Source organism: Lygodium microphyllum, chromosome 19 (genome assembly GCF_053477565.2).
Source record: "Lygodium microphyllum isolate KBCC chromosome 19, Lygodium_microphyllum_v1.1.10, whole genome shotgun sequence".
NCBI lineage: Eukaryota > Viridiplantae > Streptophyta > Polypodiopsida > Schizaeales > Lygodiaceae > Lygodium > Lygodium microphyllum.
Genome location: NC_141153.1, coordinates 98,157,237 through 98,301,415, shown reverse-complemented (window position 1 = coordinate 98,301,415; position 144,179 = coordinate 98,157,237). Strand labels below are relative to the sequence as shown.

The following is a 144,179-nucleotide window of genomic DNA, read 5'->3' as shown; positions in this document are numbered from 1 at the left end:
TACATTGACTGCTAGGAATGAAACTTCCTCATCATCATCCAAGCCATACACCATATTGATTGTCTCAACCACTACTAGTCAGCGAGCTACCACTGGAGGCAAAATCCTATTTAAGAATATTTTGATTTTATTGTTGTGACCTTGATGAATTCTTCACCAATCACAATCACAATTACAATTGACATGTGCTTGCTGCAAACAGGGGTGCTTGAGCAAGAGGCAGTAATCTTCGTCTGCATGCTCCATGTTTAGCACTACCAAAGAGATTGAGAATGGCACACTGGCTACTTCCATTAGGACTGAGTGGATAATTCCAAGTGGCTACACTCTCTAGTGGTATGCCATTCAAACCAAGAAGAGAACTTGTTCGTAGCTCATCAACCCAAAATCATGACAAGTGGCCACAATGATAATATTGACTCTAGACCCACAGTCTAACAAAACATTATTAATCGCTTGATTTTGGATCCAAAGAGAGATTAGCAGAATTGTAGGATTTAACAATTGTCATGATGGAACTAGTTCCTGCTACACCTTGCTAACTTCCTCCTGCAATGTGGATGCAATCAAAGCCGCCACTTCTGGTTCTAGGAGTACAAGTTAATCCAATGAATCATTTGCAATAAGTGGTCCTTGAATGTTGGGACCAAATTTACTAGATCTCCCAAGGGAATAGTAATGACGAATGTATCCCACGTGTTCTGTGTCTCCAAACTTGTTGGAACTGCTTGTAAAGGGGACTACACTTCAAACTTCTAATGCTGGCTAGTTCCCTTCTACCCTCACGGGTATTGCCATCTGACCAAGGCTCAGCTATTGTGGATTCTAATTCATTTCCAGTATTCCTATAGTCCCTTCTACTCTCATACGTATTGTCTTCATACCATGATGTAGACAAATTCTTTCTTATTGTCGATATTTCTCCGATCCCTTCCATTCTTTCACATCTTGACTCCAGTACAAAAATTGGTTGCATATCCCTTATCGCTATCAGCTCCTCTATTGTCCACTTAACCAGCTAGTGGCAAAAATTCTCATGCTCAGCCCATGAAATTCATGTAGACTTCTGTGCTATTCCTTTTAGCTTTTTACTTAACCGAGTAACTAAATTGACTTTCAACTCATGGAGCTCTTTGATCTCCACTGTATTGATAGATGATAAGGGATTCTGGTCTTGGTCTTGCATTCTCTACCTCCTTGATTCCTTCTATGTTCTCTATGGCCCACTCTAGGAGACAAGTAATCATGTTGCATGTAAGCAACTACCAATACCACTATGTCAATGGACCAAGGGTATTCCAGTGGGCAAGTTGCGCTCCTCTTGTGGTTTGCTAGTTGGCACGCTACGCTTTTGCTATGCCTTGCCATGCCCCAAGGCGTCCCATCTAACTCCTAACATTGTACTAGTAGACCTCCATATTATGGGTAGCCATATAGCATATGTTGCACCATAGTTGATTAAGACCACAGTCGCACCAAATGACTCGAATTATTGCACTTGGTACACTAGAGAATTTTGATTGTAGGTTTTCGAACACCCTCTAAGGGTTTCTGGCCCTTCTCATTCCTCTTGGACTTTATGGTCTTTCGACATTCCTCATCCTAAGAGTCCTCTTCCTCACTACTACTCTCCTCCTCTAGGTCGAAATCCATATTTAAGTCATTGGATTCCATGCAACAAGGTTTATCAGCACATTTAGCTATCAAATAAATCTTTTGAAGCCAATGCTTTAAAAATATCCCAATTAAATCCTTGCGCATATAGGGAGTGCAAAATTTCACTAGTAGGTTGGGCCTTTCGAAACATCCATCATCTCAAAACTTTAAACTGTGCTATATAGCTATGGACTATAGCATCACCTTGTTTAAGACTATGAAGCCTCTCCAACTTTTGGGCATTGATAATGTTCGGCTAGAATCATGAGCAGAATGCTACCCTAATTGTTTGCCATTGTGAGCCAAGCCACCACCTTTTTCCACATTGACTCATATACGGCCATCTTATGGGCGGGATCCACATGGGCTAGGAAATTTGACTATATATGCCACCTCGACTTGCCTAACAAAGGCATTCAGGTCCTCAACTGATGAGATAGAAAACTTCAAAAATGGAACCCATGCCTAGATAGCCATCTAGGTATGGATTGAAATACCACAAGGTAGAATGGGTAAACTCACAACTGGTTTAACTGACACAAACAGCTACCTTGCTAGCTTCATAGGCTTCACATGAGCGATTGGTAGACCAAGAAGTGCATCTCAAGCTCTGGTAAAACAAAGTGCAAGCATTTTTTGTGGGCTATGGAGCGGACTTCTCTGCTAAAAAGTCATCATTGCTTAGGAATAAAGTACCCTTGATAGACAATACACCTGACACCACTATTCACACCCAAACTGCCATGAAAACACAGGTTGGACATTCTCTAATGGACCTTGAGAGAGCATGTGTATGCACATCTATGCGTGTGGGAAAGATCAATGAGGTTACCATGTGTAATCAAGTCCAAGTTTCAGTTGTGGTCACCGTGTGCAAGCAGACTACTCCACCAACTTTGTGGAATGACAAAGTCTTAAGATACTCAAACCCAACATAGTGATATGCTAGCATCGCAAGTTTAACAATCACAACATATTAAAAGAAAGACTACCAAAGTGAAAAACCATAGATAATACTTAACAAACATATGAATGCTTATATATTCAAATAGCACAGTCAGTATAAGGTATACAAAGCATCTTGTCTCGCAATGAGATGTTTCCAAGCACAGACAGACTCAAGTAATGAAATAGATTCCATAGGGTAATCATTTAGAGAAATACAAGGCATGGACTATATGACCATGGCTACCATCACGACAGTATAATGAGAACAAATGAGCGATATGGAGTAGTGTATAAGGGGATTGAGTTGGCTCTATACTCTTGCCAACAACAACCAAGCATGAGTGTGTGTGGAACTATAGATGTGGAATAGTCATAGTCACAAGATGCATCACTTTATCTCTGCTCTTTTTATAGCCTTTGCTACCCACGATGTCTTGAAGTCCCTCTACCATTATCTTCAATTAGACCACCACCTTTCATTATTATGCCACTGTCGTTAGCATTGATTGCTACTTTTAGCTATCAATCTACCTTGTCCAACTTGCACCTAACAATCATGCAACCAGTTTGCTAAGAAGAGACCCCATGAACTATGAATTTGCATCTTTAAGATATATCATCAAGTCCCACAAACTAGATGCACCAAAAGAGTTACTATATCATCTACTGCGAGACAAGACCCTGACAAACGAGCTCTACATCACTAGTCTTTAATGGACCTTTGTTCATCAATAACATTACATCTTACTTATGTGTCCTTATATATAGCTAAGCTTGATTGTAGTTTGGATTTCTACAATTGGTGGGTCCTTAAAACATCTCTTGTACATGAATAAAACTACTCTTGTTGTAAAAATCGATAAAACTATCATTTTTTATTAACCTAAAAACTCAAAGTTCATACACAATTCTAACAGAGTCCTCCAGACTGGAAAGCTTGCATTATTTTCTATAGGGGGAGGAGAGCTTAAATCTTAAAGCTATTCTCCAAATCTTCCATCTACCAACTCCTCCTTTCAAGGGAAAGCAAATATTAACAAGACCCTAACCCGCCACCCATAGTAAGTTTTTGTGGTAAAATGTTAAACAAGTAAATAAGTGGCAAGTAAATCATATTTTATTCTTTCTTGATGGATAATTATAATGAATGTTTATCCTTTTTGTAGATGAAAACTTAGCAAGTCCCTCTAATGTTACCAGTACCTCACCTAACATTGATTAGAGACCCTCTCAACAATGAAGATATTCATTACGCAATAGAGGCCACATTTTGACTTGCAAGTAAGCATGTGGAGAGTTGAACCTTTATGGTTCTAGCTCCTAACCAACTTGGAAGGCTTGCTAAATACATATCAGACCACTAAAGAGCATATAGTCAATTATGACTTAGCTAACTACATTCGAGCCACACCACTCAATATTCATTTCAAGGACTTGCTCATCTCTCATTAAGAACTACCACTTAGATACTATATCCATTAGATTTTCCTATGCCCTAAAATATAGCAAACAATTTGTAGAGACGATAGAAACATTAAGCCCAACTTGAAACTAGTAAGAGAAACATTGGGGATAAGGGCTAGAATAAGGAAATACAATAGAACACAAAAAACACTCCGTGTCGCATAGAGATGGGATGGTTCAATTATTAACAATGAAGGAGTCCTATTGAAGGCTATCACTAATGAGGAACTCAGGGTCACAGTGCAAGTATTCCATCACCTCTTCATCTACAACAAAGCCACTACCATCCCAACTAAAGTCCTGAAATGGTTGCTAGATGACATTATAACAAGAAATATAATCAATCAAGACTAAATGCCCTCTAGCTAGAGTTTGTGATTCAATTCAAGTCAAAAAAGGAACATAGAGTTCTCCTAAAGAACCCAACACAAAAGTTAAGCTACACGGAGGCACAAAAAAGTATCACTAACTATCATTGTGCATTGACCCATGTAGTAACTATAAGTTTGGAATTCCCTCCACAATCAATTATACCAACCAAGTAGATGTCCCCAACTCAGTCGGTAAAGGATCACACTAGAAAACATATCACTTAGGAGAAGGAAAAGAGGCAAAGAGAAGAGATTGAGTATCCCAATGTCACCGATGAGCTAGAAAAGAGGAAGAAGAAATAAAGGGAGAAAATAGAGATGAGATTATCCTCAAGGGAATCTAATGAGGAAGAGATAGAAGAGTATCCCATGATTATCAAGTATAATAAAAAGAGGTCAAAGAAGGAATGGAATAAGATGGAAGCTAGAATGAAGCAAAGTCAAAAAGAGCAAAGCAATAAAGGCCTTCATTAAAGAAATACTATGCAAAAAGGCTAAATCCATCTCACAACAGATAGCTCAAATTCTAGTAGAAAAAGGGATATTTTCTAAGGGGAAGGAAAAATCAATGGAGAAGGCACAATCCTTTGATTCAGCATTGTGCTCGGCAATCGAGAAGCATGAAGGCATGGATCCATTGAGCTCACAAGGGCAAAAAAGACTGTGATAGTGAACCATGAAAATAGGCTACACCTTGAGGAACCATCCAAGCTATGCAGCTGCTCAAGATGAATCAATTGACACAAGTCTCCCTCTAGTTGGCCCAAGAGAAAGCCAAAACAAACTTCCACAAAAGACAAACAAGTGATCATCTACAAGCACAAGGCCAATGGAAGGTCACGTACGTAGAATTGTAGAAAATAATTATTGCTGGCCTAAAAGAGGCTATTAGCCTGGTGGAAGGTAAAACACAAACATCGTATGAAATGGCCCTAATGAAGCTATCCAATTATCTAGGCGTAGTACTTACTGTGAAAGTCAATATAAGGTGCAATTGTAAGCTTGCAATTTTGTCAAGGCTAAGTAGCTAGACCTATTCAAGGAAGTAGCACTATGGCCCACAACCCACAAAGAGAAGACATCAATGAGCTCAAGGCTTAGCTAGGATTGATCTTTGGTATCTTGCAAGGCATGGAACAAATCAAAGAGATCAACATAATGAATGTAGAGGAAACCAAAGAAGACTTGATTTGCCACTTAAGGGAAAAAGGTTATTAAGATCGTGAACTAAAACAGTGTGTCTTTTGCAACCAAAAAGACCGCAACACATCCCCCATTGCCATAGAGCCACTCACAATCATGACACCTCCCATTGATCTATTAGAGCTACTAGAGTTTGATATAGATGAATTAGGAGAGAAATAAACAGAAAAAGATAACCAGAGCAAAAGGAGTCATACACCGCCATGATAAAAAACCCTAAGATCATAGTCACAAAAGCTGATTGAGTATCCTATTCCCCCTAAGATCTTATACTTTAATAGATGATTTTTCACGGAAAGTTTGGGCTTATCCCATTAAGCTGAAATCCGATTTCTTGGCTGTGTTTCAGAGATGGCTTGCATTGGTTGAGAACTAGTCTAGGTATAGGCTAAACTGCCTAAGGACAGATACTGGAGGTGAGTATGTCTCACGTGCTTTTGAATAGTTATGTGATGAGAGGGGTATTAAGCGTCAGTTGATCGCCCCCCCCCCCCCGCCAGAATGCTTTGGCTAAGCGGATGAATAGAACCATCCAGGAGCGTGTACACAGTATGCTCAGCCATGTAGGCCTACCACAGAGCTTTTGGGCTGAGGCAGTTAGTACAGCTGTCCATATCATAAATAGATTACCTTCTAGTGGTTTGGATTTCCAGGTTGCAGAGAAGGTATGGACTGGAAAACCTCCCTCTTATGTGCATCTTCGTGTCTTTGGATGTGAGGTATTTTGCCATGTGCCCAGGGACAACAGAAGTAAGCTGGATCATAAGAGTGTCAAATGCATTTTCCTTGGCTATGGGGATGTAGGCGAGATGGGTTACCATCTCTGGGATCCGCAGGTGCACGGAAAGTCATCCACAATCATGATGTAGTCTTCCATGAGGACAAGATGCATAGGCAGCCTGAGAAAGTTGTTGAGATCCGCAGTGTCATATTTCAAGAGAAGCTGAGAACTCCCGCATAGCCAGTTGGACAGCCTACAGCCAGCAGCAGATGCTCATGGTCAGGGTGTTGGACAGGCAGATGGGCAGGCAGCAGAGCCTGCCGTGAGACGGTCTACTAGAGATAGACGTCCACCTAATAGATTTCAGCCCTCGATGCATTATGTCTTGGTTACATATGCAGGAGAGCCTTTCACTTATGATGAGGCTATGCATAGGGGTGACAGTCACTCCTAGGAGAGGGCTATGCAGTCTGAGATAGACTCCTTGCATAAGAATGACACTTGGGATTCGGTTTCCTTGCCTACGGGCAAGAAGACTTTGCCATGCAAGTGGGTGTACAAGCTGAAAAGTATCCCCAGACACCCCAAGCTGGCATACAAGGCTAGATTAGTAGCAAAGGGTTTTAAGCAGGAGCATGGTGTGGACTTTGATGAGGTTTTTTCTCCTGTGGTTAAGATGACCACCCTGTGCTTAGTCTTGGCTTTGGTTGCTCAGCTTGACTTGGATTTATAAGACGGCTTTCTTACATGGGGACTTGCATGATGAGATTTATATGGAGCAACCTAAGGGCTTTGCAGAACCTGGCAGGGAGCACCTACTGTGCAAATTGAAGAAAAGTCTTTATGGCTTGAAGTAGGCACCTAGAGAGTGGTATCATAAATTTGATGCCTTTATGCACAGGGCTACTGCAGGAGTGCTATGGATCCGTGCCTTTACATGAAGAAAGCCCATGATGGTTCTTTATTGATTTTAGTACTCTATGTGGATGATATGCTAGTAGCAGCAAAAGCTCATAATGAGCTAGATGCTCTTAAGGCTCAGCTCAAGAAGAGCTTTGAGATGAAAGATCTGGGACAGGCTGCTCACATACTTGGTATGCGCATTAGACGCGACAGGCATCAGGGACTCCTCTACTTGTCACAGAGGGAGTACATTCATAAAGTCCTTGAGCACTTCTGCATGTAGGACGTAAAGCCTATTGGCTGTCCATTGCCTTCTTATGTGAAGGTATCACTGGCTGATTGTCCACAGAAAGATGAGCAGAGGGCCGAGATGGCCAAGATTCCCTATGCATCCACAGTGGGCAGTCTTATGTACGCCATGATAGCCACTCGTCTAGATATTGCCTTTGCAGTTGGTGTTGTGGCACGCTATATGGCTACACCTGGCAAAAAGCATTGGGATGCCATGAAGGGTATCATGAGGTACCTAAAGGGCACTGCAAATATGTGCATCTGCTATGGCAACCAGGATACCAGACTCGTGGGGTACACTGACTCTGATTATGCAGGACATGTAGATAGTAGGAAATCCACTTCCAGCTATGTATTCACCTATGCTAGAGGTGTTGTTTCTTGGATGTTCAAGGTGCAAAAATGCACGACCCTTTCTACTACAGAGGCCGAGTATGTTGCAACCACTAAGGCTTGCAAGGAGGCCATTTGGTTGGGTCGTTTGGTTGCTAACCTTGGTATTGATACTATCCCTACACTGCATTCGGATTCCATGAGTGCTATTTAGTTAGCCAAGAATCCGGTCTTCCATGCGAAGACGAAACACATTGAGATAAGGTATCACTTCATACATGGGGTCGTTGCCGCCCGTGTATTACTACACTGACAATCACCGCCACTGCACTGTGCAGGTGGCAGGCGCCCCCGTCACCGTCACTTTATTCTTTATTCTTTTAGTGACAGTTTGAATAAAGGAAGGCCCAGTCACACATTGTGACTGTTGGAGTTCCCATTTCTTGTCTCTCTCTTTCTTGCTCTTGCTCTCTTGCCATAGCTCTCGAGTGCAAGCTTCGATCCTTCTCACCTTTCAATCTCTACTTGGAACTTTTACAGTCCACATCAATGTGAGGGAAACATGACAATGCATCAGTAATAGGTGAGTCTCCAACCTTCTCCTTACCTTTTCTTGACACATGATGTACTTGGTGGAGTGACTTGTAACTATAATCTACCACTCCTAGGTTAATCAAACAGACCCATGACTAGGAGACTTCTATGGCCCACTCAATTTCAGTGACTATTGATTTATTTTTTGATAACCACTGTTTACCGTGTTTACCGCAGCATAGAGGAGCGGGAAAATGGAGCAGAGGAGCAGGAAAATGGAAAAAAGGAAATAGCAAAAAAGGCGCAAGATAAAAGAAGGAAAAGGTGCCTTGACCGGTAACCAGACCCTGAAAATTTTAAATGTTCGAGCACGACCCCCAGAAAGTCTCAGTGTCGCCCTGAGAAAGCAAAAGAGTAAAAAGCACACCATTAAATGTGGAAGCGCTCCCGAATCCTTGTAAAAGAGTGTCAGGCTTGCTCTTGTGCAAATTGTATGCATTAGTTGGGAATACGATAAATAAAAATGGTGGGAAATGAGAAATGGGCTTAGGCCAATGGCCGGCCATGTAAAAAAGGGGATGACTGCCCAAAAGGGATTTAGGGTTTTGTATATAAAGTTGAAAAGTGAATGAGAAGCTCATTCTTGTGTGTGGCAAAAAGTAGCTCTCCTCCTCTTCTTCTTCTTCTTCTTGTTCTTGCTTGCTTGAGCTTGTGCTTAAGAGAGGGAGTGTGAGAGTGAGTGTGTGAGGGTGAGGGACCGTGGGGTGGAGAAGCTCTCCATCTTCTCCTCTCTTCTTCTCTTCTCTTCTCTTCTCTTCTCTTCTCTTCTCTTGCTCGCGGCGATGGAGCTTGGAGCGTGGAGCGGGAGGATCAAGCTTGCTTGAAGCTTGCACTTGGATCATGGAGCTACCGGAGTGCGCAGGAGAGGAGGTAACTCGAACGGCATGGAGGTAAGCTCACTACACCCGTAGATATGGATGGCGCGTCGGCTATGTGAGAGGTAGCCATTAGTGCTCGGCTTGGAACGCTTGAAACAATAAGCGGTCCATGGGTCTTGGTGGTTGAGCAAAAGCTCCCACATTTTGGTTCTGTTGCCGGGACTGACGGAATCGAGCCTTGAGCGTCGCGCGCATCGAATCGAGCATAGGAGTAGGGCCTTTTCGCGAAACGGTGCTTGAGATAGATAGGAGATTTAGGAGGTTTAATCGTTGGAACAAGTAAGTATTTTGAGTTTTTTGATGAGTGCTTGAGTAGATAAATACAACCCATGCTTGGTTTTGCGATTTTTTGTTAGCATTAGGTAGGATAGGATTAAGATTCGAAACTGAAATGGTAGGGTTTTTGTTGCTGTAAAATTGGTTGCAATAAGAAAAAGAAGGCAAAAATCGTGTTTTTTAAGGGGGAAATCGTAACGGGGAAAGGCTCTAAGGGTAGAGAGGGGTTGGGCAATGCTATGTAAGGCCGGGGTAAGGGGAGAAGAGCTCATTTGCATTCTGACTTAGTTGAGAGAGAGCAAGAGAGAGTGAGAGAGCTACAGGCACAGGATAGGAACAGACGCCCTTCCATCACACTTCCGGGGTGCTACAAGTATAGAAATCTCTTCCCCGGCATGCCCTTGTGTGTATGTAACAGCCTAAAATAGCTAATCATCAACATAACACTAGATTCGTCACCATTTTCATTGTCAAAAGTGCGCCGACCCCGACGTGTTCGGACGTGCGAAACCCAGAATCGGGAAGTTGGCTGCCTCGAACCTAGGGTTCGGCGTTCGGCTAGGTGCCGTTCAGGCTTCGGGCTTCGACCGCTCGAACAAAGGCCATTCAGACCTTCTCATTCGGGCTTCGGTGGTTCGGCCCCTCCGAATTCGGGATTCGGCCATTCGGTGTTTGAACGGTCGAATCGGCTCGCCCAAACCCGGCCATTTGGCTCGGCCCTCGAACTCGGTCATTTAGGTTTCGGCCCTCGGACTCGGCCATTCGGCCTTCGGCCCGGCCGAACGAGACATTCGCACTTTGGCGGTTTGGATGCCGATTCAGGGATTCGGACCCTGCCATTCGGGCCAATTTTGGCCAAATGCATTTTTGACATCATTTTAATCATTTAAGCCCAGACCCGCATTGCCGACACTAGTGCAACCCTGTAAGTGCGAGAAAATCATAGAAAACTTGGCCGTGTGGCTAGGAAACCTAGCAGAGTGTGTTGTCGCAGCCTAGTCGTAACAGTAGACTAGACATCAGACCCCCACATACTTGAGAGATGCAGCAGAGGCCCAGATTTTAACCAGGCAGCCATGTGCTGACCTCATACCCAGTGGCCAAGATCTGAAGGTAGCATTGACATCGCACTTGAGTGCCGTAATCCTGCACACACAGTAGGCCACATTGGTTGTGCACTGAAAGAGCAGAAAGTCTGATTTCACACCGAATGCACAGACACCACACTAAGTGTATATAATTTGAGGATTGGTTGTAATAACAAGGAATACACTCGAACATAATCATTCAAGGAACCCACCAATAGGAGTGAACCCCAAGACTTAGCAGACAAACAGGGTTAGGACCCAGGAGGATGTTAAGTGGACGCGAGGATCCAGAAGACGACAACATAGAGGATCGGGCGCTGCCCGAACTACTCGAACTGATCGACGGCCTTGTGGAATTGGAGGCAGAAACAATGTCAGGATCGAGAGGCGGCCAAGGAGAGGACCGGCTAGACCTAGGAGAATTCCCAGTCTCAGTACAGGAACTAGTCCATAACTACGATTTACTTACTAGGACCGTGATCCAGGGCAGACTTGTAGAAGAAGTGGTAGCAAGCCTCGAAGAAGAGAGAAGAGCAATCAGGAGAGCGCTAGAAGGCATAATTGCCTACAACCACAAGCAAAGGGCTAGAAAGCTACAGCAAGATGTAGATATGTACGAGGCTAGAAGGGTGCTAGACCTAGCTAGGGCAGCCAAATCTGGACCGAATGAAGAGAGGGAACGGGCAGCAGAGGCTGACAAGAATATCCTAGATCTAGGCCATGCTCAAATTGTGGTAGATTTGGGCATGATGCATTGCATTGCAGGATGCCGAGGAGATTCCCATACGCACAGCAGTACAATCCTCCGTACTTAGGTAATAGACCACCCAATTTCTTTGGGAGGGGAGCCCAATTGGCACTCCCTGCACCAAATGACTCAAGACCTGCCGTACCTAGGCTAGAGATGGACCCAACAGGTATACCAAGACCACCAGGGCCTTTTGTAACCCACCCACCGAGCGATGCTCCAGTTCACACTGTGGAAGAGCCTAGTGAAGAGGAGACATATGTCAACCCGTACATATCCTATGACGAGGAGGGCAACCCAGTCCTAATGGACTATTGACCGGTGCCGGTGATGGCATTAGGTAGAGGAAGAGGCAGAGGCTTTGGAGGGCCAAGCCAAGATCCGATCACATGTTGGACCTGCGGCCATCCAAGCCACATTTCATCATGTTGCCCGGCGAAGGAACAGGCTAACAAGGACAAAGCGGATCTCCAATGCACAGAATGTGGGATCACTCACCTGTTTCCTAATTGTCCTAGGCGGAAACCATCAGCTAGCTCTGCCAATGTACCGTCAGTACCTCTAGGGCTGTTTGGAGTGGAAACCTTTGATAGTGAGGACACACCTATCCCACTACAGGTTATGACGCGAGCTCAAACAAGGCAGGCAGGTATCTCCTTGCCTGGACCAAGTAACCTTGACGCAGCCTCAATAGGAAATAAAAGCCGAAGGAGAAGGAAAAAGAGAACAGACGCGAAGATAACCCTTAAAACCGAGGAAGCCACGACATTAGTGACAGGAAAGAAAGTCACGGATGTAGAGGCAGAGACCTCAGCCCCGAAGACAACTGAGCTAGGGAGTGCCAAGGTAGGGGAATATCCCCATCCCAAACGGCAACTCGAAGCTATAGCCAAAGTCAAGGAGTGGGTCAAAGATGCCCAGGAGCACCTCAAGGATGCTGAGCCCATACTAGAATATTCAATGGACGATTTTTCCAGCGTGAGCACACCAATCTCACCCACAAAACCACAAACTAAAAGTGTATCCTTGCCACAAGGGGCAACTCAGCAGCAAGGCCAAAGGGGGACTTACCAGGGCAGACAGAATGCATGGCCCAGGAGTGCTATCCTTAGGGGAAGACAAGATCCCAGCAGTCTCCTTGCAACCTTGCTATCCACCCCAGTAACTCTAAGCGTAGAAGACCTGCTTAGGCAGAATCCTTCTTTATGGCAGAAGTTAAAAGATTTGGTGGAGGGACACATAGGACTTACGCGGGCTGATCAGCAAGATCATGATGCAGTTATGCAAATCCCAAGTCTAACTCTACACTCAACTCCTAAGTCATTGCACATCAATGCTTTCTGGGAAGGCACTGAAATGCATGCAGTCCTACCTGTTATAGCCTTTAGGAGATATGATGCGGAAAGGAATTGTAATCACAGGCGCCGATGTTAGCGTACTGAGCCATGAAGTCTTAGAGGCATGGGGAAACCCTCCTGTAGAGACTGCCAGGTTCAATGTCACGTTAGCAAATGGAATGAAGGTAAGGCCATTCGGACTCTTGAAGAACTGGCCAAGTCAACTTGGCTGGGGAGTACAAAAAGCCAATACCTGTATTCATTACAGACGATTTGACCGAGGATGAGGAGGCCAAACTTGTTGCAGTCTTGCAAGAGTATATTGATGTATTTGCCTGGACATTGGAAGAACTTAAAGGGGTCGACCCTAGGGTTGTGACTCATAATATCCCAATGGTCCCTGATGCAGTGCCAACAAAGCAACGACCTTACCCCATGAATCCCAAACACGCCCATGCAATAAAAGAGGAGATTGATAAGCTCATGAAGGCGGGATTCATATATGAGATTGAGCACAGGGACTGGGTATCACCGATTGTGATCGTGATGAAGAAGAACGGAAAAATCCGAGTGTGCGTTAATTACAAGAAAGTTAATGCCACTACGAAGAGGGATGACTACCCTTTACCATACACCGAGTACATGCTTGAGAGGGTAGCAGTTAAAGAGGCCTACAGTTTTCTGGACGGCTTCTCGGGCTACAATCAAGTGCAAGTGCACCCCGATGACAGGCACAAGACTCCCTTCACCACGGAATGGGGTGTATTTGCCTACATTGTCATGCCCTTTGGGTTGATGAATGTGCCTGCGACTTTCCAACGCTTAATGTGCACTATCTTCAAAGATATGCTTAGGCGCGAACTAGAGGTGTTTGTGGACGACTTATGCGTACACTCTAGTTGGGCCGAACACTTAGAGAAATTGAGAGCTATCTTTGAACGGTGTTGGTTATACAACCTCTTGTTGAACCCCTTGAAGTGCCAGTTCTGGGTGAAACATGAATGTATCCTAGGGCACATGGTGTCAAAGAACGGCATTGCCATGGACTTTTCAAAAGTCAGAGTCATTATCGACCTTCCGCCACCCAATAACTACAAGGGAGTTCAGTGTTTCTTAGGACATACTGGATACTATCGCCGCTTTGTACTAAATTATGCACTGATTGCTAGACCATTGTACAAGCTGTTGATCGTGTTCGAGTGGACTGAGGAATGCCAGCATGCATATGAAGAGTTGAAGAAGGCTCTTACCACTGCACCAATCTTATGAGCCCCAGACTGGAACATAACGTTTCATGTGCACATAGACGCCTCTAAGTTTGCTATTAGGGCCGTGCTATGCCAACCTGGTGAACATAACTTAGACTATCCGATGAGTTTTGCCAGCAGGCAGCTCACAGAGACCGAGATGAATTATTCCACCACAAAAAGGGAGGGGTTGGCCATGGTATTTGCTGTAAAGAAATTTAGACATTATCTATTGGCCACTCCCTTTGTCTTCTTTGTTGACCATCAAGCCTTGCTCTATCTTGTGAACAAGCCTTGCGCTACAGGATGCATAGCTAGATGGTTACTTCTCCTATTGGAATTTGACTTCTCTGTGGTTGTACGCAAAGGAAAGCAGCATTACATGGCTGACCATATGTTCCGTATACCCACAGGAGAAGCCGCTGGACAAGGCATACCTGACGATTTATCGGATGCTCATCTCTTTAACCTGTCTAGTGAGAGAGAATTATTTAAAGCTGATCTGACGCCATATTGGGCCGACTATGTAGTTCAGGTGTGCTGGAGAATGGATTACCTGAGAGACCAATTGAGAAGGCCAGGCTGAGGATACTTATTTTTAAAATCCAACCATACCAATTGATAGCCGGCCAACTCTATAGGTTAGGACAAGATGGTTTGTTGCGCAGATGCGTGTGTGAGCACGAGATGCACGATGCATTGAAAGAAGCATATGGCGAAATCGCTGGAGGACACTTTAGCGGAGATACAACAGCCCGAAAGGTGCTGCAATCCCAACTATGGTGGCCCACCCTATTCCATGATGCTGCTACATTTGTGAAGCATTGCGACGAATGCCAAAGAACCAAGGTGCCCTACACAAAGATAAAATGGATTTGACCCCTGTCATAGCCCGACAACCCTTTGAAAAATGGGGCATCGACTTCATTGGACCTATCAGTCCCGCGGCACAGTACTCTCAGGCTCGCTACATCATAGTGGCAACTGATTACCTAATGAAGTGGGCAGAGGCAAGAGCTACAAGGAAGAATGATGCTAGAACCACTACAAAGTTCTTGTGGGAGTAGGTCATTTCACGGTTTGGGTGTCCAATAAAATTAGTCAGTGATCAGGGCACACACTTCATTAATGAGGTGATATCGCATCTGCTCTCTGCTTTCTAATCATTCACAGAAAATCCTCGCCCTATTACCCTCAGGCTAACGGACAAGTAGAATCCACCAATAAAATCCTAGTCAATGTACTCACAAAAGTGGTATCTACATCTCGGAGTGACTGGGACAACAAGTTAATGGCGGCCTTGTGGGCCTATCGTACGGCTTATAAAACAGCTATAGGCCAGACGCCCTTTAGGCTAACTTATGGAATGGAGGCCATTCTGCCCTTAGAGTTTTTTGTCCCTAGCTTAAGGATAGCAATGCAGGAGCGCTGGGAGGGAAGAGACGCTTGGACAAATCGCTTGGTAGAGCTAGAACGTCTCACGGAAACCCGGCTCTTGGCCACCCATGCGCTGATTTGTGAGAAAGCACAGAGGAAAATGTGGTTTGACAAGCATGTCAAACAACGCGACTTTGATCAAGGGGATCTCATTCTGCTATACTCTGTGAAGGGTCACAAACAGAAAATGAAATTCCATGGATTGGGACCTTTCCAAGTACATGCAATTAGTCGAACGGGCAATGTTGAATTAGAGACGCTCGAAGGCGAAGGAATCGACTTTTTCAATGGCAGCCGCATAAAAAAATACTATCCTCCTTCCCACCTATTGCATGAGCCACCTATGTTGAAAGCCCCTGTCAATGTCTGCGTGGCTACTATTACAAAAATAACAGATCAAGATGAAGAAGCAGTGGCACCTGCCTACTTAAGAATCACCCTCACTGTGGAAAAGACCTATTCTTTTGATGCTTTGATTGACGAAGGTGCTGATTACAATATCTTGATGCATGACCATTGGACACGCATTGGTCAACCTAAACTGCAGCCCACCAACACCAAACTCACCCCATTTGGGGGCAATGCTTACACGCTCTTAGGGAAGTGCAAAGTGGTCATTTCTATCGATTCTGACCATATACCAGCTTTCTTTCATGTGTTGCCTAACACAAAATGGGCCGGTAATATGTCACTATTAGGTCGTACTTTTAAGAAGCAGACAAATTGTAATGTGGATTATAATCTACATCGCATCCATCTTGCTATAGGCAATGTGCGCATAGTGACGACTTTCAGCAAGGGCTATTCTGACCCTTTCAACATTGTGAAGCCACCAGTAGAAATCACTACGACCGCACTTACGCTCAAGTCTACACAGAAGGACACTAAGGTCTCACGCCAAGCTCTAGACCCTAGACCCAAACCCACCAAGCGTGCTCACAAGGCCAAGGAGTCTAAGCTTATATGGGTGCCAACGCAGCAAAGACCACCTCCGGGTAGACCACCCAAACGTGCTTCTAAATGCCAAAACAATCAGTCTCATCACGGCCTAAGAGGCAATTTGGACGCTATCAACGTAGGCACACAACCACGCCGCGATGGATCCCCAAAGATCTCTTGCGAGCGCAAGGCTACTATGAAGGCAACCCCTGGATTTGGGTGCCTAAGAATGGCAAGTCTAAAGGCTCATCTCCAAGCAACCTCACTCCAGTGAGAGAGGCTTGCAAACATAGCGCTCGCGCCGTAGTTAGCAAACCATTGCCGGCTGTGACTAATAAGTCCCAACTAATTTATCGACCAAAGCAATTGCTAAAAGCCTCAATCTTACCTCACTCAAAAGAGTTGAATACTTCTGTGAATGTGCACTCAGAACCCAGCACAACCTACAGCACTTCAAAGTGCTTCGAAGTGCAAAGCCGCACCTGTGACACCTGCAATGGAGTCACTGCTGTCCAGCTCAATTGCACCATCACCACCAGCAGGACTTAGGCCTTCCTATATGGAACGATCTTTCCTTTCCTTGGCAAAAGACCTTGCTGAAACTTCGACAGATGACCTGGTGACCTGCATTAAGGTGTTAGACCACACTTTCACCACATTTGCTAGGAGTTATGAGCGGTTGGACCTAGGTCTTCTTGATGAACCACTTGCTTCCAATGTTCGTGCATTACCATGCACTTGGGAGGAATACGAGTTTATGACCATCAAATTCCCCAAGATTGCTGCTGAACTAATAGCAAAAGAAGAAATCTCAAAGGAGCAAGCTATTCTCAGGCGACTAATCACCTCATACCGTAAGCCTCATCGTTCTGCTCTCGAACAAGAATTACATGAGCTCACGCAACTTGCAAGCTCAACTTCCTCGTTCTTACAGTAGTGGTTCACTTTGCGGACCCAATGAGAAAAGAAAGGCTGTCGTATCATGACAAATACTGAACAAAGGAGGGCAATCAAGACCATTGAGTACGATCCTACTTATGTGGCACCTCTTTCATTTAGAGTTTTGGCCATCACCCGGAACCAACACTTAGATGACCAGGTCCTAGCCCATCCTTACATTGACCAATTCCTTACGGAAGAAGAACTGCACATTGCAAGCCACCTTAATACCGGAGATATTTTTCACGATGTCTTGACCTATATCTCCCAAGTTTCTGTACAACCCCGTGAACTCGATCGTCATGCTCAACTTGAGTACAACCCTGCATTTTATGAGTGGCTATTGGCCGGAACACCCCATCACAATCACCTTTGATATCCTCACCACTTCGTTCAATCCTAGGAAGGATTTTCATCTTTCTGAGGGGGAGGAATAAGACTAAGGAGGCATAAATAATTGTTGAAAGGTTGAACTCAGTGATGATAAAAAAAATAAAAAATAAATAAACATTAGTTAGCAAAATTTTTCAAGTTCTTTGCATTCCTGTTTTGCATATTTTTCATGCTTAGCTTCATTTAGCCATGTTTTCCTTTTCCACTTGTGATTAATGAAAAGTATTTTTGCTGGGTAGGAACCCAAGATGGCTCATCAAGATCGCGCTCATAATCTTCCCTTCACGGAAGAAGAAAAGCAAAAATATATGCTGAATTTGGAAATTCAAGCTTACGGACGGCTGAATTTTCGAACTGTCCACAACCTATCCAGGGTCGTGGAAATGGAGGAAGCAGCTAAGCATGTCATAGAAAAGTGCAATATGACCAAGTATGTGGAGAAGGCGGAGCAAAATGTGGATCATGCAAGGTGTGTTGAGTTCTTACGAACTTTCGACTCTGCCTCCAAGAGTGCCACGGTGACTGTGGGAAGGGGGGATGCTGCCAGGCAAGTCAGGGTACCCTTAAGCAAGGAACTAGTAGAAAAGGCACTGGGCCTGGAATCAAGGGCCATAAAGAGACCAAAAAGGGATGTCTTCGCCATGCTAAAAATGGACAGGGGCCAGGTGCGGTCCAACGACGGAGTCAATATCCAGGACATCCCTGATGAAGAAATCCGCATGCGTGCTAAAGTCATGCACACCCTCTTCTCGAGCCATCGATACACTACCTATATGGGCAGAATAAATGTGCTTGTGCTCGAAAACCTCGCGGCCAATGCACCAAGAATGATTATGTAAGACACACAATCAAGAAGGCTGCTCTAGCGCTTGATCTGGGAAGCCAACCTGCTGGAGGTGAATCCGCAGCAACAAAAGACAGTAGGAAGAAGGCCACCTCCAAAGCATCATTCATTGGATATGGAGGTGTACTAACCGCCCTAATTGAAGAAGCAGTAAAGGAGGCAGGAGCAGCAGAGACCGCCACCCTCACCACACAACGAAGAATCCTCTAGCTCTGACGAGAAAACAGAAACTGATGAGAGTAGTGATGAAGAAGAAAAGCAAGAAAAACAACGCTAGCAGCAGCAAAGAGAGCAGCGCACTAAGCACTTCCAACACCAAAGGGAAGAAGAGAGGAGGAAGAAAGAGAAAGAAGAACTGCAAAAAGCGCAAAGAGTGTCAAGAGCCCAGGAAACAGAGAGGAAAAGGAAAGAAAAAGAGGATGCACAGAGAGTGGAAGAGGAGTCTAGAAAGGCAAAAGAGGAGAGGAAAAGAAGGGCTGAGGAGGAGGAAGAAGGAACAAGAGGATATAGAACTTGCAATTTGCCTATCTATGGAACAACATCAACGATAAAGAAAGCAAACCCCGCCCCAGGAGGATGAGAACCCGGACACGAGCTTGAATGTGCCAGATCCCATCCCGCTGCCGGTCTCGCAGAGGGCAAGGGCAAGGAGGCCATCATGCCTGTCCCTACCAATTTTGTGCCAACTAGCCCTGCTGCTTCGGTAATAACCATCCTCACTCCAGGAACTTTGCCAAAGGTTGATGAGAGCAATATGGTCACATGGCTGTAGTTCATGGTGGAAAGGGAGTTAGCAAGAGAAGCTGGCGTAGACATCCCAGTGTTAGGAGTGAAGAGGGCAGCCACGACTGATGTGGAGCCAAGCCCAGAGCTTAAAAGACAGAAAACAGAAGCTACTACCACCGCCGCCACCATGTCCCATCCCCCACCTCCACCAGGCCAGTACGATGAGTACATTAAAGAGCTGCTCTCGCAGCTAGAAAAGACCAAGGAAGGAAAGAGAACTGCCATGGAAGAGTTGGCAACAAAACGAGAATCAAAAGCCACTCTCCAGCTGGAGAAGACTAAACAGATAGCAGAGTACCAAAAGGAGATTGATGTGCTAAAGGAGGAAGCCAGCAATAGAGATGCAGAGGAAGCAAAAACCCTAAAGGAACATGATGCTGCCTGGGAGGAAAGAAGAAAAATCCTAATGGATCACCTCAACAAAGAAAGGGAGACCACTGCTCACTTGCGGTGCAAGAACGATCAGCTCACTGCAGTCAACCAGGAGGCACAAAACCAGCTTGAGAAGATCAAACAGGAGACTGCAGAGCTAGAAAAGCTAAGAGAAGAGCAGGTGCGAAGAATACAGGTGCAGCTAGATCAGCTCAGTGCGCAGATCGCCAATGAAGACCAGAAGCAGTCCCGCCTACACCGCGAGCTCGAAGACCAAGAGCAACGACTCATGGCTATGACCCTCCATCAAGGGGAGAGCCTGGAAGATATGGAGAAGAGAGCGAAGGAATGGGCTGACCACAACAAAAGGAGGGTACGAGACTTGGCACGCCGATTGGCCAAAGCAGAAGGAGATAGAGTGTTGGCTAAAAATCAGGCAGAGGCTGCCCAGCTCTCTATGATGGCCCAGCAGCACACTTTCCTCGACACGCTACTTCATTCCACCAAAACAAAAGAAAACGAGGCCAATGATCAGCTGTGCAGAAGAAGCTAGCCATTGCATGCAGAGCCCTAATAGCAAGCCTGCATGTACCACTGCAACTAGGAGGCCCGCTGCAGAGCCTGGAGGAGCAAAGAAAATACCTTACACAGGTAGGCCTGACGGTGCAAGAAATTGACGAACTTGGTTTCACAGAAGAGAAGGTGCAAGAAGAAGTGAAAGCAGAAGAGGGTGGACCAGAGTTTGATCTAGGACCTTAGGAGGAGGACTATGTCCCACCACCCTCTCCTCCACGACAAGATGAAGTGCAGCCCACTGACATATCCGCTGAGAGGACATCAGCCCTAGCTAAGCGCAGAAGAGAAATGGTGGAGAAGGCAAGGAAGAAGCTGAACGTTAGACCTGTCCCAAGGCAACCTGCTCCTCTCCCACCGTGCCCTAAGGACCTCCCCGCTGGATTCCATGCAGAGCTAATCATTTGGGAACAGCAATAATGTGCCCGCAACCCCTTCGACTTGAGCTTCGAGCTTCCCACTAAACTAAATAGAGTAATGCCCATTGAAGTTGTAAACGATGTAATCGCTATGGGTGCAAGGCTCAAGGACAAGTGGCTAGCGGAGCGAAAGGACAACCCAACTGCTTGGGGAACCGAGGACCGCGAATTTTGGTATGACAAAGTCTTCTAGGTGCCTAGATCGGTGGAGGACTACAATTGCCAACCCACCTGGAGAAGACGCATTTTTTATGTCAACCTTGACACTTGGATGGCGTTTTGTAACACCCTTCCTTCTGAGAGAAACGACCCCACCTTCATGCCGTATCCTCGAAGGGTAGGCGTGGATTTTAATCCGTCCATCCACGGCAGGTTTGACTTCCCTATCATCTATAATGCCAATAGCACCTCCTATAAAGATGCCCTTGTATTTACCCTCCCTAATTTGTACAGTTCCATAGATAGATTCCTTAGTGAGTTCACATCCTGTCCTGAACCCGCCTTCATAACAACCTGTAATTATCTTAGACTGATTAGGGTCCTAATCTACCAAGAGCCTGCACCTCAAGAACGCCACCTTCCACCCCTTTACTTCGACCCCAATGCCATAGATAGCAGTACCATGGCTTGCCTCATGATACGCACTACTCTTTTGCCATCCTTCTGTATTGCACTGCTTGAGGATATGAGCGATAGTAAATTCACACAATGCAACCACCCTTTCCTTTCCACCACCACTCTCAAGACCCGCCTCAATCTCAAGGGCTACATGCTGAGCCGCAGATTCCTTAACAAAGCCCCTCGCCCTCCACCATCCCCTACCCGCCATTCGGATGACAAGGATTAAACTCCCATCATGCCCTTGTATCACATGCATCTATGTATAACCTCTTCAAAAAAAAAAGCCACAAGGCAACAAAAGAAAAGGTGAATTGGAAAGAGAGACAACAGTAAAGAATAGCAAAGCCAAGGGATGAATCTACTACTAAGCAAAGATAAGAGAGAGAAGACTTCACATGATGAGCTTGCAACTTCCCTTCGCCTTGTTGTGCACCACAGTCACTGCATCTAGGGTTCTCCCTAGCCCCTTCCCCACTTTACACTTAGGACACATCAAGGGCAGGACTTTCAAACCTGTCACCCTAAGATTTGCACCGCACCTTCAACGACACACGAACTGGGTCCTCAAGTGTAGGACATTACCAAGGGCTTGCCCAAGGTTAGACCCATCTCCCAGTTCCACTGCGGGCACCATGCACTACACGGTGAGGCAGACACACCCCTTAGGGAGTGCACAACTCTTCTTGCAGGTTATGCTCGTGTTTCAAGAACTGGCTACTCAGCTAAAGAAGATCATCCATGGCATCCTTTAATGACCAAAACTTTTTCCATGTGTTGGACATGACACCATTGCTGCTGTTTCAGAAGCTTTTCTGCATTGGATTGGATGGACCAACATGCTTCATGTCGCCAACCATCTGCCTATTAATGGCTACCATGACTGAACCAAATCAAGCAAAAGGAGTACTCAGTAATAGATCTGCCATTGGCATAGATCTTGGAACCTCATCTTCCAAAGATGCATGCCTAACGCCTCAAGATCTATGAATCGCTTATTGATTCCACAAGCCTAAAGATTTTCAATGCAAGGTTAAAGATCTTCAACGCAGCACTGAAGATCTTGAAATCACAGACAAAGATCTTCAAATCAAACACAGATCTTCAATGCGAAGACAAAGCATATCTTTGTCAAGGCAGAGTTCGGGGGGGCTTCTCTAGGATAAATCCCTCCAACACCATCCTCCTAAGGGATTGCTTATTGATCAAGCGTTTCTGATGCTCAAGGGATGACCGGCTACATATTTTTCACCAGCCAACTGGAACCCCTATCAGCCGCGCCGTCGCAGAATGGACGCCACAACTGTGTGAGAAATGCCGAGCATCTTCATGAAGCCTAAAGCACGCCGAAATCTCTCCTGGTCATCGTCATTAAACTCCATCACCTCTCATTCACACCCTCACCTTTGAATCAATGTCATCTACCCACCAGTTCCGCTTAGCAGCAGACCCAACTATCCCACTACTTCCCACCGCAGTGCCATGGGACTGGCACTTGGCTAGGAGGGGGGTAATGTTTACCATGTTTACCACAGCACAGAGGAGTGGGAAAATGGAAAAAAGAAAATAGCAAAAAAGGAGCATGATAAAAGAAGGAAAAGGCGCCTTGACCGGTAACCAGACCCTGAAAATTTTAAATGTTCGAGCACGACCCCCAGAAAGTCTCAGTGTCGCCCTAAGAAAGCAAAAGAGCGCTCCCGAATCCTTGTAAAAGAATGCCAAGCTCACTCCTATGCAAATTGTATGCATTAGTTGGGAATAGGATAAATTAGAATGGTGGAAAATGAGAAATGGGCTTAGGCCAATGGCCGGCCATGTAAAAAAGGGGATGACCGCCCAAAAGGGATTTAGGGTTTTGTATATAAAGTTGAAAAGTGAATGAGAAGCTCATTCTTGTGTGTGGCAAAAAGTAGCTCTCCTCTTCTTCTTCTTCTTCTTCTTCTTCTTCTTCTTCTTCTTCTTCTTCTTCTTCTTCTTCTTCTTCTTGCTTGCTTGAGCTTGTGCTTGAGAGAGGGAGTGTGAGAGTGTGAGGAGTAAGTGTGTGAGGGTGAGGGACCATGGGGTGGAGAAGCTCTCCATCTTCTCCTCTCTTCTTCTCTTCTCTTTTCTTCTCTTCTCTTGCTCGCGGCGATGGAGCTTGGAGCGTGGAGCGGGAGGATCGAGCTTGCTTGAAGCTTGCACTTGGATCATGGAGCTATCGGAGTGTGCGGGAGAGGAGGTAACTCGAACGGCATGGAGGTAAGCTCACTACACTTGTAGATATGGATGGCGCGTCGGCTATGTGAGAGGTAGCCATTAGTGCTCGGCTTGGAACGCTTGAAACAATAAGCGGTCCGTGGGTCTTGGCGGTTGAGCGAAAGCTCCCACAACCACACTTTCATGCACACCAATCCCAATTGTATCTTACACATTGCTACTATACCACCTACTCATTTCATCAAAGTGAACATCCTTGCTAGCTCTCAATTCATGTGTAACAAGGTTATAGCATCTATATCCCTTTTAAGAGAATATCTTACAAATTTACATTTTTTAACTTTGGGATCCAATTTCCTACTCAACTAATTATGAATATGCACATAAGTAATACAACCAAGTACTTTCAAATGGGATAGATTTGGCTTTTTACTTACAACAATCATAGCTATCATATTCATAATGTATATAATAGCACAAACTACTTCAACCCAATAGTAAGGAGGTGAGTCTCTTTTAGATATCAATGCTTAATCCACCTTTGCAATACACTTGTTTTTTGCTCAACAACTCCATTTTGCTATAGAGTGTGCCTACATGTGAATTGCCTCATAATAGTAGTTCTCTGTTAAAAATGAAAGAACTAATTGGAGAAGTACTCTCCCTCTCCATCAACCTTACATATTTAATATCCTTCTAGAACAAAGCTTTAAAGATTTTAAAGTGAGTGAACACCTTACTTTTCTCACACATAAACTAAACCTATACTTTTTAAGTATGATAATCAATGAAAGAGATATGATGCAACCACTCATAGTCGCAGTCTTTATAGGAACCCACACATCAAAATGTGTCAACTCAAGTGGCTTCTTGCATACATGCTTTTTATGTGGAAATGCATGCTTGACTACTTTTCAAATCAACTTGTTACACATACCTTATGCTTCCCATCAACTTTAAACTTTGGTAAGCCATCCATAATCCATTTTGATTGCATATTTTTCAATGCTGCACATTTATATGACCAATCCACTTATGCCAAATTTCAATGTTAGCCACAACCTTTGAACCTTCTGTAAACATAACAACATCTATTACCAAGTAGACCTACGTCGACAATAAACAATCACCTAGTATGCTTACCTTTTGTAATCAATCTACAACTATTTCTGGGGTTCTCCATATAACAACCATCAAAGGTAAACCAAACCTACAACCCATGTTCACCACTTGACTAATAGAAACCAAGTTCTTAGTTATGTTTGATACATGTAGCACATTAGCCCAGTACTTTGCTTTACCATCATCCTACATATTCAGGAGGATATTTTCAATGTGAATAATGGGATGGGTTGTATCATCCCATGTCTCTACATAGCCTAGAGACATCTTACATATTCAAGAGGATATTTTCAATGTGAATAATGGGATGGGTTGTATCATCCCATGTCTCTACATAGCCTAGAGACCTTGGATTGCACATCTCTCTAAACTGCTCTCCACATATTCTAGAGACTCTAGACCGCACATCTCTCTAAACCGCTCTCCATGAGAAGTCACATGGTTGGAGGCACATGAGTCTACATATCATACATCATTTTTTGACGAACCATCGGTACCATGATTTGTACCTCTGCTAATAGAGTAAAGCACATGTTTAGACTTGCTCTTACTTTGGGAAGAAGAGTAATCTAAGCAAATGTTATTCTTTTCATTTATCAGCATGAAAATCAAATATGCAAAGTCAAGGGTATCAACCCTCATATTCATAGATAACTTGAAACTCCTATACTGATCTCCAAGTTCATCTAAACATGCTCGCACAATATCATCATCATCAACTACTACACTAATAGATCCAAGATCTTTCACAATACTCTTGATATTTAATGCATAGTCACTAATGGATAGATTTCCTTTTTTTGTTGCAACTTTCTAACATTTGTGTTTATCTCAAATAACATTGCCAAATTTTTTTTAGCAATAGCGAGGGTTTCCTATTTATGTAAATAGCCTAGCATACTATGTGTGACACTCATATATAGCTAATAAATCACTTTACTCAATGTCTACTCCCAATCATTTTTAGCATTTATCTATTCTATAATAGCATTTTGCTAAGAGACTCTAGGTGCCATTGCCACCTCTTCTTCAATGTAGTTTTCCTAATGCATTTGCTGTTCAATAAATTTGTCATCTTAAAACTCCATGCATGATAATTATTCTTATTAAGCTTCTTGCTATCAATTTGGTTAAAATTGTCAAATGTTTTGATGAGATAAGCAACTTTGTAAAACCTGCAATTTGCAATAACCAAGCCAATACCAAGTATACTACAACTAAAACATAATGTCTTTTTCATTGATTGCACAACAAGAATGGCAATGTGCAATCTATGTGCAAGATGCCCTCTGTGTCTACAGTCTAACAAATACCTAAAACTTTACGAACCTAAAATATATAGTAACTGCACTTGTAAATGGCAAACACAACCAAACATCCATTATACCCAAAAACTACTTTCAACCAACTTGCAATATATACTACTCTTTGAGCTCAATAAGTTTCATTCCAATCGAAGGCTACAACCTTACTAGCCTCAAGAGCCTCTTACAACTATATTTTAAGACAAATCACATAAGATGAAAGAGCTTCCTACATGTTGCGTACTTGCTTGCTTTCACACTTTGTCGCCTTCATGTTAGCCTTCAATTGAGCTCCTTTGATACTATGTAAACAAACAAAAGGGCAGAGAGAGAGAGAGAGAGAGAGAGAGAGAGAGAGAGAGAGAGAGAGAGAGAGAGACAGCTAAGAGCACGTACACACAATGGAGACTAGAGCACACAGAGAAGTAGGGCTAAAATATTATTTCTCTTCTTTATTCTTCTTCCACACAAAAGAACTTATCTACAACATGATATAAGAAAATATGAAAGTACTAGAACATTTGTACATCCGGTTCACGAAGTGTGAACCTACAAGGAGAGATGAACTGGCATAATGAATGTGCCATAACCAAGAGTGGATTATGTAGGTGTAGTCTAGCTATAGAATCACTAGCATATCCTCCATGTTGGTCATCTAACATGCCAGTGAATAAAGTCCTACCACATCACTAAGGTACATAGTGGATGCTCGCTCATGTGGAGCTTGATATATCAACAAGCAAGGGGTCAACTTGGATCTAGTAGGAGGTTTGCTTAAGCTCGGGCTTTGCTTGTTTTGATGTAGGGGATCTTCTTATGTTTGTAATAGAGAAACATAAAGAGAGAGAGTGATGATTTGCTAAGATAGTGATGTCTATGGGTTGTGTTGCTGATTTGGATGCTTTAAGATGTTGTTTATATTAAAAATGACATGTATGGATATATTTTTGTTAGTTGGACTACTTTCCACATTTTTTCATTATCTAGAAGGTATAGACATCTCTTTTATCACATAATCCTTTTTGTAAGGTTTAAACATTAGTTGTCAATGAGAGTAGTTCACATTGGGAGACTCTTGGATTACTCCTAACTTTGGATTGTAAACATATTTTGATGTATTTGTCATCTTAGAGGATTCTCCATATTAGTTTATGCCCACTTTATAGAGATTATGCATGTTGTTATTGATGTGTAAAGGCAATTTGCATGTACTTGGTCTCTAGTAATTGTTTTATACTCATCAAAAGATGGCCAAAATACTTGGGTCAGCTTCTGAAAATTTCATATGCCTTTGAGATTGCTATAATAACATTTTTACATCAAATTTATGCTAGTTTGATATTTGGATAGCCATTACTTTGCTTTATGGGATACTCGATTTATAGTTTGTCTATTTTGAGCTTGCAATTTGATATACCTTGTTATCTTTTGTGTGCAAACATACTTTTGTCATTATGGCTTCTTTGTCAAGTTTGGAGAATGCATTATTCATGTTGAAAAGCTAGACAATACAAAGTTTTTATATTGGAAAGAGCAAATATGTAGAGGGAGCTCATGTTCAACCGCCAAGACCCACGGACTGCTTATTCCTTCAAGCGTTTCAAGTGAGATCTCTCACCTAGCCGACGCGCCTTCGATTCTACCGGGGTGCAATGAGCTTACCTTGATGCCCAAATGAGTTGTCTCCTCTCTCAAGAACTCCGGTAGCTTCACGATTCATGATGCAAGCTCAAGCATCCATGTCTTGGAGTTGATTGCTACTATAGCTTACTTGGGCTTGACATTTGATTGCCCGGAGCTTACTTTGGCTATTTCTTGGCTTGCCAAAGTTACACTTTGGATGTACTTGATGTCTATGTATGCTATGCATGGATGCTACATGGCCTACATGCTCAGGATGTCTCATTGATGCTTGATCTCGGACACATGTCACTGGTGCACTCTTACATGCTTTGTTCGAGCTTTCTTGCTTGATATTTATGGCTTTTGTGCTAGTGGGAGCGTCTTGATATGCTTGACAGACATAGAGCAGGTGGGTCTATACTACTTGAGCATTCGGATACTTGAGACTGGGATCTTCACTTTGATGTTGCATGGTTGATATGTCGTGGTCCTCACATATGTAGTTGGGCTGATTTGGGCTTTGCACTCCCTGAGCATACACCTATTTGTGTCAGGTTTTGCTAGTGTTGTGTACACTTTGCCTAAAGTTTGCTCTCATTGTATCTAGCTGTAATTTATTACAGCAAGCAATTATGCATAGACTGTGATGTATTTTTCATGTTGAACATCCTAATCTTATGTACTTTTGATGGTACTTGGTGGGCAACATCATAATCTATCAGTTCGTGGTCATTTTGCCTTGGTTTTGGTGGTATTTTGGTTGTTTACAACAGAAAATAACAAGCAAATTTGAACTTTCTACACCATTTTGGAATGCAGTATGGCATCTTCTTCCACTGACAGTGTTATCTTCAACATCACTATGCTTGATGGTACGAATTATGCCTATTGAAAGAGCCAAGTTTGGCAGGTATTGGTGCAAAAATCGCAGATAAAACCACTAAGGTTTCATGGAGAGCAGCCTAAAACTATGATTGATGTGACAAATGGATGAAGCTTGATGAGTTATGCAAGTCCACCCTTATTTAGTCTCTCACTGAATAGGTGCATTACAATGTGGCTAAAGTGCTTGGCAACTTTAGGATAAGATCAAGAACCTCTATGACAAGAAAATTCTAGCAAGTCAGATGTATTGGTTGAAGCAACTTATGGATCTACGCACGAAGGAAAAAATGATGATGTCTACTCATTTGAGCCATTTCCATGCTATCCTCAAGAAATTGACTTCGCTGAGCATTACCTTCAATGATGAGATTACTCCATTGTTTTTGCTTGGGACTCTGAGTGAGTCATGGGTTGTATTCTGCACTACCTTATGTGCTCTTGCTACTATTTTGAACTTGCTTGAAATAGAGAGTGCTCTTCTGCAGGAAGAGATCAACCGTAAGAACTTGGATGCCTCTCGCGTGTCGCATGCTTTGATTGTTAGAGGCAGAGATGGTAATGCAAAGAATGATCGTGGGAATGACTATCACAGAGACTTGTAGAAGTCTAGGTCTAAGCTGCATGATGAGTCATGCAACAAGTCTCGTGGGAGAAATGCTAATGTGATATGTCATCATTGCAGCAAGAAGGGTTATATATGCCCACAGTGTAATGAGTTGCGCAATGCGAAGCGCATAGAGAAGGGGAAATATAAAGTACAAGAAAAGTCTTTTGATTACAGCATGGTATCTGCAAGATCCAGTGTGAAATTTGAGAAAATAAATGTCATGTAGATTGAGGATTCCAATGGGGAGTACATACTTGTAGCTAGTTCTTATGATGCTACACCTTTGACCGAGGTTCACTCTATGTATGTGCAGTGATGGCTTTTAGATTCTTGTGCTCCATTTCATGTTACACCATGTGGTGAGTGGTTCCACTCCTATCGCATTCTCTGGTTCAGTTTGCTTGGGGAATGATAGGTCACTTGCTATAGTTGGCATTGGGGATGTACAGCTGCAGTTCTCTATTAGCAATACTTTTTTGTTATAGGATGTGCAGAAAGGAAAAACAGGCATATTGGAGAGGTATCTTGCGCCATGCCCAATGAAAAAGACTTGCCAGATTTTTACTGGCATGAAGCAGTTGCTACGCAGTCTACATAATGAACAGGACTCCCACTGCAGCAATACATGGGATGACTCCAGAGGAGAGGTATACTAGTAGGAAACCAGATATTTCTCATTTGAAGATTTTTGGTTGCATTGCCTTTGTTCATGTGCCAGATGAGTTGAGATCCAAGTTGGATCCAAAAGCTGAGAAGTGCATCCTTATTGGTTACTCTCTGCAGCAAAAAGGGTATAGATGCTATAACCCTTCTACTCGTAAGTTTACAGTGAGTAGAGATGTTGTTTTTGATGAGATGAATAGCTGGTATAAACCAGTAAATGTGATTGATAATGTAGATGCACAAAATGGTAATGTTGCATAGAATTCACAGCAGCAGGATGGCATTGATGTAGTTATTGATGGAGACTCCAGTGGCTCAGAGAGTTTGGATGATGAGCTTGGCATTCCTTCTGTCAGGACACCAGGTGTACAGAGAGCTCATAGTAATGTAAAGGCTCCATTGAGTGATCCAGTGGTACGCAGATCTAGTAGGGTCAGATACCCTGTTAAAAGATTTGGTTTTGAAGGTTGTGCAGCTCACCATTATGCTTATATAGTGAAACTAGTTGAGGATGTTGAGCCCACTTGTTTTGAGGATGCTGTTGGTCATACTCATTGGGATGCAGCAATGGATGAGGAGATGGCTGCATTAGAGGCCAATAAGACTTGGAATCTAGTATCATTGTCGAAGGGCAAGAAAGCTATTAGATGTAAGTGGGTTTATAAGATTAAGCACAATACAGATGGTTCTATTAGTAGGTACAAAGCTAGGCTGGTTGCAAAAGGCTATGCCCATACATATGGCATAGATTATGATGAAATCTTCAGTCCAGTTGCTAGGATGGCAACTGTCAGATGTGTGATTGCTTTGGCAGCAGCCAAAGGTTGGAGGTTGCAGCAAATGGATGTGAAGAATGCCTTCTTGCATGGTGATTTGTAGAAAGAAGTGTATATGGATTAGCCAGCAGGTTATGAAGATTTAGAGCATCCCACATATGTGTGCAAGTTGAAGAAGGCGCTCTATGGGCTCAAGCAAGCACCTAGAGCATGGTCTGATAAGATCAAAGAGTATCTTGTCAATATTGCCTTTTATGTTTCTGACGTTGATCACTCACTTTATGTGAGAAAGGGAGATGCAGGTTTGGTCATCATAGTCATCTATGTGGATGACTTGATTATTACAGGTGATAGTGATAGTGGGATTGCTGAAGTCAAGGACTTTTTGAAGAAGAAGTTTGAGATGAAGGATTTAGGTGAGCTAAGGTACTTCCTTGGCATTGAGGTGATCAAATGTGATGATGGTATATGGCTGTCCCAAAGACAGTATGGCTTGGATATGTTGTCCAAGTATGGTATGACAACATGCAAACCACTTTCAGTCCCATTGGAGCAGAATGTAAAGTTGAGTGCTGATGTTGGGGATGAGATAGAAGACCCTACTATCTTCAGGAGGATAGTGGGGAGTTTGATCTACATGACCATTACAAGGCCAGACTTGAGCTACGTTGTTGGTCTTATGAGTCAGTTTATGCAAGTACCTAGAAAGTCACATTTGGATGCAGTCAGACGCATATTGAGATATGTGAAGTCCACATTACATTATGGACTTTTCTATGAAGTACCTAGAAAGCCACATTTGGATGCAGTCAGACGCATGTTGAGATATGTGAAGTCCACATTACATTTGGATGTAGTCAGACGCATATTGAGATATGTGAAGTCCACATTACAGTATGGACTTTTCTATGAGGCAGGTACAGATGTACAGGTGTTTGGATACACAGATGTAGATTGGGCTGGTAGTATGTCTGATAGAAGATCTACCAATGGATACATGTTCTCTCTTGGTAGTGCAGCAGTTACTTGGAGCAGCAAAAAGCAATCTACAGTTGCTTTGTCGAGTACAGAGGCTGAGTATAGAGGTGCTGTTGTTGTAGCATGTGAGGTAGTATGGCTGTAAAAGTTATTGGCTGATTTAGATGTGCAGGTGGAAGGTCCAGTTATCATTTATTTGACAACATGAGCAGTATACAATTGGCTAGGAACCCTGTGTTCCATGCCAGGACAAACCATATTGAGGTACACTACCACTTTGTGAGAGAGAAGGTACTAGCAGGTGAGATTGACTTGGTGTATGTCAGCACACAGGATCAAATAGCTGACATCTTCATGAAGGCATTGGGTATAGAGAAGCTTCAAAAGTTTCAAAGCTTACTTGGAGTTGTAGAGATGCAATTGAGCTTGAGGGGGAGTGTTGAGATGACAAGCTCAACACATGCGAACATTAATGATGGACCGCCTGGTTAGATGGGTCCACACATCTACACTTAGCACGTCGATGGTCATTATGACTCTCATATGGCCACTAACTCATTACTTATTATATTTAGGTTGTTACACCTATTTACAGCTGGCATAGTTATAGCGCTAGTCGACTAGTATAGTCGGTTATGCATTGTTTGACTTAGTAGGCCAGTTTCCTTTATGTTGTATCTTATCTATACTTTGTGTACATTGTAAAGAGTGTGGAAGAAGAAGAAGAAACCAGCAAGAAAACATTTTGGCATCCATCTCTCTTCTTGTCTCTTGAGTGAGCTTCTCCTTGTGCATTCTGTGTGTATTCGGCACAACATCTTGAGCAAGTCCCCCCCACCACGCAATTCTTGACAAGGTAGATATATGTCACGTGCCTTTGAGTAGCTATGTGATGAGAGAGGTATTAAGCGTCAGTTGACCGCCCCCTATACCCCACCCCAGAATGGTTTAGCTGAACGGATGAATAGAACTATTCAGGAGTGTGTATACAGTATGCTTAGCCATGTATGCTTACCACATAGCTTTTGGCTAAGGCAATTAGTATGGCTGTGCATATCATAAATAGATCACCTTCCAATGGTTTGGATTTCCAGGTTGCAGAGGAGGTATGGACTGGGAAACCTCCATCTTATGCGCATCTATGTGTCTTTGGATGTGAGGCTTACTGCCATGTGCCCAAGGATAAGTGTATTAAGCTGGATCCTAAGAGTGTCAAATGCATTTTCCTTGGCTATGGAGATACAAGCAAGATGGGTTACCGCCTCTGCGATCCGCAGGCACAGAAAGTCATCCGCAGCCTTGATGTAGTCTTCCATGACGAGAATATGCATAGGCAGGTTGAGAAGGTGGTAGCGATACACAGGGTTATATTCCAGGAGGAACCACGTGGCCAGTGTGGTGGACAGGATGTTGGATGTACAACAGAGCCTGCAGTGAGACGGTCTACTAGAGATAGACGTCCACCTGATAGATTTGAGCCCTTGATGCATTGTGTCTTGGTTACAAATGCAAGAGAGCTTCTCACCTATGATGAAGCTATGTGCAGGGGTGATGGTTACTCCTAAGAGAGGGCTATGCAGTTTGAGATAGGCTCCCTGCATAAGAATATGACTTGGGATTCGGTTGCACTGCCTAAGGGCAAGAAGGCTTTGCCATGCAAGCTAAAAAGTACTCTTGGAAACCCCAAGTCGGCTTATAAGGCAACACTTATTTCTAAGGGTTTTAAATAGGAGCATGGAGTTGACTTTGATGAAGACTTTTCTCCTGTGGTGAAGATGACCACCCTACGCTTGGTTTTGGCCTTAGTCACGCAGCTTGACTTGGACATGTATCATGACATCTTGCATTCTTGCATGGGAATTTGCATGATGAGATTTACATGGAGCAGCCTAAGGGCTTTGCAGAACGTGGCAGGGAGCACGTAGTGTACAAGCTGAAGAAAAGTCTTTATGGCTTGAAGCAGGCACCTAAGGAGTGATATCATAATTTTGATGCCTTTATGCAGTCACAGGGCTACAATAGGAGTGCTATGGATTTGTGTCTTTACATGAAGAAAGCCCATGATGGCTCATTGCTTATTTTGGTACTTTATGTGGATGATATGCTGATAGCGGGGAAAGCTCATGATGAGCTAGATGCTCTTAAATCTCAACTGAAGAAGAGCTCTGAGATGAAGGATTTAGGACAAGCCTCTCACATTCTTGGTATGTGCATTAAGCGCGACATGCTTTAAGGACTTCTCTACTTCTCACACAGGGAGTACATTCATAAAGTCCTTGAACGTTTTCGCATGTAGGACGTGAAGCCTATTGGATGTCCATCACCTTCTTATGTGAAGGCCTCATAGGCCGATTGTCCACAAACAAATGAGTAGAGGGCCGAGATGGCCAAGATCCCTTATGCATCAGCCGTGGGCAATTTGATGTATGCCATGATAGCCACTCGACTAGATATTGCCTTTGTAGTTGGTGTTGTAACACGTTATATAGCTATACATGGTGGGAAACATTGGGATGCCATGAATGGTATCATGAGGTACCTGAAGGGCACATCGGATTTGTGTATTTGCTATGGCAGCCATGATACATGAGTTGTGGGGTACACTGACTTCGATTATGCAGGACATGCAGATAGTAGGAAGTTCACTTATGGCTATGCATTCACCTATGCTGGAGGTGTTGTCTCTTGGATGTCTAGGGTTCAGAAGTGTACGGCTCTCTCTACCACTGAGGCTTAGTATGTTGCAACCACTGAGGCTTGCAAGGAGGCCATATGGTTGGGCCATTTGGTTCATGACCTTAGGATTGATGCTATACTTATGCTACATTCAGATTCTATGAGTGCTATTCAGCTAGCCAAGAATCCAGTCTTCCATGTGAAGACAGAACACATTGAGGTGAGGTATCATTTCATACATGGGGTCGTGGAGGACAAGTCTGTTGACCTTGTCAAGATCTCCACTGACAAAAATCCTGTAGATCTGCTCACGAAACCGAGTGCTTTGCCTTCCTTAGGAGATTGATGGGCGTTGGATGAGATGACGTTTTTCCTCATCCTATTGTACATGTGTACATTGTACTGTCTTTTCTTTTTCTTTTCACTCCTCACTCGGGAAGATTTGCCTTTAACTGGGAGGTTGTTGGGGGTAAATGTGCCACCGTCTAGCCGCCCGTGTATTACTACACTGACAGTACCCGCCATTGCATATTGCAGGTGGCGGGCACCCCTCATCGTCACTTTATTCTTTATTCTTTTAGTGACAGTTTGAATAAAGGAAGGCCCGGTCACACATTATGACTGTTAGAGTTCCCATTTTGTATCTCTCTCTTTCTTGCTCTTGCTCTCCCACCATAGCTCTTCCAAGGAATACAACTAGTCATAATCAAGAATGATGGTCCATATGTGAGAAAGACATGCAATACCTCTTTAGGTCATGTTTTTCAACTGCCTACAAACTGCGCTTCATGAGGCATACAACTTGATGAGGCATTTTAAGACTATTTTACACAAAAAATAATAAATACTAAGGCTCTAAACCATGCTAAGGGCAAACATAGTGCATCAGGCCAATGGCTGACACCACATGGCACAACCCAATGGATGGTTGGTACAGCCATGACCCGAACCCTTACATGTCATATCATAGAATCAAATGCCTCATCTAAAATTAACATACCAAATGAGAAAAAGTATACCTTACTCACAGCCTTGCACCATGAAGTAAGCTACAAAAGAGAAACAATAAGTAGAGACTCTCTAGTAGGATACTTATAGCCCTCTACTATAGTTGCATAATCCACTCAAGAGATAGTCAAGACAAAATAAATGCATAAATGTCATAGTATGATGGAGATACAAAATCTGAATGGACTACTAAAACATCTCATGAGCTACATTGCTCATGAGTATGTGAGACTCACGAGTAGACATGATATGAGATTGTTGCTATGCATTATGATCATGTGATGTGAAAGTTATAACTTCCATTCGCTGAATTTTTTCTGGAGTAAGTTCTCTTATCTTAACTTGTCGACTCATATCCTACAAAACTTCACTAATATCAGATCTTGTGACATCAACTTCAGACAACTGATTTTTAACTTTGGTTTGAGACTTCAAACCCTAAGACATTCTCCCTATAATGACAATCCACTAATCATATATAACCTTAACCAAAGCATTCTTCATCATGGTAGTATCAATCTGCATTAACATTGATCTATCAAGATCTACATTCAAATCTCTTTATCAATATATTGACTTTGTTACATGGTATTAATGGTTACTTGCTCCAAACAACTACTTTCCTACATTAGGTCACCACATTCTTGTATCAAGTTAACTGTCACCTGTAGTGATAAACTTGTTGCCTACAAAGGTAAACCTGTTGCTTACAGTGGTAACCCTATTCTCTGCCACAATAACCTTGTTTCTTGCTACAGTAATCCTATGTCCTATAGTGGTGTTATAGTCTCTTGCAGTAAGGTTGCAATTGTCTTCATCAAGATTATAGTTTCCAGTAATATGAATGACATCTATTTTGCCCATTCAAGACAAATAAATACTATTGTCAGTGCTAGAATATCATTAACATAAGTGCAATGGGATATTGTCAAAGTTTGAGAACTATTTATTCCACAAAACTAGCAAATGACCATAATATCCATAGAACTCTGCACTACTACTACTTCATGCAAGCATTGCAGTAGTGACTTGCATAAAATTGATTCCAACTACTTACTGAACTTGTGAATCCTTTTGTGGCTTATCACATAATCAACTTGAATTAGTATTTAGAGCCCGAATCCATTAATTACAAGTTTAACAATGTCTCCTTGCATTATAACAAGAATGTAAATATCTGCAATTGCTGACAGGTAATGAGCCATAGCTCTATAGTACAATCATTTCAATGAAATATGCCAGGGTTGAGAACTCATCATATACAATGACATCCACAATATATCATAGAGAATGAAGATATAGAACCATAACAAAATAAGTAGATTACTACTTCAACTACAAAGAATGATTGCATTGACTCAAAAAGATGTCAATAATGCTCTAGCATTTTCATCATAATAAATGTATGGCAATATACCATCCAATTTGGATCTTGAATAAGACATTGCATCCTAAAAAATATATATAAGATAATACACAACAACTTGTATCTGGTGATTTTCAAGTACTTGGAGCTAGTAATCATCATGTAGTTGTCGTATTTACTGTTTTTGAGGTTGTTGTAGCACTTTTGACTATTTTTCAACTTGCTATAGTACATTTTGTTGCTATAGGAAGTGCAAGAATTTAGCTTGCTGCTGCTGTAGGTACAAGGAAAATGCAAATTGTTGATCTAGGAATTTGGGTTGTTGTTTTGTAGGAACTTGAGATATTGTTGCATGAATTTAAAGTTTGATAGTAGGAATTGCTGAAATTTAGGTTCTTATAGATCATTCTAAAGCTTTCTTGATACAGAGAACTATAACATACTCTTGTTACAAGCATCCATCTCATACAACATCAGCAATTTCATGCTTAAAAACCAATCAACATGAATAACATCAACCATTCCTGCTATAATGTGAACTGCATAAATATCCACTATAGGTACTTGCATACTTCTAAATGCTCCAATTTCAATGTGATAGATTGGTTAGAGTCCTCAAAGACTTCATAAATATTCGTTTGAATTGAAATATCAATAACTTGATCATTCAATTCATAGAGATCCTCAAGAATAACACTTGAATCATGAAAAAATACTAATTGTGTATGCAAATCAACAATTTCATTATCCTTTTGCAGAACAACTTCCTCAAGAGCATTAATGACTTCAAAACAATGAGAAACTTGAAAATCCATTGCATTCCTTAGTTGAGAAACCTCATGCTATAGTAATGCTTTCTCTTCTTGAAGCTTATTGATAACAGACAAAACTTCAATTGCTGCAACATTGGCCGAATTTCTCTCCTTTTCAAATTCAACAGAAAACCAATAAATCATCTCAGTTAGAGATTGAATCATAGAGTGTATCTCATGCGAAACTTCAAAAAAAACATACAAATTGACATCATTCTGTAATTCTTCATATTCAACCATCTCTTGCAAAGGAAATGTAGTGCTAATCTTGTAATCTTGCTCTTTGCTGCAAGGGAATTATAGTGCTAATCTTACAATTCCACAATTCCTGAAGCGGAACATCAACTTGTTCTTCAAATCGAGAAACACAATGACTTGAAATATTATATTGCATGTTGGAAACATCGATATCCTAAACAAATACATCCAAAGATGGTGCATTTTGCACTACAACTAGTGGCACTTCTTTAAGTTCTTGTAAAGTTCCTTCATTGAAATCCAACTTAGTAGCTGCATTATCTTCCTTAACATGAATAAGAGAACTAAGAAAAACATACACAATGACATCCTCATTGCAAAAACCATAATCCTCAAACTTATCATCCATAATAACCTCATCTTTTTGAATACATAATTGATCTTCTTGATCACCAATCGGATCATCTTCATTGTTCATAATCACTGTTGGCTTGTTTTCTTATTGATTAAAGATGATTGGAGACTGATTATGGTAGTTTTAAAAATACCAAAATATGGAAAACACCTTGAGATTATTGATGCAAAATATGTCATTAAACTCATTGCATAAATCAAACATGCAAAAATAATTGCAGGGTTTTCCTTCTTTGCATGACCCATAAACATAAGAACAATTCTTTGAAGTATGTCCAAACTCAAAGCAAACTTTGCACCACTTTTTCTTCTCCTTTGATTTACACATTGGAATCAATTAGATTGAGATTTAAAACTTTAGAATTGAAAATGAAACATGAATGCTCTCTCATTAATCCTCCATAGGCTTCCTGTAGTAGTAAGAAAAAGATAGTGCTTCCTCTTTCTCACTAGATTTAGTCGTATTTTATTACAGAGAGGGTATTCCTGCAATAATTCTTGCATTTTGAAATATCTTTGTGAATAATCTGTCCCTATTTTCATTGAGGATTGAAAATCTTCATGCTTTTGCTCTTACAAATTTTTAAAACTCCTATTGTTGTTGCTTTGCTAATGGTTTTTGCAATTCCTAAGACTTGTGGTTAGACAAAATAACACAATAATTGTCCATCATACAAGAAAGGCAAAAGCAAACATGTGAAATGAATAATGATGCTTCAAGTTGTCACAAATTTTTTTCAAATTTCTAACATAAAACATAAACATTTTTTGAGCAGGGTTTGAAATAAGTGATGCGTAAGAATGACAAAATTGCATCATCTTGCTATATGAAATGTATCACTGCTTCTTACAGAAAATTCGAGTTTCTGCAATCAAACAAAGTCATTTTTGTTGGTGTTTCAAACCATGGATATAGAGAAACAATAATAGGGTATACACATAGAAAACCCTTTGAACTACATACAACAAAATCATTTTTTTGTCCATAAAACAAATACATTTTCACAAAGCTTCACACTAGAGGTTTAGGATAACAATGGAAGGATCATGCCACTTCAAGTAGTTGGTTACTGCTTCAAGATGGCATGGTAAGAGTATAAAGAAAGTCAATACCGTAAGTATAACTTCCCAAGGATTCCAAATATAAGAGCCATATACTGTGATCGAAACTACATGTTCTAGTCCACAAACCTAATGCCATCATTTGCTCGCTTTGTAAGAGAATTCATGAACTATCTTAACCCTATCTCTCATCACAACATGCACCTATCTCAAGCTCTTCACAAAGCTCCTACAACCCTCCATGATACCATACGGGCTTCCATGGTGATTTTTCAATATAAATGTTGGTATTAGTCTAGTGGCAATAGTTAGGCTTCATCTTAGAGCTACATTGTTGCATGCATTCTGTATACAGTTGTTGGAAGACATGGTGGATAGCAAGTTCGCCATGTGCACACAACCTTTCTACTTAGAGTCCTCAGTGCAATTGCGCAATTTCGTTAAGGAGTATCTTTTAAGTAAATGATGCCTTCAATGAACGCTGAAGCCACTTCTTGAGTGGGGTGTTACCTTAGATGTACTCAAATGTATTTTAGTTGATTTATTTAAAAAACAAAAACAATAAGAATATGGGGATATAAAAGCACATTACATCTTTATTGCACATAGGGTAGTCCCTTAGCCCACAATTTGATATCACAATCTTAGGGCACATCAAGTGCAAGATATCCTGGGCTTGCTCAGATGACTTGTCACCTTGGGATTAACACAACACAATAACTTTACACCAAGTGGGTCCTCAAGTGTGGGATATCATTCCAAGTTTCCTTGGTTGGAATTTGACCCAACTGCTACTTGCATATGCAAACATACTAGTCACTGCACAAATAAGGTATGCCCCTTACGGAGAGCACAAATGACATAGTAGGTACCCACCTGCTAGTTGCATAAGCAAACATACCACTCACTGCACAAATAAGGTATACGCCTTAGGGAGAGCACAAATGACATAGTAGGTACATTAGACCTCTCACAAACCCATCAATATTGCATGCCCATATCAACCATGATCCATCAATCATAAACCAACCGTCACTCAACCTCTCTTCAAGGCAACTTGTTAGAGCATGAAATCCTTCAACATCGCCATTTCAAGCCTCTTTTCCCAACTCTTTAGCATCAACCATCACCCCTCCTCTTCTAAGACTCCTCATTGATTATCCTAGCACGTCTTTCTTGTAATAGCAAGTTACCCTGGGCATGAGTATCATGGGATTGGCTTTTGTTTTAGTGGGGCATTGTAAGGGACACTCAAGCAAGGACAACCCTTGGTTCATATGCAAGTTGGTACATCCCTTAGTTCCATGAAGTTTCTAGAACATTCTAGAAGATTCAACAAAGTACTAGACGATTCTAGGAAGGTTTTAGATAACTCTTTGGAAAGTTCCATAAGAGGCTTGCATCAATATTTACATCAACATTGCTTATATAATCACTTATGTCAATGATGCTTGTATCATCAATGATATCATCATCTAGATGCTTTCCCTTAACCTCCTCAATTCTAGTATAAATAGTTACCAATAAATATTCACATGGAGGGAAGATAGATAAATAGACAAGCATTGTTAGTCTCTAGAGCCCAAGCATGCTTCATGGATGAGAATTTTGCAAAGCAACATGGTATACAGCTTTTAAGGAAAGCAAAGCCTATACGAGCATAAGTAATTGATGGTTGACCTCTTGCTTCAGAATATGTTAGGTATGAGACTCAATCCATAAAAGTTATCCTAAGGAATCTTGTATCAAATATAGCCTTCAACATCATCCATTACCCAAATAGTCTCATTGTTATTGGGCTACCTTGGCTAGAACTACACAACCCTGACATCAATAGGAGGTCTAGAAAGGTCGAACAAAGGCTAGAGAAAAATAATAAAAGAAATAATTTCTCAGCCAATATACATTGGAGCAAAGGTGTTCACATGTCAAGCAAATAAGAATCCATTTTTTAAAAAAATTTATGGAATTCCAATGGAGAAGCCAAGTAACGAAAGCATGCACATGCTCCTAGCTTAATATGTAGAGTTCAAGGATGTGTTAGAAAATAAGAATGCAGGTATGCTACTGGAACATTGACATTATAATTGTGCAATAGATTTACAAGAATGAGCTCAACTTTCTTTTGGCTCCATCTATAATCTATCCTAAGATAAATTAGCAAAGCTTAGTTATATATTGATGAGAATCTTGCCAAGGGATTTATACCTCATTTAAAATCTCTAGTGGGTGCTCCAATAATGTTAGTCAAGAAAAGAGAGGGATCCCTTTGTTTGCGTGTGAATTATGGAGGGCTTAATAAGATTACTATCAAGAATGGCTATCCTCTTCTCTTGATTCTAGAACTCCTTAAATGACTTGGGAAAGCCAAAGTCTTCGCCAAGATAGGTCTTTGTGGCACTTACAATCTTGACAAGATAAAGGAAGGTGATGAATGGAAGATAGCTTTTTGCACAAGGTATGGGCATCTTGAATGTGTTGTCATGCCATTTAGCCTCACAAATTCTCTGGCAAATTTTCAACATATGATAAACGATATCCTTTGAGAATACTTGGATGACTTTATTATGATTTATTTAGATGACATATTGATATTTTCTAAGAACCAAGAGGAGCATGAGCATCATATCAAAATAGTCTTAAATAAATTATAGGAAGTAGGCTTGTATGCAAAGGTGAAAAAGTGTTCCTTCCATCAAATTGAAGTTGAGTTTTTGGGGTACATTGTTTTTGAGAATGGAATTCTATGGATCCTAAGAAGGTACAAACTATTCTAGAATGGGACACTCCTTCATTTATGCAAGATGCTCAATGCTTTTTGGGATTTGCAAATTTTTAGCGAATCTTTATAAAGGATTACATTGATATTGTTGCCCCTCTAATCAACCTAATTGGAATTGAAAAGTTTGTATGGGATCAAAAGGTTGAAAACCTTTTCAAATATTAAAGCAACCCTGCACCTTAGCACCCATTCTCATCCATGCAGATCCATTGAAGCCCTTTAACATGGAGATAGATGCTTGCACTTGGATATGTTCTATCCTAGATTGGTGATGTGACGACCGAGTTCATCCAGTAGCTTTCCACTTGAGAAAATTCTGTACTGCAGAAATCAATTATGAAATTCATGATTAAAAACTTCTAGCTATCGTGGACTCCTTGGAGACCTAGCAACACCTACTTGGAGGTGCCTCTCATAAGATTACTATCTATTTGGGGGGGAGGGGGGGCCTCTTTTTATTCTTAAAAGCTCACTTCCAACAGAGCTTTCTCTCTTTCAAGCATCCATCGTCATCCACTTGGTCTCCAACATCCCTTTGGCAGCAAAAGCCTACTATAAGAGTGTCATGAGAATAAAAGATGGTCCTAAGACATCTCCATCATTCTTTGGTAGCAAAACCCTACTATGAGAGTATCATTCAAATAGAAGATGGTCCTAATGTATTTCCATTCGAATGGAAATTAGAACAAGACCCTAGATTCATCTTCCAAACCCTACTATAAAAGTGTCATACAAAGAAAAGATGGTCCTAAGACATTTCCATGGAAGCAAGTATCTTTTGATTTGAAAAATTGTGGGGGGAGAAGGGGCCTTCTTCCTATTATTAGCAGCTCACTCTCAACTGAGTCTTCTCTCTTTCGAGCAGCCGCCATCATCGTACTGGTCTCCGTCAATCCTTTGGAACATTCCTGTCCAAAGCAAGAAGGAAGATCAGGTAAGCAAAACAATGCAATTTATATACCAATATTTGCGTTCTGTCAGAGCTTCTTTCGTCTGAGTGTGCTCTTCTTCTTCATGTTGCCATGGCTTCTTGTAGGACGGCATGGCTGTCGCTCCTTTCAGGCAGCCGAAGGTCTTCCCTGACATTTTGCTGTCCCTCCTGTCGGATTCTTCTAACACCAAGGTTCCGGATGCTGCCTTCCAAACGGCCCCCTTCTCATGGGGCCCGGCGGTCCCCGCCATAGCTATCCTCACCTCTGACCACGGCAAAAGAATTGCGGATTTCCAGCATGTCCCTGACGGCAAAGCTGTCCATGACATGGATGCCCCCCCGAAATTTAGATGCTATTTACAACACACTCAGGTACTCTTCCCGCATGTTGATTCGTGTTTTAGATGGGCCAGTGGTTCTATGTCACAGAGAAACTCCAAAAGAAGACTGCCAGGTTGGTTTCAATCATGTCTGATTGATGTGATGTGACCGGTCTGTTCTCTTAGGTCCTGTCTATGAGATGTCTTGGAGTTGAAAGCAAGTGTGTGATGTGGTGAGCATGGAGCAATACTGCTAGTTTGACATTGTTGTCTATGACATATTTCTCCATGTTGAGATCGAGCCATGATACGCATAAAGTTCTCGATGGAGCAAGTGGGAAGTTTTTATGTTGTTATCATTTTTATGCTTCTGTGCTACTTTTGCTCATATTTCAGTAAGGCAACTTCGCTGGATGTATATGAAGAAGGTGCATTGTGGACCTGGCAAGTCAAAAGTACAACCTTAGCTGTTTGAAAGTTGGGGCTTGCTACATGCAGAAGGACTTGTTTTCTAGGGGTCCCCCATTGGTTGCACTGTTTGCAGTGCTGATGTTTCACACTGTCTAGCATATGTTATGGCTGCAACAGGTGGCAGGAAGCTTGATGTAGCTAATTCTGCCATTGTGCTGGAATCAACGGGATTGTGCGAACCTGCCCCAAGTTTTCATCATGTTTACTTTGTTGGATGGAGTCTTTTGTCACAGTACCATGATGGATATGCGTGGACCTCTTCCTGGAATCATGATCCTAAGTCCTTGCACATGACATGCTTGGAAGAGATGTATGGAGGAATCAACATGTTTTGTCTGTTTCGTGTCCTTGGGATTTAGTTGTTTCAATGATAGTGCAATGCACTGTCATTATTGACTGTGCTGCAATTGCACTATCTGCACAATAGTGCTAGTTTTTGTCAATTGCATGCTGTAGTTTAGCAGTTTTCCACATGTGTCTCAATTGTGGTCTCTTTCTCGATTTTCTCCATGTGATAGCTAAGCCATCACATTGAGCAAGAGGAGAGGTCATGCATATAGTACATGATTGGGGACCTTTGGAAGCTTGCTCACCACATGGCAGGCTGCCTATGCCTTGTAGTGAGGAGCAAGAGAGAGAATTGGTGTGGTAACTGACTGCCCATGCCTTGTAGCTGGGAGTGAGAGATGGGTGTGGGGAGCCATGAGAAGGGCTAGGCTGAGTGGCTGTTTTATATGTCTGTAATGCAGGTTGAAGCACTTAGATTTGAACGGTGCATGAATTTAATGGCTAGGCTGAGTAGGTGTTCATGGAAGTTGTGTGGGCAAATGCCTAAAAACAGTTGACTAATATGATATTTGTGTGATGACTTTATAATGAGGATTCCTTTGTGTCATAGTGATGCTTTTTCTCTTGTATGATTCTGATGTATTGGCATGTTGTATAGGTTTTTAAGATGAGTCCAACCACTCAAGTTTGGATGGTGGACGAGTTTTCTCCGATGGTTGTTTCTAAGGTGAGGTTAACCTAGCACATTTTCGTTTGTTCTCGCTGCTGGTGTTTATTTTGGTAAGTGATTCTGATTGCTAGATTAGTTTGCATCCTTATTTATGGATGCAAAAGCTTATAAAAATGTGTGCACTAACAAAATCAATGTCTGACCAATACTTGTAATCCTATTTCTTTTGTGGGTGCCTCCAAGTTTAGCTTGGATATGAGGACTATGTTTGCACAATGTTTTTGTGACACTTATGAAAGCTGTTAAGCTGGTTCTCTTTCATTTGTAGATGGATAGCATCAATTGCATTTTGATTTCCACTGGAATGTGGTGTCAAAGATGGTGGAAAGCTCCTTGCTAGAAGCAATGTTTTGTGGAAAGGTGGGAAGTGGTATTGTAATGGACATGGGAAAATGCTTGACAAGAGGATTGAAATCCTTTCTATAAGGACATTGTTGGTAAAGAGACCTCCAAGCCTCAAGCTTGTGTGTGTAATGGCTCTATGACATAAATGTTGCGCTCTTGTGAGATAGTCCCCCACGCAATTGGTACTATAAATGCAAAAGATGCAAAAGTGCAGGGTAAAGATTAGCAAAGACACAGGTTTTACCAGCCGCTGGATGACATCAGCCTTTAAATGCAAGATATGTCAGTGTTTAGCACAGCAAGGGACAGCAAAGGCAGCTGAAACGAAGCAGTCCCAGCCCTCCACGACCAGTCAGCAGCCCAAAATGCAAGGTTTCATGGCTTTGCATGCAGGGAAACAGGTCACCAAGACCCAAAGCAGGTTGCCCAGCAGTAGAACAGGTTTCCAAGGAGAGAGGAGGAGGTAGGAAGCTGAAATGCAGGGTTAGAAAGCTCCACTAGCAGAAAATGTAGAGGTTCAGACCTGAAATCACAGGGTTAGAAAGTCTCATACCATGTGAGAATGCTCAGATGATCAAAAGCATGAACATTGAGTGAAAGAAATGACACTTGAACACAAGAAACTTGGAAGGAATGGGTAATGGAATTCATAAGATCAAGCAGGAGATGTGCAGTATAATACCAGTAGGGCATTGGCACAATGATGACCAGCAACAATGCTGCTAATCTTCCTCTGTCCAAGGATGCAAGATGTGATGACTGAAATATGAGTATATATAAAAGCCTTGGGATGAAACACAACCCAACTAAAGAAACCCTACAAGCCTTGGGATGTTCACATGAGACAATTGAAGAAACCCTAAAATGGGTTGCTTCATTGGCTTTGTTTGGCACCCAATTGAAGGCTAAACATAGTACCTAAAGTCCATGATACGTACTAAATTCACAAAGTGAACTATGTTTAGGTGAAGGTCAACCACCTCAATTGAACAATTCAGATTGCTTTGTAGGTGATGGGACTGGTTGGACTCTTCAAGTCACCTATAGGGATGAAACTTTGAAATTTCTCTCTCAATAGTGTTCTCTCTCATCCTACAACCATCTCTCAAGTTATCTTAGCAAAATCCAACCATGTGATTGATTAGAGATGTGTATTTCAATTTATGTGAATTTTATGCTTGCTATAATTGTTGATTAATTAAGTCATTACCACCCTATCCGAGGAGAAAGGTTGGTTTCACTATCTTTGTGTGATATATCTCATACCATATATCATATTAACTATTTAGATTCTGTGTACTTGCAAGAGCTCTCTCTCTCTCTCTCTCTCTCTCTCTCTCTCTCTCTCTCTCCCCCTTGCCTCCCCTTGGTGGCCCTTGCGCTTCCCCTTGTGTATCATGGAGTTTCGTCTAGCTTAGATGTTGGTCAATCTTGGATGCGTAGGTCATTGAGGAATTGTTTATTGTCCATAAGGAACATGTTGCACATTATTTCTTAATGGATGAACATGTTGTTGACTTAGTGTTTCTTGCACATTTGACATTATATGTATTGGTGTATGCAATACTTTTGATTGAAATGATTGTCCACGATTTTCTTATGTCCACATTTCATTCATGCTATGAGCTCATGTTTTAAGGTTGAAACTTGCAATTTTTGCAACAAACAAGAGAAGAATTGTTGTCTTTAAACTTGGGTTGCTCATATGAAAGAGGACTTGGGAGACCCCAAATAGCCAAGATTAGCTTTTTAAATGAGTAATAAACTACTTACTTAAATCTTTTTTTTGATTAAGGGCTAAATAATGACTTGGTCATTAATCATAACTAATTGAGTTGCTCACTTGACCAAACGTCAGCATAGGGCTTGCTTTATAAGTTAAACCTTAACTGAGCTACTTACTAGACAAAACTTTCGCTGTAACTCAATGCTAAGGTGCAAACTTTCAATTTAATGAAAGTTTAACATTGCATCTTGTTTTTTTTGCCTTGTCCTTGTACCACATAGCTTGTGGACTTGTCTAGTGCATGTCCAGTATCGAATGCTTTATTGCTAGTGCAATGCATATTATGCCAAGAGCTAGTGGTGCCAAAAATTAAAGCTCATTTTAATTTAAAAACTTGGTAAAGTTTAATTAAAACATTAAGTTCATTTCTCATTTTGGTGATAGTTTTGGAAGCTTGGTAAGCAAACATGCCAAAATGACCTATGAGACCATGAGTTACAATCATATGTATGATGGTATAATTGTTTGAGAATAGTAAAAAAAAATGTAATATAATGTACAAGAAGACTAGAAACTATGAGTAAGGGAAACCCTAGGTGATAAATAAAAGAGCTCTAGGTGATACAATATTATAGGGATGTAGATATTCTGGCTGCAGCACAAGCAATAATCTCTTGATTTGTCTATGGAAGTGTCATTCACGCATGTATTGGGGTTTGGGGAGTTTGGATTGATCAAGCTGGACAGCTCGATCAATCAATACCCCTTGTTTATGTGTAGATGATTGAGATTGTGGTTGTGTTGAAACCTCCTAGGTGTCTCTTGTAAAGAAATTCATAAGCTACCTTTGGATGGTGCCTCGGTGTCTTGGAGCTACTGCACTCTTGAGAAGCAAGTCTTGAAGTTGTATCTCTAGGAGAAATAGGCCAAGGCATCACTGGTCAGTGAAATCCATTACTCTAGATGGTGGCCCAAACTTGTTTTTGAATAGACATTAGAAGCCTAGATATCGTAGCATGTTGGGGCATCGACAAATGTAGTGCTTCTTTGCATTTGGCTTTAGTTGATATATTTGATATATGTGCTCTTTTGGTGGTATGGATTTGTATTTGCCAGTCTCAATCTCTAACTAGTGTAAAGAAGTAGGTAGTTGACCAATAGTATATCTAATTCCATGTGAGAGGTGGGTGTCCATGTATCTTAGACGGACAATGAATCTGTCATTTGTAGTGTGGAGACGATGCCCTCTGTAGATAGCCATCTTCGTCTCTAACTCGTGCTTGTGCCAATCATGTCCTCTCGATGTTTAGTTGGGTGAGATCCATCTTGATATCCGTGCCAATCTTTGAGCGACTCAAGGTAAGTGGTGGTGTATCAAGGGAGTATTGGAAGCGGGTAGTTTGTCCATGCTAAAGCCTTGTAACTCAAACCAAGTTGATATGAGTGCATACCAATATGAAGAGTCACTCTCCTTGGCAAGTTGTTGAGAGGACTCAAGGGCTAGTTGTGTATATCTATGTTTGGGTAGATTGCATAGGCTATGTATATATACCATTGATTGGATGAGGGCCTCTACTACAACTAGTGAGGTCTCTAGCTCAGCTTTGATGATCTCATGTGGTACCAAGGCCTTACATCTGATTATATCTTGGAAATCATGGATGCAAGTGGCCTCTCCATCGACCTCCATCTATCATATATGTGACCCGATTGGTTCCAATAATCCAAACTAGGGCTTCATATCCGTACTCCATAAAGCAGCGTGGAAGTGACCAATGTATCAAAAAGCCGTATCTTGTTTTGAGGTTTTTGAAATTGCACCTGTGAACATATCTTCTCCAAGCCACATAGTGTTGCATATCATTTGGTTAGTCTAGTATCTGTTGCCTTGCTCTCGTAGAGAAAGTGGGACCTTTGAATATCACTCCCAAGTATGTATATGAATACACATACTCCAACTCCTCCTATCCATGTGTGAATTTAGGTGTTACTCTCCTAATCCTTTGTGGTGTGGTGTTAAACACCATCACCTTGGTTTTACCAAGGTTCACCAAAGCCCACTATCTAATGCATAAGAGTGTAGTGTATCTAGGTGTCTTTATAGTCTCTGTGGGGATCAACTATCAATATAATATCATTGCATATAGGAGGAGAGGTATCCACGTGCTAGCTTGTGGAGCTCCTCTATTCTTTGTTTGGGATATGTAATCAACAATCCCATCAATGTGTAGGCCAAAAAGTGTTGGAGAGAGGGCATCTCTGCTTCACCTCAATGTTGGAGTGACCAAGAGAGTTGATAGGCCCTTGGGTGTTTGTACTCTACCAAGAACTCTCTCATATAGTGCCAAAACCCCCCAACTAAGCTCCTTAGGTACTCCCATAGCATGTAGTCTATATATCAATCTATCTCTTGACACTATGTTAAAGGCTTTGTGGAAATCCTCAAAGCAACAATAGATTCATTAGTGACGAGCCTTACTCTCCTCAATGATCACTTTGAGTGTGAGGGTATGATCCAATGCAAAGTAGCCTCTTCTAAAGCCAGCTTGTTCCTATGCTTTGAGTCCCCACCTCTCTACCCATTTGCTCAACTCTTGCTCCAAGATGAAGGCATATAGCTTAGCCAATTTGTGTCCAACCATAATAGTTTGTAGGTAGAGTGGGATTTCTTGACTTGAGGATAGGTACAATGGTGTTTATTCTCTATCTCTTTGGGAGACCTTCACACATGGCTTTGTTAAACATGCAAACTAGGAACTCTGCCACCAAATCTCTAGCACGAATCAGATGCTCGACTACTAATCCATTATGGTCATGTGCCTTACCTCTGTTGAGCTTGTCCATGGCCTCACGAACTCTTTTCTTCGTAAAGGTAGTGGTCTTTGAGCAAGGCTTTAGTGGATCGAGGAGAGGAGGTTGACTTGCTATTGTGTAGAGATTATTAGCAATCATGATTGTCATGCTTTATCATCTCTTGCTTGTGAGCCTCAGTGGGAGTTAGACGAGGACTTTAGGAGCTTTGTCATCTCTTGCTTGTGAGCCTCAAAGCTCGAGTTAGACGAGGACTTTAGGAGCTTTGTCATGCTTTGTTATCTCTTGCTTGTGAGCCTCGGCTTGAGATACATACTCTTAAAAGATAGCTGAGTTCAGCCTTCTCAATGAAAGATTTGGGAGTAGCTAAACACATTTGGGGCATGCACATTAAAAGAGATAGAGGGCAGCACTTGTTGTTTCTCTCACAAGACAAGTACATCAGCAAAGTACATGACAGATTTAATATGGCTAATGCTAAGGCTCTTGGTGTGTCTTTATTATCGTATACAAAGCTTAGCAAAGCTGATTGCTCAAAAGATGATGCAATTGCTATTGCTATGAAAGGCATACCTTATGCATCAACTTGTGGTTCTTTGATGTATGCCATGGTTGCAACTCGTCTAGACATTGCTCATGTAGTGGGAATTGTTAGTAGATTCATGTCTAACCTTGGCAAACCACATTGGGAAGGAGTGGAATGTATCTTTAGATACTTAAAAGGTACACAAGACAAGTGTATATGCTATGGAAAGGGTACACTAGAGCTGCAGGGATTTTGTGATTTGGACATGGCAGAAGATCTTGACACTAGAAAATCTATCAGTGGGTATGTCTTTACTTTGGCTGGTGGAGCTATTTCTCGGTGTTCAAGGTTGCAGAAAATTGTAGGACTGAGTACTACAGAGACTGAATATATTTCAGCCACCACAGAAGCTTCTAAGGAAGCTATTTGGCTTGGCCGTTTGGTCAAGGATTTTGGTCTTTCTTCAAGTGCTCCAGTGCTTGGTTGTGATAGCCAAAGTGCAGTATGTCTGGCTAAAAATGCCATGTTTTATGCTCGTACCAAACACATAGATGTTCGGTATCACTTTATTTGACATGTCTTGGATGATGGCCTTGTCACACCGACTAAGGTCAAAACCCAAGATTACCTTGTAGATGTTCTGACTAAAAGCCTTGTAAAGGCTCAGCATGAGCATTGCATTTGACTAGTGGGAGCTGGATAGTCTAAAGGCACCACTTCAGGCCTTTAAGTGGGAGGTTGTTGGGTGTAAAGCCTCGCTGGGTTTAAACTTCCATTCATCTCGTGTGTATAAACTACGGTTGTGAACACACCCTTTACTTGTACCCTAACATATAAATACATTTTTATTCAACACACTGATACACCCACATTCGATTCTCTTAGCTCTTAGCTCTATCTCTGCTCATTCTAGTCTCGCATTCCATAGCACTTGCACGCAACACTTATGGAGATTCTAATGAGGTCTTTATAGCTTCAGAGAGGGGTGACAGGAAGAAGAAGTGGAGGTCTAATGTTATCACTGTGGTAAGAAGGGACACTTGTGGAAGGACTGCAAGGAGTTAGGAGCCTAATGGAAGAAGAATAAGAAGCGGGTTGCAGACTCCTTCAATGTGTCATCCTCTTTCTTAGATTCCGACTCTGATTCTTCGGCCAAGGTAAAGTTCGCAGCGTGGAAGGGATCCGCATCTTCAGAGCACAAGAAGGGTTTGATTGCCCCTTCCTTTGTTGCTTTCTAGTCTAGGTGATGTGGTCATCCCTCAACTCTCCGGTGCTAGAGAGGGAGTGTGAGAGGGTGGTGAGATGGGGCAGCGGAGCCTCATCTATACAGGTATAGAAGCGCCCAGGATCCAGCGCATTGACCATAGTCTGGCAGAGTCAAATCTTGGAGCGGGGATTGACATCCAGGTTCATGATGAGTTGTTTCTTTGACGAGCCGGATTGGCTCCTAGTCTTGAGCTCACATGAGGGGACACTTTGGTAGTCTTGGCCAAAGGCAAGGAATCCATGGTCACATATGTTTAGATGCATTTTTGATGGGATTCTCATTGTATTGTATCAGATCACCCATGATCTAAGAGAGGGTGTTAGTAGTCTAGTCAGCTCATGTGTGAGTTTGGGCTATGTTTGATATTACTGGGTAATTTAGGCATTTTATAGTGGTCATTTTAGTGATTATTAAGGCATTTATTTCATCACTTGTCTATGCTTCCATTGCTGCACCACTTTTGACACAATAGGCCTTCACCATCATTTGGTGCGTCTCTCCATAACCACCACTCTTCCTCCTTTGTAGAAGTCTAGCTTGCCTTCCTCCCTAGCTGCCTTGATTCTTGGCATGCACTCCCTCATGTGGGCTAGTTGGATCGGTGTGAGATCATCACCAACAAACACGCTGGTACCTTTCAACATGTGACGCTAAGCAAGGAAGTCCCTTCTAGTCTCCAGAGTGGGAAAGTGGAGAATATGAGTGCGCTTTTTTGAGAGCCCCCATGTAATTCCCTTCTTACCCACTCTCTAAGCTGCTGAAATATGGCCAACCTGCATCATATATCTGCTGCCTCAGAGAAATGCTCTCTGACCATCATAAATGGACCAACCTGCTTTTGCCCAGAATATCCAGTCAGCCAGTGAGTGACCACAAAATTCAGGAAAAGATGTTGCCTCCTGTAAGTGAGGTGCATGGGCTGGAGAAAAGAGCTGGCTGGTCAGATAATGCCGGGAACAGATTTAAGAAGGCAGAGAACAGATTTGGGAAACCCTATTGTCTGCGTTTGATGTGCGTAGATGGACAATGCTGATGCATGAAAAGGACTGACAGACGTAGACAGTGTTAGATCTTAGTGCTCCAAATATCCCATGCCAGTCTTCGGCAGAGGCTCACAACCAGAAGTTGAACACTGAGAAAGACAGGACATGACAAGTCTGCTGACAGTATGCACCATCCGATACCATAGTCATGCTGAAGATAATGACCCTGGTGATAATGATGAGCAATGATAATCAAACTAGCTCGGTCAATGATGATCAGGTGATGTTGATCTGCTTTGAACAGGCACATGTATAATATACATTCTGACCTGCTTTTGAACTGAGTCATAAAAAACATCGTGTCGTTGAAAGTTTCACTGACCTGTTGTTTCTATCAGCCCTCATGTGACCTTTCTGCCCACCTGTGCTAGGTGCCACATCATCAATTGCAGTTTGGTAGTGGACGCTTTTGGTTTACATATGCTTTGCATGGCTTTTGAATCTTGACTAGGTCTGTTTAATTCTTAGGCAACAACATGATGCATCAAAATCTACTTTCCACTCAAGGTGTGGCTAAAGGCTTTTAGTAGACCATGATTATATATCAATAAGGGGGATCTTTGTGGTAATGGTGGTGTATGTAAGTCTTGAATGACAGATGCACCATTTATGTATAATCATTTATGTATAATGCATACATGCTTTCCTCCCTGGTGACTTTGACCTTGGCTAGTTCCAAACTTCCACTTTCTTCTCATTTAGTCTGGTTAAGTGATTGTTTGTGTTTGCGGAGTTTTAAAAGGTAGAGCCTAAATGACTCTAGCTAGGAAATGCCTTGATACATTTAGCAGTCCTGCTGTTTATTCCAGCAGAGTCAGAGTCTTAATTGTAATGCCACCTCAATGATACACGAAAGATTATGTAGCCGAATCCCGACTTTGCATTCTAAAAACAATTAATTTGATTTCAGGTTCTTTGATTTTTTTTTAGTGACACTGCTTAGATGTGTGTCGGTTTAATGGCTACTTTGTATATTGGAACTTCTGCTTTTCCTTTTATGCTTAGGAAAAACCTTCATGCTCGAGTATACATAAGTTTCAAATTGAGCTCATATCTAACCTAGCTAATCAAGAATGAGAATGCTGGAGAATTAGATGATAATTGTAGTTGCAAGGCAGGGCTTTCTTCTCCCCGTTCCTCTGGTGATGGAGGAGGGAGGAAACTGGTTGAATTTGCACACAATTTGCAGATGCTGTGTACAGGCTATTTTGATTGCTGTCTTAATTTTCATCTTCCGTCTTCATTGATACCATCTTGAACTGAAAAGCAATCAACAGACAAAGGGCTTATGATAGTAAATGATGGTTTTGTGCATGTAGTGATTTGATAGAAGCATCCATCTGTGGCATAATTGGTTAAGATTCTGTTGGAAGCCGGTGCTTTGGATTATTTTATCATTGTGCGGATGTGTTTTGGACCCTGCTCCATCCCTTCTATTTTTATGTGATGTATTTGATATATCTCAAGCAGCAGGTGTACTGTTAGTAGTTCCGTGTTACTGCTGCTGATATGGCTTGTTTTCTGCAGACGACATTTTCGAGGGCTTTTGCAGTTTGCTTCAAATCTGAAGAGGCTAGTAACTCCTTGTTTACAGCAGTGCAAGAATGGAAATCTACTGGTATGGGTTGGACAGGACTTGCAGGGATATTTTCCTGCATGGAATTGGGCATTGCATCTTTGTATGCCAATATTTGTTACACACATCACTGAGAGTTGGTGGTTGCATTCATGCATGTATGATCAAATCTGGTCAGACACATATTTCATGATCTGTCAGTCTGAGTATCGTGTAAAGCAACACTTGCACATTTACTCCTGGCATGCGTGAGTGTCATAGTGAAAATGACCTCAGGACACTCTGTTATGCAGTGATATGTAAGGAGACCGTCATCTGGTTTGAAACATACTTCATGATCTGACATTCTGAGTATTGTCTAAAGCATTTGCTCCTGACATACACGAGTGCCATAGTAGAAATGGCTTCAGGAGAGCTAAATAACTCTGTTATAGAGTGACCTATAAGGAGACTGCTCACTGGCTTGGGCTTGTGAGCCATTTTAGATGTCTTAGTGCAGAGTTTAGGGATAGTTCAGGAGCCTGACTCAAGTTACATTTAGGGGGGATTTCGTCTGCCAGTCCCTTCTTCATGATCTTCAAAAACTCCTTATTAACTGATGTCCATGTAAATCCTGTTGCTATCATCAATCTGTTCTTGGGCCTTCAATATGGTTCTGTTCGATAAATGATGTCCCTGCCTTTGTAGGCTGATGTGAACATAGCAGTGACCTGGCTTTTTGTAAACTTGAAACATCTAATGCTGTTTGTTGCCTTCCACCTTTGGGCATGGTCTGATGCTTTTGAAAAACAATGGAGTGAGAGGAAGGATGGGTGATGAATTGCTAGACATTATGGTTGGATTATTCATTATGGTTGGAAATCTGCGGTGGGTTGGTTCGATGCACATGTTTTGCAGAAGCTTGTTGAAGCACCTGTTACCGAAAGTGTCCTTTTATTTGAGTTGATACATATGACATATTTTAGATGTCTTGGAGTGAGCTTCCTTTTCACTTTATTTATTGTGGCATTACAGGAAATGACATGGCAAATGGATCCAGTGAGCACTCAACAGGTGCTAATAAATTTGATAAGAAGATTGAGGCTTCCTCTGCAAAACTATACTTCCATTATTATGGCCAGCTTCTGCATCAACAAAACATGCTTCAAGATTATGTACGGACAGGTTAGTTTGGAAACCTGGAACAGTTTCTAGTTTATTACGTGGCTATGCCTTGATAACAAATGCTGTTTTGTGGTTTATCATTGGTATAGGTACATATTATGCTGCTGTGCTAGAAAACTATCAGGATTTTCAAGGCCGGGTGGTTGTAGATGTTGGAGCTGGAAGTGGAATACTCTCTCTTTTTGCTGCTCAGGCAACTTCTTGTACTTTATTTAATCATGGAATCTTCCTAGACAATTTTACACACTATATGTTCTATAACAACCTATCTTTGCTTGCTTGCCAGAAGGCCATTTGTATCTTTCTAGAATCTTCCATTTTGTTCATGGATTGGCTGTTTTAAATGAGCCTGTCACTGTTTTGAGTTTTATGCGATACAATCCGCTCCAAATAGATTTATCAGTTTAAGTCTGAAATTTGGCGAAAAATTTTCTTTGTTGAGCAAGTCCGTGTATTAGAATTGTGTATTCTCGTTTGTTTGTATACATATCTCATCTAATCAATTTGCTTGCATCGTTGATTAGAGACCTTAGCAACATCAAAGCTTCTGTCAGGTTACATAATACATTTTTACTACCTCAGCAGATTTACATTAGACACAGTGACAGTTTTTAATTTCAAATGATGATGCAGATTCAAGTGTTGAAACGGCTTTTGATTATTATAACAATTTCAACATTGTGAAGCTTTGTTTTAATTATCGACAAGTTGTGCATATATGAGAATCTGATTTCATGTGCTGTGGCTCCAAAATTTAGGCTGGTGCGAAACATGTGTATGCTGTGGAGGCATCAGGGATGGCAGAGCATGCTCGCAAGCTGATCACTGGGAATCCTGCATTAAGTTCTGTTATAACAGTAAGCACAACATCACTGGAAAAAAAGAAACATGGATGGTTAGTATGGCTTTTGATTGCTAATGCAAGCAAAATGCTTTCCTTCAGGTTATTCATGGAAAGGTTGAAGAGGTTGAACTTCCTGAAAAAGCAGACATCTTAATTTCCGAGCCAATGGGTATGGTTTGTATTGGATAAAGAAGTATGATAGGGAATAGTAACTTGGGCCTTCTGCTTTTTTAAAAATACGGGTTTTGAACTGATTTTAGGAGTTCTGGTCTTGAGAGATATGTGCTTTCTGTCATTGTTGACATGGAATAAAGTTCGTCTTATTGTTGCCTTTTACATGTGTCAGATCATATAAGTCCTTTGTAATAGTTTATGTAGTAAAACAAGTTAGGCTTTTTAAGATTGTCCTTGAGATTGTGACTTAAAATTTAGGAGTTTCACTTTTAAATAGAGATTGTGGATTCAAGCCAACCCTGTCCCTCCATTTCTCTCCTCCATCTTGTTCTTTGTTGTGCCATCATGTGTGGCATGGGAAAGACACAAGTGTTCTCTTCCCTGCTTCTTGCAATGTGTGTGACTTTTGGCCTTGAAGGATGACTCCATTGTGTCAATTTACTTGGTCAAAGTATTTGTTGCATTGTGCTGTGTGTAAGTGGTGAACCTTGAGGCTGTGACCCTTGGTCAAGGGCAATAGTTGCAGTGTGCTTTGTGTGAGAGGCGGACCTAAAGCATTGCGACCTTGGAAGTTAATTGAGTGTTGCTTTTCACAATGTAAATGTCCACATGGGATCCTCCTAAGAGAGATCACATGCTTATGATCCAATGGAATGACACTTAGTTGGCTTATGTGTAAGCACCATTTGCTTGCATGGTTGTTTCTAGGCTAAGGTACTTATAAACAATTTTTTTATTTTAAAACAAAACACACAGCTAGGCTTGGCACATCCCGTTCTTAGTGGTTATAATCTTCTCCTCTTGTGCACTACAAAATCTCATTTTCATCCTCACACTTTTTCATGTTGAGATGATTTTGGTGTATGTTCTTTTCATTCCTAAGATTCTTTTGAATTCTTTTCATATCTTCTTAGCTAGGTTATATTATTTGCTTTTGCAAATGCTGTTTGTTGAGCTCACAAACTCAATCAAAACATCATCTATCAATTGATTGTTATAACTGGATTGACTAGCTCCGATCTCCTTGAGGCACTCTTCATGCTCCAAAACAAGTGGTGCTAACTCCTCCCAAAGAATAGTCTCTCGTACCTTGGAGGTCAATAGGTTGGTGTAGAGAATATCATACTTGGGAGATGGTAGATGAGTAAGAAGGATCATCCCCATATCCTTTGAAGATATTGTTTGACCTAGGGATGCAAGCTTATCTTGCATGTCCTCCTACATAGAAGGGGAATCATCAACTGAGAGCATCCAAGGCTTCTTCTCTAGGGTAATGTGGTGGGCAAAGGTCTTTTGATGGTAGAGAGAGACTAACTTTGTCGACACTTTCGCCGTGGTTCAAAGTTTGTCCACATGGACAAGGACAGAATCTTGTAAGCTCATAAAAAGGAAAGACTAATAAAGCGGCTTGGTCCATCGTAGAACCAATGCGGGGATCCTCCATTGACAGGGAATAGGAGTGGTAACAAAATCCCAAAGATCAATGGTGTTGAGGATTCACTCCAATTTGCATGACCAAAAGGAGTAGTTTGATCCATCAAGCTGATCTTCTTTTGATAAGGAAGGAAGCATTGACACTTGAATAGGAGGTGTCATCATGGCTATACAAGGACTAGAAGCACGAGCCTTGTGGGAAATATGGAGAGGAGAGGAAGGGGGGTGTTGCTCCAACCTTCTCGACCTAACAACTTGAGATGAATGTCATTCTTTGCATTGCTCTTTGTGGCTGTCTAATTGGTGTGCCTATCAATCAAGAGAAGAAGGGAGAAGCTTTTCTTCCATATCATCAAAAGCATTGAATTGGTAGTAATCCATCTTTGAAAACTTGCAAACACATTAGGAAAATTTATGTTTTGGTGTCGGGATGCTTGAATGGAGGTAAAATCAGCTATAGCTTGCACAAGGAAGTTGTAGTTGCTCCACACACTTCATAGAAGGTTCGAACAATGCAGAAAATCTGCATTTTTTGGGACAGATTTACTCCCTCGCTTTGGTGATGATACCATGTGAATGAGTGCAATGGGAGAGGAAACATGAACATAAAGAGAGAAGGGAAGAGAAAGACTGCACGCAGCACAAGGCATTAGTAAGGGAACTGAATTAGGTTGATGATCGAAGGCAACACCAGAAGAGAGAGAAGAGTACATGTATGTTGGAGTGTGTTGAAACTTGCAAGTGATAATGACCAGCCAATCAAGGGGCACTGCTATAAATAGCAAAATATTCCCAAATTTGACTGACTTGGTCAAATAGGGGGTGAAAATGCTGGCCGACTTGCATTTGACGAATAAATTAGTGAAAACACCATGAAAAATGCTGGTTGCACCATCTGAATAGTGTGAATGTAGTCCAGACTCATTGAAAAAGGAATGCAAAGGTTGGAAACTAAGCAGCTAGTGTGATGTGAACACACCTAAAACTCGATTGAAAAGAAATGCATGCTCTAGAAAGAGTTGCCTTCTTTGTCAAAACACATGATTGACTAAATGTCAGAGCTCCCAATGTCCTTGTTTGACTTAGATTGAGGTTCAAAGGTAGGAGCTGAGAGTGCATCACATCTTAGTTTTGAACTTGGAAAAGCACATCTTAGCAAGAGGAAGCAAATATTCTGGGAATCCATTGAGGGCCGCTACTTACAAGGACTTTGAGTGAAAAGAGTGAAGGTAGACATGCAAGGGTAGGCAAAGACATGCATAAGATATGGAGATGCTCAATACATCTTCTTCTTATTCATTCTTCGTTCTCCTCTTCTTTCATCTCTATGCTCACTACAATGAGTATCTCCAAAAGTGATAGATACTGTCTTGACATAAAGTCACGTTACGCATAGTCTCCCTTTCTTTGATGCATACATAGGCTATGACCGCAAGCTTAGATATATTTCTTAACTCTCCCCGCAAGCTCAAAATAAGCTTGCAAACATAGTACTCCAAGTGTACTTCTAAAATGGTCAAACTTATCTTTACCTAATGCTTTGGTAAAGAGATCCACGACTTGGTCGTTGTTTTTGACATGTACGAAGTGTGTCTCTCTCTCTCTCGCTATCCATGACTTTCTCTTTGATAAATTGATAGTGTACTTACAATTGTTTTGTCCTAGCATGATAGATTGAGTTCTTTGTAAGCATAATGCTATTGATGCTATCACAATACATGATAACTCCTTCATCTATCTCAATCCCGATGTATAGAACAAGTCATAAATCATTGTCTTCTTCACATACCTTAGTACCTTTTTGATTGCATCCAATTGTGATTTGTATGGCTTTTGCATGAATTGACTTATCACTTTAGCTGCATAACTCAAATATGAACTTGTTATGGTTAAGTAGATCAGACTATCAACCATCTTCTTGAATATAGTAATGTCTTCATTATAATTCCCACCATTAGTCATCTTCACATTTTAGTCCAATGGTGTATGGAACGGCTTATATGCAATCATCCCACACTTTTCCAATATTTTCAAAGAGTATTGTCTTTGCACCAACCGAATTCCATTTGGCATACCTATCACTTTTATGCCCAAAGAGTATCTTAGTAGTCCAAGATTCTTGATATAAACTCCTTATTTAAGCTATGCTTTACTTTCGCAATATCTTTCTCAAGAGTATCTGTTATAATGAGATCATTAACATAAATCACCACAACGGCCATATCATCTCATAATCTTGGACATAAAGATAATAGTCAGCCATACTTTGCTAAAATTCCATGGTGCATAGAAACTTGCTAATTCTATTATACCAAGCTCTAGGTGCTTGCTTCAATCCATATAATATCTTTTTCAAATTGCATACATAATGTGGATATTTTGGGTGTACATATCCTTTTGGCTGCTCCATGTATATCTTCTAGCTTCTTGCTTAGCAGTCGCATTCCGTACACATGTCATAGCAAATAATCTGTCACCACTCTTATGCTCTACATGACTAGACAAGGCATAATGCCCCTACTACTTGCCTCTTTGATTTGCTTGCTTCTTCTAACACTCTTCAACAAAGTGTCCATATTTTGCACAATAGTAACAATCCTTGTTCTTTTGGGCATTATCATGCATAGTTTACGACTGCCACGATCCTCTGTCTCTATAATGAGACCTCCCCGTCACTCAGGAGTGTCCACCACCTCTTGCATAATGTATTTGCTGATTTTACATGTTTTGAGATGCATGCTCTAATACCAGTTGAAAGGTAGAGCCTGAGTGGAAAGCACATAAGCAAAAGCAAGAGCAAAGGAAGAGCTCTGGTGGATGTAACAAGAGAGCAACAGAGAGAGACACCATATATGGGAACTCCAACAATCACAATGTATGACCGGTCTTCTCTTATTCAAATGTCACTGAAAGAATAAATAATGAAGTGATAATGATGGGCACCCGCCACTTGCAGTGTACAAGCGTGCAAGTATTGTCAATGTAATAAATACACGGGCGATAGGCACATGCGCCTTTACCCCCTACACGAGCCACGTTTCACTTGCGGATGGCCATTCCGTATTGGAGATTCCGAAGATCTTACAAGATCATTAGTTCTGTGCACCCAATCTAAAGGAGAAAACTCAAGCTTACCTTCAATCTCCTGTTGAGCCCTATGCATAAGGATGAGGTCATACTCAGCGGCAAAAATCTAATATGATCTATGGACTCCATGGTAGTCTGATAGTTCTCTGCCGACCATGTCAAATCGGGTAGAAGTAAGCTAGGAGACCCACTCTTGATCATTTCTACCCATGTTTGGCTGTGGATACTGAAGGGGTGTTGTGAATGTGTTCGAAGTTGTTTGACCCTTCTATTGTTCCTACTTTGTGGATGAGCTTTCCAATCAAAGGTCAAGGTTTCTCGGAGAGTTCCTAGCTCCAATACCATGTGAAAAAATGCTCTAAATACAAAACCAATCACACAGGACACAAAAAACAATTAGAATAACTCAAAGACAGTGAGCACAATGAATAATAAACTGAATGAATACTGAATATACAATGCTCATGCAGCAAGTATACTATCTAGTGAATATTGAACCTTGAACTCTCGTATCTCTGAGATCAAGGCAGAGGCTATAAGCTAGAGAGTGTGTCATACTCCAAATGGGTCTCGAAACACAACAAGGCATGCTCCATGTATCAAATACTATCAAGCGCAGCCAAGGAAGGCTAGATCTGATATAGATGGCAGTGCTAGAGAGAGAAAGACGAAAAATTCAAGTACCTAAGGAGAGGAAAAGTTGGGTGACAGCTATTAGATGTAAATGCGATAGATAGAGGAGAAAGAAAGTCGAGGCAACAACCACAAACAATAAGCGAAACCTTGAGAGGAGAGAGAATGTTAGGGCAACAGCTATAAACTGTAAATGCAGCGTCTAGAAGAGTGTGTGGAGCTAGGCGACATGTAAAATCGGCAGATTGTCAATGAAGAGCGGCCGCCAGCAATAGAAGAGCCTCCAAATGCATTCGCCAACAATGGATGAAGAAGATGGAGGCTGAATTCAGATGCTAGATGGTAACAAATAGCTCTTGGAATCTTTGACCATGATATCCTTTGCGAACGGGGTGTGGGCAATAGAGATATGGCTTTTGAAACCTACAAAAAAGAGGTTAAGAAAAAGTGGTGGATTGCATGTCTATTTATAAAAAGTTTGGGGCAGCAAATTAGGGTTTTGCATGTGGGACACAATAACTCTCTAGGATCACGTTTCTTTTTAAAATAAGATGGTTTTTTCATTAATTAAGTATGTTTTGGGGTTGTTCAAGTCAAATTAATTCATTTTTAGATCAATATCAGTGCCTATCCTTTGAAAATGATACATTTAAATATTTGATGTCTATGTCTAAACATGTCATTGAGTAAAAAATGTAAGTTCCATATCACTTTCATTGATAATTTTAGCCGAATGACTCAAGTTTACTTTCTACAGCATAAAAGCAAATGACTCAAGTTTTTGTACTTTAAAACAATGGCAGAAAAGCAATTCAAGTCATACATAAAGTGTCTAAGATTAGATTATCAAGGTGAATAAATGTCTAATGAGGTTTCTAACTACTTGAGAGATCATGGCGTCAAAAGACAAGTTACATGTCAATATACACCACAACAAAATGATGTAGGAGAAATAAAGAATTGGATTATTCCTAAAGTTGCAATAGCAATAATGAATCAAATGCATATACCATTGACTTATTGGGCTAAGGTAGTGTATACTACAGTTTATATTATAAACAAGACACCTACAACACTTACACATCATGTGCCACCTTATGAGAAAATGTATGGCAGAAAACATATAGCAACCATTCGAGGAGCTTATTTATCGTTGGCTTCAGCCAAGATTTAAAGCTTCAACTCAAGGTTTCATGGTAGCCATTGTTTCTTTCTCTTGAGGTATGCATTGAGTCTTTCATTCTTTCGGCTTGTTCTAGCTTGCTTCATGCTTATTGAGGAGCTTCCCAAGGCTTAGCTGAGCCTTGTTGAGCTCTTATTGAGCTAAGAAGTAGCCATTTTATCCATTTTGAGTGGATACAAAGCATATTATAGAAGTTGTGGATAACTATGACAGCTTGATATCACTGTCGTATTTTGGTTAGCATATGGTATTGGCTTTAGGCGTTTTATAGCTAGAAATGAAGGGATTGACAAGAGCTACAGATATGGGCAGTCATAGAGTTGATTCTATGCAATTTTTATGTTCTTTGTTTCACACATAACAAAATAGTTTTGGTTTTGGAGAGCAAACAATAAATTTCATAATGCATGCTTGATGCTTTGAGGATGCTATTTTGATACGCGGATGGTATGGCTTTTTTTTTGCAAGTAAAGTGTGGCTAATTATATTACTTCAGAAAAAACCTGAATACAAGAAAGGGCTCATGCTTAATAGACTAGCTGGATGCGGGGTGTATTGCCATCTGGGGTTGCCTACCTACATCATGAAAAACAGGTCCTGGCCGCCCCAAGTGCGCATGAAATGACAACGGAGCTCTTGATGAGCCTTGGACTCGCCTTGCACCTGGTCCCATTAGCCGCGAAGGGAGTGGATGATGGAGGTCCAGAGCTCTGCTAAGGTCGCCTATGCTCAGAGTCTCTCTCCGTCAAAAGCCTCCTGATACCGCGCCTTCCAGATATGCCATTAGTAAGACTCTCTATGATCTCCCATACATCAGAGCGGTTTGCTGTGGGCTCTAGTACTTTGGCGGATGGGTAGAGCCTCCAAAACGACCACTGTGCGCGACCTTGTCTCAATAATGAATATCGTGTCCTGTATCTTGGTCTCATACAGAAGGTGACGGCCCTAGCTAACTGTCTGCCAGCAGATAGCTCCCCATGAGTTACATCCAAGGCTGGGTGCTATACGGCGAAGGATGCGGGATGCTCCTCTCTACACAAGCTGCGCCACCTCACACGACGAAAAGTAGTGCTTTGGGGTTTCCAAAGGCTGCCGTGTGCAGTGCTTACAATCTCCCTCCTTTTGCATATGGGCTAGCCAACTTCCCACTGCCAAGCCTCCATGTGTCACCAGCCATAAGAAATACGATACCCTCCTCGACCTCCAGCTATCCCATAGGCGGCGCCAGAAGGTCCATCGGAAAGGCTCCGTGATGCTGTGCTTCGTTCAGTGCTTGCTACGTGACGACGCTCAATCCATGTCCTCCTGCATCAGTATGTGTCTACCAATCCTGGCTGTGTACTCTAGGAACCTCGGTGGCTTCTTGGCAACCGCAGTGGTCGGCCATAGCAACTCTCTCGGATCCCACTCCAGCTCATCAAGTGGCTTGCTCTCCCAGATCCAGAGGCGCAACTCCTTGAGCTTCTTCCAGAAGACATATGGGTCCAGCCGCCATGTCTTCCCTTGAAGGCCAATCACCTGAATCCTCCCCCATTAAAGGACAACTATCCCCTCATCCTGTTGCCCTTTGTCAAGGACCAAATGGCCCTCCTCGTGCACGGTGAAAAAGGTCCCAGGTGGAGCGCTGCCTCTACTTGCTACCTGTAGGGGGATACTTGCTGGTGAAAACCTAGCATTCCATACCTCCTTGGGCTCTACTGGCTCTCATATCGGGGGAGCAAGCCACTCCTGAGGTATTGTTGCATCTATCTCCCTTCTTCTCAACTCCACTCCTCTCTAGCAGCTTGATACTTGTTGCAGCACCTCCTCGTCCACCATCCTGTATGGCTCTTGCCATGTCTTGATGGTACGAGCCGGGCCGGTCTCCCAACTAGCCCATTGGATGTGGGGGCGCTCGCCAATCTGTGTTCCTTCTCGATCTCTGACCTGGGTGTTTCAGATTACCGGTTGACGGCGGTCTATCTCCTCCTGGCAGCCTGGGGGCTCTGGATTAGGACCTTACGAAAGCCCTGCCACACACGGAGCAAGCTACGTAGGAAGGGGGATTTGGGGGGGGGGTGATCTAGGCTCTCGTGAAGATCCATCTTAGGGACGGTCTCCACTCACTGTCAAGCCTCGGTCTACAATCTTGAAGACCCTTCTGCAATAGGATTTCCAGGTTTACCTTCTTGGTGTGAGGCTGCGGACTACTAGCTTGCCCAAGAGGGCCATACTCTGATACATTGGGTCTATGATCCCAAGCCCTCCCTCTAATCGATGTCGGATGATGGTTGTCCATGTCACCTTGGCTCGGGAATCCTTGGAATCGTTTGACCCGGACCAAAGGAAGTTCTGCACTAGGCGACGAAGCTAAACTACATAGGATGAGGAGAAGTAGCAACATGAGGCGATATACTAGGCCGTCGCTAGGAGGACCTGGTTAACCACCGGGGCTCGGCTTCCTAGGGAAAGGCAAGCAGTACTCCAGTAGGTCAGCTTCTCTGAATAGAGTTGAGGATTGCAAGAAACTGTTGGGCGGGAGTGATGTTGAGTCCCACGTGGAACCCTAGGTAATGGATGGTCTGTCCTTTGTTCACCCATCTAAATCCCAAGTGGACACCTTACTACGTGCTAGAGTCCGGTTCTATAAGAAATCCAACCGACTTTCGCTAGTTGATTTTCGCTCCCGTTGCAGTACAGAACACCTCAAGAGCCAGTCTCACTCTCTCCAGCATCAACTCATTGTTCTCTATGTAGAGTGTTGTATCATCTGCATACTCTGAGTCTAATAACTCCATCTCCTCTCTCACTGGAAGTCGGAGGCTGCGTAACCTGTTCACACATGACCTGAGGAAGTGAGACATCGCCTCTGCAAAGAGTAATAATAGGTATGAGACCAAGGGGCAGCCTCGTCGGACCGATCTCTTCAGCTGAAACTCCTCCCCTTGCCTACCACCTATGAGAACCTTGTTGGTAGCCAATCTGTAAAGTGCGGAGACCTCGCGGATCCATGCCTGGGGGAAGCCCAACCTCACCATGGTGACCCCTAGAAAATCCCAGTCCACCCTGTCATAGACTTTCTCAAAGTCCAGGAGTAATACGACGAATCCTTGCCCACCGTGCTGAGCCCACTCTGTCGCCTCAAAGAAGGTGAATACATTGTTTAGGATGCTCCTATCTTGGACAAAGCTTGTCTATGTGTCATGGATGATGTTTGGAAGCATAAGGCATAGTTGCCTACCAATCAACTTTGCCAGTGCCTTATAGGCCATTGATAGTAAGGTGATCGGTCTCCGTTGGGAAAGCTCCAATCGGTCTCCCCCTTTGGGGAGAAGACTGATGAGGCCTGCTGAAAGAGTCCTTGGCATGTATCTTGAAGTGAAAATCTCTTGGAAGGCCATCAATAAGGGGTCCTTCACCACCTCCTTGTAGGTAGTGAAGAAAGCCTTAGAAAGGCCATCCTCTCCGGGGCATTTCTGCCCGTCCTGTGTATGGAAAGCCTTCTCTAGTTCCTTCTCTGTGAAGGGGGCAGTTAATGTCCATCATGCAACCTAGCCATTGCTAGGAGAAAAGTACCAATCACCTTCTATCCACTGGGAGGTGTGGTCTACTACTTGGCTTTTCACCTCCTTCTCTATCTGAGTCGTCGTTCAGTCTCCTGTGTGAGAGGTCTGAAGGAAAAAGGCGTAGTTTGGTCCATCCGGTGGTGCTAGTAGATGAACCTTGCCGCTCCTAGACTTGCGTACCACGAAGATTCCCACCTCAGGGGTAGTGGGAACACTCTATGCTCCGCCATTCTCAGGTAAGACCACTACTCATTGCGAAAAAACTCATGTGGTAGCAATTGGGCTTGTCTCGAGAAAGTGTGACGGGCGGCATGGATGGATGAACTGGTGGTTGTGTGGGGGAGGGATAGATTGCTGGTGGGTGGAGGATGTCGGCGTATGGGGCTCCTCACTTCTTGTTTTGGGGGGGGGGGGGATGGGTGGGAGGAGGGTTACTTGTGCTAGGTGGAGATCAGGGGGGCTGGTCGGCAGGGGTGATGTTGGGGAGGGGGAGGATTGAGGGATTGGGTGGTCGGAGGCACATGACAGGCGTGGGTTTAGCTTTGGGGGAGGGTGGTGTAGATTAGGGTCGAGTGGGGAGCCGTGGGTAGGGGCCCTCGGGTGAGGCGGCTTGTGATGCCTTTGTGGGGTATGGATGTGTAGGCACTATCTTGGCTGCCTAGTCACAATGACTTGCTACTTGAAGGAGTGTTTGCTTGTCTCAATCTTTAGGAATTGTGGTATATTCTTGGTCTCTTTCACTGCCACCCGTACCTTTGGGACTCCTGCGGGGCTGGCATTGCGTTCGCGAAAGAGGCGGGAAGGACAGTACCGAAAAGCCATCCAAAGTCTTCCACAAGCTAGCGATACTCTATCGCCAGTTCGGGGAAGAGTCGGGTGATTGGATGTCTAAGAAAACTGTTGTGGAGTGTGAATGCCTCCACTGTGAAGCCACTATACCAGGGAACCATATGGATGACCCCCCCTTGTGGAGGCATAGGGTGAGCTAACTAGTAGCTCACGTGCTGCGTCTGCTGAGGTGAGTCGTACCATGAAGATCCCTTGACCCAATAGAACGTCTCCACTATCTGCGCTGTGGCGATGCACAACGGGGAGTGAAGCCAATCCCGAAGCTGGTCCCTGGATGGGGAGTGTCCTACTACTTGACCAAAGATCACTGTTTCTTTAAGCTCCATCTTTGTGGCACGGATGACTAAGAGCCGTTCCTCAGAGAGGAGGATGCGCAGGGTGTTTGACTGGGGCCACTCGTAGAATGCACCGGCATCTGAACAAAGGTTTCTATTGTGCGTCCCTACTGAGGACCTACCACTCACGTTGTTGCGCTGTCGGAGGGGGGGGAATGTTGCTGCAGAGAAAGGGAGCAACTGGAGGGGAGGAGGGCGGATGGCAAGGAGGGGGAGGTGGGTGAAAAATGCTTTTTACACAGTGGGGGAGGTGTGGGACACTGCTGTAGGTCAGCTCGTAGCGAGACGAATGCGTGTGTTAGGCCTGTCAGACAGAGCTAGGCCTCAGTACGGGAAACGGTGGAGGGGGAGGCAATGGAGACGGGGGGGCTAGGACAGAGGGGCGGGGAATCAGATCCTTGGCGGAGGGGCAAGGCGGAGGGGCGGGGAATGAGATCCTCGGGCGGAAGAGTAGGGTGGGTTTAGGCCGGGGGGGTTTTCAGGCGGGGGCGAGTAGGTGGCGTGGGTGAGGTAGGGGAGGTGGGGCGTGCAGGGAAGTAGGCAATGTGGCGTTGAGTAGAGGCGGAGGGGTCGTGCTGGGGGGAGAGGTGATGCAGAAGGCCGGGGGGATGGAGAGGGAATAGCAGGACAGAGGCGGAGGGAGCTGGTGTGATGGCGGGGGTGGAGCTACAACGAGCGCGATGGCAAGAGGCCGGATGGTATGGTTATGCTTTTGGGACTGATTTGAGCTTGAAATAGCTTTGATTTTACTTTCACTGCAGTGTTGGAATAACAAGGCATTAAGTATTTCTATTAGTGAAAAGCTTATGCCTAATGCTCATTGATGCTTTATGGGATACTCAGATGATGTAACACTATTTTGGTTGTTATGTATACTTTTTGATATGCTATGGCATGCTTTTGAGTTGAGATTTAGGCTCCAATATAACGATCTTGGTTGTGGTTACATGTCTTGGTTACTTTAGTGGCTTATGTAGTTATGAGCTTGAAGAATCTATTGGGTTTGATGCTTTGTGCTTATGCTTCATGTGCCATGTACTTGAGTTTTGAGCTTGCATTGCTCATTTGACATTCAATTCTGTTCTAGTGGGAGTTACCTATGTTACTTTGGATGTTACATAGAGCTTTGCGTTTATGCATTTGAGCTTGAGCTTACTTTCACCAAGTCTGTGGGACAATTACTTCCGAGCTTTTTTGATATGTATTGGATGTAGTTACCCTATAGTGGGTTGTTTTGATCACTTAGTTTGGATCTGACACTTATGTCTATTAGTTTGTTGTCATTGATATATATATGCTTTTGGGTTATGTATTGAGCTTTGGTCAGTGGGTTATGCATTTGGCAGTTCTCTTCTCTTTACCTTGAGATCTTCTATGTGCATGATGTCTATGTCTACCGCATGTTTGGTTACTGACACATTGTAGTGCGACAGCTTTTAGTGCCGGTAGTTTCTAGTCTTTCTTTCTTGGTTACTCACAATTGGGTGTTGGCATATTGCTGCAGTTTATTACAGCAGCCTATCATTTCAGTTTTGTGCATTCTATTTGAGGGTAGTCACTTGGATTTGACAGTTACTTGATTATAGTTTGTAGACATCTCACTATTTTGATAGTTTTTCTTGCTTGACCTTTGATTTGGTTGTGATTTTGGGGTTGTTTTTCTGTCATTTACAGCAATGTGTTTATCTTGGATCGTGTTTTGATCTCTTGCATTATGGTTGGTGGATCGAATGATAGTGCTATCTTTAACATTGAGAAGTTGGATGACACAAATTACAGCTATTGGAAGATACAAATTTGATAAGTTTTAATGTGAAAATTGTAGATTAAGCTATTGAGACATGAGGGTTTAAAGCCCAAACGTTTTGATGCAGAGGATTGGATTGAACTGGATGAGTTATGTAAATCTACAATTATTTTGTCACCCTTTAAGTAGATCTACTATAGTGTTGTCTCTGATGGGTAGATTGCTTTGCAATTATAGGATCAGATTCGTAATGTCTATGATAAGCAGAGCCTTGCCTCTTAGACGTATTGACTAAAGCAACTCATGGACCTTTGTATGAAGGAGGGGACTTCCATGTCTATCCAATTAAATGAGTTTCATTTTATTTTCAGTCATTTGTCTTACCAAGCAATTGAATTTAAGGACAATCTTCCTCTCTTGTTCTTGCTTGTTACATTGCTTGAGTCATGGGATACATTTTGTACTGCTATGTGTGTAATATGTCTATTGATGGATTGAAATTGCAAGATGTAGAGGATGCTCTCTTGAATGAAGAGATCAACAGAAATAATGTAGATGCTTTTGGCACCTCTCATGCTTTGATAGTCATGGGTAATAATAGTAAGAGCAGTAATGACTGTCGTGAGAGACTCTCAGAAGTCTCATTTTTAATCACGTGGATAGTCTCATGGTCGTAAATCCGCATTGACTTGTCACTATTGTGGGAAGTAGGGTTATATTCGGCCACAATGTCGTAAAATGTGTGATGCCAAGTGCAAAGAAAAGAAAAAGGATAAAGCGCAGAAAAAGAATGATCATCGCAGCATTGTCCCCAGCAAGTCGAGTGTCAAGATTGAAGAGATTAATGTCATGTAGATCAATTCTGATTATAACTACATACTTACAACTTGTTTTTTTGATGCTTCATAGTTGATTGATGCCTCGTCTACCTATGCTTAGTGTTGGCTACTTGATTTGGGAGCTTCATTTCATGTCACCCCTCATCGAGAGTGGCTCCACTTCTATTGTAACATGATAGGATTTGTCAAATTGAGTAATGATCTGACATTGGATATTATTGGTATTGGAGATGTCCAGTTGCAGTTTCCTTTAGGCAATATGTTTACTTTGCTTGATATATGCTATGTTTTGTCTTTGACTAAAGTCTACTTTCAAATGGACAGTTGGATGATGCAAGTTATGTTGTCTCTTGTTGACTTCTCATGAAAGCTTACCCATGGAAATCTTGTCTTGGCATGAGGCACCAAGTTTGTCACTCTTTATCCCTTGTATCTAGGTCTATCGACCATGTTTTGGCAACTGTTGTAGTACCGCATGTATCATTATTGCATCACTGCCTCGGGTTTATATCATTAAAGGGAATGAAAATGCTTATCCATTTCCAGTATCTTTTGCCTCTTGACTATAAGTGTTTTGATTCTTATAATTATTGTCTTTATGACATGTAAACTCATAGTTCGCATAAGAAGTTTTGCATTACACACATGGGTGAGCATTCAACTCTTATTCATTTTGATGTTTTTGAATCTATGCCGTGCAAGTCTTTAGGTGTTGTGAGTTATTTCATTACTTTCATTACTTTCATTGACGATTACTCACATAAGGTCAGGGCATACTTGATAAAGCAGAAATCGGAAGTCTTGGCTATATTTCAGTGTCGGCTTGCTTTTGTTAATAACCAGTTTGAGTATAAGCTGAAATGTCTACGATTTGATAATGGAGAAGAATATGTATCTAAAGCTTTGAGTAGTTTTGTGACGAGAGGGGTATTAAGCGTCAGTTGATTGCCCCGTATGGTTTGAAAAATTATACTCATTTGCATGTCTTTGGTTGTGAGGCTTTTTGCTATATTCCTAAGGGTTGGATCCTAAGACTGTGAAATATATATTTTTTGGTTATGGGGATGTAGATAAGATAGACTATTGCTTATGGGATCCACATGCTCGAAGGGTCATCCATAGCCATGATGTTTTCCGTGAGGAGAAAATGCATAAGCAGCTTAAGCAGGTCGTTAAATTACGCATGGTGATATTTCAGGAGAAGCCTCTTGTCACTATATAGCCAGTTAGATAATATGCAATAGCTAACACTTCGGTGGCCCAAGATTGTGATGTTAGATAAAATGTAGAGGCCACACATTCTGTTTTGCAGCAATTTACTAGAGATAAACATAAGTTTGATTCATTTGTGTACTTTATGGATTATGTTATGGTGATAGATGTTGGTGAGCCTTACCTATGATGAGGCTGTGTAGAGGTGATAGTCACTCTTGGGGGAGTACTATGCAATTAGAGTATGCCTCGTTGCATAAAAATCATACGTGGGATTTGGTTTCTTTGCCTAGTGGAAAATGTGCTTTTGCCATGCAAGTAGGTGTCTAAGTTGACGAGTGTCCATGGATGCCCCAAGCTAGCCTATAAGGCCAAATTAGTTGCTAAGGGTTTAAGCAGGAGCATGGTGTTAACTTCGATGAAATTTTCTCTTTTGCTAGTTAACTTTGGTTGTGCAGCTTGATTTGAACCTCTATTAAATGAATATCAAGATGACTTTTTTACATGGAGACTTGCATGATGAGATTTATACGTAGTTGTCTTAGGGCTTTGAGAAAAAAGATAGGGAATACCTAGTGTGCAAGTCAAGAAAGAGCCTTTATGGCCTTAAGTATGCATCTTAGGAAAGGTACCACAAGCTCGATGCTTTTATGTATTCATAGGGATATACCCGTAGTAATATGGATTTTGTGTTTATACACAAAGAAGGCACATGATGACAGCCTTATGATTTTGGTATTTTATGTGAATGATATGCTAATTGGCGGGAGTGCTCATGATGACATTGATAAATTGAAAGATTAGTTGAAAAAGAGCTTTGAGATGAAGGACATGGGACATGCATCATATATTCTTGGGATGTTCATCTGACGCGATTGTTCTAAGGAGCTTTTTTACTTCTTGTAAAAGAAGTATATCTGGAAGGTCTTTGATTGGTTCCATATGCAAGATGTTAAGCTCTAGGGTGTAGAATACACAACCTATCTATTATAGAGGTAGTATGTTGTAGCCACTGAGCCTCTCTGGTTAGACAGTTTGGGGGCAAACCTTGGTATTATTGATTTGGTCCCTACATTGCATTTGGATTTTATGAGTGCTATTCAGATGTCTAAGAATCCCAATTTTCCGTGCAAAGACAAAGCATATTGAGGCGGGCAATCACTTCATCAAGGAGTGGTAAAGAAGAAGTCTCTCAAGCTCCTTGACTAATGAGAATTCCACAGATTTGCTCACTAAGTCTCTTAACAGAATGTTTTGTCTTCCTTTAGGAAGATGATGGGTGCAGGATGAGATGATATCTATTTCTTATCTTGTTATACTTCATGTACATTTGTACTTTGTCAGTTTTTTCTTATTCTCTTCTCATTAGTAGGGGCACATTCGCCTTTAAGTGGGAGGTTGTTGGGGATAAAGATGCATGTGTCTAATGGTCTGTATATTCATTACATTGACAATACTTGCATACCTATACATTGCAGGTAGCGGGCACCTATCTCTGTCACCTCATTTTTTATTCTTTTAGTGACATTTAAATAAAGAAAAGCCAGTCACACATTGTGACTATTGAAGTTTTCACATACGGTCTCTTTTTCTCTTGCTCTCTTGCTCCATCCACCATAGCTTTTGCTTTCGCTTGAATACTTCATTAAGTTCTATCTTTCAGCTTGGATTACATATCGCTTCTACAATACATCTTTTCTCTAATCCCCAGTATGAATCTTATTATTATTGATTCTATGTCAATTGATTATGTATTTTCTGTTGGATTGGAGGATGCTTGTAAAAAAGGGACTATTTAAAACAACCTTTGGTTTTTAAGTAATGAGGAAGACATGCATTTCTTTATGAACTCAAAACTAGGTAAAAAGTTGAAAGGAAAACTTGTAAGTTTTTTTTCCTTTCATTTTTCTTTAAATAATTTTATTTCTCATAGTTAATTTGGAGTAGTTGTATCTTCATCTAATGCTTTTAATGGACAAAAAAAACCAATCATGTTTTTCGCAACAACATCCATCACAAATCGATTTGGGGTTGTATCCATGCCTCTCTCATATTTCGCTACACCTCCCTTTTCACTTCCATTAAGTGCACCACATTATTCATCACACACCACATTGGGGGATTGTGGACATTTAGACACAGCCTTTAAGACCTCTAGATACTTGTTTTCAGGTGATGTACCTATGACGGAGACTCTACCTTTCCCACACACACATTAGAGTTTTTCCTTTGGGAGTGCATTTCAAATGTACTCGAGTGTGGATTGTTTGGTATCGCAGTTTGCCTCTATGGTATTATCTAGTGGACCATCTGATGGTTATGTTGTCTTTCAATTGACATTTGGACAAGACTATCGTATTCCAGGTCATTTATCTTTCCCTAAGATATCATATGGCCGTTTTGATATCTCCGCAGCAATTGACACTGAATGGACATCAACAATATATTTTTGTCTATCCGTCTTTATCTCCTTCTCCTTCTTATCCACCACTACCACTAACTTATCCTTCATCTTATCCCACTTATCTATCTTCATAGACACCTCATGGTTCTAGCTTCTCATCCGCCACGCATGCTTTTAATGACAAGACTCATTTCAACGCGTGAAACCACACCACTTGGTTAAGTTTGATAAGACACGTCTTAGACTCTCAGAGCCTATGTGATTTAGTGCAAGGGTTGGAACTTTGATTTCGCACTTATGGAAGGCTTATGATGGCTTCGCTATTGTTGAGCTTATATATGGCTTATTGCTTGAGTTTTACTTTGAGCTTCAGTATTTCGACTTAGCATTTGAGCGTTGGGCTCACTGAATTGATTGTTATGCGGCTTGGGATAGGACTCTTCGGATAGGACGGCAGTCTGTGACATCAATATGTATTATGAGCTTTAAAACTCAAAAATCATAGATAAGGATGATTTGAAAGTCAAGTTGATTGAGTATCGGTATATTCTCATTGAGTTCTCAACCACTGGGGCTCCTAGGCTCTTTGACGATCAAGTTATCTTGTTTGTTAATAAGCTGTCAAGAAAATATTTTCATTTTGTGCAATAGGTGATTTAATAGCATGAGATGTTCCCATTTCATGAGTTTCAGCATCAGTGGTTTTGTTAGGTATGGTTGTTCAATCAATTTTATAACACGTTGGATAGAGGAGGCTTTAGTTGAATCTTCTCAGAGTGGGAAACAAGGCAAGGGCAAATAAAACTCCACTCAAAATTGAAATCCCAATCAAAACAACGCTAGTGAATTCGAAGGAACCACTCAATCTACTCTTAAACTTGGATGGTAGAATGTACCGAACAAGAATAGATATTATGAACATTGACAAATGGTTGGCGACGAATGTTGTTCTAAGGCAAGAGATACACAACCAAAATCCAATAATTAGACTTGAACACTTGAATCAGGTAATCCCCAGTAGGAGAAGTAGGGTGGCGTTAATCCCCATCAAAGGTAGTGGCAAGGCTAGACCTACATTGCTACCATAGTATCTTGAAATGGTGTTTTCGGAAGCATCGAAATAAAACGACCGTTTGGGACTAAAATAGAGACGTTGAAATGACGTTTTGACGTTCTGCGGACGCACAAGGAAATGGGTCTCATAGGGGATGATCTAGATATGATAAGGAGAGTAGAGGATGATTTATTAGCATTCTGTAATCATCCTTTTTATTTTGACCGATCCTCGGCTTCGAGAGATCTAATTTCAGTCTGTCTCTTGGTGGAAGAAATACAATAATTGTACTGCTACTTTGGCATGTGACTCGTGACTTTTATGTTTTGAATCTTCAAAATCTAATGCATTATGCAACCTAGATAATCGAATCTATAATCTATTGTCTACTTAAATGTTGATTTTGTGGTTGGACCTTCAGCTGGTGGAACAATATTACACTGATCACACACGGCTAGTGGCCATGTCTCCGGATTCTAGTGTCCATATGCACAAGGATATTCCGGGTCAACCTTTTGATGCTCATACGTATCGTTATATTGTAGGAAAATTACTTTGGTTGATTTATACTAGGCTATATTTTGTATACTCAGTCGGTTTTCTTAGTTAGTATTTTAATGCATCTAGAATGTCTCATTAGATTGCTTGTCTTTGTGTATTCAGATATTTTAGGTGTACCTATAATTATGGCCTAACTTATGGTCATGGCTTATGTTTGTAGGGCTATACTGATTCCAATTGAGCGAGAGATGCTAACACCTTGCGTTTCCATGGCGGCTACTCTATACCTTGGGCACACCACCCACCCCTTAGGCTAGCCGTAAGTACAAGACGGTGGCGGCTTTTACGACCTAGGTGAATTATCAAGCTCTGTTCGGTGGTACTACGGAGACCATCTATTTGAGAAACTTGGTGGCTTTACTACAGTTTTCTTAGGAGGTATCTATAGTTCTCTACTATGATAACCAAAGTATCATTTTCCTCACGTACAATCCTTTTATTACTCCTCAGACATAGTACGTGGCGGTTCATTATTATTTCACTAGAGAGCATGTTGAGCAAGACACCATTTGCCTAGAGTTAATGTCGTCTACTGACAATTTTGTAGATATTTTGACCAAGCCAATTAATCGGTTGGTTTTACAATATCTTTTATTGCGGATCGACTTGGGTACACGGTTCTCTACTTTTTCAAATTGATGGGGAGAGGATGTTTCTCTCTTATTTTTCCTTCTACTTTGAGAAGAAGGTTTCTTTCTCTTGATAGTGATAGTAATGATGCTTCTAGTTTTTTCTTTCTTAGACATTTATTTATTTTGTATTATATATTATGAACATTTGTAACTTCATCTGTACTGTTAGGATGACATGATTGTAAAAGGGCGCTTGGACAAGTGAACAATTGTCTTGTGAGGGTATTGTCCAAGTGACATTGTTGTATCACATTTTCCATGAGTATAGAAACTTACATCTTCCTTTGCATCTCCCATGCATTGACATTTTGTTCATGTAGAGATGCATCTGTGGCATTTATCCCTTTTCGGTCACTGTTGGAATGGTTGACTCCGGATCCATTATACTGTGGCATTGCACATTGCAGTTTTGTAACTGAAATTTTTTTCCCTATGCCTGCATGCTGGCTTTGCTTGTCTTGCCTACTTATCCGTTGTATTACTTGTCTTTCCACATATTCTTCATAAGATTGACAGACACACACATATCATTGGGATTTCCTAAACATTTATCCTAGTAGTATGTTGGATTGTTTTGCTTATTTTATGAGGGTTGTGTGATTATCCATCCTTATTTTTCGTACTTTAGGACACATTGACTCAATGGAACAAATCCTTGTTTGAAACCCTCTCTTAATGTTAAATGTAGTGAATAAATTAACTTAGTCCTTAATTTAAAAAAAGGTCAATTGTTGATTCTATCCACCTTTGCAAGACTTGGTAGGTTTTTAGGTAGCTGACGTGCACCTTTGGTCCGATGCCTTGGCCTCTCTGGGATGATAACCTGGGTCTCCTTGGTAAGATAACCATTGCCTTTGTGGTTTTGGTTGGTCATTGGATAGTTGACGTGCACGCTTTGTTCGATGCCTTGACTGCTTTGGGATGGGACGCCTTTGGATAAAAGCAAAATCAATATAAAAGGGCTTATTTCTCATGGCTTAGTTTTGGGCGTGAGAGTAGGTGTTGATCTAAAAATGCATTAGGTTGACTTAAACAACCAAAAAACACGCTTAATTAATGAAAAACCATCTTATTTTAAAAAGAAACGCGATCCTAGAGAGTTATTATGCACCACATGCAAAACTCTAATTGGGGTGCCCCAAACTTGCTATAAATAGACATGCAGTCCATTGCTCTCTCTTAATCTCGTTTTTGCAAGTTTCAAGGGCTGTACTTTTGTTGTCGATACCCCATTCATGGAGGACATTGCAATCAGAGCTTTCCCAGCCATCTGCTATCATTTAGCACCGGATACTAGTCTCCATGTCCTTCATCCATTGATGGCGATTGTATCTAGAGACTCTTCTACTATTGGCGACTGCTTTTCACTGACGATTTGTTGATTTTACTTGTCACGTCGCGCGCGCTAACCCACTCCCCCCGTTTGATCATCGTGCCTGCCGAAACAGCGCCATCGCCTGCGTCACCCCCCCTCGCCATCGACAAGACAATCACCACTCCTCTCGTCATTACTTGCGCCCTAACCCCTTTGCATTCGCCAGGGCTTTCATCGCCAGTTCCTTGCGCCACCGGCTGGGCCCTCGCACCACCTGCGCCCACCTATCCCCTGTCTATCCTTTCCTCCCCTCCAACCCCTCGCCCCCCGCGTGCTGTCCTGCCGGGAGGCCTAGCCCTCAATGAAGCAACCATACTTATTAAACTTGATTCTATTCTTCTACAAAATGGCTCTTCTGCCCGTCACGTTGTTCGAGCTAACCTACCTGCCCCGTTTGATCGTGCCTTGTCGGAACATCGCCATCGCTTGGCGTCATCTCCCCTCGCCATCGACAGGACCATCACCACTCTCCTCGTCATCATCTGCGTCCCATCCCCTTCGCCTTCGCCAGGGCCTCCATCGCTAGTTCCCTGCGCCACCGAGTGAGCCACCCCCGCCCCCCCCTTCCCCCCCCCCCCCCCTCCCCTCCCCCCCCCCCCCCCCCCCCCTCCTCCTCCTCCTCCTCTTGCTCCCTTCCCATCCAGTAGCACAGCAGCATGATAGGTAGGTTCTCCCAGAAGGGATGCGCAATGGAAACCTATGGTTAGACGTCGGCACACTCAGCGGGTGTCCCCCAGTCAAACACCTTGCGCATAGTCCTCTCTAAGGAGCAGCTCTTAGCCATCCGAGCTAAAGAGTTGGAGCTAATGGAAACATCGATTTATGGTCAGGTAGTAAGACATTTCCCAGCTAGGGCCCAGCTTCGGGACTGGCTTCACTCCACGCTGTGCATCGGCACAGCGCTGATCATGGAGGCGGTTCTATTGGGCCAAGGGATCTTCATGGTCCGGCTCAGCTTAGCAGACGCAGCTTGCGAGCTACTCGTCAGTTCACCATATGCGTCCACGAAGGGGGTCATATACATGGTCCCTTGGTACAGTGGCTTTACTGTGGAGGCGTTTGCACTCCACAATAGGTTTCTTCGACACCCGGTCACCCTTCTTTTCCCCAGCCTGGCGATTGAGTATCGCCAGTTGGTGGAAGACTTTGGACGGCTCTTCGGCATTGTCCTTCCTGCGTCTTTCGCGGATGCAGTGACAGTAGCAGAAGTCCCAAAGGTACGGGTGGCAGTGGAAGAGGTCAAGAATATCCCACAGTTCCTAGAGATTGAGGCAGGCGAGCACTCCTTTAGGCAGCATGTCATTGTGACTGGGCAACCAGGGCAGTGCCTGCGTTGCCACGACTTTGGGCATTAGGCAGCAATTTGTACGCGTTTTGGAGCCAAGGCGGCTCCGCCCACAAGTCCGCAGCTGGACGCTGGCGGTTTCACACGGGTCCAGAGATGACAGAGAGGGAGACGGCAAGGGAGAGCGCAACCAGCTCCTCAGACCCAGCCTCGTCAGCAGGGTGTTGGCGGGCGAGCGACCCCCTCTCGGCAGAGCACTCCACAGCTCCCCTTGTCCGCTCCACCTGACAGGACTGCAGCCCCCCACATTCTCCATCCGCGCCACAGACTGCCTCGCGTGAGTGCCCACAGGCCCCTCACATCCCCCCTCCCCCCCCCCCCCCCCCCCCCCCCTCCCAAATCCGCCATGCATCTCTAGCCATCCCACCATCCCTCGATCCTCTTTCCTCCCATCACCCCGCCCTGCTGAGCATTCCCCCTGATCCGCACCCTGGTCAGGTGAGCCCCCCCAGACCCACCCCCCCTCCTCCCACAGGAGGTGATGAGCCACACACACCTACCTCCTCCGTGCACCAGCAGCCTTTCCCCTCCCACACAGCCAACAACTCATGTGCCCTTGCCACCTGCCACACTTTCTCGAGACAGGCACAGCTATTGCCACAAGAGTTCTTCCGCAGTGGCCCATGGTCCTACCTGCGAGTTGCGGAGCGTGGAGAGTTCTCATTACCTCTAGAGGTGGGGATCTTCGTGGTTTGTAAGTCAAGGATGGGGAAGGTCCACCTACTAGCACCACCGGATGGACCAAACTACGCCTTTTTTCTTCAGTCATCTTACGTAGAGGAGTGGACGAATACACAGATTGAGGAGGAGTTCAAGAGTCAAGTGGCGGATCACATCTCCCAGTGGATGGGTGATGAAGGATTAGCACTATTTGCACAATAGTGGCCAGGTTGCATGATGGACATTAACTGGTGGGTTGGCGCCGAGGTCCCGCACTTGAGCATTGTCTTTCGAGCCCCTCCACAGTGGAGAGCTCCGAGGGACGTGATAGAGTGGCCTCGGACACATGCGGCCCGCTTCTAGCAGTGTATAGAGTCGCGATTTTCAGCATGGCTGATAGATGCATTGATAGTACTACCTGGAGCATCTATCATCCCTATGGTCCGGCCGATGTCCACCATGGGGGATTGGAGTTCACCATCCAGACCGGCGGCAAAGCGCACTTGCATGCCTCATAGTCTCTCCTCCTCATCTGCAGCATCCATATCGAATAGATGGCTCTTCGGTCAGTCACAGGTTTCCCCATGAGCTTACATCTTGCATCTTGGAATGTGAACAGTCTCCGCTACAGTGGGGCATGTGGCTCCAGGAAGTTGATTGTTCGGCAGGAGTTGCAGCCTGCCCTTGCCGGACGGATCGACATCTTGCTTTTGTAGGAACATAAGCTCACCCTCGCCCAGGCTTGGCAAGTTGGAAAGGTACTTCCGGGTAGCTCGCACACTTACTGGGAGCACGCCATAGGGGCCCATGGCAGGAGTGGAGGCGTATGCACCTCTATTGGCCCGAGTCTCACCAGTTGTGTATGAGACCACGGGACGATAGTGGCAGGAAGGGTTCTATGGATCAGGTTAGATATTGGGGACTCGTGTATTGGAGTCCTCAATGTCTATGCCCCTACGGAGGTTAGGACACGCAACAAGGTTTGGGTGAAGATTGCAGCTGGACTCCCAGAGGTGGACTCCTGGATTGTTAGAGGAGACTTCAACAACTTGGAGGCTTTGGAGGACCAGCAAGGCAAAGGAAGAAACTACCAGGGCATGGCTGGGGAGGAGCAGGAGACATGGGAGGTCTTTTTGCTTGCAGTTGGAGCACGTGATGCCTGGAAAGACCTTGCCTTCCATAGGAGGGAGAGGTTGTTGGACTTCTCCTGGGTATACAGGCGGCTAGGTGGAGCCTTGCTAGAGCGGTTGGACAGGTTTTATGTGGGAGAGTGGGGAGGTTCTCGTGGAGGCCAGATTGAGTAGTTGGCAGGCACCACGTTATTCGATCACTGCCCGATTCTCTTGACACTTGACCCCCCAGTATCTGCCCTAGATACACGATCCTGTCGTATCCCTGACTCGATCTATAGGAGGGAGGAGGTGTCGAGACAGATAGAGTAGATTTGGACCAGAGAGTGGGACAGGAGGGATCGGATAGCAGAGGAGGTTGCAGAGATCCTAGCCGAGTCAAGTAGAATTTGCCAAGAGGCAGCCATACAGGCTAGGCAACAGTGTTGGGAGGAGGAGAGAGCACTCCGGCGGAACCTTGCAGCCACGCAGAGATTATTGCAGGAGGCACCAGGGGATCTCACCCTCCACGCATAGGATGTGCGCGTGCGTGCAGCCATTATTGGCCTAGAGGACAGGCGCTCGGAGTTCTCTTTCCGCACCTCAGCAGCCTTTTGGGCGCGGAAGGGGGACACGATGTGCAGGGAGTTCTTCCAGGTGCACCAGCCCCTCACCGCGGGAGAGCAGATACGCAGCCTTCGGGATAAGTATGGGAGGACCTGTTCTAGCCTTGATGAGGTGATGGAGATTGCCACCGACTATTACATGCGCCTTTTCCAGTAGGAGACAACTTCAGCTAGAGGACAGAGATGTAGATAGCAGGTATGGGATCACATCCCGTCCCTCGGCACAGAGGAGATAGGACACTCTCTCCTAGCCCCCTTCACAGAGAAGGAACTAGAGGAGGCTTTCCATACACAGGATGGGCAGAAATGCTCGGGGGAGGATAGCCTCTCTAAGGCTTTCTTCACTACCTACTGGGAAGTGGTGAAGGACCCCCTACTGAGGACTTTCCAGGAGATCTTCACCTCAGGACAGATGCCAGGGAGTCTCTCGGCAGACCTTATCAGTCTTCTCCCCAAAGGGGGAGATCGGTTGGATCTCTCCTAGTGGAGACCGATCACTTTATTGTCAGTGGCCTATTAGGCACTGGCAAAGATGATTGGTAGGCGATTATGCCCCGTGCTTCTAGATATCATTCATGACACACAAACAGGCTTTGTCGAGGATAGGAGTATCCTAGACAATGTATTTAAATTCTTTGAGGCGACAGAGTGGGCTCAACACAGTGGGCGGCAGTATTACTCTTGGATTTCGAGAAAGCTTATGACAGGGTGGATTGGGATTTCCTAGAGGCACCATGGTGAAGTTGGGATTCCTCCACGCTTGGATTCGCGGGGTCTCTGGCCTGTACAGGTCGGCCACCAGCAGGGTTCTCATAGACGGAAGGTGAGGGGAGGAGTTTCGGTTGGAGAGATTGGTTCGACAGGGCTGTCCCCTGGCCCCATACCTGTTCCTACTCTTCGCAGAGGCGATGTCTCACTTCCTCAGGTCACGTGTGAGCCGATTACACGGCCTCCGATTTCCAGTGAGAGAGGAGACTGAGTTGTTAGACTCAGAGTATGCAGATGACACAGGCCTCAACATAGAGGACGATGAGGTGATGCTGGAGAGAATGAGGTTGGCTCTTGACGTGTTCTACGCTGTAGCTGGAGCGAAAATCAAGTGGTGAAAGTCGGTTGGTTTCCTCATAGACCCAGACTCCAACACGGATTGGGGCGTCTACCTGGGATTTAGATGGGTGAGCAGAGGGCACACCATTCGATACCTAGGGTTCCAGGTGGAACTCGACATCACTCTTGCCTAGCAGTTTCTTCCTGTCCTTGATTCTATTCGGAGAAAACTGACCTACTGGAGCACGGTTCGCCTCTCACTAGCCGGTCGAGCCTTGGTGGTTAACGAGGTCCTCCTAGCGACGGCCTGGTACATCGCCTCATGTTGGTGCTTCTCCTCATTGTGCGTAGGGCAGCTTTGCCGCCTAGTGCGGAATTTCCTTTGGTTTGGGTTTGATGGCTCCAGGGACTCCAGGGCCAAGGTGGCATGGGCGACCATCATAGGACATCGATCAGAGGGAGGGTTTGGGATCATAGACCTAGAGTATTAGAGGTTGGCCCTCTTGGGCAAGCTAGTTGTCTGCGGTCTCACACCAGGCGGGCAAACATGGAAGGTCTTACTGCAGGAGGGCCTTCAAGATTGTAAACTGAGGCTTGGCGGTTAGTGGAGGCCGTCCATGAGATGGATCTTCACGTCAGCCCAGATCACCTTTCCTTTGCAGCCTACTCCGCGTGTGGCATGGCCTTCATAAGGCCCTAATCCACAGCCCCCCAGGTTGCGAGGAGGAAATAGACCTGGAACCTACAGGTCAAAGATCGGGAAGGGGCACAATTAGGTGAGCGCCCCCATATCCAGTGGGTTGGGTGGGAGGCCGGCCCGGCTCGTTCCATCAGGACATGGCGGGAGGTGTACAGGACGGGGAACGAGGAGGTGCTGCAACGAGTATCAGGTTGCCGTAAAGGAGTGGAGTTGAGGAGAAGAGAGATAGACGCAGCAATACCTCCGGAGTGGCTTGCCCCCCCGATACGAGAGTTGATAAAGTCCGGGGAGGTATGGGCAGCTAGGTTCTCTCCAGCAGGCATCCCCCTTCAAGTGGCAGGTAGAGTGGGTGGCGCCTCGCAGGGGACTTTCTTCGCCGTTCAGGAGGGGGGACGTCTGGCCCTTGACAGAGGGCATCAGGATGCAGGGATTGCCACTCTTTCGTGGAGGAGGATTCGGGTGGTGGGTCTTCAGGGGGAGACTTGGTGACTGGACCCCTATGTTTTCTGGAAGGAGCTTAAGGAGTGCCGCCTTTGGATCTGGGAGGGCAGACCACTTGATGAGGTGGAGTGGGATCCAGGAGAGTGGCTATGGCTGGCCTCTGCGGTCGTCAAAAAGCCACCCAGGTTCCTAGAGTACACTGCCAGGATTGGCAGACATGTACTGATGCAGGAGGATATGGATTGGGTGCCGTCACGCAGGAGGCGCTGGGTGGAGCACAGAATCACGGAGCCCTTCTGACGAACCTTCTGGCGCCGCCTATGGGATAGCTGGAGGCCGAGGAGGGTGTCGTATTTTTTATGGTTGGTCTCACATGGAGGCTTGGCGGTGGGAAGCTGGCTTGCCCAGATGCAAAAGGAGGGAGGTTGTAAGCGCTGCACACAACAGCCTCTGGAAACCCCAAAGCACTGCCTTTAGTCTTGTGAGGAGGCGCAACTCGTGTGGAGAGGAGCATGCCGTATCCTTCGATGTGTAGCGCCCAGCCTTGGGTGTATATCATGGGGAGCTTTTTGTTGGCAGGCAGTCAGTCAGGGCCGTCACCTTTTGTATGAGGCCGGGATGCAGGACACGATATTCATGATCGAGGCAGAGTCGTGCGCAGTGGTTGGTCTGGAGGCTCTACCCATCCGCCAGGTATTGGAGCCCACAACAGACCGCTTGGAGGTATGGGAGATCATAGGGAGTCTTACTGGATGGCATATTTGGAAGGCGCGATGCCAGGTGGCTTTCGGCGGAGAGAGACTTTCAGCACATGCGACCTTAGCAGAGCTATGGACCTCCATCATCCATTCCCTCCGCGGCCGATGGGATCAGGTGTAGGGCTCGTCAGGAGCTCTGTGGTCACTTCATGCGTACCTGGGGCGGCCAGGGTCTGTTCTTTGTGATGCAGGCAGGCAGCCCCATTTGGCGATATACCCCCCCCACCCCCACCCCCACAAAATGGCTTCTTGCCCCCATCCCCCCCAGACCACCTTGAGAGGCTTGTGTACATGATGTACTGGTGACTTTGCTTCAGCTCCAGCTAGTCTGTTGAGCATGAGCACTCTGTTGTAATCAGCTTTTTGAGTAATATAATCAGCCACATTTTACTTGCAAAAAAAAAACTTATTAAACTTGACTTGCAATCCTTGATGAGCTATTTCTTCAACAAAAGTAAGATTCTTTGTAATAGTAGGTACATCCAATACATCTCTCATTTTATTCTCAATAACATCTCTAGTGACCAATGGCATACTATCAATATGTGTAACTTCATGTAGACTATTATTCCTAGTAGCTACATAGTTTTCACTTTGCATTTCTTGCTTTCTCTCAAACCATTCTTCATGATGTCATGTGGTTCCTAGCCCTTATCCAAAATCCAATCCTCATCACTAGGTGGATGAGTCATATTGCTAAGTACATGCTGCTTGGCAAACAAATGTCCTTGTTACTAGGTGGATAAGTCATATTGCTAAGTATATGTTCCATGGCAAACAAATGTCCTCTAGTTGATTGACCTCTCTAGAGATATAACTTATATCTCAATAACCACATGCATAGTGATTATACCATCTCCTTCTATAGCCTCTAGATATAGCATTGTGCTTGTGATATCATTGCTTCTCGCAATAACCAAATTGTCCACAATAATAACATGCACTATCTCTACGCGTCTATGAGGACTATATCGTTTTCTATCTCTAGGGAAGGATCTTCCCCTTCTCTAGGTACAAAATCTTTGCATACAAAAGAGTTATGACCACAAGAAAATGCATCTCTATAACCATTAGAAAATCCTCTATCCCTCGAAGGACTAGCATGTTCTCTTTGATGATAAAACACATTGTTACTACTAGTGTTTTCGCCATTGCTAGAGGCATTAAGCCCAGGCTTTATTTCTTTTGTAAAGCAACAAAGCAATGAATTCCTCAAAGTCAGATATAGAATTGCCTTTCATAGAAATAGAGGTATCTATGGATATATGTAGGAGCAAGCCCATTTAAGGTGATTAAAACCAAGTAATCATCAATCGGTGCATTAATTGAAGCAAGATCCTTTGCAATTTGCTTAATCTTTGCAACATAGTCACTAATGCTTCGATTTTTCATGCCATGCACTATGTAGCCTTTGCTTTAATTGTATTTTCCTTATCTCCGTATAAGTGCCTTACATCTTTTCAACTCTCTCCCATGTATCCTTACATGCACTTGCCTTTTTTATGTATGAAATCAAATTCTCTGAAATGCATATAGAGATCCAATGTAGTACATTCCTGTTTTTAGTTGTCCAATCATTTTAGGCCTTCTTCTTTTCATCCCTTAGCTGTTCAGAAAGCTCAAGATACGCATCCTCACTTGTAATGAGATCCCAAAGACATCTTCTCGTTAGAAAATTCTCCATGCCATAGGACCAAAAACTATAGTTGTCCCTTGACAACTTGTCCCTTGACAACTTGTCCCTGACAATCTGTGTTATGTGCGTAGTTTTTGGCATTATGACTGCTGCAATTTTAGAAAACCAGCAATATACAATGTGCCAAATCAATGCTCAAGAAGAGTACATCCACCAAGCACTATCCACACAAGCTTCAAGACCAAAAACCATTAAATAGACCCAAAAAATGCATGTAAGCTGAAGTCCAGTGAAGTAAGTATCATACATGTGTCCAATTGCAGCAAAAAAGATCAATACCATATGTCCACATGATGTACATATGTCGTCTAGCAAGAAACATTGAATACGGAGCTCAAACAGTGCCCATATTTCCACTTCGGAGACTCTTTCTAGGACTTGGACAGAGATCATTTATAACCTTTGCGGAAGCTTTGAGAGGCCGTAGGGTGCTTTTGAGAGAATGAGGAGGAGGAGAGATGCTTTCATATAGACATGATTTTGAGATCTTTCACCTAGCTCCTCATATGGTTTGGGACTACAGTGAGCCAGATTGGTTGTTCACACCACCATTGTATTTATGTACTCAATTGCTCTTTACAAGGCCTTCTTTCTACTTTCTATTTTTACCTCATGGAATTGTCTTCGAGGTGTCATTAATAAACTTTGTGTGTTTGTGGGAAAAAACATTGGCACCTTTAATGGAGCCTCTTTATAGGTTGCAAGGGGATCTATGGGACTGGTCATCAATTTACAAGGTGCCAGTCTTGCGTTATGAGGATCAGTCTAACAGCATAGCTTCATCTTCAATATCTTTGCTAACACTAGCGCGAAATTTGAATGTCTAGAAGGCCCACAGAGGTGATTGAGCATTACAAAATTGCTTTGGTAGAGAGCATTTTAGACATTTGGCTCGATATCAGTCATTGTTTGAGAGGTCTTTGGGAAACTCCATGAATATATTGAGGGGATGAGGAAGAGGCAGGGAGCCTATTTGTAAAGTTTTTCTTCATGAGAAGAGAGGTTTAGAGACTGTACAAGCTATTAATGTGGCCATTTCTTTTCTTATCATTTGTGTCCTGTAAACTTGTATTCTGTATTTGGTTGAGAGAGTTGGTTGTCCTTTGGGCCATTTAGTATAATTTAGGAGGAACTAACAAGTAGTGTCATGAGCCTATTCAAGTAAATTCCATATAGGAGAACATTTGCAGCACCATGAATCACACCCAACCCCCCAATGGCACCCCGCAAAAAAAAAAAGAAAAAACCCATAATAGGCCTTTGCAGGCACAGGCCCCCAAATTGAGCAAAAAATGCCATTTCTGTATGGACCCTTTTTCATGGTGACATGTCTTTCATGCATCTTTCCATACACAAGCTACTGTTGGAATAAACTTTCAGATCCTTTCATCCAGGTTGTCTGGTTTGGTGTTAGTGATTCCTGTTCCTTAAAAACCAAGCTTGAATGTCTGTTTTCTTCTATACAAATTTACAGGTTTTGTTTTGGTTAAACAGAACGATACTGATGCGATAATACAGAATGATGATAATTAATTTTACTGACTCGATAATTAATTTTACTGTTGCAGGAACACTGCTTGTCAATGAACGTATGCTAGAGTCCTACATCATTTCAAGGGATCGTTTCCTCAATCCAGATGGTAAAATGTTCCCAAGTCTTGGGAGGTAAGGAAGACTTTGTTGCTGAATATGTTTAAGTGCAAATGGGAGGCTGTTCCTTATTTCCCTGAGAAAAGCTGCATGGTGCTGCTTGCTTCTAGTTTGTGATCACTGGATATTTGACACATTCTACATTCATAACATAGTGTTGACATGTTGATCAAGTGTCAGTGTTATTTGTGAATATTGAATTAGCCTCTGGACATGGTTTTGAAACTTGATATGAAGTCAAAAATATGTTTTTCACAAAGTTGGATTTCCAGCAAGTGCAGTAAAATAATTAGATGAGCTGATTAGAGGCACCCTGGGTGCTTTCAATTTTTATTGATCATGGATTATGGGAAAGGATCAACTTGTGCCCTTCTCAAGGGAAACCGCCTATTTTCCAGTTTTTCACCAAAAGGGTTTCCAACAAGCCATGGAAATATAGACTCTTAAAATCAATTTGGCCTTACTTCCCATCTTTTGTCAGTGATTTTTCATAAAGAGAAATATCATCAAAGAAGACCTATTTTTTCCCAAAAGTTTTAAGTAGCCACAAAAGAAGCTTTTCTGTCTCAAGCTGAATGCTATACTGATGATCAGATAAAGCCATGAGGTTACTTTTGTCTACGACTTTGTCAATTGATGTCTACTAGAGAAGCTTATGCAAGATATAAGATAAGATATGGTAGAGTCCATTTCACATTCTGCAGCACAAACCTATCTGTACCTCCAGCTCTAGAGTCTTCTTTTGCAACTAAGAGCAAGCCTTCACCATTTATCTCTTGAGGACGTGGCTCTATTTACATGTAGAGACCTAGTATTGAATCTTAGAAAGACTGTTGTCCAGGATTATGATTTGCAACTCCAGACATAAATATCATAGAAAGGCCCTCCTTCCTGTATGGAGGGAACTAAAAGGGGATTCAGTCTTGTATCTTTTGGGCTAATTTCTGCCACATGAAGCCAATGATTGTAATGTATCCATGCTAGCATTTGTATGCTTTATTGGGATAAAGCCTTGAATTTACCAGCTGATAAGTCACTTATCACGTTCCTTCCTGTATCTGTGGTAATTGGTAGTGCATTTTCTATGTTGAGATATTGACAGGTAGACCTGGAATTCACCTTGTCCAGATGGAACTTATGCTACAGGATATAGTCCATTCACTTTAGTGTGTGTATAGGAATGAAGGTCTGGGTGTACTAAACCTTGCCTTCCTTGAAAGTTTGAGTCTCTCAAGCATCAAGACTCTTGAGACTTTTGACATGTTTTGCACATAAAGAAGTTGAGAGGCAGACCTGAAATTCTTTATTTATTGACAAATTATGCTACAGGATATAGTTTATTCACTTTATGGTGTGGATTGGAATGAAGGTCATTTGGTATATTAGGACTTGACTTGAGCAAATGAGGACTTAACAAGTTTGAGTCTCTTTCCAAAAACTAGCATTGATTCTCAAGGATTCCTTTGTCAAAGATGACAACTCTTTTCTTTTTAAATTTATCTTTTGGTAAAACCACTGAAGGACTTCAAAGCAGTGAGAACCTATATATTAAGCTTACCTTCAAAAGATGTAGATTCAAAATTGAAGGTCAAGAATTTTTGCTTGTTGCTCGACTTCAAGCTGATTCTTATTGTTCATTTGAGTTTCATGCCATCCACTTGGAAGAGTAGTAGTAGTCACAGTGAACTCAGTAGATCCTTTAGATAAATGGGTTTAGGAAGATACCCAACTGGAGATGTTCTAACTAACCAGAGACTGTTTTGGATATAAAACACTCTTGGAGGTGGTCATTTGATGGTCAAAGTTCAAAGGCTGCCAGTCAAATGGCTTGGGAGTCTTGGAGAAGCCTTAAATGTACGGCCCAAGATGTAGTGGAACATGTGAGGATCAACATTGGAAGTGGAAGAATCACAACTTTTGAACTTTGAGAAGAATGAACAAAGAGAACAGAAGAACTGAAACATTCAATGAATGTGCAATGCTATTCATAACACAATACAAGAGATATGCTGTACAAAGCACAGAGGTGAATGACATGTGTAGTGACCAACCATACTTGAGACTCCCTCTCCAAGTGGATGTGATCTGATGTAACAAGAATATAGGAGTGGAGTATATAATGATTCTAGGGTCAGACCTGAGATGAATGACCTAGCCCTAAATGGGCTACCCAACTGCCCATAAAGACGCCCTATATGAAGCCTAGTAAAGAGCATTTCACTCATTGAGACGTACATCCCTAACACCCTCTTACAATGATATGGAACAACATCCCCCTCAGAACCATCACCATGTTTCATACCACAGATATGATCTGCAAGAAACTTGTACCAGTGTTGTACATACAACAATTACGAGTGATGCTCGAAGAAGACGCTTGAAGTACATACTCAACACTCTAGGTTTGGGTTCTGACTCCTAGTCTAGAAGACATTGAAAAGAGAAACACCAAGTTGATGTCAATCATACTCAAACCTTGATCATAGAGAGTGGAAGTATCTGAATCTCTATGCCTCTCACTGATGCGTTGCAAAAGCACATCATGATCATGGATTCCCTGCCTTTAGCCAGACTGCAGATGTGTCCCCCAATGTGGAAACCGACTAGGAGCAAAATACCATTAGTTGATGCATATCGAAAGCCTCCCTCAAGATCCACTGGATCGTATGACTTTATAATAGGCATAAACACGTCTGACTGACGATCTCTCACAACCGTTTCTCTCAGGCTGGGGAATACATGAGAAGCATCACTTCACCACTATAGGAGAGGGTTATCCTTTTTCTGTGCCAAGTCATGCACTGAAGGAGGACAAGTGCCACTGTAGAGCAGCTCAGGGAATCCCAAAACTTGCATAGAAAAACCCTCTAGGAACCATTTGAGCCTAGCTGTGCATACCACAAGGTTGCTTCCTCCTTGACACAGAACCCCCATTCGAGTCAGTCCAAGGGGTCAAGAATTTATGGAGCAGCCATTTGTCCAATAGCTGAACAAAACCTTCCAAGCCACCAAAGAACATGGTGATCCTCTTTTTGTCGGTCACCATTGTGGATCGAGCAATAAGATCACCATGGAAGAAACATGACACTATCTCATCTAGATAGCATAGAGATAGTGCCATCAAAGCCACCACCAAAAAACGGCTTCCAAGAGAACTTGATACAACATGGCGGAAACCACCAACCTTTGAAGATGACTCTAGAAGCACTAGAGATGTGGAGTGAATGCACGAAACTTGGAACATGGTCCAAGCGGAAGGTGAAGAACTTGCAGCTATGAACAAAAGACCAACCATCTTTCAAGGTTGAAAGGAAAGCCTTAGAAGATCAAGGTTAGGCCATGATGAAGAAATCTTAAGCCACTCAAATAGGATGTCATAAAGAAGTCTGGAGATATGCATAGAGATGACAAAGAATAGAGAGAATATGAGATACTTGGGGTACTCGTGGTCAAGTAGCCTGAACGATCAAAAGTTCCATAGATCACAACATAGGTCACATGCATGAGCAACATAATAACATAGACATGGGAGCAGAAGTGAAGTGAATGTAGTTAGTAATCACAACAACTAATGCCGTAGATCCTCTCTATAGTTGAAAATGCAAAGCGCAACACAAATTGCAAACTGTGCATATTATCAAATTAAAAGAAAGCACTAAGGTTACCATATGCAAGGGCAATCCAGCCACCAATGCAAGATCAGCAAGTGTTAAAATAGGTAGGCGAGAGCTGAAGAAGCCTTGGTGATGTCACAAACAGTCGAGAATAGCTGAAAATGCAGGATAAGCAGTAGGCTGAGGCTGGAAAACAGGTCGTCTAGCAGCAAAGTGAGGTGACCCAGCATGAAATCAGGTCAGTCACATCAAGTAACAGGCTGAGAGAGGAAAATGCAAGTAGGGGCAGCTTTACAATGGTAAAATGCAGGCTCCAAAACAATAACATTGAGTTTACCTGGCTTGTAGACAGGTTGCCTAGTAACAAACAAGCCTGAGTATAGAAACAATAACAATCAGGTCATCCAGCTTGTAGACAGGTTGCCTAGTAATGAACAGGCCTGAGAACAGCAAAACACAATGATTGCAGACCTGACAACAGTGAATAACAGCAGCACAGAGCACCAAAATCAGTAACACTGGTTGTCTGATACCATGTGAGAATGAGCAATGGAAGCAGAAAAGTCAATTGCTGAACACTGAGAAGAATGACCATTGAAAGATAGAACACAAGGATTCAAACCATGAATGGATGGGCTATGAGATCCATGACAGAATACAAGAGGTGTACTGTGCAGGCCACATGTGAGTGGCACGTGTGGTCACCGGTAGTACCTCTAGACTCCATCTCTCCAAGTGGACATGATCTGAGGTGGCAAGAATGGAGGAGTGGAGTATATATAGACTCCGAGGAAAGGTCCAAGATCAATGAGGTAGCCCTAAATACCCCATGCTTCCCATTGAGAGTTCTAGCTTCTCCTCGAGTGCTGAACAAACAAGCAAGCTAGGGAAAAGCTCAAACAGGTTGTGCAAACTGCAACACGCATCTGCAAGAAACTTTAAGTCTGGGAGCCCAATGAAGATGACAAAAGAGACCTGCAACACCAAAATCCAAATAATTAGTTAGTACACGTGCTAGCTGTCTGTTGTGCAATTAGTACATGTGCTAGCTGTCTGTTGTGCAACTTTGAGAGTTCTAGCTTCTCCTTGAGTGCTGAACAAACCAAAATCCAAATAATTAGTTAGTACATGTGCTAGCTGTCTGTTGTGCAACTTGCTATGAGTTGCAGTAGTTGGTCACAAGATGCTGCTCTATGTGTGACTGGCTGAGGAATCACCAAATGTCTGATTATTATGTCTATATCGTTGGTGGTGTACATTTCATGGGTCATAAATAGCCTCTTTATTAGGCTTTGTGTTTGGCCGCACTGGATGAAGACATATTCAAGCCATACTTATTGGAAATGCCCTGAAACACCAAGTTTTTGTTGTTTCATTGTTTCCGCTTCTGTTCTTGCCTCTCTCATTCCTATAGTTACTAGAAACACCCTGAAAGTCCACATTTTTGTTGCTTCTGTTTCCGTTCAGTTTCCCATGACTATGGAACTTCAAGGATGTTCAAAGAGAAAGCCTGAAACATGAAATGCTTGAAAAATTTCAGCGTTTCACTTCAACAACCAGCTGACATGCCTGATTTCTGGACCTTTTCAAGCATTTTCCAAGATATTTTTCTTAATACAGGGGAAAATGTTGGGAAATTGTGTGCATATAAGTAGTGGCAAACACCTTAACAATGAACTGAGATAGAGCTGGAAATGTTCAAGCTGTAACAATCCTCTCAGCATCACATATCTCTTGTTAGGTATTTGGTGCAAACTTACGTTCGTCTTAGTTGCATAATGACTTGCACTGATGTCCATTCAGGTTCTGCACATGTAACATTGTTTTTGGACTTAATGGCTTGAGGAGAAGTCAATGATTCTAGACAAAGGAATATGAAAACTCGTGTAAACAAATGTTTGCTGTGGAACCATAAAGGTTTAAAATCAAATGAGGATAATGTGTGAGAATTTAGTAGCCTTGCAAACTTATGTATGTCTTATTTGCATAATAACTTGCACTTATGATGTCCATTCAGGTTTTGCACATGTAACATTGTTTTTGGACTTCATGGCTTGAGAAGTCAATGATCTTAGACAAAGGAATACCGAAACTCATGTAAACAAAGGTTTCTTGTGGAATCATAAAGGTTTAAAAGAAAATGGGAATAATGTGTGAAAATTTAGTAGCCTTGCTTTAAGGAAGTTATGTTGTCTTGCAAAGAGTGATGTTACCCCCACAAAGAGGAATTGAGCCCTCCCACAATGGAAGCAGTTATCTAGGCTAATGGCAATATATAAAATACTCGAGGGGCTTGGGTTCATGTGATGTCACCTTAAGAATGAGGCATGACAATATTGAACCTTTGGTCTTATGTCTCAGTTGTGAGCCGACCGTGATTAGAGATACCTTGGTGGTTTCCTTATGGAGTTGTAGAGGTATTAGAGGGCCTTCTATTCACATAGAGCTAGAGATGCTAGCCAAAAATCATGAGCCCCTTGAGGCGCACAAATATACCACACCCCCTCTTTCCATATCACCCATGCTGCATCGGGGACTCCGTATGTATAGTTTTTAGAGAACCTCGGACATAAGGGCTGTAAATTTCCAGCAAACTACCTAGACATCGATCACCATGCCCATATTAGTGCCTACGCACAATTTGCATTGATGTAGGGACGACATTGTAAAGGTGTGGAGAGTGATTGTTATGCCTACAACAGGGCCAAGCAAATATCAAAGTCCCCCTCGCCTCCTACCCCATGTAGATTAAAACATCCCATCATACCTAGTAGATGAAGTTACATGTAGATTACTCATTGTTTAATTTCTTCTCGTGTCAACATGATATTTGAGACATGGATATGTTGTATATCGATTTATTTCATAGGGCTAATCTGGCCTCTTATACATATCAATACATCTTTCTTATGCTCTTTTAATGTTTCTTTGACCTCAACCTTCTTTAGAATGAGGGCATGATGATATTTAATAGCTGGTCCTATTGCTTGGCTTTGAGAATATTATCTCTACATTATTGGGTTAGGTTGAGATTGCCTTTTCAAAGATTCAGAAGGTTGGATCAAACAACCCAAATTGTATGCTTGAGAGAGATCGAGAAGGGCAATCGGACCATGCTAAGAGGTGGAAATCAATGACATGTAGCCTCTGCTTACATAAAAAGTCATGGGCCATAGGGTGTGAAGAAACTGCTAGGGTTTGCATTGAGGAAACACAGAGCGTGCAACTAAGATAGAAACACAAAGACACAGATAGTGATATGCAAAACTCCAATGCTTAAAACAAAACGCAAAAAACAGAAACACAAACATAGAGAGAAGGAGAACATTGAAGTGAATGAATCAATGCAGTAAATGAATGTAAGAGTGTAGAAAATGCTGAAGGGTAGAGCAATAAAGTATTGGAGTGTGACGTCCACCAAAGATGGATCAGGAGTGCTATAACCACCAGTTGGAGAAGTGAGAGTGCTGAATAATGAAGGGCAGCAGGTTGATCACCAAAACACAGCATTCAAAGGCTGAAATTTGGTAAATGCAGCAGTGTACAACCAGAGAACTCTGAAAATTGATCCCCTAGGGCTGAGAATTGTCAGGTGACAACAAGAGAGGTGTTTGCTGATGTAGATGGGCTGTTGGACAGCAAAAACGCAGGTACTGCAGTAGTTGCTTGGTGGGAGTGATGGCAACAGCTTGTCGCTTGGCACTAGATGCTGAAAATGCAAGCTGATTTGCTGCTATGATGATGTAGCAGATGAAGACCTCCAAATAGCAAGGCAATTGCTGGAAACAGGTCGCGTAGGGCTGGATGGTGATGGGCTGCAGTCGGTGATTGGTGGACAGTAGATGGTAGGTGGCTAATGGCTGAAATTTGCACAGTAGGGTGAGAAACCTGCATAAAAGGATTGGCTGAATGGTGGACAGCATGTTTGTCTATTTATAGATGTGGATAGACCCTCCCAAATTAGGGTTTATGCAGAAACTCTCTCGAACTGCTCCCCATTTCAGTGTTTCTCATTAATTAAGCATGTTTTGGGGCTGTTTAAGAGACTACTCAGCATGTAATGTATTTTTTAGCCCAACACTTGCTAGAATAGGAATCGCTAGAGTTGCTAGATATCTTGAAGGATTAAAGCTATGTCTGACTATCGTGAGCTTATCTTGTGGAGTAGCCTCTTGCAAACGGGCATCGACTGCTACCAAAGCTGCAGAGAACTCAGTGTTGATACGGTCAAGTGCGACTGACAGCTTGCTTCAGATCATTGGGGGAAATAGTGAATGGAACATTGGCAGAGTTTGCCAGAAGATGTTTGGCTATTAGAGGGCATTGTACACTAGGGTTGTGAGACCACTTGTTTTCTGTTAGTTTAATCTTATTACAAATTTTAATTCTATTCAGTGGGTTCTTGTAATTGTAAGTGATTTTTCACTAGTATCTTTACTACCTAAATTGCTTAATTCCTTGGTTTTCAGCACCTGAAATTTCAGAGTTAAGAGATTCCATCACTTCAGAATTACTAAAAAATGGGATGTGTCTGCTGCACATTTTGCCAACCCAAAATATTTGTGCTTTGGCAGTGCAGAAGGAAAAAGTACGAATATGGGCATGGGGGTTCAGTGTTTATGTTTAACTTCCATAGTGATAACTGAGATTCCACATTCTAACGATGTACTTCAAGAATCACTTGCTGCGAAATTTTAAGACTTTTCCATGGCCTGGGTTTAGAGTGTATGCACAATCATTAATCTTGGTTCTGTTGTGAAATGATTGAAAATGAGCATCTGATTGAGATTATAAAAAATTGTTTATCAGGATACACATGGCTCCATTCAGCGATGAATATCTTCATATTGAAATTGCAAGCAAGGTATAAAATCAAGTTACTCTTATGTTTCTTAAAGTGACTACATGCCATTATGCGTAGCTTATATGTGCAAGTGGCATTAAAGGATTCAAGTCATTTCTGTGAGTGCAATAATAGGGCAACCATATCTAAGTTTTCAGTGAAAAAAAATTAAGTTTGCCAGTTTTCAGATAGTATATTCAACACATTTGTTAGCTTTAGCATGATTAGGTAGGAGAAGATTATACAAACTGGACAGCATGCTGGAAGAATGAAGGTTGCTGCCTCACACCCCAACATGTTCATCAAACGATCTCACTCTGTACTGAAGTGCAGTTTTCTTTCTTTCAAACACACAAAGCTGTAGGGAAGACAAAAGGTTGCCATGTATAAATTTTTGGGCCAATGGTCTACATATGCACCTAAAGGCTGCAATGTCGTTGAAAATTGAAGTCCAGTTGACGTGTAGCAGTTTGTGTTAAATATATCTATATTTCATGGTTCATTTGATTGATGCTGTCTTAAGAATGAATTAGTTTTAATGTCTTATCCCATATGCCCTGGTTCGTTTTTTGCCCTCTTGGGTGCTTTCTTTGCATGTGGTGGCTTTAAACAGCCACCTGAACAGGCTCTTCTATATTCGGAATATAAGTTATGTGCATCTGACATAGCTTTTTCGTGTAAGCAGCAGCTGTTTTTATCCCTTTCTATGTGAGCTTGCTTGTTGAGTTCTTTTTTCTTTCTAATGTAATTCAAATTAGAAAGACAAAGCAAAAGGTGGATGCCAATTATCAGAAAAGTGGGGAGTTTCATTTGGCGGGCTGCAGACAATGCATGCAGATGGGATTATCACTTTTAAGTCATTAATATCAATGCCAGGAGGGAAGGTTTTGGTGTCCCTGATTGTTCATTTCATATTGATTATTGTGAGATGGAAGGATCGAGGTGCAGTTGGAATTCAGTAGACAGCGTGAGAGTGAGAGATAGAGTTGAAGCACGACACCCAAGAGAATAGACTGAATGAGTGTAACCAGAAAGTACAAAGTACAACCCTTAAACCTTAGGGTTGTAGGGGGTGTTCACACCCGACACACACTAAGTGCCCAAATGTGTGTAACATAAGCACATAAGTACATACGACAATAAGACCATAAGTCTGGGGGAAAAAACCTCTCCTACCGAGAGTAAAAAGTGCCCTAGTGTCCTACTGATCATCGACACTCCCATATGAGCGTAGGCGCAAGTGAGGGGCGTGTGAGTCAAATACCCAACAAACCCCCCTGGAGTGAAGAGTGATCAAGAGTACAAGGATCATCCGCCACCAAAGGATATCAAATTTAAAGCATCGCGAAATGCTTTAAATTTGTCACGAGGAAGAGCTTTGGTGAAGATGTCTGCCACATTACTGGTGGTAGGACAATAGACAAGGCTGATATCACCTGCATGTAGCCTCTCTCTGACAAAGTGATAATGGATCTCAATGTGTTTCGTGCGAGCATGAAACACTGGGTTCTGTGCCACTGCAATGGCACTCTAACTGTCAGTGAACAAAGGAGTAGGCTCCGTAATAGATACATCCAAATCAGCTAGCAAGCGTCTAAGCCATACGCATTCAACTGTGGTAGTGAAAGCTGCCTTGTATTCAGCTTCACATGACGATGTGGCAACAGTGGATTGTTTCTTGCTAAGCCAAGAAATGCAAGAAGAGCCAAGAAAGAAACAATTGCCACTAGTGGAGTGACGTGTATCATAATCACCAACCCAATCAGAATCACTGTAAGCATGTAACTGCAGTGGTCCCCCCTTGGCATAAAGCAACCCAAGAGAACGAGTACCCTGCAAGTAGCGAAAAACACGCTTGACAGCTTGCCAATGTGACATACGTGGCTGATGCATATACCTGCTCAAAGCTGAAACTGCAAACTGTATGTCCGGCCTAGTATTGCAGAGATAGATAAGACATCCAACTGCAGGAGCATATGTATGTTTCAGTCCAAGTTCCATGGGAGTACAAACTGGCTTGCAATCCTGTAAGCCAAACTTCTCAAGAAGCTGCCCAATATACCTTGACTGTGATAGCCCAATACCTCGAGCATTATGTATGAACTGGATGCCCAAGTAGTAATGCAAAACTCCCAAGTCAGACATGTCAAAAGTTTGCTGCAAATTTTGTTTGAATGCTGAAATCTGATCAGCATGTGTTCCAGTGAGCAAAAGGTCATCAACATAAAGACATCAGCATAGATCCCTCTTCTTTACATACGTAAAGGGTAGACTCAGATGAGCTGTTTAGAAACCCCTGACCAAGCAAGAAAGCATCTATTTTTGCATACCAAGCTCTAGGAGCTTGTTTCAAACCATATAGTGCCTTTTTGAGCTTGCATACCAAATGTTCTGAGCCTTTGACTGCAAAACCAATGGGTTGTTGTACATAAACTTCCTCTTGAAGTTCCCCATGTAAAAATGCAGTCTTGATATCTAGCTGATGCACTGTCCAACCATAATGTGCAGCCAAAGCAATCATAGACCTGATGGTCGTCATACAGGAAGTAGGAGCAAATGTCTCCTCATAATCAATGCCCTTTTTCTGTCCGTAGCCTTTAGCTACAAGCCGTGCCTTGTATTTATCAATGGATGTATCTGCTTTTCTTTTTAGTTTGTAGACCCATTTCGTTCCAATGGCTTTTTTCCCAAAAGGCAAGGACACCAAATCCCAAGTTTGATTCTTAGTAATAGTATCTAATTCAGCTTGCATAGCTACCATCCAATGCACACTGTGTTGTGCATCCTCATAACATTCAGGCTCTTCATTATCAAAAGTACTTGCTGCCATAATAAACTCCATGGTATGTACTGAATCATGCAGACGAGTTTGCCTTCTAGTACGACCAGCCATGGGTGCATCCAAAGGACTATCTTGCATAGTCTGCAAATACCATCTAGGTAACTGTCTAGCATCCTGACTGTGTGCAAGCTCTTGCTGAATTTCAGTTTCAGCATGATGCTGAATATTTTGATCAGTCAATGGCTGAATTTCTGCACTTTCCATAGGAGCAGCTGGTTGAACATTAGCTTCATTTTCTGAAGCTCCAGCTGAATCACCAAAAGTAATGGGCAGCAGCCCTTCAAAAACATCACGGGCAGCGTGATATGTGTCCAAACCAGCCAAGGATAATTTTGATTTTTCATCAAAAACAACATCCCTGTTGACAAAAACCTTCTTTGTAACGGGATCATAGAGTCTATAGCCTTTGCTCTCATTGTTATATCCCATAAAAATCCACTTAATAGCCTTGTTGTTCAACTTTTTTCTAAGTACCTGTGGAATATGGGCATAGGCAAGACACCCAAAGGTACGAAAGTGACCAACAGAAGGTTTACGGCTGTTCCAAGCCTCAAAAGGTGTGATGGTCTTCAAGGCTTTGGTAGGGCATCTGTTCAAAATATGGCAAGCACACATGACTGCTTCCATCTAAAAACTATGAGGCAAGCTCTTTGCCTTCAGCATACATCTGGCCATCTCCATGAGTAACCGATTCTTCCTCTTTGCTACCCCATTCTGTTGTGGAGTATAGGCTGTAGTATACTGATGGACTATGCCCTTCTGCTGCAAAAAAGAATTCAGCATAGAGGACATATATTCCCCCCCTCGGTCCGAACGGAGAATCTTAATCTTGCATTCAGATTGATTTTCAACAAGTGCACTGAAGGCCAAAAATGCATCACATACACTTTTGACTTCTTTTTCAAACAGTAGACCTAGCAAAAACGTGTAAAGTCATCAATGAATGTCACAAAATAATAACAACCGCCCAATGACATGGTTTGCATAGGCCCACAAACATCTGAATGCACCAACTGCAACCTGGTTGTTGCTCTAAAAGCAACATAACGAGGAAATGAGAACCGATGCATTTTTCCCAAAATGCATCCCTCGCATAAGTGCTCAGGAGGTCTCTCCAAGAGAGGTAAGCCATCCAGCATCTGAGTACGCTGCAAAAGCATCAAGTTGCCAAAGTTTACATGCCCCAAACGAGCATGCTATAACTCAGTCTGTATCATAGCAGGAGTAAGAGTGGATGTCAAGTATGCCGACTGATCTACTGAAAGAGCATCCAACTTATATAAACCATGACACAAAGATCCTGTCAAGACCAAAGTCATGTGTTCTTTATCTTTAACCATGCAACGGTCATCATCAAAGATGACCTGTAAACCACAACGTGCCAAAGAAGAAATAGAAAGCAAATTCTTCTTGATTCCAAGCACAAACAAAGCATCATGCAGGCGGAGAATAGAGCCATCAATGGCTGTGAGCTGAATCTCCCCAATACCACGAACAGGGTATGATGCATTATTGGCACACTGTACCGATTTCCCAACGGGAGGTGCACTAACTGAAGCAAACAAATCTCTGCGAGATGTAATATGTCTAGAAGCACCACTGTCAAAGAACCAAGTGTCAGCATCCTCTGTAGAGCTAAGTGCTCTATCGGCCCAAGAGATGTCATAACTGCAAGTGTAAAAACAATAGTCCCTGTCCACAACAAAGGACGTGAACTCACTAGCAGTGGAAGGAGTAGTAGGAACAGACATTCCTGACTCCTTCTTCTTCTCTTTGGCAATGCGCTTCCTGCACTCAGTGATATAGTGGCTGGGCTTCTTACAATAATGACATTTTCCTTTTTTAGCCTGCGTCCCCAATTGTGTCTGATTTTGCGATGTGCCCGAAGTGCCAGAACTCTGTGGAGCATTTTTTACCTTGCTGTTTTTGCCTTTCTGTCTTGCCACAAAAGCCTGCTCAGAGACTATAGCATCCACACCACTATTTTTCCGTGTTTGCTCCTTCTCTAGAAGCAAACTAACCAGCTGAATAAAAGTGAGTGGGTGCTCAGCAATCCTCATGGTGAGGTTCAATGCAGTATGAAAAGACAAGTACGAAGGAGGTAAGGAATTCAAGGTGGTGGATATCAACTGTGCATCCGAAAAATACTCATCTACATTCATGGGATGCTCCCTCAAGTCTTGAATCTTATTTAAGTGATCCTGCATAGAATCACCCTCATGCATCTTCAGAGTTTCCAACTCTTTCTTTAAGAAAGAGATCCGAGTCTCATTCTTTCCTGCAAACCTATGCTTCAAAGTCAACCATGCATCTCGTGAAGAAGATGCCGAACGGATATGAGGTATGATGGACCGCTGAACTGCCAGAGCAATCAGCGACAAGGCCTGTGCATCACGTGTATCCCAAGCTTTTTGAGCTGCAGTTCTTGGAGGAAGTGTGGCTGAAGTGGAGTGGGCTGAGGTCCCCGTTGTCCACGTGCGCCATGGGGAGGAGGAGTAACGGGAGCTACAACTCCCGGTCGAGTTTCCTCTCCACTGACATAATCCCATAAATTCTTGGCCACTAATACATTCTTCATCATGAATGACCAAAGCGAATAGTTGTTTCCGTCCAATCTGTCTTCTTTGGATACATACGTAAAGACATCACCTCCTTGATTTGCCAGGATAACAAATTTCCAAAGACAAAATGAGCAATGTCAAAGCAGTATGGACTGGAAATCTGCAAATTTCCAGAAATTGCAGCAAACACGCTTCTGCAATTAATGTACAAGGGTGTACTCTGTCAAAAAACTGTCTTTTAATGCATGCTTCCCAAGGTGCAAACAGTGCGCTGCAACACTGTTATATCAAAATCCCCAAAATTTTTGCCAAAATTTCTGTCAAAACAGTCTTTCTGTGATTGTATCAGCAGTTCATATGCAACTGTCCTCAAAATACACAAAAGCCCCAAAATTTTTGATGAACCAGTCCAGAAATTTGCATCAAATTTATCCCACACCTGTGCTGTGCCTGCGGTCCCTGCTGCGTATGAACCTCCTCTGCCAGAAATTGATTCTGGACTAAAATTAATTTTTTTTTGTTTTTTAAGAAAAACACACCTGTCATGGTCAGGGGGGACGAGCAGAGTGGCAGGTCGCTGGTCGTCGGGCGGGCTGGACAGTCGAGCAGATGTTTACGTTGAGTGACGTCTGCAGCTGGCGGAATCTGACGACGATGTGGCGCCTGACTGTTGACTACGCTGGCGTCTGACGAACGAACGGGATGTCAGTCGACTTAGGCGGCATCGTGGCTGACGTGGACTGCGGGGCAGACGGGTGGCCGTTTGGGCGCTGACGAACAGCGCGCTGGCAGACGTCAGTGCCTGCAGCTGACGTGACGAGACTGATGTCAGACGAGACTGACGTGGCTGGGCAGACGTGGCGCTGGAGACAGGTTGCGTGCCCCAAGTTAGCTGGAGACGTCTGCATTGTAAGCTGGAGGCAGGAAGCGACGTCTGACAAACAGCACTGGCGTGTGCGTGCTGAAGACTGATGACTTGGAGCAGACTCTGAGCAGAGGTGGCTCGGGTGCGGTCAGGACTGCACGCTGCAGGCAGGAGTTGAGCTCAGAGCTGAGCTCTGATACCAAATGTGAGATGGAAGGATCGAGGTGTAGCTGGGATTCAGTAGACAGTGTGAGAGTGAGAGACAGAGTTGAAGCACGACACCCAAGAGAATAGACTGAATGAGTGTAACCAGAAAGTACAAAGTACAACCCTTAAAGCTTAGGGTTGTAGGGGGTGTTCACACCCGATACACACTAAGTGCCCAAATGTGTGTAACATAAGCACATAAGTACATACGACAATAAGACCATAAGTCTGGGGGAAAAAACCTTTCCTACCAAGAGTAAAAAGTGCCCCAGTGTCCTACTGATCACCGACACTCCCATATGAGCGTAGGCGCAAGTGAGGCGTGCGTGAGTCAAATACCCAACAATTATGTGGTCTTTAATTTAAAACTACTTCTGAAGATCCGTGTTAGTCAATAACTTCTATCATTTGGTACAATATCTTTGAAGCTACATGCTATTTCTAAATTGCACTGCTCTTGTTACTAGATCAGATCATTATGTGAAAGCCTTGTGCAAAATTTTATTATATGTAAAATTTGAGTGAATACATGTCACCCAAGGGAACTGAAATTAAATTATTTCATGTACTTTTTGGCAGGATACTTTGCAATTTCAGTATCTTGCAATTTTTAGATCTGCTGGTCATAAAGCTATGTGCTGTGTGTAGTATGCATGAGTGTCTGTTACCATGAAGTGATTGCAAGTAGCTTTAGTCTGATTTAACAGTTATATTTTAGTTTTGAAGGTGAGAGATATGACTATCATTTTTCTGCCTGGCAGGCCTTGTTTTGGCAACAATCAAATTATTATGGAGTGGATTTGACTGCTTTGTATGATACAGCATTTCAAGGTTACTTTTCTCAGGTGATTTAAACAGAAGGCTGTTCATTGAGTCTGTACTATGTAGGATTTTCTTGTATGGTTATGCTGACTTAGCACTTCTCATATTTTAATTTGCTAGATGAAACGTGGAATGTTTGCTTGGTTCCTCATTCCTCATTCCAACCCTGTATCAGTTTATTCTAATAGTTTCATTTAAATCGGAATACAGTTTACTGTGGGGTATTCTCTTTAAACTACAAGTTATTTGAACTGTGTCCAATTTTCCTTCAAAAGCTATAGAAATTCTATTTCAATGAATACGGGGAATGATAATTCCCATTGGCAATAACTCTAGTTCTCCATATTGCTTGATGAGTAAGGTGATGATCTGTCTTCTTCTTGAACCTTGCTTAGGCGATGGTAGTGCTAAGGTTTTCTTGTTGGTACTAGGTCTTCATTAGATTTTTTGATGCTCACATAACATCTGTAAGTGGAGTGACTTCTTCATCCGCATAAATCGTTAGATGCATTGTGGCTCTAGGAGACTAAAGATCTTTTTAACAGGCTACACATTTTTGGTAATAGAAAGATGTGCATCACTACATTGGCAGGGTGTATGAAAGGTCTTGACAAGATGGTTGCGTGTTACAGTGGTTGGAGTGTGATATGAAAATATCAAGGAGCTCAGGATTCTGTGCTAGGCCATGTTGGAGCAGTCCTTGTAGCTGCTGTTGTGCTCAACTCTAACGGTCAAGTGAGAGCAGCAGAAGTTGCATATAGTCATGACCTTGTGCAGAGAAAAGGAATCCTAGATTTTCCATTGATGTGGGTTGGTCAAAACACAACTAAATTGAGATGATCAAATAGGGAAACTTAGGAGGGAGGAAACCCACCCCCGGGGGGGGGGGGGGGGGTGGGGGGGGGGTCAATGGTAGGGTAAGTCAGAGACAATGAAGACTCAAAAAGATAATGAACGAATGAATGCTGAATGTGTATGATGCTCAACGCAGCAAACACACAAAGCAAAGGTGAAATACTGACCCTTGAACTCCCATGTCTCTAGGACCGGGGCAAAGAGTATGAGCTGGAGAGTGTCTCATACTCTGACGGATCCAAAACACATTAGACAGCCTCCAAAGACGTTTGACAGCAGAAAATGTAGCAGTGTGGAGTTGGATCAGTGTCAGACATGCAACAGAATTGTGGAAATCTGTCAGGAAGAAGCGGATGACTGCTGCTGCACTAAAGTGGAGCAGATATGATGATGTTGGTTTGGCAGGCTGTATGGCGGGGCAGAGCTGCAAATGCAAATGTTAGGTTGATGTCAGCAGTAGTGCAACTGATGCTGAGTGATAAATGCAGGCTGATCTTGCTCGTGCAGCAATAAATGCAGTTAGGAAGAATGCTAAATTCTGCGAACAGGCCAGAGAAGGTGCACAGTAGCAAAACACTGCTAGCCTAAAGGCGGAAACAGACTGATCAGCAGTGACCAGCAGTAGGAGGATGTTAGGAGGTAGGTGTCACTTGTAGGGCAGTGGCCTTGAACTAAGATATCTTTTGGAGAGGGGTATGGATGGTAGAGAACATGCACCAAGAATCTGCAGAAACAAGATAGGGCTGAGTGGTGCTTATAGATGGATGGGTCCTCCCAAATTAGGGTTTGGCTTATTGGACACAAACATTCTCTAGGATCACGCTTTTTTTCAATGAAAGTTTAGTAATTTTGAGTTTTGCAATTGTATTTAAGAGTGAGTTTGTTTATAATGCATTTTTAGCTTGACACTTCCTCTCATTCCCAAAATTGTAACGAGAAAGGGATTGTTAAGAGAGCCCAAGCCCACATTTTTTAAAATCCCAAGGCATCCTATCCCCAAGCAGTTAGGGCATTGAGCAAAGGGTGCTAGTTAGCTAATTAGTGGTCTACCAAGACTACAAAGGCGATGATTATCTTATCGAGGGAGCCAAGTGATCAACTGGAGAGTCTAAGGTAGTGGACCAAGGGTGCAATCTTGGTCACACGGACGGTGATATAATTTGCAAAAATAATAACGTCAATAAAGAAATTTGTAATCAAATCTTGTCGCCACAAGAGAATAAGATCACTTCTCTCAAAGTGGAATGGAAAGAAAGAGGGAACCCCACCTTTCCATCAATTTCAAGTATTAGAGGAGGGAGACACCCACACCGATCCGTGGTAGAAGATATTGGAGAATGGATCTGTTGATGGCTTGGTTAGGATATTTGTAAAGTTGTTTGGTGATGGCATAAACTCTAGGCCGTTAGTGCCCAGTTGAATGTGCTCTTTGGTAAAATGGTAATGTACGCCAAGGTGCCTTGTTTGTAGATTGATGATTGAGTTACCAGTCCGTGCAATAGCACTTTGGTTATCATAGAAGATGACAACCGATGTGGCATATGCGAAGTGAAGTGCTACCAACAAGCTTTTGAAGTACATAGCATCTATATCGAAGATTATCTGATGCTTTGTCGCAATGGTGGAAGCAATCATCCTCTTTTACTTATGATTGGACTATGAAATGAAAGTTGTACCCAAAAAATAGATGTAGCCAGTATGGGACGTCCAATATCAGGATTTTCTATCCAATCAAAATGGATATGCTGGGAATAAAGGGCTTTCGTGCCTTTGATAGGTGCTCAGGTGTGAACACACATTAGCACTTGTTCTTTAATACTTTACATATAACTATCACAAAAACCTAAGAGAGGTACAACTCTTTGTACCCACACATCGTGCACCTTACTCTATCTCACTCTCTACTGTTGCTGTTCTCTCTCTCTCTCTCTCTCTCTCTCTCTCTGTCTGCCATTGCGATTGCTGAAAGTAGAACCTTCACTACGCGTAGGCCACCACAAACTGGTATGAGAATGGAAGGTTGCTTGCCTTTTGAGTTCTATGCAGGTAGGTGATAGATAGACAAGCCATGTAGGCTACAGGCTATGCAGGTGCACGTGCCGATGGTAGATTGAAGATGGGAGCAAGTCATAGTTGTCTTCACGCTAGGCTTCAAGAGGCGACACATTAGCACAGGGAGCAGGTGACACGCGGGTAAGAGACACATATGTCTTGTGTGCTCGACTTGTCTCGACAGGTCTTTATTTATTTTTTTCCTTTCTTTGGTGCATAGCATCTAGAAACATTAGAAACGAAACACTAGAAAAGTGTTGCGTAATTTTCTTTCAATAGGGGGTAAAATAAGAAACGTGGGTTTTTTTATATAGGGATTGGATGCCCTATCTACAATATGGAGAGAGTCAAGTTGCAACATCATGATTCTCATTTCAAAACAAACTAAGAAAATGCCAAAATCGAGAATGAATCATAATTTATCATAAATAACCCATAAATGAGACTAAAGCCATATAATAATCAACTCTCAAGACAAGAATAGATACTAGATTGACAAAGTTCAATAACTAAACAAAATCACAAAAAAATCAATCTCTCCTTCAAAATCTTGAGCCCTCACGAGTCATTAGACATCATCATCATCATGTTTAACATTGCCCAATAGTTTTAAAAAAAAAAAACCATGTTTTGGGTTCCAATTCAGCAAAAAAAAACCGACATTTTTTACTCTTAGAATTGTTTCATACTTTAAGAAACGTTTCGTAAGTTTCAACCTAAAAGAAATGCGTTTCTTAGCTTCTATGCTTTGGTGCTTTGTGGGTTGTCATGTGTGCATAAGCATAGCTCGACAAATCACAAAGAGTTGGCACAATTCTACTCTCGAAATTTGGGGATTTTTGTGTGTGTGTGAAGATTTTACTTGGTTGAGTAAAATTTGTGTATTTTTGCACACTCTCGAGTCTTAGAAATTGGGGCTTTTCACGTACGTGCAGAAATTGCAGTAGGACAGGTACAATTCTTGAATTTTTGACACATTTGACCTTGTACAATTTGGGGCTTTTGCAAAATTTGCAAAGTTTGGGTCAAATTTGGTCTTGGTATGTACTTGCAGTGTAATTTCTATGCAAATCGAGCACATAGAGCCCAGACAAATTTGGGGATTTTGCAAAAATTGTAAAATTTTGGCAAAATTGGCTTGTGTAATCCATTTGGGAGTTATGGTTGATGTAATTTGAGCAGATAAATTTTGGGGATTGTGATTGTGGGAGTCAAATTTGTGCACTTGGATGCATTTGGAGCCGAAATTGCAGCTAAATTTTGGAGCTTTCTCATGAAATTATATATTAGCTTGTGATACGGTTGTAATTGCTTATGGTGTACTGTAGCACACATTTCATACCTTTGAAAATTGATTTGTAGATCTGAAAATTTTGCAATTACTTGAATTTGCATCTCTGGTTGATATTTCTTCGTACCTTGTCATTTTTGTGACAATTGGGCTCATATTTGTTAACTTTTGAGTTGTAAATCATGGTTGGCAGCAAGGATAGTTGCAAAGTGCAGAAGAAATAGGTGAAGTCAATAAAGACAAAAGGGGTAAAACTAGTAGCCATTGATCCAAATGAGTGGGATGAGTTAGATGAGCTTGCATGCTTTACCATAGAGCTTTCAGTGTAAGACAATTTGCTCTTCAACATAGAGAAATTGAAATCTACTTATGATATGTGACAACGACTTGAGGAGTTATATGCTCAAAAAAGTGCAACCAGCAAGGTTTATTGGTTGAAAAATTGATGGACCTTCGTATGAAGGAAGGTACAACCATGTTTGTACATTTGAATGAGTCTAACTCTATTTTCAGCCAATTGATTGCTTTGGAATTTCACATTGATGAGGAGTTCAAGGCAACTTTTTTGCTATGCCCTTTGCTTGAACAGCAATGAGTAATTCTAATGCTATGTTGCTATATTCAAATGTGGAGAGTTCTTTACTCATGGAGGAGCTCAATAGGCAAAATATATCAGCAAACAAGTGTTTCAATGCACTGTATATTAGAGGTAAATCCGAGTAGAAGGGTAACCATGACAACAAAGCATGCAACGAGTCTCGTGGTAAAAATGTGGAGTGTCATCGTTTTGGCATGAAAGAGCACTTCAAGCGGGATTGCTTTAAGTGGAAAAAAGAAAATGTCAAAGGTAAAAACACTGATGATAACAAAGATGAGAAAAAGGACAACCAACATGTAAAGAAGAGCAATGCGAAGATAGAGGAAGTCAATGTAGTTAGTCATGAGAGTGACGGTGGCAGTGATGTACTTTTTGCTTCTTTTAGTGCGAAGTCATTGATTGTAAATTCTGATGATGATATGCATACCTAGATTCTTGATTTATGTGCTTCATTCCATGTAACACCACATCGTGAGTGGGTCTCTAACTACAGAGGTGGTAAGCATGGTATTGTCCACTTGGGGGACAATTATGTATATGACATTCTAGGAATTGACAGTATGTAGTTAGCATTTTAGCATGGTCTAGTGTTCACTTTACATAATGTGAGGCATATACCCCCCAACTTAAGAAGAGCTTGATAAGCATATGGTAGCTAGATGATGAAGGCTATTATATTACTTTTGGGGATAGGAAATCAAATATATGTAAGGACTTTAGGATTGTTGCTAAAGGCTCTAAAAGTGATACTTTGTATCTATTAAATGTATCTAGTGTGCATGATCATGTTGTCGCCATAACCGAGCAGCCAAGTGTGTCTTTGTGGCATAGTCGATTAGGGCACACGAGTCAAATTGGAATCAAAGTGCTTTCTCGTTTAGATTACTTGTTATATTTGAGATATGTTGATTTTGAACATTTTATTTTAGGCAAGCATGCGCAAACATCACATAAAAAGTCTATTTCATTAAAATCTTCACCCTTAGAGTTGGTACATCTAGATGTATGTGAAATGCAAGGGTTGTCTCTAGAGGGAAATAAATCATTTACTACTTTTTTTGATGATGCCACACGCAAAGTATGGGTTTATCTGATCACTGTAAAGGCGAGGCTTTGGATAAGTTTAAAAAATTCTTGGCACTTGTTGAAAATAAGACGAGCAAGACATTAAAGTGTCTTCACTCTGACAATGGTGGGGAGTATGTGCCCAAAGCCTTTCAAGCCTTTTGTGACAGCGAAGAGATTAAAAGGGAGCTAACTGCCCCTTATAATTCATCCCAAAATGATGCCGAAGAGTGTATGAATAAGATTATTCAAGAGAAGGTCTGCACCATGCTGTCTCATGTTGCATTATCTCATGGACTTTGGGTAGAGTCTATTATGACAGTGGCTCACTTGATAAATTGGTCACCAAACATGTCTTTGGAAGGGAGAGTCCCTCAAGAAGTGTGGTCGGACAAGCCACCTTCGTATCCACACTTCAGAGTATTTTGTATGTGGATGACATGCTCATTGGTGGTAGGGATGTTTATGCATTAGACACATTAAGGCAGAATCTACATAGTAACTTTGATATGAAGGATCTTGGCAAAGCAAATCATATTCTTGGCATGCATATACCTAGGGATAGATCGAAAGGTCTTCTTTATTTGTCATAGCAAGAGTATGTCTCTAAGATTTGCAGTGTTTCAATATGGAGGGGAGAGAAGCAATTGATGTACCATTTTCTCCATATGTAAAACTTGGCGTAGAGGACAACCCTACATCTGATGATCAAAAGGATTAAATGACCAAGATCTTGTATGTTGTAGTTGTGGGTAGCTTGATGTATGCTATGGTTGCTACGTGTCTTGACATAGCATTTGTGGTGGGAGTGGTTAGCAGGTACATAGCACATCCTGGTAGAAAGGATTGGGAAGCAGTGAAAGTTACCATGAGATATCTTAAAGGTACAAAGGATTTGTGCATGTGCATTGGAAAGCAAAGGCATCTGTTGTTGGCTTTACGGATGCAGACTATGCTGGTCATATTGATTGCAGGAAGTCTACTTTAGGGTATGTATTCGTCTTCACAAGGGGATCAATTTCTTGGATCTCCAGGCTACAAAAGTGTGTTTGATTGTCTACTATAGAGGTAGAGTATGTGGCTGCCATTGAGTTATGCAAGTAGGCTTTATGGCTTTCTTGTTTGGTGGGTGAGCTTGGGTTTATTGAAACTCTTGTCCTCCATTGTGATAGTCAGAGTGCTATCATGCTAGCAAGGAATTCTGTCTTTCATGCAAAGACGAAGCACATAGAGGTGAAGTATCACTTTATTAGGGATGTACTTGATAGCAAAAGCATTGAGCTTGTCAAGGTACATACAAATGATAATCTTGCAGATCTTCTCATGAAGGGGCTTTCAGTAGAGTGGTTTGCTTATTGTTGACAGATAATAGAAGTTGGATAGTATATGTATTTCAGCTTCGTATATACTTAGACTTAGCCGATTCTTTTCTCAATCTTCGGGCACACTATCTTTAGGTGGGTGGTTGTTGGGCATAAAAGGCAGCATGTCTTTGGTACGTATTCGAGTGTGAACACAACCTTCGCACTTGTACTTTAGTACTTTACATATAACTATCACAAAAACCTAAGAGAGATACAACTCTTTGTACCCACATGTTGTACATCTCATATTCTCTCACTCTCTACTGTTGCTCACTCTTTTGCTCTCTCTTAGCCATTTCCATTGTTGAACGTCGAACCTTCACTGTGTGTAGGTAATCGTAGGGTATTACCTTGCAAATCCAAATGACGACCATAAATTAATCCATATGCATAGGTATGCCGAACATATCTCAATACACAAACAAGTTATCCAATTTTAAGTGCATTGAAATACTTATTAATCTAAGACCTCGAGTAAGCTATGTCTAGCAGTGTGTATGAACTAGAGTAATTTTTCTACAATAGATTTGACCATGGGTATTCTGAGCTAGTTTGGCAGTGGGATCTAGAGATGTGGTCGTAGGTCGTGTCTGATTAGTGTAAAACTGCTTAACTAGCTAAAGTGCAATTTCTATTGGAAAACAAAAATGGGATCCCTAGATTGAACTACCTCCATCACAAAAAAAAAGAGATATGATCAAAGTGAGTCATCTCAAATGTAGAGCCAAGTTGGGTTTAATATATGCAATAGTAGTAGAATCGTAGCTTCTAATGAGGAAATCATCTACATACAGCAAGATATGCTTGACCCCCTATGAAGTGTGAAGTGAGTGTGATATACAATTTTGAGTTGTAAGGGGTAGATTGAAAACCATGAGTTCAAAGCAACTCATCTCTTCTATGGAACCATGATTGGGGTGTTGGCTTTAGCTTATAAAGAGATTTGGGTAAACGAAAGATCTTATCTTCATGATTCGCAAGAGGAAATCCAGGAGGTTGCTCTACATAGACTTCTTCTTCAAAGTCACCATTCAAAAAGTCATTTTTGACTTCCATTTGATAGAGCAGCCAACTCTGGTAAGCCGCTAGTGCAACTAATAGGCAGAATGATGTTAAGTGTGTTGTGGGTGTGAAGGTCTCTTTGTAATCAATGTCTTGCTTTTGTCAAAAACCTTGTACTACAAGGCAAGCCTTGTATTTATCTAGAGTTCCATTAGCTTTCATTTTGGTCCTAAAGATTCACTTTGTCCAAATGATCTTTTTGTCGCTTGGATGATCCACCAATGTTCAAGTTCTATTCATGTGAAGCTCTCAAGCTTTTTTTTCATGGCCTCACTCCTTTAGGGATGTTTTAAAGTGTCTTGTTAACTCTCTGGCTCAAAGTGAGGTATGTAATCTCATGTGTAGATGGATGCTAATGTAGCACTAGGTGCAAGGCAGATAGATTTTCTTAGGCATTTCAAGATGGAATCCGGTGGAAGGATCTTTGAATCCCGCATGTTTTACTTATATGAATGAGATAATAGGTCCTTGGGAGGAGGCTTGGGTGTGGAAGGTTCTATTCGTGGGTTAGGAGCGTATACGTGGCTCAAATGGCAATATCTGTTATGAAGTAGGTTGAGGAATTGGCTTAGAGGATGGTGTAGTGGGTTGCACAATATTCCTCTCATAGAAAAATCTCTCTCTAAGTAATTACCTTGTTTGTTCAAGGATCAAATACAAAATCAAGAGATCAACTAGGGGATTAGGCTTTTCTACCTTGTCATCAAGAGTATTAGTGCAAGCATGACACCCAAAAACTGTCAAGTGGAAAATGAGAGGTTGTGTGCCAAAGAATTACTCGAAGGGGGGCTTTTGGGGGGTTGCTGTAGTCAGGCACCGGTTGAGGATATATGAAGATGTATCAACAACTCAGGGAGCTTTGTTGTGCAAACAACATAGAGTATGCCATGCTGATCACTGTTTGCTTCCTTTTTTGAGAGGTGGGATGGTAGAGGTGAATTGGTGAGAGACGCTATACTCATGTGTAAACTCAAAAAACTCATGGGAGGTAAACTCACCAGTGTTATCACTCCTCATAGTTCTTATACGATGATTGGTCTGATGTTTTATAAGACACAGTTAAGTGGAGAAGTATGTGAAGGAATCAAATTTATGCTTTAACAAATGCATCCACATATATCTCGAATAGCCATCCACAATAAAAAAGAACTTCAATGCGCCATTAATAGCGATTGTGGATGTTGGCCCACAATGATCATTGTGAATCAATGTAAAGGGCTCCTCAGATCTATTCATCTATGTCTGGTGTGGATGATAGTCCAGAGCTCTGCTAAGGTCTCCTGTGCTTAAAGCCTCTCTCCACTGAAAGCCTCTTGACACTGCGCCTTCGAGATATGCCATCTAGTAAGACTCCCTATGATCTCCCATACCTCCTAGGGGTCTGTAGTGGGCTCCAGTACCTGGCGGATGGGTAGAGCCTCCAAACCGGTCACTGCGCACGACCTTGCCTCGATAATGAATATCGTAACCTGCATCTCGGCCTCATACAGAAGGTGACGGCCCTGGCTGACTGCTTGCCAACAGAAAGCTCCCCATGAGATACATCGAAGGCTGGGTGCTATACGGCGAAGGATGCGGCACACTCCTCTCCACATGAGCTGCACCTCACATAACCACAGACAATGCTTTGGGGTTTCGAGAGGCTGCTGTGAGCAGCCCTTACAACCTCTCTCCTTCTGTATTTGGGCAAGCCAACTTCCCATCGCCAAGCCTCCATGTGCCACTAGCTATAAGAAATACGATATCCTCCTCGGCCTCCAGCTGTCCCATAGGCAGCGCCAGAAGGCCCGTCAAAAAGGCTTCGTGATGCTGTGCTCTGCCCAGTGCGTGCTACGTGACGACGCCCAATTCATATCCTCCTGCATCAGTACGTGTCTGCCAATCCTGGCAGTGTACTCTAGGAACTTGGGTGGCTTCTTGGCTATTGCAGAAGCCGGCCACAACCACTCTCCTGGATTCCACTCGAGCTTATCAAGTGGTTTGTCCTCCTAGATCCAAAGGCACCACTCCTTGAGCTTCTTTCAGAAAACATAGGTGTCCAGTCGCCATGTCTTTCCTTGAAGGCCCACCACCCGAATCCTCCTCCACGAAAGGGCAGCAATCCCCTCATCCTGTTGCCCTTTGTCAAGGGCCAGACGTCCCCCCTCCTGAACGGCGAAGAAAGTCCCCTACGGGGTGCCGCCCACTCTACCTGCCATTGTAGGGGGATGCTTGTTGGTGAAAACCTAGCTGCCCATACCTCCCCGAGCTCTATCGGCTCTTGTATCGGGGGAGCAAGCCACTCCGGAGGTATTGCTGCGTCTATCTCCCTTCTCCTCACCTCCACTCCTCTCTGGCAGCCTGATACTCACTGCAGCACCTCCTCGTCTGCCATCCTGTACATCTCCCGCCATGTCCTGATGGTACAAGACGGGCCGGCCTCCCAACCAGCCCATTGGATGTGGGGGTGCTCACCTATTTGTACCCCTTCCCGATCTTTGACTTGGGGATTTTAGATCACCGGCTAACGGTCTATCTCCTCATGGCAGCATGGGGGGCTTTGGATTAGGGCCTTACGGAGGCCCTGCCACACGCGGAGTAAGCTGGGAAGGAAAGGCAATTTGGGGGGCGTGATCTGAGCTGACGTGAAGATCCATCTCAGGACGGCCTCTACTCACCGCCAAGCCTCGGTCTACAGTCTTGAAGGCTCTCCTGCAATAAGACCTTCCAAGTCTGCCCGCTTGGTGTGAGACCGCGGACAACTAGCTTGCCCAAGAGGGCCATACTCTTATACTCTGGGTCTATGATCCCAAGCCCTCCCTTTGATCGATGCCGTATGATGGTTGCCCACGTCACCTTGTCCCTGGAATCCCTGGAACCATCCGACCCTGACCAAAGGAAGTTCCGCACTAGGCGGCGAAGTTGCTCTAGGCAAGATAAGAAGAAGCACCAACACGAGGCGATGCACCAGGCCGTCACTAGGAGGACCTGGTTAACCACCGGGGATCGGCCGGCTAGTGAGAGACGAGTCGTGCTCCAGTAGAATAATTTCCTCCGAATAGAATTGAGGACAGGAAGAAATTGCTGGGCAGGAGTGATGTCGAGTTCCACATGGAACCCTAGGTACCGGATGGTTTACCCTCTGCTCACCCATCTAAATCCCAGGTGGACGCCCCACTCTGTGCTAGATTCTGGATCTGTGAGGAAACCAACCGACTTTTGCCAGTTGATTTTCGCTCCCGTTGCAGAACAGAACACGTCAAAGCCTCACTCTCTCCAGCATTAACTCATTGTCCTCTATGTAGAGGAATGCACCATCTGCATACTCTGAGTCTAACAACTCAGTCTCCTCTCTCACTAGAAGTTGGAGCCACGTAATTCGCTCACATGTAACCTGAGGAAGTGAGACATGTCCTCTGCAAAGAGTAGAAACATGTATGGGGCCAAGGGGCAGCCCTGTCGAACCGATCTCTCCAGCCAAAACTCCTCTCCTCGCCTTCCGCCTATGAGAACCTTGCTGGTGGCCGATCTGTAAAGGGCGGAGACTCCACGAATCCAAACCTGGGGGAAGAAGACTGATAAGGCCTGGCTTGTGTCCTGAAGTGAAAATCTCCTGGAAGGCTATTAGTAGGGGGTCCTTCACCATTTCCCAGTAGGTAGTGAAGAAGGCCTTAGAGAGGCCAACCTCCCCTTCGAGCATTTTTGCCCATCCTGTGTATAAAAGGCCTCCTCTAGTTTCTTCTCTGTGAAGGGGACTAGAAGAGAGCGTCCTATCTCCTCTGTGACCGGGGGGGGGGGGGGGGGGGGGGAGGGATGTGATCCCATACCTGTTGTCTACATCTCTGTCCTCTAGCTGAAGCTGTCTCCTGTTGGAAAAGGCGCGTGTAATAGTCGGTGGCAATCTCCATCACCTCGTCTAGGCTAGAATGAGTCCTCCCATATTGATCCCGAAGGCTGCGTATTTGCTCTCCTCGAGGGTGGTACACCTGGAAGAACTCCCTGCACATTGTGTCCCCCTTCGGCGCCTAGAAGGTTGCTGAGGTTTGGAAAGAGAAATCCGAGCGACTGTCCTCTAAGCCATCAATGGCTGCTTGTGCACGCATCTCCTGTGTGCGAGGGGTAGGATCCCCTCGTGCCTCCTGTAATAATCTCTGTGTGGCTGTCAGGTCCCGTGAAAGTGCTCTCTTCTCCTCCCAGCTCTGCTGCTTGGCTTGTATGGCTGCCTCTTGGCAGATTTTGCTCGACTAGGCTAGGACCTTTACAACCTCCTCCGGTCCCTCTTGTTCCACTCTCTGGTCCAAATCTGCTCTATCTGTCTCGTCACCTCTTCCCTCCTATAGATTGAGTCAGGGATGCGACAGGATCATATGTCTAGGGCGGATGTTGGGGGTTCAAGTGTTAGGAGAACCGGGCAATCGGACAACGTGGTGGTTGCCAATTGCTTAATCTGGCCTCCACGAGAGCCTCCCCACTCTCCCATATAAAACCTGTCCAACCTCTCGAGTAGGACTCCTCCTAGTTTGTATCCCCAAGAGAAGTCCAACGACCTCTCCCTCTTGTGCAAGGCAAGGTCTCTCCAGGCATCACGTGCTTCGACTACCAGCAAAAAGACCTCCCATGCCTCCTGCTCCTCCCCAGCCATGCCGTGGTAGTTTCTGTTTGTGCCTTGTTGGTCCTCCAAAGCCTCCAGGTTGTTGAAGTCTTCTCCAACGATCGAGGAGTCTACCTTTGGGAGTCCATTTGCGATCTCCACCCAGAACCTGCTGCGTGCCCTAATCTCTGTAGGGGCATAGACATTGAGGACTCCAATGTATGAGTCCTGAACATCCAATCTGATCCATAGAACCCTCCCCGTTACTATTGTCCCGTGGTCTCGTACGTAGGCGGTGAGACTCAGGCCAATAGAGGTGCATTCGTCTCCACTCTTGTCGTGGGCAGCTATGCGTGCTCCCAGTAAGTGTGCGAGCTGCCCGAAAGTACCTTCCCTACTCATTGGGCCTGGGTGGGGGTGAGCTTGTGCTCCTGTAGAAGCAAGATGTGGATCTGTCCGGCAAGGGCAGGTTGCAACTCGTGCCGAAAAATCAACTTCGTGGAACCACGTGCCCCATTGTAGTGGAGACTATTCACATTCTAGGATGCAAGGTGTAAGCTCATGGGGAAACCTGTGACCGACCGAACATGCATCTGTTCGATGTGGATGCTGTTGTGGCTCTGTACACTAGTAGAAGTGGGCCGCTTGTGCCAGGGGCCACTCGATCATGTCCCTCAGAGCTCTCCATTGTGGAGGGGCTCGAAAGTTAATGCTCAAGTGTGGGACCTCGGCACCAGTCCACCAGTTAATGCCTATCATGCAACCAGGCCATTGCTGAGCAAAGAGTGCTAATCCTTCATCTCTCATCCATTGGGAGATGTGATCCGCCACCTAACTCTTCAACTCCTCTATCTCTGTAGTCGTCCACTCCCCTGAGTAAGAGGACTGAAGAAAAAAGGCGTAGTTTGGTTCATCCGGTGGTGCTAGTAGATGGACCTTGCCCCTCCTTGAGTTACGAACCACGAAGATCCTCACCTCAAGTGGTAGTGGGAACTCTCCGCGCTCCACAACTCTCAGGTAGGACCATGGGCCACTGTGGATAAACTCCTGTGGCAACAACTGTGCCTGTCTCGGGAAGGTGTGACAGGTTGTTGTCACGAGGACGTGAAAATTTGATGCTTTGCTTATGTTTAATTGACATTTGATTAAAGGATTAATCAAATGTGCAATTAAAAGATGCACATGTGTTGCACATATGAGGTGCAAGCTACTTTTTCATAGTTGAAGGCCGAAGGACCCTGTGAAAAAGATGGGTGTCAAAGGCAAAAGTTGTAACAAGTTACACTTGTTAGATTCTAGGTGAATTTTGGTGTCAGTTTTTCCCTAGGACCATTAATTGGCCATTAAGTGTTAGTGGTGACACTAGGGACTGGGCATTAATTAATTGATTAATGCTTGTCCAAGGGTCAATTAATGCATGGGACCACTTTGGGTTGCAAATGGCCTAGCCAATTAATTTTTGGATGGGCAAGGTCAAATTTTTGGGCATGGATTAAGGGCTAAATTAACTTTCAGAATTAATTAATTCTGAAAATTAATTAAATGGCTGGAAATTGCTAAAAATGGATTAAGAAAGCTGTCACTTGGCAAAAATTTCCCACGCAAGTGGGGGAAAGGTTAAATAGGGCTGAGGGGAGAGGGAAATCTCGTTTTTTCATTTTGGAGCTGTTGGGAAGAGGTCTTGGACTGTTGCTGCCAGCTTTTGGGGCCATTTCCCAGCCATTGGAGACCATTTTCGTGATGGAGATTGCATATTCTTGACCTTGGGAAGTTGGCAATTGCTGCTGATGCACTTTCTCCTGAAAATCAATCTCTGATGCTCCTATTGTTGTTGGTGCATCTGTTTGGGGCTGGTACAGCAGGGCAGTAGCTGATTTTGATCAGTTCTTCGCAACAAATCTCAGAATTTTCTCTCTCTACAGCATTCTCTCATCTCCTTCAGCCTATGCTCAGTCATTCTCAGCAATTCTCAGCCATTTGGAGGAGATTTCAGCCATTTTTTGTGGGCTGATCTGTAATTTTTGTAGTAAACCCTAATTTACAGCAGAAATTAGGGTTTAGCAGCCACGTTGGGATCCGTGCCAGAGATTGAAGGCGCAAAGCATTGAAATCAGCAGCCAATAATTGAAGATTATCAAGGGATTTCAGGAGCCAGCCCATCCCAAATTGATTTGGGGCAGCATTTGGCCAGCCAAGGGCCAAATTGGAGAAGTCCTAGGTGAATCAAGGGATAAATGACCCAAAAGGCTTGCTGGTCATTTATGACAGCAAGAGCAATTGGTTAGCAAGAGGAGATTGAAGAATCTCAAGTTGTACTCCTTCCAATTGAATGAAAGCTAAAGAAATACCGCAAGGAGCGGCAATTTTGGGGCTAGCAAGGTGTCCACTATCCAAGAATGTTATGGTAAAGTGTGTATTTCATTTTATGTGCATTTATTTATTGCTGTAATTAACTCTTAAATCAGGTTATCACTACCCATTTTAAGAAGGAAGGGTGGTTTCAGTTGTAGGGGCGGAGGAGCTGGTGGCTGTATGGGAGGGGGAAGACTATTGGTGCGAGGAGGTAGGTGTGTGGCTCATCACCTCTTGTGGGAGAAGGGGGGGTGGGTCTGGGTGCGGATCAAGGGGGAGGGGGGGGGTGCTCGGTAGGGGAGGTGGTTGGGGGGAAGAGGATTGAGGCATGGTGGGTGTTGGGAGGGGGGGGGGGGCTGGTGGCCTTGGAAAGGGGGGGTTGTGGGCCAAGGTCAGTGTGGGGGGGGGGGGGGGTGGATGAGGCAGCTGTGGGAACTCATATGAGGCAGTCTCTGGCACGGGTGGAGGATATGGGGGGCCATGGTCCTGTCAGGTGGGACGGGGGGCGGTGGAGTGCTTTGCTGAGGGGGCATCGCTTGTCCGCTTGCTCCCTGCTGTCGAGGTTGAGTCTGAGGAGCTGGCTGCGCCCCCCCTGCTGTCTCCCTCTTTGTCGTCTTTGGACTCGTGTGAAGCTGTCAGCGTCCACCTGCAGGCCTGTCGGCGGAGCCGCCTTGGCTCCAAAACGCGTACAAACTGGTGCCTGATGCCTAAAGTCGTGGCAGTGTAGGCACTGCCTTGGTTGCCTAGTCACAATGACCTGTTGCCTACAGGAGTGCCGGCCTGCCTCAATCTCTAGGATTTGTGGGATATTCTTGACCTCTTTCACTGCCACCCATATCATTGGGACTCTTGCTGTTGTCACTGCATCTGCGAAAGACACGAGGATAGTGCTGAAGAGCCGTCCAAAGTCATCCACCAATTGGCGATACTCTATCACCAGGCCGGGGAAAAGAAGGGTGACCAGGTGCCGAAGGAAGCTGTTGTGGAGTGCAAACGCCTCCACAGTAAAGCCACTGTACCAAGGGACCATGTATATGACCCCCTTTGTGGACGCATATGGTGAACTAGTGAGTAACTTGCGCGTTGCGTCCGCGGAACTGAGCCGGACCATGAAGATCGCTTGGCCCATTAGGACCGCCTCCACGATCTGCGTTGTGCCGATGCACAGCGTGGAGCGAAGCCAGTACTGAAGCTAGGCCCTGGCTGGGGAATGTCTTACTACCTAACCATAAATCGCTGTTTCCATTAGCTCTGGCTTCTTAGCTTGGACGGCTAAGAGCTGCTCCTCAGAGAGGACGACGCGCAGGGTGTTTGATTGGGGGGCACTCGCTGAATGCGCTGGCATTTGACCAGAGGTTTCCATTGCGCGTCCCTTTTGAGAGAACTACCAATCACGGGCAGTGAAATGTCGGGGCTGGGGGGTTCAGTCATGCCTGGGCGGACAGGCGGAGGGAAACAGCCAGGTGGAAGGGAAAAGGCCAGGCAGGGCCCCCGGGGGGGGGGGGGGGGGAGCAGCGAAGTGTTGGGGCTCGGGGGTTCAGTCACGCCTGGGCGGACTGGCGGAGGGAAACAGCCAGAGGGGGGGGGGGGTGATCAGACGGAGCGGGAGGGAATGATCAGACGGAGCGAGGGCCGCAATCCATCTGGGGGGGCAGGCGCGATCAGACGGAGCCGGGGGGGGGGGAGAGCTTGCGACGTGACGGTGTTGAGCGTTCCGGGGTATTAATGTAACTTACTTATGCATGATGTATAAGATAGGAGTATGGTATTTACTGCTGATTATAGTAGAGAGTTATTTTTTTAACGTTAAAGATCAGGACTTGTTGAACTGATTTGCATATATGTTGGGGGTCATATGCAGCCTGTGGTAGATGCTTTTGATCCCAGGCTACTCGTTGCTCCTTCAAGTTTCTACACCATCGATTTTTCCAAAATTAAGGTCGTAATGTGCATTACTAATGTAGAACTCTTGGTCTGTTTCATGTGGACAAAGACAGTGTGTGCTTATCCTGTCTTGGGATTCTCCTGGTTTTTTTCAGGAAGAGGAATTCTATGAGATAAACATACCTTTAAATTTCACGGCTGCCATGGCAGCCCGCGTCCATGGTCTTGCATGCTGGTTTGATGTACTTTTCAACGGATGGTTTGTTTCTATATCTGATTCCTCTTTCATGGATTTATTGACCGTATGCCAAAATCAATTCTGTTTGAAAGACATGCAATGTTTGACCTCTCGTGGCTTTTATACTGGACATGCTCATTTGCAAAAGTTTATCATCTGTTATCTTACAGCGCTGTACAGAGATGGTTGACAACTGCACCTGGTGCACCAACTACACATTGGTATCAGCTGCGGTGTGTACTTTCTCAGCCATTGTATGTTATGGCAGGACAAGTCATCACAGGGAACCTCAATATGGTTGCTCATAGTGCTCAGAGTTACACATTGAATCTTACCATGTCTGGTAGGTAAATGTATACTTTATCTAAAGTTGTGTTTTTGCATGGTATAACAATAACATATCTGGTGCCGATAATTCAGCGCAGAATTTATACACTCTTATCTAATTCAACTATGCTGCTTGTATGGACAGTTAAAATGTGGGGTCCATCTGGGCAAGCTGTTGTACAGACATCATCTGGAAAGATGGATTTGAAGGAGCCATATTACAGAATGTCACAACCACAGCCATATGCATGGACTCAAGATCAAATACAGCAAATGCAAGTGCAACAACAGCAGGTTACCCTCTGTTTCAAATAGGTGTCCTCTTATGCCAAATGAAAGAGTCTCCAACTGATCATCTTGTCACTTTTGTGTATCCAACGATATTTTTCCAACTATTCAGCTGTGCTGATACCCAATATCATTTAAATTTGTAATGAAGTTTGGATTTTTGATATTGATGATTGCCTTGGACTGTAAAACCATACTGATCTGGAATTCTCAATGTATCATTCACACCAAATCGAGTGAAATGTGAGGATTCATTAGAGTGAGCAGTCTGGGTGGTGACTGCTTGTTTACCCTCTAATTTATGTTAGGCCTGGAAAGTCACCTACCACAACTCATGGCTACAATAACTAACTAATCAGGCTGTTTGTTTCAGACGAACCCAGTATCACAGCAGATGCAAGCTCAACACTCTCAGACTCATATGGAGTCAGGTGTAACAGCACAACCTTTGTTATCCTCAACTGGAATCATGCAAAGACAACAAGGTCAACCTCCACAGCAAGTACTTTCTTCTTTGCAACAATATCCTCAACAACAGGCGTATCAACAGAATCTTTGAACTGGCCAATGTTATGGTTTTTCTAGAGGTGAGCCTGATATAATAACTTGTAGTTTCACTTGCAATGATCTCATCTGTGCACTGGAGTGAACCTATCAACAAGATTTGCAGGAATCTCATATTTGCACTGGAGTGAGCCTAACAACATGTTTTTGATTTGCAGCAATCTCATCTTTGCGCAGAGCAATTCAATGCAACTTAGGGCTATTCTTGCCGTCCATTTGAGTCATTTTCCACAACCCATTCTCAGGGTAATGCCATGGAGTTTGTTGAGGACTACATCAGCACCATATGTTTTCTATATTCCTTTGCAAAAAGGAATGTTTGCCTTGTGGTCATGTATTGGCTTAAACAGGGAAGCCCTGCACAGTGGCGTATCAACGAATCTTTGTTGTAATATAAACCAGTTATGTCAAGGTATACTTTATTAATACCTACCTTTGACCGAAGCAGTGAGTGGTCAGACACAGGGTCTTTTCACCCTGCCAGCAATGCTCAGGCAAATGCATGGACAAGCAGGTTTGATCATGAATATGTTAGCTGATGTGGAGTTTCTTCAGAAATAGGTTCCCATCCACATTGGGGGAACTGTCCTAATTATTCTCATCTGGGACTGGATGGAGCTGTCAAATGTAATATGCCAAATTATCTTAGTATAGAATTAATTTTTTCCAGTCTGTTTCAGATCCATATTCTCAATCCGTAGTGGTATTTCTTGGAAGAGACTGACTGCAACCAGTGGTTGCATGACTAACCTCCAGAGGTTGAGAGTTCTTGAATATTGTTGTCACTGTTATCAATTGCGCATTGATGTGTTGATTTAGACTTGTAATAGGTGATCTACTTGAGACCCGAATTCAATTAAAACTGATTAACCTGAGATGGAAAGTTGATCCAGCTGATCAGATTCCTCTGGTGTTGGCACCCAGCAAACTAGAAACTCTAACAAGAAGTTTGAGATTTGGCATTAAGCCTTCAAGAAAGTAAAGGCTTTACTTGGTAAGCAGATCAGAGACTTGTAATGGAGTTCCCATTACCAGGAAGTGATATTTAACTTTTGCAGCCCATCCTCACAATTATCGTTTATTATTTATTTGGCAAGCAGCCTTGGAGAAAGTAAAGGCTTCACTTGGTAAGAAGATCAGATGCTTGCAATAGAGTTCCCACTACAAGGAAGTGATATTTAAGTTTTGCATCCTGTCTTGAAGTGAAGTACAGATAATTTAGTGACTGCAGTAAAAATAACAGGTTAAAAAGAAGACTAAAGATGAGACATACATGCTGTATGCTGCATGCAGATGAGTATGCACTCAATGTTAGCTTTGGTTGGTACATTGAAAGAATCATAAGTAGCCGTTGTTAAATTCAATTCCTACATTGGTATGACTATGTAGTACACAGAGAGAGAGAGAGAGAGAGAGAGAGAGAGAGAGAGAGAGAGAGAGAGAATCGTCTTATGCCTGTTGTTAAACCGGAAACCCTAATCGTCCTGCAGCTCTGCATCTTCTGGGTCTCCACAAGCTTGTGCCTTGGATCAGCAGCGTTGCTGTCTGAGGAGGGTCGCGTGCAGTCTTCTTGCCCCCCCCTTTTTCTGCTCCGCAGTGGGTCATGCCTACCCTCCCTGTCAAAAGCCCTGTAAATCGCGACCTGCTCCTACGTTCCTTGTACATACACTCGTTCCTTGTACATACGCTCTTCTGCTTGACCTACAGATTTGGCATGAGTAAGGGAGTGAGAACATCTTTCGCACTTACTACTCCTGTGCAGAGTGTTTCCACACAGGGCCTGCAGAAGCCAGTCCCAGCCCAGATCTGGTGGGACACAGCCTATTAGTGTTCAGTGACATGTCTTGTGATCACCATCTACTTCTATAATGGCGAATTTGCAGGTATCAAATGGCATTGATATGGCCTTCCTTGATCAGCATATCGGGCAAGGGAATGACCAAGATCTGGAGAGTCCGGATGGTGATGTCTCGGCTGAAGACTCTGGGTCGTTGATGGATGGGGATGAACAAGGCAAACGTCGTAGGATGTTGGTTGAAGAACCAGCCTTAAGCCCCCCAAATTTGTCTCAGCCAGAGGTTAATGCTCTTCTTCACAGATGTATTCCCGCAATAGGAATAGGGCATGTATGCTGTGTGATACAGGAAAACCTCGCCCGACAAAAGTTCGTTTTGAAGTTCCAAGCTTACAAATGTTGGTGTATGAGTAGAAATGGGGTACTTTTGCAGGACACTTTAAGATGTGGCCAGTTGTGCCATTTCATTTCGGAATGCGATAATAATATAGAGGTAGTATAGGGCCCTATGGATTAAGATATGGAAATGCAAGACCACCTTCCTTAGCAATGATTCAGCAACTAGTAGCTGATTCCAAAGCAGCTTTCCTAACATGGTTGTGAGGAAGGCAAGAAGGATGTTCCTCATGTAGGTGGGGAGCGTCCTTCGATTGCGCTTGGGCGGAATTTGTCTCCTAGGGAGGATTCTTGGGTCACTGTGGTTCGTCGTAATGCTAGGCAAGATTCTCACTCGACTTTTGCCCATCGGCTGTTGCCCATCCTCCGCTGCCCCCAATCACTCAGACCTTTCAACGCAAAGGTAAAAGGGGTTTTATATGAAACCTCAAACTTTGCGTGCTCCAATAGTGGAAGATAAAAGGACTTCTGATTCAGCTTTGCGATTCGATGCTTGTGGAAGGCTTGTGCCTTGGGATGTTTTTCGCTCCCAGCAAATGCAGTTTCCTTCTCGAGCTTCGATTGTAGGTTTGCAAAGGGTTGATCTTATAGAGGTTATCCATAGTGAAATGGAGAGATTCTAGGTTGCCAAGGCTATTGATGTAAAAGGGAAAGAGAAAGCAATGGCTCACTAGTTTTCTCGTTTTAGATTTTGTCATGAAAATTGCATTGTGGAATGTGAAATGTATTTCTTCGGCCAACAAGCAATATCAGTTGCGGAAAGTTGTGTTAGCTAGAAATTGGGTTGTTTTTTGTGCTGTGGAGTATAAACAGCATGCTTTGGCTGGATCTTCTTATGTGTATAAGGATTATGCAATCTTATTTAGTGGTCGTGCTTCCTATAAATCGGTGGTTATGTAGGCAGTGAAATCCTCCCTGCAACCAGCGTAGGTTTCTCAATATACATGTGGTCGATTTGTGATCTTGGAAATATGTTATGAAGGAGAGGTTTTGTGGATTGTAGGCATGTATGCTTCTTCTAATGCAAGGGAATGTGGAATGTTGTCAGCTTTGGGATGACTTGCAGTGCCTTGCTATGGCTCGTCAAGGCTTTGTTATGGGTGATTTTAATGCTTGTCTTTGTAGATCAGGCAACCTCACCGCATTTGGTTATGGATGACCTTGAGTGACGAGGAAAATCAATTTTTGAAAGGTATCCAACAGTTAATAGCTTCTTTTAGCTCAAAGGTTCTATCTACAGGGATGGAAGCATATGAAATTCAGCATGCTTCCTCGTTTCGAGCAGAATTGCAACATGCTCAATCTTTATTAGCTCATTCCTTGTCTCTGTGTAGATTGGGGATTCCAATCATGACTTGCTCACTTGCATTGTATGATAGAAAGGCAGGGTTCAATCTCTTTAGGAAGAGGAATATGCAAAATACAAACTGTTAGCCAGAGCCAAAGCTTTACATGATAACAACTGTTAAACTCATCAAATTTTTTGCTCGACTGTATTAGAAATATGCTCGAGAAAATATTATGCATTTAAATGATGAGCAAGGTAATATGTGACGGATCTTGCCTCCATTATTCGGATGATTGTTGACTTGGTTAGTAATCAGGTCAAACCAGAAGGGATGAATTTAATGGAGGTTGATTTTTTTGAAGATGAAGTGAAAGAAGTGTTGTCTCACTTGTCTCAAAGGAAAAGTTTGATGGCCTTCCTAATGAGTTGTTTTGAGTCCATATGCAATTGCTTAGGGATCCATTAACTTGCTTGTGTCAGCGGGTGTGGAACTTTGGTATGATGCCTTCAGATTGTAAGATTGTTGTCATCAGGTTGTTGCCCAAGGTTTTCTCTTTGACCTAATTGAAACAATGGAGACCCATTTCAGTTATGGGATCGTTATATAAAATCTTCTCCAAAATTATTGCCAACAGATTGCAAGAAGTGTTTTTGCACCTCATTCATCCACCTCGATACGGTTTCATTAAAGGTCAGAATATAATGTACAACATTTTGAATGTTCAGTTGGGAATTCATTATACCAAACCTTCTAGCAGTAGGTTGTTATGCTTCAGTTGGATATCGAGAAGGCATTTGATCATGTTAGCTGGTCATTTTTGTGACAATTAATGTCTACAATGGGTTTTTGGCCTCGTATGATTTCTCTAGTTGATACCATTAGTCAAGGGGGCTGTGGCTTGTATTGCTCTTAATGGAGGGATTATGAAGGAAATTGCCTTATCTCGGTCTCTTCAACAAGGTTGTCCTCTTAGTCCTTTGCTGCTTGCTTTGGTAACTCGCATGTTGCTCTCATTATTGGATAAGTTGGCAACTCAAGATGTGATAGTTGGCTTATCTCTTCTAGGCGGTGATCAGCTTGTGGGCTAATCTTTGGCAGATGATTCTTTCATGTTTCTTTAGATGGATCATATTAATGTTAATCGCGCAATGTTGGCATGAAGTTTTTTTGCTTTGGCATTGGGTCTTCACATTAATACTCAAAAATCCACCCTTCTCTCTTATATGGAGAATGATCTGTAGGCCTTGGGTTGGAATGGCATTGTGATCCCAAGGGGCAATATAATTAGACACTTGGGATATCCTATTGATGTGGAGATTGCGTCACGATTGGATGTTCTCTCGAATTCATGACATGTTAATGTACTGGAAATCTTAGAGTTGGTCTCTACATGTTAGATTGAAAGTGGCTCAATGCATTATGATTAGTATGATTTCGTTCTTTTTGCCATTGCTTCCTTGGACTAAGAAGTCCCTTTTGGATTTTGGTCTAGCCTATTAGATTTATGCTGTGGAAAAAGAAAGGCAATCGTTTGGGGCAGGTATGGATCTCTTAGCAACATGTGACCACTTCAAAAAGGATGTAGGGTGCAGCGTTGTTGGATGTTAATTTGCATATGGCTGCTTTGAGGCTATCCTTTTTTGCAGAGTCTATGTACTTAGTGTAATCCTTGGTCACATATTGCCAAATTCTTCATAGAAAAGATTGGCGTCTCTCATGGTAGCACGGTTATTCATGCTTCTTGGTTGCATGCGCTTAATTCTATGAGGCCTATAAAGGTCTCCCAATCTTTTCTCCTTTCTCATTTGATTGCTTCCTACAAGAGTTGCTTTGTTTTGCAGTTTGGCGTCCTCCAGATATTCGTAAGGAGGAAAATTCACTGCAAGGAGAAATGTTGGCTACCTCAAGGTTGTTGGATTGGCCACAAAAAGATTTGCAGCGAGAAGTTTAATTGGATGGCTAGGTTGGGGTTGAAGACTATCTGTGATGGAGTTATTCCTGGGCAGCCTCGCCTTTATTCTTTTAGGCATATTCATTAGTACTTTAGGGTGCCTTGTGGATATAGGGATATTTGGTCATCCATACAGGACATCTGTCAGAGGTTCTCTCCTTTGCTTGTGTTACAACCACTGGATCCATGGCCTAATCAGATGTTTGTGCTTCCTCATGATTTTAAAAAAAGGTCGGCTAATCAGATATATCATCAGATGGTGGAAGCTAAGAGATGGGTCTTGGGGAAAGTTAATAAGTTATGGCATCTTAGGGATAGCAAAAAGAAGTGGTAGGAAAGATTTATTGAGCTCTGGAAGTGTAAGGTTCCATATTAGGGAAAAGCATTCATGTAGAGGCTGCTCATTGGGGGTCTTCCATTGAGAGAAGTGCTCTATTTTCGAAAGATCTCTGCAGGTCGTCGTGTTTTCTATACATGTGATGAGACATTGCTTCACATTTTTGTCTCTTGCCCTATTGTGCGACAGATCTGGAATTTCATTTCTTGTGTGTGGTCCTCGGTGACTCTGCACCGCATACCAATTCATTCCTAGATTATGGGGAATTTATCATCTGCCATTATTTTCGTCTATTTCATTTCCTTAGATGGACATCCCTGTGGCATATATGGTGTACTTGCAATGCCTTTATTTTTTATTCAGCTTTGGGCATCTATGGGCATGTGGTCCGTGTGTGTGGATTAGTGTTATGGCAAATCTCTTCTATGATGTATGTTGACCTGGTTCTTTCAGATATTGCTACTCCTTGGGTGGCGCTCTACTCCAGTTGTTCCTTCTGTGTGATTTATTAGTACTGTTCATATATAGGTTGTTCTGAAAGTTTGCAGGCCTTATGTAAATATTAGACAAAGAGAGAGAGAGAGAGAGAGAGAGAGAGAGAGAGAGAGAGAGAGAGAGAGAGAGAGAGAGAGAGAATGCTTGACCTGATGGTTTGATGTAAATATTTTCTACTTAATTTAATTGTCTTCACGAAAGAAAGAGAGAGAGAATTGTGAACAGGGTTGCGACTCCCTGTTTAGCCCATGTCAATGACTGCTTTGTACGGACGCCTTTGTGTGCCCTCACAGGCGTGTTTCGCCCCCCTGTACAGGTGTTTGTTGAGCTGCTGTTAACATCTCCCCTCCTTTGGCAGACCCAATAATGGACTATGTTGACCAGCCAGTTGAAGACTTGGCTCCAACCATAGATTGGAAAGACGATGCAGCAGAAGAAGCAATGTTGCCCCGCTCTGATGAGATGGCATCACCCCCCTACAATCCTTAGCATTGCTTTGGATTTTGGTGATTCTTTGTCTAGCTTGTATGCCCACGTGGCCTTTACTTCACATGATTTGCAAGAACCAAATTGGGATCAATTGCTAGAGTTTGCAAATTTCCTTTTGAAGGAATATGTGTAACACAACCATCAAGCTCTTCCCATCTATGTGGGGAAGGAGATTTTGGATACACAAGTATATACTAAGGAAAATTTTCACTTCTTTTTTGCTTTTCATGAGTGAGGCGTTATCTTCTTTTTCACAGGTCGGATTCTTATACTTGCTAGGATTTGTAAGTGGATAATGGTTACCCTTACAGATTGTGTGGAGACCTTTGTTGGTCCATGGGGATTCTATGAGGTTGTGCTTCTTTCAACTTTTGCAGGAGGTTCTAGTATGTGGTTCCTATTCTTTGAGAAATAATTGGTCCATATTGTCTAGTATGGGTGGAAGTAGAGAATTGCTCAACGATTTGTTGGGCTCTCCTCAAGGATGTAATAGCGGTTGCAAGCCATGTGTTGGTATCCCCAAGTGTGAAGACAGCCAACCAAAATAGGTTGTGCATGTTTTGGAACAATTGTAGAAAGAGGGCCAATTGGTTGTGCCTTAACTATATTGACATGCGACTGCTTTGGTTTTGGCAAAGTGAAAGGTGAGAATGATCGAAGCTTGCATGGGAGAGCTATGGTGGGAGAGCAAGAAAGAGAGAGAGACCAAATGGGAACTCCAACAGTCACAATGTGTAACCGGGCTTTCCTTTATTCAAACTGTCACTAAAAGAATAAAGAATAAAGTGACTCTGACAGGCGCTCGTCACCTGCAGTGTGCAATGGTGGGTATTGTCAGTGTAGTAATACACGAGCGGCTAGACAAAGGCAAATCTACCCCAATGAGGAGTGAAAAGAAAAAGAAAAGATAGTATAATGTACACATGTACAACATGATGAGGAAAAAGATCATCTCATCCAATATCCATCAATCTCTTGAGGAAGGCAAAGTGCTCAGTAGTGAGGCTTCTCATGAGCAGATTTGCATGATTTTCATCAGTAGAGATCTTGACAAGGTCAATAGACTTGTCCTCCACAACCATACGTATGAAGTGATACCTCACCTTAATGTGTTTCGTCTTCGCATGGAAGACCGGATTCTTGGCTAGCTGAATAGCACTTATAGAATCGGAATGCAACGTAGGTATAGAATCAATCCCAAGGTCATGAACCAAATGGCCCAACCATATGGCCTCCTTGCAAGCCTCAGTGGCTGTAACATACTCGACCTCACTGGTAGAGAGAGCCGTACACTTTTGAACCTTGGACATCCAAGAGACAGCACCTCCAGCATAGGTGAATACATAGCCAGAAGTGGACTTCCTACTATTTGCATATCTTGCATAATCAGAGTCTGGGTATCCTACGACTCTTGTATCCTGGTTGCCATAGAAAATACACATATCTGCTATGCCGTTCAAGTATCTCATGATATCCTTCACTGCATTCCAATGCTTCTTGCCAGGTGTAGCCATATAGTGTGCCACAACATCGATTACAAAGGCAATATCTGGTCGAGTGGCTATCGTGGCATACATCGAACTGCCCACGGTTGATGCATAAGGGATCTTGGTTATCTCGGCCCTATGTCTGCGGACAATCGGCCTGTGAGACCTTCATATAAGAAGGTAATGGACAGCCAATAGGCTTCACGTCCTGCATGCGGAAATGCTCAAGGACTTTATGAATGTACTCCCTCTGTGAGAGGTAGAGTAGTCCTTGATGCCTACCGCGCTTAATACACATACTAAGAATGTGAGAGGCCTATCTCAAATCCTTCATCTCAAAGCTCTTCTTCTGCTAATATTTAAGAGCATCCAGCTCATCATGAGCTTTCCCTACTATTAGCATATCATCCAGATAAAGTACCAAAATAAGCAATGAGCCATCATGGGATTTATTCGTGTAAAGACACGGATCCATAGCACTCCTGTTGTAGCCCTGTGACTGCATAAAGGCATTAAACTTATGATACCACTCTCTAGGTGCCTACTTCAAGTCATAAAATTTTTTCTTCAACTTATACACTAGGTGCTCCCTACCAGGTTCTGCATAGGCCTTAGCTTGCTCTATGTAAATCTCATCATGCAAATTCCCATGCAAGAATGCAGTCTTGACATCCATTTGATACATGTCCAAGTCAAGTTGCGCGATTAACCCCAAAACCAAGCATAGGGTGGTCATCTTGACCAGAGGAGAAAAGACTTCATCAAAGTCAACTCTATCCTCTTGTTTAAAACCCTTAGCAATACTTCTTGCCTTATAAGCTGGCTTGGGGTGCCCATGGGGTACTTTTGAGCTTGTACACCCATTTGCATGGCAAAGTCTTCTTGCTGTGAGGCAGTGTAACTAAATCCCAAGTCATATTCTTATGCAGGGAGTCCATCTTAGACTGTATAGCCCTCTGCCAAGAGTGATTGCCACCCCTGCACATAGCATCGTCTTATGTGAGAGGCTCTCTTGCATTTGTAACCAAGACATAATGCATCGAGGGTTCAAATCTATTAGGTGGACATCTAGCTCTAGTAGACCGTCTCACTTCAGCCTCTGCTGCTTGTCGAACACCCTAGCCATGTGTCCCAACTGCTGCTGCAAGCTGTCCAACTAGCTGTGTAGGAGCACGTGGCTCCTCCTAGAATATAACCCTGCGTATCTCTACCACCTTAGCCTGCCTATGCATCTTGTCTTCATGGAAGACTACATCATGGCTGCGGACGACTTTCTGCGCCTGTGGATCCCAAAGGCGGTAACCCATGTCATCTGCATCTCCATAGCCAAGGAAAATGCATTTGACACTCTTAGGATCTTGCTTAGTATGCTTGTCCTTGGGCACATGGCAGAATGCCTCACATCCAAAGACACGTAGATGCGCATAAGACGGAGGTTTGCTAGTCCATATCTCCTTTGCAACGTGGAAATCCAAGCCATTGGAAGGTGATCTATTTATGATATGCACAACTATACTGACTGCTGCAACCCAAAAGCTTTATGGTAGGCCTGCATGGCTAAGCATATTGTGTGCATGCTCGTGAATGGTTGTATTCATCCGCTAAGCCAAACCATTCTGGGGTGGGGTATAGGGGGTGGTCGACTGATGCTCAATACCTCTCTCGTCACATAGTTGCCAAAGGCACCTGACACATATTTTCCCCCATTGTCATTCCTAAGGGATTTTAGCTTATGTCTAGTTTGGTTCTCAACCAATGCAAGCCATCTCTGAAACACAATCAAGACATCTGACTTCAGCTTAATGGAATAAACCCAAACTTTACGCGAAAAATCGTCAATAAACGTTACAAAATACTTTTTACTACCCATAGACTGACAGGGCATGGGCCTAGAGACATTCGAATGTACTAATGCCAAGGGCTCACCCATGCGTGTCCGACCAGACTTCTTATGCATATTCCTAGTCTGTCTGCCATAAAGACAATGCACACATGAATCAAAATATGTATAGTCAAGGGGCGGTAAGTATTACATACCAAAAAGCATTTTCATTCCCTTCAAAGACATATGGCCTAAACGAGCATGCCAAAGAGATACATGTAGGATGGAACCCACTGACAAAACATGGTCAACAGAGAACCCATCAACTGCAAGAGGATAGAGGTTGCCAACCTTGGTACCTCTAGCAAGCACAAGTTTGACACGTGTGATCTTTTAGGTAGAATCCCCAAATGAAACATGAATCATCAAGCTGCCTTGCAGACATAAGATTGCGTGTAAGCACATGTACATGACATACATCCTGTAACATAAAAGTATTGCTAGTAGGGAACTGTAGTCGTACATCCCCAATGCCAACAATAGCAAGTGACTTGTCATCACTCAAGCGAACTGAACCAGAGAGTGCGGTAAGAATGGAACCACTCACGGTATGGTGTAACATGAAATGAAGCACCGGAATCCAAAAGCTAGCACTGCGCATACATAGAGTGAACCTCAGTCAACAACGTAGCATCACAAGAACTAGCTGCAAGTATGTACTCCCCATCGGAGTCATTAGTCTGCATGACATTTATCTCCTCGATTTTCACACTGGATTTTGTAGGCATAATGCTGTGGTGATCAGAGGACTTTTCTTGTACTTTGTCTTTTCTTTGCGCTTCTCATTGCGCAACTCATGACACTATGGGCGTATATGACCCTTCTTACCGCAATGATGACATATCACATTAGCATTTCTCCCACGAGACTTGTTGCGCGCCTTACCACGCGACTTAGATCTAGACTTCTGTGAGTCTCTGTCATGTCCAGGCCCACGGTCATTCTTGCCATTACCATCTCTGCCTCTAATAGTCAAAGCATGTGACACACAAGAGGCATCCAAGTTCTTACGGTTGATCTCTTCTTGTAGAAGAGCACTCTCTACATTAGGCAAGTTCAAAATAGTAGTAGGAGCACATAAGGCAGTGCGGAATACATCCCATGACTCACTCAGAGTCCCAAGCAAAAACAACGGAGTAACTCATCATAAAGGTAAGGCTCAAATGAGGAGACATTGTCATATTCTCCTTCATGCGCAGGTCCATAAGCTGCTTCAGCTAATACATCTGACTTGCTGGACTTTTCTTGTCATAGAGGTTCTTAATTTTATCCCAAAGCTACCAAGCACTCTGTGCTTCCTCAACCACATTGTAATGCGCCTGTTCAGTGAGAGACAAGATGAGGGTGGACTTGCATAACTCATCAAGCTCATCCCATTTGTCATCAGTCATAGTTTCATGCTGCTCACCACGCATTCTTAGTGACTTGATTTGAGATTTTTGCACCAGTACATGCCAAACTTGGCTATTCCAATAGGCATAATTCGTACCATTAAGCTTAGTGATGTTGAAGATAGCACTATCAGTGAAAGAAGATACCATACTACAGTCCAAAACGGTGCAGACAATTTAAAACAACTTGCTGTTTTCTGTTGTAAATAGCCAAAATACCACCAAAACCAAGGCAAAATGACCAGAACTAATAGCTAATGATGTTGTCCACCAAGTACCATCAAAATTATATAAAATCAAGATGATTCAGCATGAAAATTCCATGTTTGTCCATGCATGACTGCTTGCTGTAATAAATTACAGCTAGGTAGAATGAGAGCAAACTGTAGGCAAAATGAATGCACCAAGTCAACCATCGACTGTGAAAGCATAACCATCACATCAAGTGGGCATAAATCAGCATGTGACAATCATATGAACATTGAGCAAACACCTAAGCATGTTGAATGAATCCTTTTGTAAGCTGGCACACCCCCTGTGTAATACGGCAAAGTGTACACAAAATTGGCAAGACTTGACACAAAGAGATGTATGCTTAGGGAGTGCAAAGCCCAAATCAGTCCAAGTACATCTGTGAGGACCACCGCATATCAACCATGCAACATCCAAGCGAAGATCCCAGTCTCAAGTATCCAAATGCTCAAGTAGCATAAGCTGTCTGCTCAATGTCTGTCAAGCATATCAAGACGCTCCCACTGGCACAAAAGTTGTAAATATCAAGCAAAGAAGCTCAATAAGGGCATATGATAGCACCAATGCTAGAGGCTCCAAGATCAAGCATCAATAATACCTCATGAGCATATAGGCCGTGTAGCATCCATAGACATCAAGTACATCTAAACTGTGACTTTGGCAAGCCGAGAAATAGCCAAAGTAAGCTCCAGGCAATCAAATGTCAAGCCAAAGCAAAGCTTAGTAGCATCCAACTCCAAACAATGTCACGGGCATGTAGTAGTAGCATAGGCTAAGCATGTCAAAATCGGTCAGACATAAGTAAAGTACATGCCATAAGTACATTAGAGATGAAGATCCAAATGCTATTCAAAGTGAGCTCAAGCTTAACCAATGATTTGAGAGAAAATCCAAGCTCTATGCCGATCCTCGAGAGTCACTATAACAATGTTTACATCTAAGACATAGCCCAAATGCAATAGGCATATCCAAACATAAGCAAAAGAGCTTCAGCCATGAATATTCTAGCAGCAAATAAACGTCCAAAATTGATCAAAAAATGGCTCAATCCAAGCTCAAAACCATAGACAAATCATAGGCATACTTTTCCATATGTAGAGGTACCAACCGGGCATAATCGGGCATCAAATGACTATGTAGCATGAGCATAAAGTATAATGGCAGAGGGCTGCCCTATTTTGGGCTCCATGTGGACTATGTAAAATAGTCAATGACTGAGTAAATTCAGCCCCAAAAGCATCTCACGTCATAGGTATACATTCCCCTAGCATTCGGGGCGCATTTGGGACCAAAAGAGCAACCAATGTTAATGCCAACGAAGCATAAATATAAAGTGTTGATGTAACACTTTGTGGCTGCTTGTGGATTGTGGAAAACAGTCATGGAATGAGGTAAATCAATCCACAAATCAATGCCAATGATAACCACCAATGTCGAACATCAATGGGGTGTTTCCAAGTGCCAAATGAAGTGTTTTCAAGCTGCCAATGAGTATCAAGGGAGGGCTGAAGTAGAAAATGATTTTTCTGGCAGGTCTTCAAGCTGACCCAAACTTATTTGGGGCCGGTGGAAGTGCTGGGAAAGGTTAAGGCAAGGTTGGGGGAGTAGTCAAGGACCCCTTGGAGCTCCCTATTGAAGGGCAAAGTCACTGGTAGAGAGTAGGCATCACAAGAAGTAAGGGGACATGGCTGCCTTGCTTCACAAAACTTGTGGATTGAAGTAAAATAACAAAAGAGAGCTCCAATATCTTTGAAGGAATGCCCTGAGGGTGCCCAAATGGGTCGGGTAGGTGCTCGGGAAGCCAAGGAGTGGTCAGAGCTCGAAGGAGTCGGATATGGCTGCCAAGAGTGAGAACCAATGCTGTAGAGATTCAAATGAATCCCGAAGGAGTCAGGGACCAAGCTCAAATGCTCAAGCAACCACGCTCTGATACCGGTTGAAAGGTAAGAAGGATCGAAGCTTGCATGAGAGAGCTATGGCGAAGAGTAAGAGCAAGAAAGAGAGAGAGACCAGATGGGAACTCCAATAGTCTCAATGTGTGACTGGGCCTTCTTTTATTCAAACTGTCATTAAAAGAATAAAGAATAAAGTGACGGTGACGGCACCCACCACCTGTAGTGGCAGGTATTGTCAATGTAGTAATACAAAGGCAGCTAGGCAGAGGCGCCTTTGCCCCTGACACAAAGTAGGGTACTTTTGTTGGTCATTGGTTTTCATGTGGACAATTGGGTCACTTCATGGTTTAATGTCCAAACAAAAAGAGCAACTTGGTAGATCAGTCCATGGAGAAGGCCCAAAATACATTGATATCTTCTATCTTTCAACATAGTACTTAGCCCACCCAATGTAAAGCCAAGGAGCCCACTTATTTCTCAAATTTGGAAACAAGGATGGATAGACCCTCAACATAGTAAGGGAAAAGTGAAGAGGAAAAGCAAGGGAGGTTTTTGTGTCCATGATACCTATTGATTCCTCTTTTTCACAGGATCCTCTTCACTTATTCATGCTATAGAGATAAATCCTCTACACTTATTTCTCAATTTCCTCTTGACAAGGATCTCTTGCCTCCCAAAGAGCAATGACAACAATAGCAATCAACCCAGTCATCACCATGTGTCTAAGATGCTTCAGCCTAGCTGGCCATTGATGATGTTCATAGAGTCATCTTTGATGTTGGTAAAGGATTATCACTACTATTGTACCATGACTTGAATATCTTTGATTTAGCTTGTATTAATTATCACAAGTTTGCTCACATTAGTGTAAAAAGTAGAATGAAATTGAGAAACACCCTAAGGTGGTAGCATAAAAAATGTGTTGGAAATGTAAAAAGGGGGTACTTGTACACTAAATACTTAGGTAATGTATACCGTGATGATGTGTCCCCCACACATGAGACAAACTATACAGAAACATTCAATCTTACAAGGGATGCCAAAGGGATTGATAGAAGTAGATTGACTTGTCTTCACACTTAAGTCATGAACACCACGCATGACATTGATCAAGAAATACATGTGCATAACATGTGGATCACAATACAAGCTTTTGATCTCTCAAAATTTAGTTTCTTGGTTTATTTGCACCATGATGTGAGATTTATGGATGTGAAGATGTGGAGATTGAAGTTGTTTCTAGTCTCATTGTTGCCAAACTATAATCAATGAGGGGTTTGCATGAATTCTAGTTGAAGTTTGATTCCATTTGTTCAATCAGGCCTCGATCTTTACCACCCCACAATGTTAGAGCTTTGCTCTACCCAATGCATATTCAATTCACTATCAAATTGAAGTAATTCAAGCATGTAAAAATTTGGTCTATAAACTCCAACTTTTGTTATGCATTTTGTCACACAGAGAGAGAGAGAGAGAGAGAGAGAGAGAGAGAGCAAGTTGCCAAATGAATAACTAGGGAAACTTTCAAAGGTAACTCAATTCTAAGGTGCAAATTAGGCATGGATTTTTCTTCACTAATCCAAGCATTAATGAATCAATAAATAAGAGGGGTATTTCTTAGGACTCTAATGTGTATGTCTAACTTTCTTGAGATTTCAAGCATATAAATGAGGGGATTATTGGGCTTATTTACACTATGGATGCCAAGTTTGGTTATCCATAGGGAGTTTAAGTTTGATCATCTTGTTGCAACCACCAATAGTTTGGGTAGTAATGGCCAAGCTTTAATTAACTAACTAACTTTTAAACTAACCAACTAACTTTTAATTGCATGAAAATATTACAATTGAAGTGCCAATTAGCCCAATTATCAAGGGCAACTACCATTCCAAAAGTGACCATTAGTTGGATAAACTTGTTTTAGTAAACCTTCACATCGCCACCATTCTTTTGGGAAAGATATTTATACACATCACTCTTTTGGATAACAATATAACAATGGGAAGCACTACTACTTTGATACAGGATATAAAGAGAAAATCAATATGCCTAACTTCAAGGGTGACAATCCATTTTCCAAGTTGGAAATGCAATTTTTTGTTAATCGAAGGATGAAGGAAGCAAAGATATATTATGCTATACATCTTGAAGATTATTCTCACACATGGTGGTGCTACATAAGCGAATTGATCGAGTATTTCAATCTTGGGAAGCCTTTGAGAAAGCTATGGTTGATGTATATTTTCACCTATGGAAAAAGGAAGGTTGAAAAGGAAGTGGTATGCACTTGAGCAAAGAGGCATGATAGTAAAAGATTATTCAAGCTCATTTTTAAAGCTATCCATGCAATGTTGAAGATATTTCAAACTCCACAAAGTTGAATGAGTACATGTTAAGAGTTGACTTTTTAAGGCTAGTGCCATACAACCCACAATTGTACACAATGTTATTCAACTTGCTAAGAGGTATAGCCAAAATTACTATGGAGATGTAGCTAACATCTTAGCAAGAACAGTGGAAAACTCTCAAGTAAATTAGTCCTCAAGATTAGGGTAATATTTCAGTCAACAAAGAGAAGGATTTAAGAAAGAGCTAAGGTTTCCTAACACCTACGTCTCTACATTTCTTACGATTCAAAGCAAGGTACGAACTTTAAGTCCAACACTGATGCAAATATTGAGTATAAGCAAGTAGATTTTAGTGGCAAACCTTCAACCACCAATAATTTGCAAGGAAAGCATTTATCAAATGATAAGCTAAAGGACATGTATTTGAAAGGTTTATGTTTTCAATGTGGTGAGAAGTGGATACATGATCCTAAGGCAAAATGTAATGATAAGAATGCTTAGGTTAGCATGATTATTTAAGATGATTCTAGTGATGAATTATGCATATGAGGGAGAGTTGCTCCAAGTAGACACCTTTTCTACTTATGATGAGTTACATTAGCGTGAGTAGGGCAACTACGAAGAATTCTTTGATTAGATGTATGGATTTTCTTTTGATTTTGGTGGATTTTATATGGATGATTCATGGGATGATATATGTTCTCCAATATTGTGTTCAATCTCTCAAGATGTTTGGATGTGATGTAAAGAAGTGCATACACTTTGGCTCAAAGGGACAAATAGGTGAGTTGCTCATATCCTCATTGATATGGGAAGCACTTATAGTTTTTTCAATGCCAAAGTCTTTAGAGAAGGTGAAGATATTACCTTAAGAAATGGATTACTCTTTGCGGGTACAAGTGGCAAATGGAGCTCATAAAATCAACTAACAAGTATGTCCACAAATTCTTATAGCCTTACCTTCATCATAAACTACCTTAGTAGATCTTAGATGTGATTGGCTCAAACGCCTTGGAAAATTTTCTATGGGTCTCTACAAGATGCAAATGGAGTTTAAGTGGCAAGAAAAACAACTATTTCTTTATGGAATTGAGAGGAAAAAGGTGGGGTTGATTAGCCCAAAGAAACTCAAGAAAGAAATCCATGCCATGTCATGCATCTTTACTGTTCTTCTATCAAAAGTTAATGAAAATTAGCCATCTTCTTCACACACAAAAAAAAGGATCCATGCCATTCCAAATTGTTGGAAGAGTGTAAATATAAACTTTAGTCCCCTTCCTCTTTAGCACCAAAAAGAGAATTAACTATGATGCCTTATGGAAATTCGAGTCCACTATTTTTCTTTTGATGCAGCTGGTAGGGCAATGACATGTATTTTTAAAACCTCACTTAACATGTGGATTAATTTTGTAATCACATGGTTAAGTAAATGTTGGACCTCACCTCAATATGTTTCATCTTCGCATGGAAGACCGGATTCTTGGCCACGGATTCTTGGCCAACTGAATGGCACTCATAGAATCCGAATGCAATGTAGGTATAGCATCTGTCATACCAAGGTCTGCAATTAAACGGCCTAACCAGATAGCCTCTTTGCAAGCCTCTATGGCTGTAATATACTCGACCTTTGTAGTAGAAAGGGCCGTACACTTTTGCGCCCTGGACATCCAAGAGATAGCCCCTCCAGCATAAGTGAACACATAGCCAGAAGTGGACTTCCTACTGTCTGCATGTCCTACATAATCAGAGTCAGTGTACCCCATGACTCCTGTATCCTGGTTGCCATAACAAAGACACATATTTGTTGTGCCTCTCAGGTACCTCATGATACCCTTCATGGCATCCCAATGTTTCTTGCTAGGTGTAGACATATAACGTGCCACAACCCCAACTATAAAAGCAATATCTGAACGAGTGGCTATCATAGCATACATAAGACTGCCCACGGCTGATGCATAGGGAACCTTGGCCATCTCAGCCCTCTGGTCAAATGTTTGCGGAAAATCAGCTTGTGAAACCTTCACATGAGAAGATAATGGACAACCAATAGGCTTAACATCCTGCATGCGGAAGCGCTCAAGGACTTTATATACGTACTCCCTCTGTGATAGATAGACAAGTCCCTGAGATCTATCACACGTGATGCGCATACCAAGTATATGAGAGGCTTTTCCCAGATCTTTCATCTCAAAGCTCTTCTTGAGTTGAGCCTTAAGAGCATCGAGCTCCTCATGAGCTGTCCCTACTAAAAGCATGTCATCCACATAAAGTACCAAAATCAGTAAAGACCCATCACGAGCTTTCTTCATGTATAAGCATGGATCCATAGCACTGTGGTTGTAGTCCTATGACTGCATGAATGTATCAAACTGATAATACCATTCCCTAGGTGCATGCTTTAAGCCATATAGACTCTTCTTTAGCTTGCACACTAGGTGTTCCCTGCCAGGGTCTGCAAAGCCCTTAGGCTGCTCCATGTAAATCTCATCATGCAAGTTCCCATGTAGAAAATTCGTCTTGACATCCATCGTGTACAAGTCCATGTCAAGCTGTGCAACCAAGGCCAAGACTAAGCGTAGGGTGGTCATCTTGACCATAGGAGAAAATACTTCATCAAAGTCAACACCATGCTCCTGCTTAAAACCCTTAGTAACCAATCGAGCCTTGTATGCCGACTTGGGGTGTCCAGGGTTACTTTTCAGCTTATACATCCACTTGCATGGCAAAGCCTTTTTACCGTGAGGCAAGGTAACCAAATCCCAAGTCTTATTCTTATGCAATGAGTCAAGCTCAGATTGCATAGCCCTCTCCCAAGAGTGACAATCACCGTTGCACATAGCCTCATCATAAGTAAGAGGCTCTCTTGCATCTGTAACCAGTACATATTCCATAGAGGGTGCAAAATGGTCAGGAGGTCGTCTATCTCTAGTAGAACGCCTCAATCCAAGCTCTGTTGCCTGACCGATATCCTGTCTAATATCAGCGTGTCTAACATCTGGGCCATGAGCATCAGGTGATGCTTCACGCTATCTAGCTGGCCGTGGAGTGAGCTGAACAGGAGCAAGTGGCTCCTCCTAAAAGATAACTTTGCGTACCTCAACCACTTTTTCAAGCTGCATATGCATTTTATCCTCATGAAAGATGACATCATGGCTGCGGATCACTTGTCCCGCCTGTGGATCCCATAGACAGTAACCCATCTCTTGTGCATTTCCATAGCCAATGAAAACGCATTTGACACTCTTAGGATCCAGCTTATTGCGTTTGTCCTTGGGCACATGGCAGAATGTCTCACAGCCAAAGACACGCAAATGATCATAAAAGGGAGGCTTGCCTGCCCATACCTCCTCTGCAACCTGAAAGTTTATGCCACTACTAGGTGATCTGTTAATGAGATGCACTATAGTAGTAATTGCCTCTACCCAAAAGTGTTGCGGTAAGCCAGCCTGGCTAAGCATGCTACAGACCCTTTCTTGAATGGTCATGTTCATGTGCTCAGCCATACCATTCTTGGGTGGGGTGTAAGGAGCGGTCAACTGACACTTAATACCTCGCTCATCACAAAAGTGCTCAAAAACATGTGATACATAGTCACCCCCATTATCTGACCTTAGGCATTTGAGCCTTTTTCCAGACTGGTTCTCTACCAATGCAAGCCAATGCTGAAATGTGTCTAAGACATTGGATTTTCTCTTTATGGGATAAGCCCAAACCTTACGTGAGTAATCACCTATGAAAGTAACAAAGTATTTTTCCCACCAAGTGACTGACAGGGCATGGGTCCACATACATCTGAGTGCACAAGAGCCAAGGGCTCACCCATGCATTTCTTACTAGACTTTTTATGCGTATTTCTAGTCTGCCTGCCATACAAACAATGATCACAAGAATCAAAATGCAAAGAGTCAAAAGGCGGAAGATATTGCAAAGCACGGAGCATTTTCATTCCTTTAAGAGACATATGCCCCAAACGAGCATGCCAAAGGGATACATGGGGAATAGAACCCACAGACAAAACATGATCCAATGTAGCTCCAGATACAAGTAAGGGATAGAGGCTGCCAGACTTGGTATCTCTTGCAAGTACAAGCCTGCCATGAGTAATCTTTCATGCAGAGTCTCCGAAAGACACAAAATACCCCATCATCAAGCTGTCCAGCTGACATAAGGCTGCGAGTCAAGCAGATACATGGCATACATCATGCAAAACAAAAGAACTGCTAGAAGGAAACTGCAACCTAACATCTCCAATGCCCACAATGTCAAGAGACTTGTCATCACCAAGGCACATAGAGCAAGACATAGTATGATAGGTATGAAACCAATCTCTACAGGGTGTCACATGAAATGACACACCCGAATCCAAGAACCAACACTGCACATATATGTAATGTATCTCCAAAGTCTGTAAGGCATCACATGTAGAAGCTGCAAGTATGTAATCATCATCTGAATCAGTGGCCTATGTGACATTAACCTCTTCTATCTTCACACTAGACTTTGCAGGTACTATGCTGCGCTCAAAAGACTTTTCTTGCACTTTATCTTTTCCCTTTTCCTTGCACTTATCATCACGCATTTTATGGCACTGCGGCCTAATATGTCCTGCTTTCCCACAATAATGATAGGTAAGATCAGACTTCCATCCACGAGACTTACTGTGACCACGTGACTTGGACCTGGACTTCTGAGAGTCCCTGCCCTTATGATCATTATCATGCCTGTCATTTTTGCCACCTTTAACGGTCAATGCATGTGAAGAGCGGGAAGCATCATTGTTTCTCCTGTTGATTTCCTCAATCAATAAAGCACTCTCAACATCTTTGATTTTCAACCCATCAAGCTTGTTCGTACATATGGTAGTACGAAATACATCCCATGATTCAGGAAGGGTGCCAAGCAAAAATAACGGGTGCAAGTTATCGTTGAACTCAATACCCTGTGACAACATATTCTTCATGATAGCATGAAACTAACTGAAATGAGATGATAGGGATGAGCCCTCCTTCATGCGAAGGTCCATTAACTACTTCAACCAATACATTTGTGACACAGGACTTTGTTGTGCATAGAGCCCTTGAATCTTCTCCCATAAATCCCATGCACTTTGATTCTCATCTTCAACAACATTATGATGGACCTCTTCAGAGAGTGACAAAATAATGGTAGACTTGCATAGCTCATCAACTTCCATCCAAGCATCATCATCCATATCCTCAGGTTTGACACCTTTGAAAAGCAAGGGTTTAATCTGCAACTTTTGCACCAAAACCTGCCATATTTGGGACTTCCAATACCCATAGTTGGTACCATCTAACTTGGCAATGTTAAAGAGAGCTGTGTCTTTGAGATGACCAGCCATACTGTCCCAAATCAATGCAAAAAGGCAAAATTGCATGTTGCTATAATTACCAAAAAATGCACTAAAACCACTATTAAAACTAATTGAAAGAGTGGATTTTACCAAGAGAAGTACATGTCCACCAAATATGACCAAGATAACATCAAATAGTAAGCATTACCCTAATAGAAGTGCTCAAAATCTGCAGATTTCAGCTTGTTGTAATAAATGATAGATTTTAGTAAATGAGAGCTAACTGTGCCAGAAGCGGATCCCAAGTCAATCATATACTGCCAAGACCATAACCAGCATCATGTGGGCATAACATAGGCATATGACAGTCGATAAGCATGAATCCAACACTCGAACACATCATGAAATATGTACCAGTGAGTAGGCACACCCCCCAGTCAACGGGGCAAAGTGTGTATGCCACTACCAAGACTTGACACAAGTAGATGTTAGCTCACAAGGAAAGGGACCCAAGCCAAAGAGTCAACTCATAAGCATCGGAAGGAACCAAGACATATGAACCATGCATCATCCCAAAGGGTAAGAAATCCCAAATAGTCTCAAAAGCTCAAATAGCATAGATTGTTTGCTCAATGTCTGTCAAGCATCCAAAGACGCTCCCACTGGCACAAAGACTATAAATATCAAGCAACAAAGCTTGAACAAAGCATGTACAAGCACCAGTGTGACAAGTGTCCAAGATCAAGCATCAATGAGACTTCCCGGACATGGAGGCGGTGTGATATCCATATGTAGCATCCCCATAGACATCAAGTATATCCCAAAATAAGCTTTGGCAAGCCAATAAATCTCCAAAATATGCTCCAGACAATCGAATGTCAAGCCCAAGTAAAGCTCCAATAGCATCCAAGCTCAAACAATATAACTGATATAGGTAGGTGACATGAGCATAAGTGCATGTCCAAAGAGGTCAAGCATAGACCGATAAGTGCCAAGATACATCCAAGATAAATATTCAAATGATATGGAAAGTGGAGCTCAAGCTCAACCAATGATTAAGAAGCAATGTTGAACTCTTTTCCAATCCTCGATGGTCAATACATCAATGTACATCTCCAAGACATGACCCGAATAGCAGAGGCATAAGCATACCTGAGTAGAATAGCTTCAGCCCAACTATTTATAGCAGACATTCACTGCTCTAGACTGAGTATTTCAGGTCTCAAATCGGTACCAAAATGATGGCAATCCATTAACATAGCATCTCCATACATGAAGACATTATCCGGGCATCAATATGCATTAAGTGATCAATCCTTGTAAGCATAGACTTCAAGAGATAAGTGTTGCTGTGTTTTGGCCAGATCTGGGACTATTCAAAATAGTCAATAGATGAGCTAAATCAGCTCCAAATGCATCTCACATAAGAGGCATAGCATCCACAAGTGATCCGGTATCAATAGACATCAGTAGAAGCATCACATAAGCCATAGGCATACAAATACATATTGTCTCTGACCTAAAATCTGTTGCAAAATATTCTATCATCAGAATTTGGCAAATCCGACATCACCATCATGTCCGAAGCGTGTCAAAACCCCAACTT

The 144,179-nt window shown here is 42.8% G+C and overlaps 1 protein-coding gene across 1 annotated transcript; it reads left to right on the top strand.

Annotated features, from left to right (window-relative positions):
* The first annotated feature begins 42,614 nt into the window (after positions 1-42,614).
* LOC148020186 (putative histone-arginine methyltransferase CARM1) lies at positions 42,615-122,342 on the top strand. The gene is made up of 17 exons (XM_087700493.1): positions 42,615-42,784; positions 42,887-43,153; positions 44,519-44,587; positions 53,836-53,926; positions 54,899-55,048; positions 55,138-55,241; positions 55,807-55,905; positions 55,992-56,061; positions 86,907-87,003; positions 95,412-95,466; positions 102,682-102,765; positions 119,813-119,890; positions 119,991-120,094; positions 120,244-120,416; positions 120,546-120,694; positions 121,062-121,275; positions 121,411-122,342. Exons 2-16 carry the CDS (start codon positions 42,893-42,895, stop codon positions 121,245-121,247), a joined length of 1,770 nt encoding a protein of 589 aa, XP_087556619.1. The 5' UTR covers positions 42,615-42,784; positions 42,887-42,892; the 3' UTR covers positions 121,248-121,275; positions 121,411-122,342.
* The last annotated feature ends 21,837 nt before the right edge of the window (positions 122,343-144,179 follow it).

Coding starts and splice junctions, on each gene's coding strand:
- LOC148020186 (XM_087700493.1), top strand. CDS start 42,893: ATGGCTGTCGCTCCTTTCAGGCAGCCGAAGGTCTTCCCTGACATTTTG. Junction 43,154..44,518: donor GCTATTTACAACACACTCAG/GTACTCTTCCCG, acceptor CATGTTGTATAG/GTTTTTAAGATGAGTCCAAC. Junction 55,906..55,991: donor CATTAAGTTCTGTTATAACA/GTAAGCACAACA, acceptor GCTTTCCTTCAG/GTTATTCATGGAAAGGTTGA.